General features: G+C 44.1%; 7 protein-coding genes, 1 long non-coding RNA gene and 1 pseudogene across 16 annotated transcripts in view; 8 read left to right on the forward strand and 1 right to left on the reverse strand.

The window, feature by feature from the left end:
• The first annotated feature begins 14,739 nt into the window (after positions 1-14,739).
• On the forward strand, positions 14,740-19,393 carry esrrd (estrogen-related receptor delta). The gene is made up of 8 exons (XM_008402037.3): positions 14,740-14,887; positions 15,567-15,789; positions 15,982-16,117; positions 16,440-16,556; positions 17,152-17,247; positions 17,328-17,489; positions 17,628-17,900; positions 18,954-19,393. The coding sequence occupies exons 1-8, from the start codon at positions 14,847-14,849 to the stop codon at positions 19,190-19,192; spliced, it is 1,287 nt and encodes a 428-aa protein (XP_008400259.2). The 5' UTR covers positions 14,740-14,846; the 3' UTR covers positions 19,193-19,393.
• A 305-nt stretch (positions 19,394-19,698) lies between these two features.
• Positions 19,699-29,894, reverse strand: shkbp1 (SH3KBP1 binding protein 1). Of its 2 annotated transcripts, XM_008402034.3 has the most exons (17): positions 29,734-29,894; positions 28,565-28,618; positions 28,436-28,481; positions 28,232-28,364; positions 27,516-27,596; positions 27,268-27,438; positions 27,112-27,202; positions 26,842-27,032; positions 25,996-26,111; positions 25,831-25,918; positions 25,622-25,738; positions 24,690-24,860; positions 24,463-24,618; positions 24,261-24,357; positions 23,601-23,785; positions 23,426-23,528; positions 19,699-22,252 (listed from the first exon to the last, which is right to left on the reverse strand). In XM_008402034.3, exons 1-17 carry the CDS (start codon positions 29,787-29,789, stop codon positions 21,541-21,543), a joined length of 2,568 nt encoding a protein of 855 aa, XP_008400256.2. In that variant the 5' UTR covers positions 29,790-29,894; the 3' UTR covers positions 19,699-21,540. The 2 variants fall into 2 exon arrangements, with proteins under 2 accessions (XP_008400256.2, XP_081470490.1); XM_081614364.1 differs by lacking the exons at positions 28,232-28,364; positions 28,436-28,481; positions 28,565-28,618; positions 29,734-29,894 and adding an exon at positions 28,063-28,207.
• On the forward strand, positions 29,894-32,988 carry LOC145554500 (uncharacterized). 3 transcript variants are annotated; one of them, XM_081614367.1, is made up of 9 exons: positions 29,894-30,523; positions 31,113-31,163; positions 31,233-31,277; positions 31,349-31,410; positions 31,495-31,558; positions 31,765-31,818; positions 32,002-32,028; positions 32,114-32,266; positions 32,346-32,988. In XM_081614367.1, exons 2-8 carry the CDS (start codon positions 31,149-31,151, stop codon positions 32,150-32,152), a joined length of 306 nt encoding a protein of 101 aa, XP_081470493.1. In that variant the 5' UTR covers positions 29,894-30,523; positions 31,113-31,148; the 3' UTR covers positions 32,153-32,266; positions 32,346-32,988. The 3 variants fall into 3 exon arrangements, with proteins under 3 accessions (XP_081470493.1, XP_081470492.1, XP_081470491.1); XM_081614366.1 differs by having other exon boundaries at positions 29,894-30,132; positions 30,386-31,163; XM_081614365.1 differs by having other exon boundaries at positions 29,894-31,163.
• Positions 32,989-38,070: 5,082 nt separating this feature from the next.
• Positions 38,071-51,191, forward strand: LOC103460053 (P2Y purinoceptor 14-like). Its single transcript, XM_008402032.3, has 2 exons — positions 38,071-39,179; positions 48,801-51,191. Exons 1-2 carry the CDS (start codon positions 39,146-39,148, stop codon positions 49,835-49,837), a joined length of 1,071 nt encoding a protein of 356 aa, XP_008400254.1. The 5' UTR covers positions 38,071-39,145; the 3' UTR covers positions 49,838-51,191.
• On the forward strand, positions 43,757-45,457 carry LOC103460052 (uncharacterized). The gene is made up of 6 exons (XR_532848.3): positions 43,757-43,799; positions 43,887-43,999; positions 44,130-44,255; positions 44,525-44,656; positions 44,779-44,940; positions 45,053-45,457. It is a non-coding gene; the product is annotated as an uncharacterized LOC103460052 (long non-coding RNA).
• Positions 51,192-58,389: 7,198 nt separating the features above from the next.
• On the forward strand, positions 58,390-64,231 carry LOC103460074 (P2Y purinoceptor 14-like; annotated as a pseudogene). Its single transcript, XR_014090410.1, has 2 exons — positions 58,390-58,812; positions 62,559-64,231. The product of XR_014090410.1 is annotated as a P2Y purinoceptor 14-like (transcript).
• A 3,560-nt stretch (positions 64,232-67,791) lies between these two features.
• LOC103460051 (P2Y purinoceptor 14-like) lies at positions 67,792-83,184 on the forward strand. Its single transcript, XM_008402031.3, has 4 exons — positions 67,792-68,098; positions 72,011-72,155; positions 72,227-72,486; positions 80,096-83,184. Exons 1-4 carry the CDS (start codon positions 67,929-67,931, stop codon positions 80,808-80,810), a joined length of 1,290 nt encoding a protein of 429 aa, XP_008400253.3. The 5' UTR covers positions 67,792-67,928; the 3' UTR covers positions 80,811-83,184.
• Positions 83,185-83,579: 395 nt separating this feature from the next.
• On the forward strand, positions 83,580-93,956 carry gpr171 (G protein-coupled receptor 171). Of its 5 annotated transcripts, XM_008402026.2 has the most exons (6): positions 86,786-87,627; positions 88,384-88,430; positions 88,600-88,894; positions 90,890-91,102; positions 91,171-91,299; positions 92,630-93,956. In XM_008402026.2, the coding sequence occupies exons 3-6, from the start codon at positions 88,712-88,714 to the stop codon at positions 93,152-93,154; spliced, it is 1,050 nt and encodes a 349-aa protein (XP_008400248.2). In that variant the 5' UTR covers positions 86,786-87,627; positions 88,384-88,430; positions 88,600-88,711; the 3' UTR covers positions 93,155-93,956. The 5 variants fall into 5 exon arrangements, with proteins under 5 accessions (XP_081470787.1, XP_008400249.2, XP_008400248.2 ...); XM_081614661.1 differs by lacking the exons at positions 86,786-87,627; positions 88,384-88,430 and adding an exon at positions 83,580-84,171 and having other exon boundaries at positions 90,893-91,102; XM_008402027.3 differs by lacking the exons at positions 86,786-87,627; positions 88,384-88,430 and adding an exon at positions 83,584-84,171.
• Positions 93,957-114,428: 20,472 nt separating this feature from the next.
• The window catches only part of LOC103460072 (pleckstrin homology domain containing, family G (with RhoGef domain) member 2), a 62,902-nt gene continuing 53,935 nt past the window's right edge, over positions 114,429-123,395 (forward strand). Inside the window, exon 1 of the mRNA XM_081614817.1 lies at positions 114,429-115,436. Coding sequence (XP_081470943.1) covers positions 115,391-115,436 — 46 coding nt within the window. The 5' untranslated portion in view covers positions 114,429-115,390. The remainder of the gene's footprint in view (positions 115,437-123,395) is intronic.

The following is a 123,395-nucleotide window of genomic DNA, read 5'->3' on the forward strand; positions in this document are numbered from 1 at the left end:
AAATAAGTTTTGCAAATAATGTTAAGATGTTTCTACAGCTGTGATAGCAGAAGAGACCTGAAGACATCTTGGGTAAAATGCTTGATCTAATGATTGTCTTAAAGGACTGATGTGTGGAATGTAGTTTGTACCCTGTTTGAGCTGAACCCATGAACTGACAAAGAAGTGTTAGAAGTTCCTCCTGAAATCCTTATCAACTGTCTTTCCTGCCATAAAATCATCTCCTCCAAGAGGTGAGAGATAGTTCATGAGGAGGGGGTCAGGGTGTCTCTGTGGCCATCTGGCAGTAGAGATAACATCAGACTTTGGGAGGGTCTTTGTCTTGCTGTGACTATATAACGATGTGATGTGTGTTGCTCAGGGCTCTTCTACTGACTGCGCTCAGTGAGAAGGGTCTTCGAACGCTTTTGCCTTCGAATAAAGAAACTTAAAGACAAAGATTAATCTTTCTCTTATTGAAACAGATTCTCATTCCTTGATAATGAAATTTCCATAACAATCTGGTGTCAGAAGTGGGATCCAGCGTGTCAGGAGATCGTGGCCGACTTGAGACCGGATGTATTGGCCAACCTGAGGAGTTTGTCTTCAGTCCACCTCCAATGAGGGGAATCTGAGGTCTCGTCTCCACGGCTGCTGACCGCCTGGATCCGTAAAGGACCTTAGTGATCTCCATTGGGTGAGAACTGTTTCATGATTATTACTGGGTTTGACTCAGACGGCTGTGATCCTGTGAGAAACTCCAAAGGGGAGTTAGGTTCAACTCAAAAAGAGTTTGGAAATTTTTTTTATCACATAACGTGATAAAAAGGGTGGTTCTTAGCACTTCTACACCTTAAGGAATGAAGGCCAGAGGAGAGACGTCTCCCTGAAAGGTTAAAATGGGATCTAGATCCTCAACAGGTTTACAGCAGTCTGACTCATTACCAAGCATGACAATAAGAAATATGGGGAAGGATGTTTGAGTGTGAAGGCCAGTTGGGACGAGTGAAGGAGAAGTTTGAAATGAAAGAGGAAAATAAAAGCAGGTTAAGATGGAAAATGTTGGAAAGAAAGGATGATAAATGTATGAGTTTGTGGATGGAAGAAGCAAGATGTAGAGAAAAGAAAAAGATAAGTCCTGGTATGCAAGGGGAAACATTTAAGAGGAACAGTAACAGGATGCAAAGAAAATAATAAATGATATTGTGTTCCCTTGAGTGGACATCCGGGGAGGTCGACAAGCAGTGTTAAGGTACCGACCTGGACATTATCCAGCCTCATACCTCACTTAGGCTTTAATGAGAAGAGGGCTGCTTGTTGGGTTCCACGGCTCCAGCACTGGGATTATTGTTATCTGGTGAGATAACTAAGACTAATGGGATAACTTAAAACATAAATTGTGAAATCTAACATGGCAAAGGATCCAATGAACCCTTCTCCCTGAGGAAAAGAGATTGGCTTTTAAACCTTAGGGTTTCTTTTGGAACCAGGTTATGGAAGAAATTAGTTTAAATGGTTCCAGGGAATCAACTCCTCCTCAGGGTGAAATGTTTGAGTTTATGAAAGACGTTACAGGCCATAATATGTTTTATGTTTATGTGTTTGAATAAGTAAATTATTTATGAGTTCTTAAATTTTTGGAGGAAAAATAGGTGGCTGAAAAACTATACAAGAAAAAACAAACCTAATGGACTTTCATTTGTTTTTCCTTTTCCCCCTCTGTCTGAGCCTCGCTGCAGTGCATCTGACCTCTGACCTCAACTCCTCAAGTTTGTCCTCCTATGGACTAGATGATGTCCCTCTCACACTACCAGCTGATAAAAGTGATCAACAAGATCCACAGAATCAAGAAGATCTACATCACCTCCAGGCACTGAAGTGTCTGCTGACATCTGGGAACTGATGACTGATGGAGACTACTGTGAGAAAACTCATGAGGTCTCTTGCTGGACATTCGGATAGGAACTGGTGCTCTACAGCATATGGATGATGGTGGCAACCTACTGACCCATGGGTACATCTGCTCTGGGTGAAGTCTGACAGAAGCCAGAGACTCTGACTATCACAAGCAGGCAAGACAAGTGAATGTTTTAGGCAAGGACACAACACAGAGGCGGACGGAGCAGGAATTGAATCAACAATCCAGGCTGGGGGACAAAACCCTTTCAGCATTGCAAGCATCATCCCACCATCATGGAAAGGAAAAGATTTTATTCAGAGACATGAGGAGAAGACGACACCACATTGAACTGTTTGAAGCTTGTTTCATTTGTGGACAATATGGACATTGGCTGAGGGACAGTGTGGACAACCCAAAGATCAAACACCAGAACCAGTTGGACTGACAGGAAGCTGGAGGAGGAGAGAAGGGGGAGGATTATGCTGCAGCGACGCCAGCAGCAGGAGAGCGAGTGAGAGAGACGAGACATTCAAGATAAGTTATATGCACACACTGCCACTGCAATGAAGAATGCTTGCTTACTAACCTGTTCACATATAGGAATTATCCAGACAGCAAAAATGTCTCAATAGATGTCTTAATGCTCAATATTAGAGAAGTTCTCTAAGCTTGTACTGGTTACCTCTGAGTCCTGAACAATATCAGTAGATTAGGAAACTGTTAAGTGAAACTGCAAACATTTAAGTTCTGCAATGAGCTAATTAATTATGCCATGGAATTCCACAAAAAAAAAACATAACTGAATTATGGGTTGTAGAGATATAATATGGGATGTTTAGGAAAATAGTCAACTTGATAGTTCAGATTTTGTTGAAATGTATTATTCTGTTTGTTTTGTTTGTTTCCTATTAAGAGAAAAAGGGCAATTATCTTTAAAAAAACTAGTAATGGAAAATAAAAATGTTATCAATGGGAATTTGGTTGAAATCAACATATTTAAGTGTTGAAGATTATTCACATAGCATAAAACGTGTGTTCACCTTTGAGTGGAACAGTTAAATTAGATTTTAACATTATAATAGCAAATGGAGTTTATTAAAATTGGTGAAATGTTCCAGCAACAGAAAATTGATTAGTTTGTTCCGGAATCAAAAAAATATATATTGAGATATCTCTTTTGAATGTGCACATATCTTTAAATATGATTCGCAAGATTAGAGACCAAACGAAACGAAAGGAAAATTGGAAAATTTATGAAACTGCAGTAAAATTGATGTTTAAAATTTGAGGAAAGAAACAAATTGAGGACTGACTGAAAATTTCTGACTGTGATGAAGTTTTGACTGACTGCAAATCTGACCAGTTTGTGTCTTTTGTGTTTGTTTCCATGTTGAAGTGAATGAGAGTGTGATTGTCCGTTTCAAAGTGATTTTTTTTAAGTAAAAGTTTGACACTGTTTGACAACTTTTGGGTTTTTGAGGGAATGTTTTTTTTTAAGGAATGTCACATTAGAGGATTTGAGATTTTAGTTGTCTTCAGGATGGTAATTTTTATGTGGGAAGGTTTGATATTTTGAAGGTTTTCCTTTCCTCTAACAAATATAAAGGATTTTTTTTTAAACTTATAATACATTTTTTGGACTCTTGGGGCAGAGCGAGCCTTCTGTGATCTTAAAAGGTCTCTTTCTTGGGTGCCAGTTCTTGCATTTCTAGACCTTGAAAATTGTTTGTTCACAGGGTAGAAAAAAAAAGAATATCTTAATAACCTTGAACTAAGTGAAGATTCGGTTTTCCAGCAGTATGTAAATGACTCCTTGATCTGCAGGACAAATAAGGGACAATGTAGGGAGGACACTTTTAAAACTGCTTTTTTAAGGGTCATAAGGCTTCTCGTTGAAGCTGCAGTGTGTAAAGGTACAGGTGACTTTACTAGGTGATGTCATCTTAAAAAGAATCAGTCACTATCTTTTCAGCAAGCTGAGCTGCTCCCAGACCACAGACCCAGGGCAAATGATATCACTCTTAGGAACCAATCTTAATTAGGACTTTTCCTTCTAACTACTTAAATCTTGAGGCTCCACTTTCTTCTCTAATCAATGGGTGTGGTCTCACAGCTTACAGTGCTATTGCCTGACTACTGAACGCGGGGGAAGAGTTGAGGTGTTGAAAAGGGCGCTACTTAGTGTTCCTGCTTTGGTTCTGCTTGACCCTGATAAGTCTGTGTGAAAATGGTGGAAGTGGAAAGAGGGGGTTCATGTAATCTGCTGCGATCTCATAGTGACAAATTTTGTTACTCTTCTAAACTTGGTCCAGGCGCAGCAGGGCTTCCCTGATTTCCTTGGACCTGTGAATGCAGCTGGAAAGTTGCTCTGGCCTCGCAGAGCATTGTGAATTGCAGCACCTTGTTTGTTATGTGCTGCAGTCTGTAACTATCATCCTGCTTGAACATGAAATATCATTCCCTTTTGCAGCATGCTGACTTTGTTTCTCATCTCATTGATGTTAATGGACATGCTAAACAGTACAGGTAAACATTGAACTGTGTTGAATCCAGCCATGCTGCTGCCAACAGAGGAGGATGGGAGCCACATGACTGCTCCTCTGTTTTAGACATTGTCTGAACACCACGACCTGACTTAACAGACATGCCTCTTGCTAACCCTGACTTTGTTTTCTTTGTGGATGGTTTCTCCTTCAGATCAAATACCGGGATAAATCATGTGGGCTATGCTGTGTGTACTGAATTTGAAATTCTTTCTTCTGGGCAGCTTCCGCCACACTTTTCAGCACAGATGGCTGAGCCTGTGGCACTAACAGAAGCATGTAAATTGGCAAAAGGCAAGCGTTTAACAGTTAATTCAAGATATGCATTTGGAATAGTTCATGATTATGGAACAATTTGGAAACATCGTTCCTTTTTGAAATCAGATGGGAAATTCATCTTAAATGCCACCCAGGTAGCAGAGTTATTAGGTGCTATTCGGCTTCCCAAAGAAATAGCTGTTGTGAAATGCTCTGCCCACACAGGCCTCTCTGACTTTGTTTCCAGAGGGAATGCAGCTGCAGATGCTGCTGCAAAGGCCTCTGCATTAAAACCATTACATATCTGCTCCACTAACCTTTGCTTGCCCTCACCTTCAGAGGTCACATTGCATGAAATGCAGTTCTTTTCAACTGATGCTGAGAAGCATATCTGGAGGAAAGATTGATGTGTTTACATAGATGATGGGGGATGGTGTAGGTTGGATGGAAGACCATGCCTACCAAAATATTTCTTTCCCTGGTTTCCTAAGTGGGAACATGGTTTAGATCATGTGTTCAAAACTGGAATGCTTGCGTAGTAAAGCAAAGATGGTATACAAAAGGTTTTTCTGTGACAGCAGAAAGTTTTTTGTAAGAAATGTCATATCTGTGTAGCTCACAATTCAACTATAACTTTAGTGACCCCACAAGCAGCACATTCACCTCCAGATTGGCCATTTCAGCATTTGATGATGGATTTTACTGAACTAACACCTTCTGAAGGGAAAAGGTATTGCTTAGTGGTGGTAGATATGTTTTCTAAGTATGTTTTCTAAGTATGTTGAGGTTTTCCCCACAAAAAACGCAGACAGCACCGCTGTAGCAAAAGCTTTGGCAGAAATTATTCCTCGATGGGGAATACCTGTCCTTATTTCAAGTGATAATGGAACACATTTTTTAAACCAGGCGTTAAAAGACATAAGCACATTGTTTGGGTTTAAATTAAAGATAAACTGTGCATATCATCCACAGTCAGGTGGAGTTGTGGAACGTGAGAATGGCATGCTTAAAAACAAATTGGGAAAATGTTGTGAAGAAACAGGATTGTCTTGGCCAAAACCTTTACACTTGGTTTTGATGTACATGAGAATGAGGACTAGAGCGAGAGGTAATCTAAGCCCTTTTGAAATTTTGTTTGGCAGACCTGCAACAACTGGAGGAGAAACCAGCAAAAATATATACATACTAACTACTCATACCACGGAAAATAGTACGTTAGAATATTGTAAGTCTCTGTCACAGTCTCTCTGTCCCACCAGGCTGTGAAAGCTACCCTTCCTCCAGTGGCTGATAAACTTCTACACCCTTTTAAACCTGGCCAGTGGGTTTTGGTGAAGGACACATGCAGATAGCACTGGAAATCCAGATGGTGGTTGGGGCCTTATATCGTCCTGCTGACTGACGAGCTGCCTGGATTCACGCCAGCCAGTGTAAACTGCTCACCGCAGGACCACCTACATCTGAAGGTCCAGATGAAGATGACAGAACCCCCTCCTAAGGAGGGGTTTCCAACGACTGCTCACCTGTCTTAGTAACAGGGCAGCGTGAAGCGCAGAGCCACCCAGGAAGGGGCAGCAGGATTCCAGGATTTGCTTTGTTTTTGTGGTGTTAAGAAAGAAGAAACACCTAACAAGTAAGATGCAGTTACATGGGAAATGGAAAATGTTGTGGATACTGATTGGATTAGGGTTTCCCTATTAGTAACCATTCCCATTTCAATTTGGGAAGCTGCATCCTGACGGCAAGCAGAAAATGAAACTTCTGTTGCCACAACATTGCCTTTGGTTAGAATGAAGAGGAAAGCTAAACACGACATTGATCATCAAGAGCCAGAAGAAAACACATGGTTAGCAATTGTGAAGACAATGACAAGGAGAGTTACCAATTCCAGCTGTGTGTTTGTTCTATAATTCTGCTTTCTATTCCAATCAATCTGCTGTTGTTACCAGTCCCTGCAACATGGATTAGGATTGTGGCAGTAATTGTAATTATTATGAAGAATGTTTATTTGGTTGAAAATGTGTGTTCCTTGACATCAGGTGTGAGGTCCCATAAGGAAATCGGGACATTTTCCAACTCAAACTAATGATATATTTGTAAAATCTGGGATGATTCATCAATTTCGGGGACAAGATCATCCTTATCTAACTCCAGACATATGTATCTTCCGACCATATGACATGGATGTTCCTTTGGGAATTTCCAAAGGCTGTAAGAGTTGTTTTGAAAGTTTCCTGTTCAGGTATAAGGCCTTGTGATGACTTAAAGACGTATGCAGCACGGGATGATCCTGGTATCAATAACATGGTTTTATTGAATTGTACTGCTTTTTCCAATGGTTCTAGGTTTACTGTAAATATTTCTGGTAAGATGTTAACAAATGTTTGGGTTTCTCTACCTAGCATGAAGGTAGAAACGTTCTGGTTCCTTCTAGAGTATGTGAGATTGTTTGGTTCAGGGGGTTGGATAGTGTGAGTGAGTAAATAGGGATTTTTTTTTTTTTTTTGGAGTGATTCTTATTATAAAACATGATGTTTAACACTCTTGTATGGATTAATGAGCGATGCGCAGCATTGCGGGATGTGGAACCACTGTGATGTGTTACCATGAGTGTGGTGCACGAATACAGTTTTATGAAGACTATTTCTATTTATGATTTTTCCTTGAAACCTTTGAGGTGAAAATATAGGTGGATTGGGAGGACATTTGGATTTTTTTTTATATGGAAATTTTCTTGGGAGTAAGTGATTATTTGGTAATTAAAAGGGTGGAATGTAATAGAAAATTTCGTTTTCAGTCTTAATTCATTCTTGAAGGAACTGATGATAGTTTTTACCATTTATTTACTGATAATATCTGCTTTGTTTTTGTATTTCTGCAAGATGTGTTTGTCCATTAAATAAGTTTTGCAAATAATGTTAAGATGTTTCTACAGCTGTGATAGCAGAAGAGACCTGAAGACATCTTGGGTAAAATGCTTGATCTAATGATTGTCTTAAAGGACTGATGTGTGGAATGTAGTTTGTACCCTGTTTGAGCTGAACCCATGAACTGACAAAGAAGTGTTAGAAGTTCCTCCTGAAATCCTTATCAACTGTCTTTCCTGCCATAAAATCATCTCCTCCAAGAGGTGAGAGATAGTTCATGAGGAGGGGGTCAGGGTGTCTCTGTGGCCATCTGGCAGTAGAGATAACATCAGACTTTGGGAGGGTCTTTGTCTTGCTGTGACTATATAACGATGTGATGTGTGTTGCTCAGGGCTCTTCTACTGACTGCGCTCAGTGAGAAGGGTCTTCGAACGCTTTTGCCTTCGAATAAAGAAACTTAAAGACAAAGATTAATCTTTCTCTTATTGAAACAGATTCTCATTCCTTGATAATGAAATTACCATAACATGACGTACTTCCGTTTAGATTTATGCCACATAGATTGATTCCGGGTCCTACTGGCTTCTATTGTTTTTAACCACAACTGCAAGAGCTGTACAATGAACAAGATGCAAAAGTTAAAGTACCTGCGAGCTACTGGTACAATAACTGGGTTTTGTGGTGTGCCGTTGTGTCCAGTAATTAGCCGGTACCATCCAGTGCTCAGTTTTTTCATTTTCCTGCTGAAATCAAGGTGACAGCGGACTGTAGCCAAAACTTAGCCACTACAGCTAACACCCAGTTTGTAGCTGCCTGATATTTCAAACTTGAGGATATTGAAGATCCAGAGTCAGAAATGGGAAGACGGAGGTTAAAAGTGAAGCTGTACGAGCTTCGTTTACTGGAATAATTTGTTGGAGGAAAATAATGCCGGTGGAAATCCACTGCTATGGGAACAGGCTGAGAACAGAGGCAGCGATTCGGCACAAGGTCAGTCAATACGTGTGTTGATGTTTGCGTTTGTGTTATACGGAGTATGACATTATTTTTAGACAACTCCTTAGTTTTTGTTTATATGACAATTATATAAAAGACATTTAACATGCAGTCGGAGGGTAATTTAAGAACAGCCAAGGGCAGCAATGCTTCAGCCTGAACATTATTCAGTTTTTCTGTTCCACCAACACCGAGCCACACGATCCAAACCACACAGGCAGCCGGTCAGATTAAAGTCCAAAAACTTCGCTTTACAGTCGTATTAGTGTCACTGATCCACATGAAAAACCCACAGAACAGGTCAGCCCACGAATAGTAAAGAAGGGCGTATTTCCCGAATCCCAAAAATATGACATCATACCTTTGCTGTTTGTTTCATAAATATAATCCACGTTGGAGTGAATTTTAGTTTTTTAGAACAGATCTATGGTGATCTAGATGCAAAACAAATTGTGAAAATCAAACTTTATTGAGTTTTCACAAATCCGAGAACGGTTTCACAAATCCCAAACATGGTTATAAAGATTCTTCTTGAAGAGGAGAATAACCTAATCCAGATTTGAAGTGTCCAGGTGTAGCAGTTTTTAAACGAGTCGATTAAAGATGCGGAAGGTAGTGAAAAATTAGGTCGAATCGCCCTTTAGCTATTTGAAGCTGGACTTGGAAACCAACTTCAGCTTCATCTTGGCTGCTTTAATCTGTTCTTCCGTTACACAAACGTAATTTCTCCTTTTTCGCTTTTTTTCTTCTGAGATTCTGCTTAGAAAATAAGGCTATGAAGTTACATCCTCCCGCTGCTTTTTATTAATAAAATGGCACATTTAGGTTTGCCTGGACTTTTATAAACTAATGCCTCTTCTATGCATCTTTTTCTGTATTACTGTTGGTACAGATAACAGTAACAGTATTAGTTTAAATTAATTTCAGCTGCACACTTTCAAAAGAATACTCAGATTTTAATATGCATTTTCTAAGTAGTAGATATTTCAGTTCCCTCTTACTCAGTAACTTCAGTGTTGTTACACCTCTGAAACATTTTTTGCAGTTTCTTTGTGATACCAGAACTATTTCACTTAAACATTTAATTTCCTGAGATATTGTCAATTTATTTTCAAGCAAAACTCTCAAAAAGAGCTGAGGATTTATTTGTTTTGATTACGTTGTGCAGCTAAATATGGACGCTTTTTAGTTTTTTTGTTTTTAATTCTTCTGGTTTGCATTGTAACACCTCGTGATGTGTTTCTGAGCCATGATTGCTGTGCCGATTACCTTTCCATTGGATCCAAGCACCTGGACCTGCTGACCGGTACTGTGTCCATCAGTCCACGGTCTGCTGGATCATCACGGCTTAGACTAACTTTTTATTTACAGTACTTGGTTAAATTAGGATCTGGAAACTGGAGGAACAGATGTACAACAATCTACCTGCAGACTTTGTTGGCTACCCTGACACTGCCGTCATCCTGGACGGAGCTGAGCCGGGCTTCTTCCGGGCAAGAATGTCAGCATTGATTCATCATGATGCGTTATTTTTCTCTCCAATTAAGAACCATTTTTATAAACCTGTATGCCTTAAGAGCGGATGTATCGGAGGATTTTATCACCTTTGTTTTCATGAGACATAGCGTTAGCCTGTTAGCTACAGCCCAGTTGTTGAGTCACTGCAGGTGATTCTCTCGTGCAGCCTAGTTCTAATCTTCCACCTGGATCCATAACCTTAATGCTCACTCTGTTTATGTAGATCTATGTCTCTAAGCCACTTTGAATTATAGGCCAATCCCACGCTCACACCGGCCAGTTTTAAGAGGATTAGCAGGTCCAGGCGCTGCACGGCTGAACCTGTGAGCCAGCGGAATATCAGCTTTCGCTTTCACAGAACAAGCAGCGCTGCTTAAATCTCAGCACACATCCCGTCCAGAACCGCTGCTCAGATGAAAACAGAATGTCACTGGACTCAACGAACAGTAACACTGCATCAGAACAGGCAGTTTGGGTCAAAACAACACGTAGTAACAAAACTACTCCGTCCTGAACTCCTTAAAGGCAAGTCCCGTCCTTCTCTTCTGATACTCCAGAACTGGTTCTTAGAAACCCAGAGTCTTTTAATCGACCGAACGGCCTCAAACCAGTTTGAAGCCAGGTTTAAAACTGGCCCATCAGTCTTAAGCATCATGCTGTTAGCTTGGGTTTCTCAAGCTAGCAAAGTAAGTTTTAGCTTACTTTCTAAATGGCTGGACCTTCCATACATTGACTAAGTCAATAAACCAGTTTATTTTTCTATAGCTGTAGTTCACCCAGAAGGACTTGATGCTCAATTTTATTTATTTTTTTTGCCTGGTTGTTCATGTTGCTAATTAAATACGACTGCATTCATTCCTCTGTGTGATTGGTTTACGCCTCCAAAGTGACCCGCATGCACAGAAGAAGAACGTAGCAGTCACCCAGCAGTGCTCCGTTTACGGCAGTAAAGATGGCCGCCGCCTTCTGTGGATGGATTTTAAAGTTTAGTTAAGCCAAGTTTGACCGTATTGAACATCTATCCATCCATTTTCTAACACCTTGTCCCTTAGTGGGTCAGGAGTTGCTGCTCCCTCTCCAGCTAACGTTCCAGGCAAGAGGCAGGGTCACCTGGACAGGTCACCAGTCTGTCGCACGTATTGAACATATAAAAGAATAAAGTTATATTCAAATAAAACACGTTTAAAACAAAGGAACAATAATAGTAAGGTATATTTACATGTTCCAAGGAGTGAGTAGAAGTAAAAATTTATATTTGACTCCTCTAACATCTATACCAGGTTAAATCCATCCACCCAGTAAGTGACTCTTCATGTGAACTTGGTTTTGACATTCTTTCTCAGTATTTTCTATATTCATATCTAACTACTAGAGTAGATCAGAACCAGAGGAAGGAAGCTGATCAAATTCACCACATTTAGCTTCGTCTGGTTCAGAAATGAAAACTGGATAAAACACGATGTGACAGTTCAGACAGCAAACGCTTTGAAATCCATTTAATCCCACATATGGAAGGGAACTGATCAGATTTTTTCATCAGATGTTGAAGTTGGGCCGGTCAGACTTGAATTATGTTTTTATTGAACCAAATTTAAAAAATAAAACATTTTAGGTTAGTTTTATTGAAGCAGTGAATCTGTTTCTGATAGGAAATGAGTTTGGACATTAACCAAGGATAACGATGTCATCAGTGAGTATAAATTTAGTTGCCGGTTCTCCAGGTAAACCCGACCCGTTCTGAGATGTCTGCTCATAGACACCAACCCCTCTAAAACCATGTTAGTAAAAACCGCAACAGCTCTTTTGTTCCAATGACTGAAAACACCAAACGTTGTCATTTACACTCCGGTTCCGAACTGAGCGTGGCTGGAACCGGGTCCAGGTTGCGAAATGTTTGGACCAGGGCAGAGAAATGTTCCAGAGTGGACCTTAAGCCCTGCAGGGATCTGGTTTACCAGGCTGACTCAGAGCCACACTGACCCAGATCTGGCTGATGAAGATGAGGATGAGCGGGTCGGGTGTGCCGGGTCTCAGTGTCCAGGATATTTTTGCTCAGGTTAGCCTGCTGCTCACTGATTGGCTGCTGAGACAAATCTGTCGCCTCCAAAGTCTCGCCTTTCCGGTCCAGACCTGCAGGTTCTGATGGTTCAGCTAAAGATCAAACATGGAGGATTAACAGGTTGAGTTTCTGAGCAGCGATGCCGTTAAAGGCCGACTAGACGCCATGGATTTAATGAGAAAACGATGATTTCACTCAATGGATGGACGAGTCTGAGAGAAAACGTCCAAACGGAGAACCTCACTGACCAGGTGGAGCAGAAATCCTTCCTGACGGGGTTTCACAAACACCTGGAGGAGATTCATTCATTCAGACACTAAACCTTTTATTCTCTGGTTTTCTGTTTACTGCTGCTTTGGTTTATTAGAGTTATGATCACATGAATTTCAGGACGCTGTGTGTTTACTCATCGTGGCTCTTGGTGATTTTGTCACCGTCTTCAGATGAAAGAGAATCAAATCAACACTTTAAATGATTTATATTAATTCAGATTAACAACACTATGAAGAGCTGCCACTCGCGTCTGCTGATGTTCTATGATAGTTTTGCTTGGTACGGGTACGGCGCCGGGTCGGACAGCTCCGTGTCCCGGTCAGTTGGACGGACAGGCGGTCCAGTGACGCAGCTCTTATGAAACCGCAGATGTAGGTGAGGCTGATCCGAGAGCGTCTAAGCGTAAGATTAAGACCGACTGTTTGTTTCTCACCTGCTGCAGGAACTGCAGCCTCAGCAGCTCCAGTTCACAGCAAGTCCAGAGAACCTGGAGCTCCTGGTTTCGCTGGGAGCACCAGCGGTTCTTAAAGGTCTGAGATTGGACCTGATGCCACGATTTGCCAGATTTTACTTTCAAGATCAAAGTTGATGCTCTACTGGACAGAAAAATGACAGAAATGTAGAGTTTAGACCCTAAAAGTGTCCAAATGTGGTTTTTCTAACAAACGTCAACACCGTCTGACAAACTCCTTAAACCACCTGAGGTCAAAGGTCGAGCTGCGACAGGAAGCTGGAGTCCAAAATCAAACGTACTTCTGCTGATCCTGTCCAGATATTAGACGTTTTTCTGCCATTCTATAATAATTTATAACCCAAACATTAAGAGTAGAACTACTTCAACAGTAAAAAGTATTTGGCAAAAAGTCGACTCAAGTACTGAGTAACTGATCAAATTATCATTCATTTAATATTTAAAAATTACATCATCAGACGAACCAAAATATAAAGTTGAGTTGAAATGTTGGTATTTTAAGGACCAAAATGACAATAATTCATATGAGTAACAAAAAAATAAATAAAATCAGGCAGAAGAAAATTTTTCCAAATCAGTTTCATTCAAAAAGAAATTTGTGAAACTTTAACAGAAACTGCAGGTGTGAGTCTGTCTGGTGGATTTTATAAAAACATGTTTGTTTTTCATTTAGTGGGAAGAAAATCCAGAAATTTATTCAAGTGAGAGTAAAAATACTTCATAATAAAATTACTCAAGTAAAAGTTAAAAGTACAGCTTAGGAAAAATACAAAATCGTTACTCAAGTAAATGTAACTAGTTACTACCAAACTGGTGATTGCGTTGCTTTATTGCTACCACTAGAGGGCAGACTGAACCAGATATCGTTTCAGTGACGTAAACAGTGACGTAGCAACTTTATCGATCTATTAAGTAGATTTTTAGGCCCTATAGCGACGTTTTTGCACAAAAGCGAAAAATCTAGCAACTTTTTTGTATTACTGGATACTTTAATGGCGACAACACGTGAACACATCGATGGTTATAGCAACAGCCCTGAGTTAGCAGGCAATGCTACCATTAGCCGCTCCCGCTTCCTAATTATCAACCAAACCAAAAACAAATAAAATAAAAACCATCAACCAGAGAAACTGAGAGGAGCTTCATCCCACAGAGGTAGGGCTTTGACGGTGTCGGGTAAAATTAAACGAACTTGCACGAAAAAGCAACAATTTGCACTGAAACATAAAAATTTGGACAGTTTGTAAAAACTGTTGCTTTGAGGTCCAGCTGCTCTGGTAGCGGGTTAATAATGTAGCAGGTGTTGAATTGGTTTTTCCTCCTTCTAATATAAATTGTACACATCTTGCTGTAAAATGTAAAATGTTTTCTGACATAATTATTGTGTATTAATATTGTTTAAAAATATTTGTGTCCACGACCTCGGAGTGTTTTATAAAACGATGATGTTGTAAATCTTTTTTTAGCGTTTATTGTCTGGGTTGGGGCTGCACAGTGGTGCAGTAGGTAGAGCTGCTGCCTTAAAGCAAGAAGGTTCTTGGTTCGATTCCCGACCCCAGGCTTTCTCCGGGTACTCCAGTTTCCTCCCACAGTCCAAAAACATGACTGTCAGGTTAATTGGTCTCTAAATTGTCCCTAGGTGTGTGTGTGTGTGTGTGTGTGTGTGTGTGTGTGTGTGCATGGTTGTGTGTCTCTGTGTTGCCCTGCGACAGACTGGCGACCTGTGTAAGGTTGTAAAGTAAATGGATGGATTGTCTGAATTTTCCTCCGGCTCATTTTTCCTTCAGTGATTAATTGGGTGAACTCTGACCTCGGCGGCCGTGGCCTACATCTGTCGCTGTCCCGATCAATGGAGATGACCAGAGAAGGCTGCTGTGATCTGATTGGCTGAGGCTGCAGGCCCCGCCCCCCACCGCCTCTGGATAAAAGAGTCCGGCCTCGGGCGGCTCCACATGGGGCCGCAGACCCGAACCGGGCCAGGATGGAGCTGAAGGACTTTGGACGCTTCCTCGGTTCACCATGGTGAGTTCAATGATCCTCTGGAAACTGGAGATCTGCAGCTTTAGAGACTTAAACAACCCAGAGACAAGAAAACTGAATATTTACTGAACTCAAGTCTGCAGAAAAACAGTAAAACATGCAGCTAACAGACTGCTGATCGTTACCATGACAACGACTTTGAGGCCTGCAGGCGGCCATGAAATATAGAAATGAATGTAAATATTTCAGAGCGATTGCAGATTTTGAACTTTTTGATATCGAGACGTCTGCAGTTGGACAGAAACAATCATGATTTACTGTAAAACAATAAAAAGTTAAACCATCGCAAATTTATGGCATAAATGCAAAAACAACAGAAGTCATTTATTTATGTGGCTCAAATGTTTGGAAATATAAACATTAGTGATTGTAAACATTAATAAAATGCAGAGAGAGGTTTCTAAGTTTCTGACCTGGTTTTCATGTCTGTTTAATAAAACAGAAATAAATAAGAGAGCAGTTAGAAATGCGATAAACTCATTAATTTAGATAAAGTTATGTTTAAAGGATAAATGAACTTTATTTTTAAGGAGCGTTCCTCTGTGTGGCCCTCCTGGGTTTCCGTAGATGCAGCATCTGAACATTTTTCTCTTTTCTTTACATCAAATAGTTTTTTATTTTCTCCTCTTTTACTTCCTGTTTCATCTCACCTTCCTCCCAGCCCCCTGCGCTCCTCCTCTTCCTCCTCCTCATCCTCCCAGTCCCCCCCCTCCCGTTTCTGGGGCCCCCCTCTCTGCTCCTCTCCGCCGCTCTTCCTCCTCTCCAGCCCAGCCTCCTCTTCCTCCTGCGGGGACCAGACTCCTGACTCTCCAGCTGGGTGCAGTTCCAGCGGAAGCCCTGCAGGGGGCGCCGTGGAGTTTCACTCGGACCGTTTTTCAGTGAAGGTAGGAACGGCTTCCTGTTGCTCCATCAGGACTAAAACATTTTCCGGTTCTGCTGAAGCTCCGTAATCCAGATTAGATTCAGGGATTATTTGTCTTCATATCTACAGATGTACTGTGATTATAATCGGATCTAAAATGAGACGGGAGCGTCTTCCAGGCTTCATGTTGGGTCTACCTGGTGTTCTCCGGCAGGTGGACTGCCGGGCCCCGATGGGCCCCATGGGACCCAAACGGCTCTGTCTGGTCTGCGGAGACTTTGCCTCTGGCTATCATTACGGGGTGGCGTCCTGCGAGGCCTGCAAGGCCTTCTTCAAGAGGACCATCCAAGGTGACCTTCATCATCCTCATCAGCAGCAGAGAATAATGCGAAACTAAAATATGACAGGAAATTATTAACCAATAATTATTTAAAATTATTCATTTTTAAGATAATGGAGTGTAAAATCTGTTTAATCAGTTTATTTATAGCAAAAAATGATGAAAAAATAAAGTTACCAGCTTATGACAATAATAAAGATTGTATTTTATATCAGTTTACATTTAATTTTTGTCTACATTTTTATATCTGGTCTTATTTTTTAGAGGCATTTCTGGTATCCCAGCATCTTTTCTTTTGCTGCTGACGCGTTTCCTGTTTTCTGGTTACCAAGGCAACATCGAGTACAGCTGCCCGGTGACGAACGAGTGCGAGATCACAAAGCGGAGGAGGAAAGCCTGCCAGGCGTGTCGCTTCAGGAAGTGTCTGCAGGCCGGGATGATGCGGGAAGGTAGGACGGGACCCGGTTCGGCCGGTTGAGACTCGGGCTCAAGGATGATATTAGAAAGGCTTTGGTGCCAGCTGGTGGTCGGAGTGTGAACTGCACCCGGTTCACAGATCCATACGCATTTAATCTGACTGATAAACTGAAATTCATTTTCTAAATGTTTCTTCAGCTGATTTCCACCAGTCAGCTGCATCCAGACACAGTGATGATGAACCATCTGATCAGAAACCAGTTTATTCAGATTCAAAGGCCTGTTTGACCACAAGCAGCAGCATTAAAGCAAAACATATTAAGAGTTTTCCTCAAGTGCCTGGAATTGCTAATTAGCATCATACCTCAGCTTTCAACACAACTTTCAAATGTACATGTCAGAAACAAACTATTTTTGTACAACTGAATCTAAATTCAGGCTTTAAGGTCAAAGTTTACATCCTGTTAGCAGCTTTTATGAAACTAATGGGGCTGAAAACAAACATCTGTGGAAGGACAGATTAAAATATGAGTAAGGAGACAAACAGCCTGGTAAACCTGCGGCTCGGATCAGAACAAATCTATCAAAATCCGAGTTTTTCACGTCTCAAACGGTGTTTGTGTTCAGGGGTGCGTTTGGACCGGGTCAGAGGAGGCCGGCAGAAGTACCGGAGGCGGGTGGAGACAGGCGGTAAAGCTCCGTTCAGCCTGCCGCTCGGCTCCAGTGAGTTCCCCGACGTTCCCTCTGAAGGCTCCCAGTCCGCCCAGACTTCCCAGTCTGACGGTCCCATCCGTCTGTTTCAGGAAACAAGCTGATCTCCCATTTGCTGCTGACAGAGCCCGCCCCGCTGGCAGCCAATCAGGACGACTCGACCGACGACGGCAGCTTGCGGACCCTCCTGACCCTCTGTGACCTTCTGAACCGGGAGCTGCTGGTTCTGATTGGCTGGGCCAAGCAGATCCCAGGTAATCCCAGGTCCTAAAACAGTTTCACATTACTGAACAGCCAAGATGGCTTCCGGTAGAAGAGATTAAATTCTGGAAGACCAGCGTCTCAGACCGATCCGTCTGATGCCTCGCTGCTCCGCTCTCACTCCCCGCCAGGTTTCTCTGAGCTCTCATTGGTGGAGCAGATGTCGCTGCTGCAGAGCGGCTGGATGGAGGCGCTGCTGGTGGGCGTGGCCTGGCGCTCGCAGGGCAGGGCGGGGGAGGAGCTTGTGTTTGCGGGGAACCTGCGCCTGGACGAGGCTCAGTGCCGGGCCGCCGGCCTGGCTGGTGTGTACCAGGAAGTGCGCCACCTGGTGGCCAGGTACCGGGCGATGAAGATGAGCCCAGAGGAGGCGGTGATGCTGAAGGCCATGGCGCTCACCAACTCAGGTACAGACATTTAGACGGCATGATGCTGCCATTAGGCTCTGAGAGTTGATCTAATGGTGGAACATCGCTAACATGATGACCTGCCTGACTCCACCGACTAACACTGAACAGCTACAGTGCAGGAAAAGGGACAAAATTCAAGCTGTTGAGCAGAAACAGCCTCTCTGCTGCCACCTACAGGCAGAGAAAACACCTGCAGATTCCTGGGGATCCCAGAAGTTTTCAGACGCTTACAAGACGAGTCAGTATTAGAACCAGAACCAGAACCAGAACCTGGTAGTGCTTCTGGTTCTGTTCGGTATGAACTGAACCAGAAGTTTTCCAAACAAAGTTACAGAACAAAATGTTTCCATAGTAACTGGATCCCAGTGAAACAACCAGCAGGACCATCAATCAAAGCAAACTGGACTTTAACAGCATTAATTCGTTTCCGTTTCTCATTTCCCCCCGAGTCACCATAGCAACCAGTGACTCAGCATTTCCTGGATCTGCTGACTTATTTCATGACTCAGCAGATTCTTTTGGAATTGTTCTGAGATCCAATATGGCCGCTCCGCGCGTCGACAGCAACAAGCTGCGGAGGAAACGTTCATTTTACAGGAATCAATGTTACATTTAGCTGAAGAGTTCAGTTATCATAACGTTCATCAGTTACTACGACAACCTGAGCGGGTCCAGTGCTTTGGGTCAGATGAGCTCGCTGTAAATGTGCTGCATAAATAAACTTTGACTTGATTAAAAAAAATGGCCACATTTCAGCATTTCCACTATAAACAGGGATAAGTTCATAAAAAAGCTGTTTTGTGGTCAGATTGCAGTAACACCCCATGACCAGCAGGAGGCGGTGGTGTATCCATGAACTGATTTAAATGGAGGAAGCGCGGCTGGGGGGCCGCGGCGGGACGGATGAACCCGCAGCGAGGCGCCAATCAATAACTGATGATCACGATCAGCTGGCTCTCTGCAGCTCTCACAGCAGCAGTGGCTCCTGTTTGCCTCGGCCTGAATTTGTTGGGTTTGTGCAGTAACTGACCTCTGACCTCCGCCCCCCAGATGCCGAGTTGCCAGACTCTCCGGACTCGCTGCAGCGGCTCCAGGACGGCCTGCAGGAGGCGCTGCAGGACTACGAGTGTTCCCGCGGGGAGCCGCACCGGGCGGGCCGGCTGCTGATGAGCCTCCCGCTGCTGCGGCAGAGCGCCGCCCGCGCCGCGGAGGCCTTCCGGCGGCTGCACCGCCAGCACCGCGTCCCCATCCACAAACTGCTGCTGGAGATGCTGAACGCCAAGAGCTGAGCAGCTTCCCTTCACAAACCATCCTGGTTCTGTCCTGCCGTCATTAGCGAGGTCGTCCAGGTCAGATGACAACTTCACTTCCGGGTCAGTAAGAGGGAAGGAAGGCAGAACCTGACCAAACTGTAAGAAACCAGCTGACAAAAACTGGATTTCTAGCAGTTTTGCAAAATGGGAATAAAATATCCAGTTTTAATCAACAAACGATCAGCATCAGATATCAGGACTTCCTGTGTAAGCCCCGCCCCCTTTGTGGATGTTCATCTCAGGGACTGAGGAGGGAGCGTCATCATATTTCCTGTGTTTAAGTTTTCATGTATTTTTGTTATTTCTGTGTAAAGTTTTTCCTCAGATGCTCCCGTTTCCTCAGGTGAAATAAATTCAAAACTTTTACTACAAAATCTGTTGTGTTTAATACGAATCGTTTCACAATTCAAAAAGGTTCAAACGTCACAGCAGTGATGCGTTCAAAGGCTGAGGGAAACGGGACGTCAGGAAAGATCGAGCTGTGGTTTTAACATGAATTTTTATTTTAGTATGAAAGGAGAGGAACATTTATTAGATCAAAATGTTTGTTTTTATTAGACTTTATACAACAAACAATTTAAATTTGGAGGTCACTGAACTGGTTCGGACCAACGGTTCTGGTTCAGGACGGTTTTCTCAAGTTTCACACCTCATTAAAAAAATCTGAACGAATCAATGCAGCTCTCCCTCCGGCCACTAGGGGGCAGTAAAGGCAACACATTGAGATTTAAATACAGCAGGAAGAATGAAAACCAAAAGTTTAACGCCAACAAAACCACAATAAAAAATGTAATCAATTATTTTCTGTCTCATGCCTGTTAAAACAGGAAGGCATGACCATATATGGACAATTAGCAGCTAGCATGTGATTATTTCACTGAATATTTAGGAGGAATAAGTTGTAATTGTCCGATTATTCGTTACTAACATCCCCTAAGCAGGAAACTTCGTTCACACAGCAGGTCGTCATATTTTGTTATATTTCTGTTGAAATCCAACTTTTTTTGCTTTGCGCGGTTCATGCTCAAACTAAATGCTCCTGCAGTCAGACTTCTGTCTGAACGGTTTATGATGTCAAAGCGACCCGCATGTGCAGAAGAAGAACCTAGTTGTCACTGAACAGAGATCCGTTTACAGCTGGAAAGATGGCCGACGCATCCATGGACAGATTTTAAACAGCACGGAGAACCGATCAGAACCAGACGAAGGAACGTCTGTTTCCTTCAGGAGCAGAACCAAGACACGTCAGTGAAGTGGAAGTCGGATAAAATGCGACTCCACAGTTCAGACTGTAGATTCTGGGAAACCATCAGACATGCATCTAATTTAGTTACGCGTAAAAAGTCAGATTTTTCTTGCATGAAAAGATTAAAATTGGGCGGTTCAGGGTGTTGTTTGTGAGCATAAAGTTCAGTAGATAAGTAGCAGAGGCTGGATCATTTTGGTCCCTCCGTGTCTGAGCTAAATTAATAACAGTGTAACGCCAGCTGGTAACAGCGTTTCTCTTCCCTCTGCCTGCGACTGAACTCTCTCCTCATAGAGCTTTTAAATGCTTCCACAAACGCCGGTCTGTTAGGTCTCTGCTCTGTCAGCCATGTTCTCGCTTTCTTTCTTTCTTTCTCTGTTTTTAAACGGTTTGTGATTTTAGACTGAACATAAAAACGACTTCGGCAGCAATCCACCGAAATCCCTCCGTGCCAAACCAGCGCCTCCTCTGGTTATTCAATCAGCTGAAAGTATTTGGATAAAAGTGCCAGAGAGGGAAGTTAAAGTGGCAGAAATACAGAAAAGTATATTTATGTTGTACTGAAGTACTTCTTGCATACAGTGTCTTTCTTCACATAAACCTGCTGAACTGCAGAGACTAAACATCCAAATAAACATCAGCTTCAGCATTACAGAAAACCTTCAGAATAAATACTTCAGAACTGATGGTGGCAGAGAATCCGACAGGACTCGCCGCTGCCCCCTGCAGGCTTTAAATCAAACTTTGAGTAGAAATGATCAAAATAAATCTTCTGTAGAAACTGAAGCAGAAAACTGTCGGATATAAAAGTTAGAAAACGTCACAAACACCATCAGCCGAGTCCGGTCCGGTCCGGTCCGTGTTTTCCCTCAGGTTCTGAGTGAAATTAATTAATGCAGTGAAGAAAAACCTTCATCCTGATCTCAGGACCGGGTTTGGTTCTGGAGAATTCCAGCTGCAGAGTTTGTTCCCAGCTCTGTAGTGCCACCTGCTGGAGAAAAGCAGTTCATCCAGAGGTTTAAAGGAATCTGAACGTCTCAGTTTGGTCGGCCAATCAGAAGCCAGTCTGGTCGGCCAATCAGAAGCTGGTCTCGTTCATGTGTGGTTTGGGGCTGGACGGCGCCGCCACTCCGGTTCCCTCTGGACTCGCTGGACTTTCTGGTGTCGCCGCTGCCTCAGCAGGTGATGCTGCAGCGCCACGGCGAGGCGATGCGGGGGTCAAAGAGCGGCTTGGACTGGGCATGGAGGAGGCGGGGCTTGTGGGTGAGGTGGGCGTGGCCCTGCGGTGCGAGGAAGAGGACAGAGTGGAGGCGGACATGGAGGACGGCGTCCCTGGGGTGTAGCGGGCTCCGGGGGACACAGTGAAGCTGGTGGGGGTCCGCAGGCTGAACCTGGCCTCCAGCTCGCTGCAGACCGCCACGCTGCGCCTCATGCCCTCCGACCACGGCGGCGTGCCGAAGGCCGAGCTGGCCGCCGCCTCGGGGCCCTTGGCCAGTTCCTGGCAGCGCTCCACGAAGCTGCCGCGCCGGACTGCCTCCCGCTCCGGATGGTACCGAGGCGCCTGGGGGCTCGGGCTCTGATGGTGGGCGGGACTCTGGAGGTGGGCGGGGCCATAAAGGCCCTGGAAGCTGGCAGAGGGGGCGGCGGCGTCTCTGGGCGGTCTGCTGAGGGGAGCCGGGGGCGGAGTCTGTCGAGGGAGGCTGCCGCTCAGCGAGGCTGAGGACCCCACCACTCCAGGCGAAGCGCGAAAACGGTCGGCCCGGAAACTGTCGCTGAGCTGAGAGTGGAGGCTGCAGAGACAGGAAGTGACATCAGTAAGCTTCCTGACTGACTTAAAAAGGTGTGTGTGTGTGTGCGTGTGTGTGTGTGTGTGAAACCATGGAATGAAGGAAGGAACCAAGGAAGGATCCTGACTGATGTGACGAGCATCTGTGTGTGTGTGTGTGTGTGTGAGTGCGTGCGTACTTGTTTATAGCACATATTGAGGACCTTTTCACAGCTTTCACCAGTGAAAGGAGGTCGTTTGTGGAAGCGAGGACGTTTTCTAGGTCCTCACTTTTTCTGAGCTCTACTGGTTAGATTTAGATATTTGGTGTGAGTTCAGTCCTGGTTAAGATTCGGGTAAGAAATAAACTAGTAATAGTTAAGGAAATGTCTAGGAATAAAGGTTTAGGAATAAATGCACTGAAATGTGTGGAAGTCAAGAAGAAATGCTCAGTATGAATAGACACGTGTCCCCCATCTTCCTGCTGGAATGCAAAAAGCTGCTGACCGATGATGACTATCATTAGTTTTAGCTGTTACGTGATCAACATAACATAATACGTACGCCAGCTATATAAAGAAAAAGGACGCAGAGCTTTGCTACAAACTGTCAAGACTACAACTATATAACAAGATCAGGAAAAAGTTTTAATTAAGAAAAAAAATAGCGAAGGAAAGGAAAGTCGTTCAGTTATGCTAGCTTGACTTTGGCAACCGTAACATGCAGATGTGATGTGGAATTTCAGTTCAGTTAAAAAATAAAAAAAAGGTGACCCACACACCAACTGACAGACCTGTTAGCTTAGCTAATAGCAGCTGTAGCTAATCTACAACAGCAATCACAAAATAATAATAACAAAATAAACATCAGGCCTGAAAACATAAAACTGCAACAGGCTGAATGTTCTGGTTCAGTGTGGGAAATATTTCAAGTGTTTTTTGGTGTTGAATTCTGATATTTTAGCGGAGCTGTTGTCAGTCAGTTGCTATGGCAACGGGTCTGTGTGTATCATAGCCAACAATGAGAGGGAGAAAAAAGAAAAGTTTTAAGTTGTTCTTCAATGGTTTTTCTGCCATTTTTCCGTTTGGTGTAGAACATAGCACTAAGCGTACATCTCCAGGTTTCATTTAGTTTACGGTTCCACCGCGGCAACACTCGGCACGTCGACAGAGGAAGGCGTGTGTCTCTCTCTCTGTACCTGCAGGTGGAGGCCCTGGGCGTGCTGTCGGGAGTCCGGGTCAGAGCCAGGTCACACTGGTCCAGCAGCTCCAGCAGCTCCTCCTCCGTCGGCCCGCCCAGCGCTGCCGGAACAAAAACACCTCGTCATCCCCTCTGACCAATCAGAGCGCTCACGTGCTCAGGGCGCCGCTGACCTCTGATGTCGACCTTCCCGGCGATCTCCATGGCCGTGGTCAGGTCCCACATCTGGATGCTGCCGTTGCCATGGCCGCTGAACAGGTAGCGGCGCGGGCGCGAGCCGATGCGACTCGAGCCCTCGCACTCGTGGACCATGAAGGCCGTGATGGACGTCCCGTCCACCGACCGCACCTCGCACACCCTGGAGAGACAACTGCGTCAGCAGACCCAGAGACCGCTCACTCTGAAGGCGGTGGGGAAGTGGGCGGGGCTTATTTGCTTCATCTGCTCTTCAAACTTTAAAAAATCTGATTTATCCAAATGAATTTGTATTTTCAGGATATTTTCTTTGAATTGCTCTGAATAATTAATACTCTATATTTATCAGCATCTTCACATCTCTTTCTCAGGAGTTTGTGTTTAATAAAAACACGTTTCTTCCACAATCCTTTGACAATCCGAACTAAATCTAAACTTTTAACGTCAGATAAAACTTTGACATGGAATGTCCTTATTAACGTTTGATACTTTTTTCTTCATTTATACTCCGATCCGGATTCGATCCAGATCCAACAGCTGATACTAGACGAAAGCGTCGCCATGATTAAACCCCAAACTGCCAGCCGATCGCCACCAGGCCGCCTCTGATTGGGCCGCCATCAGGAATCGTCCCTCACCTCTTCCCGTTGGACGACAGCCGGACGTAGAGCTTATCCGTGTCCGGAACCACTCTCTGGATGAACACCTGCTGGTCGTCCCGCTCCCCGTACGGACCTGGAACCACACAGACCTGGCTGAGGCCAAACAGAACCCAACAGAACCCGACAAAATCAAACAAAACCAGTTAGAACCAAACAGAACCCATTAGAACCTGCTGACCGATCTCGGTTCCGGCGCTGCAGCCTCCGTGTCCGTCCACGTCGTCCAGACTCAGGATCTTGAAGGAGGTGAGCGGAGTGGACCCGGGCTGAGTGGAGATCATCCCTCGGAACCGGGTCACAGTCCAGGTCCGAACGTGGTTGTTGTCCGCACAGACTGGAAAACACAGGGAGGAACCATCAGAACCTGGTGCCGGAGCCTGGACCCATCAGAACCGGGCCTGGTACCTGAGATGAGGTGCTTCTCAGACAGCATGATCTTGGTGACGGGACTGCGGTGGACGGAGAAGGTCTGGAAGAGCTGCGGACCGGAGCCGACCGTCTCCGGATGCTGGACGATGACCCGGACCGTTCCAGAACTGGTTCCGTAGGCGATCTCGATCCAGTTCCCGCTGTCACCTGAACACACCACGGTTCTGATTCTACTGCAGATTCGTTACAAAACAGTGAAAAGCATTGATGTGATGCTGACGCTGACCTGCAGGTGGCAGCGTTTCCTCCGCCTGCCTCCCTGCTGCCCCCCGGTGGCCACTGATAAAACTGGAGCCATTTCAAATCTTTAAAGATTAAACTTTTGTGTCTAATCCGTCTGCCAACTTTTCTTTTGTTTTTTTGGATAAAATGTAATATTTAAAAAAATATTATACAATTAATTACAAATATTTAAACGTTTTAAATGAAACTTTCTCTTCTTTTATAAGTGATTGTAGTTTTTAATGCCGTCTGTTGAATTCTGGCTTTTATAAGATGGAGAAATAAATTGTTACGTTATTTATTAATTTTTTATGTTTATGTATTTAAAAAACAATATTTTGATTCATATTAAATTATTTTCTTTGATCAGTTTTACATGTTTTCCTTATTATTTAATTCATTAAATTATTATTCACACTTTTACATCACAAACCTTTAATTTTAGCTCAGAGAGAAACTCTGATTCCACCTAACTGTATATTTTTTATGTTATTTTTATGAGTTTATTTGATGTTTAACAGCTCAAAGGTTCACATATATTAACATTTGCCTTTAATTAATTTTTTTTAAATCCATAGCCCTAATTTGATGCTTTTATTCTTTATGTAGCTGTGGATGTTGTAATGTTCAGTTTGGTGGCTGTGTGTCCTGCCCAGTCCTCCCAGTATGAGTGGTTTGGTCCTTACTGGTCTTGGGGGTCAGGTAGACGCTGAGGGCGGTGATGGCGTCCTCGGTCGGGTCCCTGTAGAGCTCCGTCACCAGCAGGTCGTTGTCCTTCATCCTCAGAGGGAACTTCTGGACGTCTGACGGAGACAAAGACATCAGCTACCTGTTGCCATGGCGATGGACTTGGACCACGTTGCCGTGGCGATGGGCTTGGACCCGCCAGTCTTACCGATGTAGTAGATGGATCCGTTGTTGCAGCCCAGGATGAGGAAGGATCCGGCCGTGTCGTAGCTGCTGATGGGAACAACATCCTGGTTCTGCAGGGAGGGGGCGGGGCTTATCACCTAGCAACCCACATTGGACCTGAAACCGCCCAGATCCGGACTCCACCCACCTGCCAGTGCTTGGTGACGGCGTTCCAGACGCCGACCTTCCCGGTGTGGCTTGTGGCGATCAGCTGGTTACCAACGAAGAAGAGCGCCTCGGCCGGAACGTTGAGGCTGAAGACGCCTGCAGGGGGCAGCACACACACGCGTTTACACGCCGGTTCTGAGGTTCTGTCCAGACCCCGGACCCGGTTCTGCTCAGGTCTGATCATCATAAACAAGCCTGATCCCAGTTAGACAGCATGGAAGGAGACATTTAAATGATTCTCATCGTCCAATCAGAACAGACTTCCTCTAAGTTGAAAGTGAGGCAGGAAGAAGGAAAAAACCAGGAAGAACCTCGAAACGTCTCGGATAAAAGGAAACAAATCGATAATAAAAACTACAAGAAGGTTTTGGTTTGTTTGATTCCGACCAAATTAAACTTTAAAGTCAATATTTTAAGAAATAATGTTGAGGCGATTTAGAAATGCTTATTTCTAAAAATACTTTGATAAAAGGAGAAAAATAAATAAGACCAAAGAATGAAAACTGAAAAAAATGAAAAAATAACTTCAGATACAAATTTATATTTTATAAAGGAAACAGACTGAAAACGTAATTTTTTTTAAAACAGTTAAACAAAAGTAGAGCTGAAATACATGATAAGATTACAAAAAATAAAAATTAAATTTTAAAATACTATGAAAACAATAGAAAAAATAAAAAATCTAAAGAAAACAAAAATAAGAATAAATTTTATTAGAAATAAAATTAGAACATTTATAAAACATGTTAGAACATAATTTTTATTGTAATGTAAACTGATAACTTTGATTTGCATCAGTTTCCACTTCCTGCAGGTTGAATCGTACCGATTTCGTTCCCGTTGCCGTCGGGACAGATGGACCAGAGGATGATCTCCGTCACCGAGGCGACGGCCACCATCTTGTCGTTGTCTCCCAGCGACCCGCCCATCACCTTGGCGTTGAGGGCGACTCTGTCGATGACGCAGTCGAGGCGCGGCGAGGTGAAGACCTGCTGCCAGCCGGTGGATTCCTTCATCCTGACGGCAGGAAGGACAACCTTCACTTCCTGGTTCCGCCCACCGACCGGCCAATCAGAGCGCCGCAGGAGTGGCTTACCTGTAGCAGACGACAAACTGAGCGTACGCCACGGCGATCCAGTTGTGATGGCCGCAGATGATCCGGACCATGCCGGGATCCGACAATCCTCCTGCAGAACCGCAGAGTTAGTGACATCACTTCCTGTAGAGCCGCGGCGGCGGCCCAACCCGTTACCTGCAGACGTCCTGTCCTCGGCGCCGTTCCGGCCCAGAAGCCCGGCGTTCCCCAGGTTGGGCGGCATCGTGTTGCTGCGTCGGACCGGCGCCCGCTCCGCCGGCCCGGCCCGGCCCACCATGAACTGAGACCCGGCCACGCTGTGGCGGTTCCGACGCTTCGCCGGGTACACTGGGGAGACACGGACACGGATCAGGTCCAGAACCGGGTCGGGTCCAGAACCGGGCCTGCTGCTGGTCCAGCTGTACCTGGGGGAGGCAGGTATCCGTTGAACAGAACGTTTCCGCAGGAGGACCGGTCCAACTCGTCACACAGCTGCAGCTTTCGCACTGAAACAAAGTTAAAAATGATTTTAAAACAGCGCCTCCTGCTGGCAGCGGGCCGGTTTGTTCCCTCTGGTTCTGGATGCATCTGGAAGGACTTTTGCTGGGGTTTTTTAGCTATGATGCGTCACCATGGCAACGAGGTTTACAGCTGATTAGCAGCTCAAATATAACCTGAACTTTGACCCCGGATCATGGCTGCAGCGTCTGATCCCAGACTCCAGCATCTCTCTGCTCATCCTTCCAACCAGACAGATTCAAAGAGGAGCAGCAAAAGCAAAGGAGGTGGATTAGCAGCGTTAGCTAACAAGTAATGGTCTCATTTACCTTCCCTTTAGGAGAAATGAAGTAAGTTTGGACTGAACCGTTCTCCAGGTTCTCCAAGCAGAACCAGAACAGAAATCTAAGATCTGTGTTCACCTGGAGAACACTGTAAAGAACCAGAAGCGCCCGAACGTTTCCTCATCCTGACCTGAGCACGGTGGAGGCAGCATCATGCTGTGGGGCCGTTTTTAGACATCGATCTGATCCGAGTATCTGATGGTTCCTGTCAGTAGAACATCCCTCTAACCTGCTGCTGAGGCGCTGAGCAACCAGCGAAGGGCGTGAAAACTTTAGCAAAACGTCGGAGCTGCTCTCACCCAGCGGCGTGATCCCGTAGAACTCCGCCTCGTGCATGAGCATGTGCACGTTGATGGAGCGCGGGTACAGCTCTTTGCTGCGCAGGAAGTTGAGGATGGGAGCGAAGAGCGACGGGTCGCGGTCGATGAAGATCTGAGGAGAGAAACGGCAGCGTGACGAAGAGGAAGACGACTCAACCAGAAGACGAGCCCAGGAACACTCACGGCTCCTTCGTCATCTTTCAGGGTGGAGATGCGGCCGCTCAGCAGGCTGAAAAACAGGAAGAGGAAGAGGAAGAGTTCAGGAAGCTGGTCCAAGGCTGAACGGAGCTAAATAAAGTCAGGCTGACTCACCTGGAGAAGAAGGAGTCAGGAACCCAGGTGAGCGTCTGTCTGGAGGTACTGAACCTGTAAGATGTTGGAGAGCCGTCGCTTTATTCTTCATGGATTTAAACCAACTAGTAAATTCATTTAATTAAATTTAAATCAACAAAACCAGCTGAAACATCAGGTTCTGATTAGGGCTGGGCACCGCTAGCTATGCTAACCCTAATCACGAAGCTAAAACACTACCCAACTTAGCATAAACAAGCGCTAAAGCGCTACACCAGTATTTAGCATGAGCTAAAGCTAAATTGAAATGGTATTGAGTGGACGCTATGCTAAAACAATATACCATATGGTATTAAAATTAAATAATTAGCTCCTCTGTTAGCGCATTAGCGGAAGTTTTCCCACCAGGGGTTTAACTTTCAGCTCAGCTCCAACCGTATTTTCCTCACTCTCCTCCTTCGCCTCCATACTCATTAAGGTTCTGCTACTCAAAGTAAAATCTATTTCTTATTTCTTCACCAGGCAAAAACGCTGACAGCAGCGAAACGTCATGCAGCCAACCAAATACTTGGTTTAAATATATAAACTTCATTTTCCCACCAACTCTGGGAAGTTTTCATGCAGACAGGAAGACGGAACTGCTTCATGTTGTCAACATGAACTAAACCTTCCGGTCAGAGTTCCAGTTTGGTGAATCTGATGTCAACACCAGATCTGACGGGAAAAAACTCACTCCTGCAGCTGGTTTGTTAAGGTTCCATTATCGGACAGACGTGATATTTGGATAATTTTCATCTCTAAAGTTCATCTATTGAATCCAGACTATCAGAAATAAGACTCGTCTTTGTGCAGACCTAATGTATTTGTAGTTTTTAACATAAAGTGATAGCTAAGCTTTATGTTCCACCTGCATGCGTCCATTGTCGGACACAAAGTAAAATTCAACCTTCATTTGTTTTTATTCAACCTCAGAAGGGACACTTGGGGTAATAATAAAGGTGTGAATCAAACAATTCTTTATATAAAACCCCGACTATTTCCTTTTAAGTCGTGTAAAACGGTTTATTTTACATAAAGAGAGAATTAATCATGAAAGAATGGCAATCTGTCCGACAATGGAAGCCGCTGCATTAGCTTAGTCTCATCTCTCCAGCTAGCCGGGTTAGCCCGGAACTTCCGGTGCTCCTCACCTCTTCCCACCGACATTCAGGTGGATGATATCCCCACTCTTCACCGGGGAAGACATCCTCCAGAGACCGAGTGACTCGGACAAATCCAGAAAAATACGAATCTAATCCATGTTTTGAGCAGAAAGCAGCTCAACAAAGCACTTCCTGCTACACGGTGAAGGTGGGGAGAAGGTCCTCGCTGCAGCATGCAGAAAGGGGCGGGGACGGACCACTGTCAGCCTCATACCTTATATGGAAATGGGACCATTGCACTCCGGAAGTGAAGGGGGCGCTATTTTCCTAATTTCTAGTATAAATACCTTAAAGAAGCGGGTTTGAGATGCCGATTGAAAGAAGTTTGAGAGGGTTCATGTGTTCGGCACACGATCCAAAATGGAAAAGGCGCAAAGTCAGCAAAAGGTATTTTTACCTTCTTTAAAATTTTTATCACATAGTAAATCAATACGCTTTTCTAGATGACGTTGAGCATATAATAAACAGCTGTAGACTATTGAAATGCGTAATTCATAGAAGGTAAGGTTAAATTTAGCATGTAGCATAGCTAATTATTTCCCTGCAGGGCACCATTAGATAAAAATAGAAAAGTAAATAAAATGTATAATTGATAAGTGTATTTTATGCTCAAACTTTGTTTTTTTATTTTATTTAACAGATCCACGTTTCTATTTGTAACATTCGTAACGGAGAGAAGATTATTCCGGATATTTCTGTCCTCTTTGCTCATACAAAGCCGATGAGTCGTTCAAGGTACAGAATCACATAACAAGAACTGCTACGGTTCAACATAACGGTATGTAAAGCTACACTTACACTATCATTTATTTATTTACCTTCTTAACAGTTTTGTAGTTGGTTTTTTTTTTTTTCATAAAAAAGACTAGAAAAAGGTTAATCCTTTTTGAAATATGTTTTTGCACGCCAACATTTCTGGAAAGTCTAACACTTTTTATAAACTAAAAGCTGCCATCATAGGTGGGTGTAGTTCCCTCTACTTCATATATTTATAGTAGTAAATAACTGCAAAAAACACTAGTAAGAGTAACAGTATTAGGTGATATATCTACTATTAAGTACGGTTTTACTGATCATAATGTGCAGTGTAATATTACCCATTTATTTCTGCAGACATGAATTAAAATGAAGGTATGTGCACTGATAGTTATTTTAAAAATGGAAATTAAAAATATTAATATAAGTGAGATGTTATTGTTGGACAATTATAGTTCTTTAGAGCTACCAGACTGCTTATTTCCAATCATTCCTCCGTTCAATGTTTACAGTCAATAGTGTGGGTAAGGCTGTTGTCTTATACATTAATTTGATTGTTAAAGTAATTTAAATTTTCCCTCTTTTCTTGAATGTTCTCTCAAACACCACAGGGATTGCCTAAACAAGGACTGTCCAACAACTGTGGAATGTTTGTAGTGATGGTAACATCCACTTCCTCCCACCATTTTGTTGTATTGTTTGTATAGACATAATCACATTTTTCTCCACAGTATGCTCTCTACTTTGTGATGGAAGCACCATTTGATTTCACGGAGGTAAGGAAACAGATAAGACTGCATGCTTTTTGTTGGAGATGTCATTAAATGCGAACCTGTCATGTCCACAGAATGACATGATGACAATACGAAGATGGTGGACTCTCACTCTCCTGAGAAACTTCCCTGTGAAGTAAGAATAATGGTGCAATATACCACATCATCATACACATAAGTCAGTTTTTTAAAGAAAATCTTCAATTTGTCCTTTTAAAAGGACCAAAGAAGAACTACAAAAGGAGAGAAAGCGGAAAAAAGTTCATGAGGGGGCAAAATATGAGGTATGGTTTAGTTCAAATTCATCAGTGTGTAGTTTTGAATCATGTAATTTCTATTATGTCCGTTCACAATGCAGTTTTATGCAATGCTTGATTGTTAAAATATGAAACAAAATCAGGATAGGACAGTTAAAAAGGTTGAAACTGTTTTGATGTTGTTTGGACTTGGGCTCATCTTTCACTTTCAAAATATCTATATTTTTTTACAGACTCTGTGTGCTGATGACCACACCTATGCAAAAGCAACTGAGGCACAAATTGAGGTTAATTTTTAAAATGTACACATAACTATTATTTTTGATTTGTATTTAAACCAGAAATGATTTTTTTTTAAACAGGAAAATATATTTTTTGCACATCATTTTTTTATGACAGTAGAGATGGAAAGGGTAAGACACTGAGAGATACAAAGTGTTAATTACTGTTTTATGCTTCTCACCATGCAGGTACAAATGATGCCACCAATTTTGCAGGTAAAGATACATTCATAATCATATGCGTCATAGCCATTATTCTGGTGATAGTCTTGCAATGCACCTGTTTTTCTGTAATTTTCAGATGCCTTTGGATGTACTGGAAGCTGTTCTCCAGAGGTGATACTAGCACAGGGAGATGCAGCTTACCTCACCTTGGCATTAACCTGCAAGCGCTTTAAAGCCATTGTGTCTGACCCAGTGTTCAGGAAGAGGACTCACTTTGCTTGGCTGGATGGTAAGAACCTTTGACTTTTTTCCACATAAAACATGTTAAATTAGATTTAAACTACATGAAATTTATCATTCATTTACAGGTGAGATCAACTGGGGTAAATTTTCAAAGTCATTCAAGGCAGAAAACCGGATTCCTTTTGCAGTTGTTACGTGTTCTTCCTGTAACCGGCAATATAAAGACTGTGTGGGCTTCACTGGAAACGGAAGACGAGGAGATTACCCTCGTTACTACTGTGATGGCAGACCTGGACACTGCCCTGGATGTCAGTACTGAATGCGAGGAGAATAATAGTTGTTTTCCACAGTCTTTCACACATTTCAGTTGTCACACATTGTTCATTTTGGTGACATCTTTGTAAATCTGTTCTGCTGACATTTGGATTTGTTCTGTCATCCTTTTGTTTTTCACAATGTGTTCTTTAAACATTATGTAAATTTTTTAGTGTTCCTTTTGTTGTAGTTCAGTTGATTTATATTATTTAGTTTTTTGGTAGAACTGTTGTTTCCAGGAAAAGTAACATTGTGGCTCTAATATATTAAAGAGAAAGTAGAACCAATAAAGTAGTTGTAAATATATTGTAACAGCATTGTTTAACAATTGGATAACCTTGTTTTAAAATTTTGAAATACAAGCAAAGATAATACCTTTCAGTATTTCATGTGTAACGTTTCATATACTTTAACAATGACTGGAAGAAATAAAAATTGTCTTTGCAAACCTCAGTCGTTTATGTTTTAGCAATCAGAATCAACAGTTTTTATTTAAATAAAGCAACCAAATACAGAAACATGTTCAGTTAGAAACATACCATAATACAAAGATTAAAGGTATGCTGAGCGACGGTGGAGACCGGGTGGAGGTGATGGAAACTCGGGTGAGGAGCCGTTGTTCACATCAAGCCGGACTTTATGAAGGGTAATTCAAGAAGATGAGGAGACCGGCGCCGATAGGCTGAGACGGAGGCGCATGATGAGCTGATTGGCTGAATTGAAGAGCGTTGGAATGTACAAATAAGCCTGATTTATTTATCTGGTGACTTCAAAGAAGCTTTTCATACAGAAACAATGATTAATCCACAGTGGATCATTCTCTTGTCAAATAAACTTTCTAAAACCTATTTTCTCTGAGTGTTTCCAGTTTGAAGCTACATTTAAAGTTTTACAAAAGTCTCTCTGGGTTTTGCAACAATTGAATATTTGAGCGCAGTTTGTGAATCAAATACAACTGGTAGAGTTGATATAGAATTTCTAAATTGAATAGTGGGACACCAGTCCAGTGTCTTTTATCAGATTACTGGTTAAGCTGGAGTCCTTACAGGAAAGGTTTCCAATGAGACTTTATGGTAAACAATGACAATAGTTGAGCTCACCTGCAACCAAGCATAATAGTTTTTGGCACTAGTTATATTTTAGATTTAAATTTATTTATTATAAGAGTACGTTTCACTACATCACAATCTATTAATTGAACTACAGCGTTCTTGAAGTATTTGGTATCTGTTTTCTTAATCTAGGATGGACTGGTGATCTGCCCAGGGTCATGCGTGCGTGTATGATAATTAATGGATGGATAAATGTGTTCCTAAATATTTTTTAAGCCTTTTGTTTCAGCTAGATTGGGTGACAATAGATAAATACATATACATAATAATTCATTATTGTTGCTTGTTTTAAGTTGTTTATTACTAATGTGATTTTAACATTAAAAAACAACAGTTTTAATTATTTTTTTAAAGGGACATACCACGTTACATTTTTATTTCTATTATTATTATTATTATTATTATTATTATTATTATTATTATTATCAATATTATTGTTATTATTATTATTATTATTATTATTATTATTAACGCGGCTGGTACAGGAAATAGCGCCACTAGCGGCGGCTGGTACAGGAAATAGCGCCACTAGCGCCCCCTTCACTTCCGGATTGCAATGGTCCCATTTCCATATAAGGTAAGAGGCTGACAGTGGTCCGTCCCCGCCCCTTTCTGCATGCTGCAGCGAGGTGTACTTGAAGGTGGGAGCGAACAGCCGGAAATGAGCGGCGGACAAGTGGGACGAGGTAAACTCCGGACCGGATTATTCCATGGTTCCGGACTCCAACGAAAGGACATTTAATATATTTCTTTATGACAACAAAAACATGTAGAAATGCTTTCTTTATTTCAATAATGATTTTTTAAAAATATTACTCAGCTTTTTATTTAAAAATATAGTTTAGGCTGCTAATCAGATTGATCAGAAATCTGGATTCTCTAAATTATATCATCTGTCATTTGTTTCAGATCCCTTTAGTGATAAGAAACAAGTTTTTAACCAAAACAGGGAACAAAAGTTCTGCTGGGATGATGACATTTTATGATGAATAAGAAAAAAAGGTAAATTTCTGGGTCACTGTAATGAATAAAACATCATGAACTAAGTGAAAGTTACATCCATGCTGAGCTGCATTCACTGAGCAGGAGTCGGTTTGAGATCTGTTGTTTCAGCAGAGATGAGCGGAGATGCTCCACTTCCTCCTGGCGTGTCGGACATCTTCCTCCTCCCTGCTGGGTTCCTCTTCCTCCCATTATCCGGCTGCAGTGTCCACAAACACCCAGCCTGGAAAACACCTCCAGGTTAAACACAGAACAAAACCAACGTAAAAAATACCTCATTTTCAGAATTACCTTTTTCACACAATCAATAAAAAATGAATTACTTTCAAACATCCACAGTAAAGTCTAATCTGACAGCCTGGTGGAAAGTCACAAAAATCACTAAATATCATCAAGTCCATAATCTGGGTCAATCCAGAATAAACTGATCTAATATTCATCATGGGCAGAAAAGGGAATCACTCAAAACCAACATATATTTCACAGTAATCAGTTTATATCTTTTGGTGATTTGGTCCAGAGGTTTTCTCCAGTACCAACGACTTAAACATCATTAAATCCTAAACATCCTGAGTCAACAATTTAATGGAAACACCAGCATTATTAGCTGAATTAACTAAAATTGCAGATTCCAGGGCTAAACTTGTGTCCATTGCAGAGCCCCGTTTCTCCAGCCGTCTGTCTACTTGGTAACAGCAATGAAACGGAAAAGTTTCCATATAAATGCAAAGATCCGTTTCTAGTTTCTCAATATCGCCAAGAAAATAAAACTTCTCAACTGGAAATGAAAAAACTCTCTACATGTTAACACCTGGACAAACCTTTTACTGAATATATTCACCTGGAAATTACGCTAAAAGATAATCTGGCTCAATATCTGGAACTCAAACCAGATTCAACACCTGGACGGTCCAGAAACTAAAACTACAATAATATTTCACTTAAATATCTTCTAATGAAGTTTTGTTAACCGGTTAGTTAAATCCATGTTTTTTTCAGAATCGCAGACATGACAGATTATTAATCTCACACATAAACACATTCACAGGATTTTCTTGGCCTGAATTAATCCAACTCATTATGTTTTATGTTTGTTCTTTGATTATTGTCGAATTTTGCTATAATTATTATGGTTGTTCCTGTTTTGTGCCATCATTGCTGCCATCTTGAGCATCTCCTCCTCGCCGGCGCCGTCTGCTCCGGGTCGGCGCCGTCTCCTCCTCGTCGGCGCCGTCTGTTCCGGGTCGGCGCCGTCTGCTCCGGGTCGGCGCCGTCTGCTCCGGGTCGGCGCCGTCTGCTCCTCGTCGGCGCCGTCTGCTCCGGGTCGGCGCCGTCTCCTCCTCGTCGGCGCCGTCTGCTCCGGGTCGGCGCTGCAGACGGGAACATGGGGAATAATCGGAGTGGCGTCTCTTCACCAGCTCCATCAGGATTACTGTTGGCCAACTAATGAGTTTAATACGTTTCTTTTTTCTTGTTTTATTTATTTATTTCCAATGACATCATGAAAGAAACCTTGAGATAAACACAAAAATGAATGAATGAATCGATAGAGGATGAATTCCCAACGTGGGCCAATCAGATCCCAGTTTGTCTTTTAACTGCATCACATCAATGAAAAGGTTTAAAACGTGCATCAGCTGATCTGGGCTGACTGGACCGATGGTTCGGTTCTGGTCTGGGTTCACTGTGATGCGCCCTTTGACCTTTGGTGGTCTGCTCAGGGGCAGACAGCCTAACGTTGTTATTACTTTATTAGTTGTTTTTTCTCTAGCAGTGGAAACGTTAAATGATTTGATCAGTAATTTTAACCTTATCTTCCTTTATCTTTAACAGCTCCTACGTCCCACACTGGACCCTCCCATCTCTCTCTCTCTCTTTCTTTCTTTCTTTCTTTCTTTCTTTCTTTCTTTCTTTCTTTCTCTCTTTCTTTCTTTCTTTCTTTCTTTCTTTCTTTCTTTCTTTCTTCCTTCCTTCCTTCCTTCCTTCCTTCCTTCCTTCCTTCCTTCCTTCCTTCCTTCCTTCCTTCCTTCCTTCCTTCCTTCCTTCCTTCCTTCCTTCCTTCCTTCCTTCCTTCCTTCCTTCCTTTCTTTCTTTCTTTCTTTCTTTCTTTCTTTCTTTCTTTCTTTCTTTCTTTCTTTCTTTCTTTCTTTCTTTCTTTCTTTCTTCCTTCCTTCCTTCCTTCCTTCCTCTCTCTCTCTCTCTCTCTCTCTCTCTCTCTCTCTCTCTTTCTTTCTTTCTTTCTTTCTTTCTTTCTTTCTTTCTTTCTTTCTTTCTTTCTTTCTTTCTTTCTTTCTTTCTTTCTTTCTTTCTTCCTTCCTTCCTTTCTTTCTTTCTTTCTTTCTTTCTTTCTTTCTTTCTTTCTTTCTTTCTTTCTTTCTTTCTTTCTTTCTTTCTTTCTTTCTTTCTTTCTTTCTTTCTTTCTTTCTTTCTTTCTTTCTTTCTTTCTTTCTTTCTATTGTTGTCTTTTTTCCACACCCGTTTCTAACACTTTATTTGTTATATATAATCACACAAAAGAAAAGAAAAGAAAAGACAACAGCTCAGGGTTTTTCCGCTGTGGTCAAACCAAACCACCAAACACCAACATGTCAGGCGGCGCCAGGAGACGCATCCGGTCACAAAACGGAAACTAAGAAAGGAAACGCAGCATCTGGAAAATACATTTTTAAAAACATCCATCCATCCATCCATCCATCCATCCATCCATCCATCCATCCATCCATCCATCCATTTTCTTGCACCCTTGTCCCTCAGTGGGGTTGCGAGGTGCTGGTGCCTCTCCAGCTAACGTTCCGGGCGAGAGGCGGGGTCACCCTGGACAGGTCGCCAGTCTGTCGCAGTAAATAAACAAACTAAAATGTAATTAAGCTAAAAACACACCAAACTAATAAAGAAATGACCTTGACAACAAAATGAAGCAAACAGTGAAGTCCTGCTACGGTTTGCTGTAAAGTATTTAATAGGCCGTGTTTCTGTAAACTCAAGCTGGATTTAATAAAGATTGTTTTTAATCAAGATCTTATTTTAGTTTTAAGGGTTTATACATGATTTATTATTATAAAAAGATCACATATTTATGGCAGCTGATCCTAATGCGTGAAATATTTACAGTGTTTTCTGTGGTGAACATTTATGTATTGAAGCACTGTAAAAAACTAATTTAGTCTGAGTTTATGGAAAGAAATAAACAACTGGACGTGTGGAAAGCAGGTCAGAAGGAGCTGGCAATCCCGGACGAGCCCCCACTTCATCAGTACAGACAGGAAGTCAGTTGCGGAGTTTAGGAAGCTGATCAAACCCTGATTTGTGATTCCATGTTGCTGGTTTGGCTTGAATTTCAGGAAAGTTTGACTGACTCTGTTCTTAGACGCGTTCTGACCCGTTTCTAACGGTTCCGGCTCAGTTTGCGTGTTGGTACACGCAAACTGTTTACTGTTTTTAAAATCATGCTGCTTAATTTAAGCGATGGAAGCGTTTCAGAAGAAGAGTCATTAATCACTGAAGCTGGATTTAGATCAGGAGTTGTGCTAATTAACTTCCTGTTTGTGACGCTGATCCTCGGCAGGCCAACAAATTCCCGACGGCGCGGATGATACCCGAGAATTTCTGAATTAGAATCTTAAACAGCGCCATGAAAAACTATTTCCTGTTTCAGGTGGCTTCTGTCCGGTGCTTTACTCACATTTTAATGTTTCTGATCATCAAATATTAAAATCAGAGAAAATATCCTGAATAAACACAGAAGAAGCCTGTGAGGAAGCTGCAGCCGCTCTGCAGGGGGCAAAGCTGCTCCTACAGACAGACAGACAGACAGACAGACGGACGCAGGAAGCAGACCCAGCAGACCCAGCAGACCCAGCAGACCCAGCAGAACACGCCGTCGCCCCCCAGTTCTCCCAGTTCTCGCCGTCGCCCCTCCTGCAGGCTGAAGGGCAGCCGCCTGGTGAAGCTGCAGCTTCCTCCTTGTGTCCTAAAATATAATTTCCTTTGAAACATTTGCATAAATTCAGTGACTTCCTCAGCGCTGCATGTTGCACAACAGCCTGGTGTTTAAAGGATCCGCTCACTGCAGTTCACACATCGTCTGACTTGGTTTCTATTTTCATATTTGGGTTCTAGTTGGATTTAAACCGAACCCAGAGTGACACGTTTTGTTCCGCCTCATGTTTTAAACACGAATTCAGCTGAAAAACTTGTGATCTCCTCGTTCACTCTTCCTCCCACATCCTCAGTTTGGTTGGCTGGTTTCTGCCCTGTAGGTGTGAGCGTGTGAACATGTTTGCATGAATTCATGGCTGCAGCAGTGAGGTGGGCATGCAGTGTTTGCCACAGTGATGTGGTTTGTAGAGTCATCCGTGGAGAGAAGGCGTGAGAATGACCACAGGATGCAACGTCACACAGGAACAGAGGAAGTTTATCTCCAGCGCGGCTCGTCGTCCCTCATATGACTCGGCGCACAAGGAGGAGCTCAGACTGCAGGATCGAGGAACATCTGGATGGACGGCTGCCGCACAGCTGGCTCTGCTGGAGGTGAGAAAACACAGCATGCAGGACGTCAGCTGGAGACTCACACCACACATCTGACACTTTAACGTTTCCACTGGTGATCCCAACGTCCCAGATGGATGAAAAACGGATCCAGCAGAGATCAGATCAAATCTGCTGTTAATGAGGATTCAGTCAGAGCAGGTTGGGATATTTCATCAGACTGAATGTGATCTGCTAGAAAAGTCCAGGAGTTTCTGCGTTTCTCTGATTCATCTGCTTCTGGAAACTGATAACGCTTCTTATCGCATTTCATAACTTCATGTTTGGTCGTCAGGCTGATTCTGGCTCCGGTTTTTATTTTTCTCTTAAATGTGACCAGATTAAATGAAGTAAAACTAAAAAAGGTCAGTTTGTGACAAATTATGAATCAAATCAGGAGCCAAAGGTTGAGAAGAATCTAAATCAAAGTTTAATGTGGAGTTATTAATAACATGCATGATTTATTTAAACTCTAATAAGTTTCATGAATAATGAAAACAAAGTAATGAAAGCCTCCTCTGCGTCCTGGTCGGTTTGTTTTCCACACCATGAGAACGTTGAGCTGCTTTATGGTCACGATGCAAAGCTGAGGTTTGAGTTGTTCACAAGTCAGAGCTAAAATTACATGGTTTAGTTTTCCTTCCTGCCTCCAGGAAACCTGATCAGCTTCGACAGGCCAACCGCTGATCACTTCTCCTTTTCTGGACTTTTAAACTCAGCGACGCTTTTCGAGTCGCCGCTTTCCAGAGCCGGGCCTCATTCAGGTGTAGTTAGCCCCACACGTCCACCAGGGGGCAGCAGAGAGGGGGCAGGAGCTGCCCGGCAGTTACCTGAGCGCCTGACAGCAGATGAAGAGCATCTGATGAAGGCTGCTGAGGATGACTCTGGTTTGCATGAAGCTCATGAGGGCAGATGAACCAGAGGTCTGATGACCAAACCACAGGAAATCACACATGCTGCCTTCCCACAATGCACTGCAAAACAGGAAACTCCAGAAGGCATGACCTGGCCACACTTTTCAGAAACACAAACACAGTGCAGCACAGCTGGAGCAGGAAGAATGAAATATAGTAACACCTTGAAGACTTTACGCTGCGGAGTGTTTTGCTATTTTCATAAAGATGTGAAAGTTTTCCGTCTTTTTCCGTTCAGTCTGAGAATTTTCCAACCGGAAGCAGCAAAGTAACTGGGAATGTTTTTCCAATCAACCGGTGGAGGGAACGACTAGCGCGCTAACAGCAGAGCTAACGGTTAGCCGAAGGTTTCAACGTTTTTGCTAGCACGTCTTCACCAACATGCTAAAGGTTAAAGTTCATGACAGCAAGGCAAGAAAAAAAAACTAAAATAATAATAAGAAAAAAACTAGAATACAATGATATAAAATAAGGAAATAACAATAATAAGTCAATTAATTAATTAAAAACCTGAAATATAAAATAATTAAAAGATTATTTAAATAAATAAAATAGATGAATAAAAAAAATGAATAAAACCAACAATAGAAATTAGATTTATAATAAAATAATTCAAAATGATTGCAGCAGAACTTCTGGAATCTCCTCTGGACAGATGGAGGCCAAATTTCATCTGCATTTCTTCTCCGTATTTGGAAAAGAGAAACGTCAGATCAGCACTTCCTGCCTGACATCAGGCTCGGTGGTGGAGGGATTATGCTCTGGGCTTGTTTGGCAGCAGCGGAGGAGGCTTTGGACCTGAACTCCACACTCTGAGGTCTTGACGTTTTTCCATGTGCGGTTATCTCCACCTGGCAGAGGAATCATGCAAATATTCAGGCGCCGCTCCGTTTCACTGGAACTGCAGTCATTCTGCTTTCTGGGTTGATGTATAATAATAATCTGAGTGGTTGGTGGAACCAGTGTCTCTGTGCCGAGATGAATCAGAACCACAGGAACCACAGAGACAGTGAAGCTCATCGCTGAGCGAAGCTCTGAGGGAAAAACAAGCTTTAGATCAGCTCAGGTTCCACTTCCAGCTTTAGGTCCATTCATTTCCCAACGCTGGTTCTGGTTCTGGTTCTGCTGTAAATCTGTCCATAATCACATGAGATCATCATGAGACGTTCAGGTTGCTGAGGATCAAAGTTCATCCGATGTTCAAATATGACTCATAAACCAGGAAACAAACTGACGACTCATTTCTAAAAGGTTAGTTTTATTATTAGTTTTCTTTTTTATGTTTGTTATTTTTCATTAGTTACATCTTATTTTTAATTATTTAAAAATCTGAAATGGGTTTAAAAACCTTTTGTATTTATTTAAAACAAGAATCTGAAGCTTAGCGTCACCAAGAAACAGCCCAGATCATCACTCTGCCACCACCGTGCCCGACTCTTCGTTCACAAACCGATTCGTTGCTTTTAGCTGGCAGACGGTGCCGTTTACAGGTCTGACTGCAGCCTGAGAGATTTAACCAGAAATGTTTTACTCTCAGTTAATTCATGATGTAGAAAAGGCTGAGATTACTTTTTCATCTAAATAATGAAATCCTGGTTAAAAATCTGCGTTTTGCATTAATTCGGCTGATGTTTGTAAATCTGGTGGACAGGATTCTTCTGAACGTCTCAGAGTCTAGAAACCTGAACGTTGCACCAGGTAACGACTGTGAAGCCCTGAGGAGGTTTGCATGAACGAACTCAGCCGAGTTCCAGGGAAACGACATTAAAAGGATTCAGCAGCCAGCCTGTCGCACCAACACCTGTCAGATTTCTGCTGTGTTTGTGTTGATGAAGCTGCAGTAAAACATCCACAATCCGTCTAAGGAATTCAGTTTCTGGCCTCATTTTTAGTCTCAGCATTGTTTACAGGAGAAACTGAGAGAAATTATAAACATAGACATTAATTATGACTTCAGTCCTGCTGCAAAGTTTTTATTTTCACTGAAAGGAGGAACTTGGATCTTCAACTGGTGTTTATAGCCTTTACCAGAATGAGAGAGAGCATGATGCATGCTCATATATGAGCATCACATTTATTTTTATGCTTCTTATCTTTGTTGCTCGGTTTCTGCTAATCTGATCGGTTGTGAAACTCTGAGCTGCAGGAAGGAGGAGAGGCTCTGAGATGCAGCTACACTCTTAGAAATGTCTGTAAATTTACGGCTGAATTCCAGCAGCAACATACTGTTATTCCAAAATACGGTAGGATATTGTCAATTTGATGTCTTCTTCTCTTGTCACAATCAAGACTGACGACTGGCAGTAAACTACTGCAAAATAATTGTACAATACAGTTTTTTTTCCTAGGCAAGACATTTTACTTGTATTTGCATCTTAGAGAAGCAAAATTTAGAGACAATATTAAACTGGAAGAAAAAAATACTTTCCATAATAAATCTTTTAGGGAATGAATCAAAATCTACAGAGCATTATCAAAAATGTTACCATTGTTGGTGTTGTATGATAAAAATACAATGTTAATTAAACACTTGTTGAGTGAAATTCAAAGATCGGTTTGTCAGTTTCCCTAAAGAGATCATGTTTGATAAAGAGTTGCTCCCACAATCGCAACGTAACTGTGACGTCACGTGTTGCCCTGGAGACAGCAGGATGGCGTCTTGTCTGGATCTTATCATAACAAGGTAAGTTCCCCAAATCTATTAAAACATGCTCTTTTTGTTCTCTCTTTAATGTATTTATGTAATGTAATGGTGATGTATTGTCTCAATGTTTGTAACTCCCTGGCGGACATTATACCACAATGTATGCTGCGTTTATACTGTTATGTATTCTGTATCTCAATAAAGATCTATTTAAAAAAGGTACGTTTCATGTTAAGATCGTCATGTTTTTGATTTTGATTATTTTTTATGAAATCATTAACTTTCTGTTTGCGCAAAAGTATCAACTTATGCTTAACGTAAGTTGATTTGTTTGGATATCGGTTCGACTGTTCAGTACAGAGATGCTCCAGTCCAGACCCTGAGAGCTGCTATCCTGAAACATTCAGATGCTTCCCTGCTCCAATTAACACACCTGAATCAAATGAATGGCTGGTTAGCAGGTCTGTTCAGAGCTGATCCTGGTCTGTTGGAGTAAAGATACATAGAAAAGTTTCAGGACGGTATCTCTCGAGGACTGGACGTGAGCACCCTTGGTTTATTATTTTTGTTAGCAGCTAAAGCTAGACAAGCAGGTGTAGCACGGGGTGTCGGTGGTTAAACGAACATTAAAACTGTCAGAAAGGCCGTTTGAGTTAACATTATTTAGCTGCGGAGTCGTTTTCTTGAAGTTTTCGGCTATAGATGGCATAATGGGGAGAGTGGCTGTGCTGGACCGGTGGTTTGATCTATGCGATCAAAGCCAAGCCAAAATGTTTTTGTCTCTATAAATAATAATGATAATAAATAATGACATATTGGCTGCCTCTTTTTTTCTTCATTAGTATGTCATGTTGGTGACTGAAGCCTGTTATGATGACTTCAGCACATTTCTTCTGACAGGTTGGCAGAAGAAATGCTGTCCAGAATGTTTCTATAAGCTGACTAATTTCTATAATGCCTAATGTCTGAGTTGTGTTCATGGTAATTATTTCTGACATTTTTATGCTTTATGTTGTAGGTGGTGAAAATTCTCTCCAGGGTAAACCGGGTGGACAAAGTATTTTGGTGGGTCTGGTTAGTTTTGCTAACTTCTCTTTAAAATGTTTATTTATTATCCTAATCTTTCTGCTATTTATCCTGCTGTTCCTCCAGGCTGGGAAAACCAGGCATTCTTCTGTGGGTTCATGTGCTTCGTCCTACATCCAAAGGCCACAAGAAGAATCCAGAACAGCTCATGTCAAACTGTGGACCATGTTTTCAGATATGTATGTGGTTATTCTAATGATCCTACTTCTTTGTAGAAGCACTTTCTCATTGGCTTTGTTTGCTATCTGAATGTAGCTGTGCTGCTAAATATATTTAATAATTTTTATTATTCGTCTTATTATGTCAAAGATGGAAGCCAGTGTTGAAGCCTTCCTCATTGTCGTGCAACCAGGACAGCCCTTCCTCCTGCATGTTGGTGAAAACAAGAGCAGCACCAAAGACACTTCACCATCAGTGATCAAAAGATCATCCAAGGTAGCTTTTGATGAACTTTGAAAGCACACTTCACCTTCAGTGCAAAGTACCATGAATTCCTCTACAACTTCTGTATATTAATCCAGCCTACAGTTTTCAACATTGATGTGACTTGCATGACAATTGAGGAGTTTAAGATCCTTGCTTTTACTTTACCTGGCAGATGGACACTCTTTATTATGATGATCATTTAAATACATACTTAATACAATGTATCAATGAGAGGATTTGTTTTATGTTCTTCCAACTAAGCACTTGGTTTATTACAGTCCCTGTGGCAAGCAGTTTTCTGCATGGTCAGCGTTGAAGGCCATATTGTCTTTGAGAGGGTCCAGCCAACATTCCAGACAGGACAGCGTTGTCCATCTTCCACATCTTCTACCTTCTAACATTTGACGAAGGTGGTGATGTTTTCTCTTTACATAATTAAAAACAGCTTTATTTATATATTGTACCAGCTGTATTCAGAATGCCACACTATTTATATTCTCAGGAATTTTCCCATTTTGATTTTGTTTTTTAGTCGCTTCATTGGGATTAACCCAGAAAGGGGCACAAAAGTCAGTCATGGGAAGATGGTATCCAAAAAGACAGGAAAGACCATTCAAAAGAAAAAGTGACAGTCAATGTTCAGGTTTCCACCCTCATCAAAAACCTAATAGACTTTGAGTGGCATCTCATTCAGGTTAGTTGTCCTTTTCTTTTCTTTGAAATATTTCTATTTCCATATTATTTATAAATTGTATTGTCTTTTCTTTTTCCATGTTGGACGGTGCCTTCATCTGCATCTAACAAAGTAAGTGCCACTTGGACTCTTGAAAACCATTAATAGTTCACATTTTAAAACCCTGTTAATACTAGAATTCCACATTATTTCAGCCATGTTGAATTTTAGATTTTGGAAGTCCTTTTTAATTGATTTGCTTAGTGATACCCAAAGTATGGATATTTCTTTAAGAACTGTGTTTTTATGTTCATAGGATTGTAGAAATTAATGAGTTAAACTCAGTTTATGTCGCTGTAAACTGAAAGTCTTCAATTTTTATTCCTGTGTTAGTGAAACTATACATTGACTTTGAAGGCTTTTTTACCAGTTCTCTGAGGAATGGTTGTTATTCGTTTTGAATGTTTGAATATACTGGAAATATATGTGGCTTGAGGCATAGTGGTGCCTTTAAATAAAAATTCTGTTCTGACGGTTACTTATCGCTTCCTCTTTTGTGTTATGTGAAGTTCTGGTTAATGCAGATTATGCATTTCAGAACCACACCAATTATAGCACTTCTAAGAAGTTTACACTGAGTTAGGTATTAATGTTCTATCGCAAAACTACGACTGTACTTTTAAAAAGTAGCATTACAGTGTTCTTGGCAGTAGCTTACTCATAAAGTGAATGCAGTAGTAAAACTAAATTCACAGTAAAAATACTGGAACCCCAGTATTTGAAGGTATATTTACTTCCACCACTGTATTTTACGGTGACCAACAGGTACAAACACCCAGTAAAGACGAGAAAAACACATGCAACAAAAAAGAGATGCCAACAAAAAATTCTGAAAACAGAAGTGATGCAGACCACTAGGGGGAGTCGAACAAAGAACAGCTGTGTCCAAAGTCAGGTTTTGCATCTTTGGGTCCTCGACGACCGGAAGAGAAGCTGTAGCTTTCAGCTAGCTGCTTAGCCTCTACCGTGGCGTTATGTTGCTTAGTAACCGTGGCAACGTGTATCACGCAGCGGCGAAGGAAAAAAAAAAACGGGCTGGGAGTATGTTTTTTTTTTTCTCTCTCCTGATTTCTCTATTACTCTTCACCTTTTGTAATATTTAAAATAGTTTGATTCTAAAATGTTCAAACACATATAGCACATTTACACAAGGAATGTAAGCAAAGAATCCCTTTTCAAATACTCTCTAAATCTCAGGTAAGACAATACAATTTAATAAAACTATTATGTTTTTAGGCTTAACTTTAATCAGTCAAACCGATTTGCTCAGGAATAAATGAAATATTTTAGTGAACCAAAATATTCCAACTAGATGTTACCTGACTTAATATCTGTGTTTAACTAACTGTCATTTGGGAAAGCCTAAATGAGTCAGGTGTTCTCCCGCGGTATACTAAACCTGGACCAGCTGGCAGCAGGTGAGGGGAGCTGGGTGTTAATACAGCGGGAGCAGACATCACCGAAAACGTCGGACAGATGTTGCAATTAGGTGATGCACTGATGAACCGAGCAGAAATGTGAGATTTATACATCTACATTCTCGCCTACAAACATTGTTTAAATCATGTTGTGTCACAGCTGCTAAGCAACACAACTCCGAGGTGGAGGCTAGGCAGCTAGCTGAAGGCTACAGCTTCTCTGCAATGCTCTGTGCTTTCGCAGGACCCCTCTTCCGTAGACCGGGTCGTTTCTCAAGTCCATGAAAGAATGAGCTTGAAAGGATGCAGACCCTGAATTCGGACACAAAGCTCTAGTGGTCTGGAACACTTTATTTTGTGTTGGCGTCATTACAGTATTTAACACTTTAAAAGATAATTACAGGATTGAAAAGGTACATGTCCAGTAAAATACCGGTATCTACAGACGTCAGCTTTTTTTTTTTCTTACCGTTTTTCTGAACAGTGAAAAAAAAAAACTGGCGTCTGTAGGTACCAACATTTTTTATCGTTCTTTCAGAAAAACGGTATTTTACCGTTCTTTCGAAAAAACGGTAAACTACTGGCAGCTATAGACGCCAGTATTTTACCGTTCTTTCACAGTATCTATACCGTACTTGCATCGACGGTAATCTGCTGTCAGGATTAATTACGGTACAGCTACTGTGCATTTACAGTAAACTTCTGCCGTCTATAGCTGCCAGTATGTTACTGTAAATTTACAAGATTATTTCTTAGAGTGTACTTTATTCTAAAGGAAAATACCGAGAAACTTTGCTGCATGTTTTAGTGTTATTATTGATGTGAAGGAGTTTATGCTGTCATGTTGTTTCAAACAGCAGAAAAATAATCTTTAGACAAACAGAAGTCAGGATTTACCCTAAAATAACCGAGGAGGACAGGAAGGCAGCCGGGTGTCGTCCTCCGTCCTGTTTTCACAGGAGTGGATGAAGGAGCGCCGCTGGATCGGGATCAATCGGAGCAGGAAGTAGCAACCAGGAGTCAAAGATGCTCGTTATTTTCACACGTGGTGTAGAGCAAACAGAGCTGGAGGCCACTGGACTTAAAGGAGATCAGCAGGAAGCCGCTGCACAGATTTAGTTGTTTACATGCGCAGAACATCTGGAGGGTGATCTGCAAACCGTGTCACAGTGCGACTGAGTCAACCTGCCGATTGGAGGCTTTTATGGCTGGATTCTGGTGCCGGCCCAGACGGAGATCCACTCCAGGATCCAGAACCACTGAGATGATTTAACCGGCCATTTCTCCTGTTGGAGCTGACAGCCTGCAGGGGGCGACAGACGTTTTCCTAAAGCCAAACTACGGTCTGGCTTTAGGAAAACAAAACTAGGAAAACGAATTTTCTGCAAAAATGCTGTAAGTTGAGTCTGTTTGCTGAAAACTGATGAAATATTTGAAGTCAACTGCTGATAACTTTCTGAAATGTAACTAAAATGTTTTGCTATGCAAATTTTCTACATAGCAAAACTTTCAGTAAAGTTTAAGTCGGTGTCAACTCAAGTTCAAAAGCATAAAATGTTGTGCAGAACAGTGATTACAACGCTGAACTGTAAGCTTTGACTGATCTTACCAATATGGAGTCTTACTGTTGATCTGCACACTGTTACAGATTAATGTTAATGCAGAAAAAACTGGTGAAGATTTTTAACTCAACAGAGAAAAACTGCCTAAAGTGGCAGAAACATTAGAACAGAAAGACTTTAAGCTGATGTGCATAAACAGCAAAACAACCAACTGAAAAAAGAGGAACAAGACGAGATGTTACTAAAGATCCTGTTTCTCCAAACAGTTGAAGCAAAAGTTCAAACAGCTGTTCAAATTAGAAGAAACCTTCCTGCATTGAGGATGGAAAACACAGAAGATTAATCTTAGACCTGCATCACAAGCTGAGGGCAGGAATAAAACATTTGGTAAAATCTGTTGACTTAAAGACCAGCTGAGGTTGGACTGGATGAAAACTGTGGAAATGTCTTAACTTGGTGTCCAACTTAGTGACATGTAGCACAAGTGAAACTCTGCTGTATTTATCACTGGGGACCAAAGAAATGAGATGGTGAAATTCGCCTTCACTTTGATGAGCAGCTCTTGATTTTACATGGATATGTGGAATTACTGTGGATATAAATGTCAACTAGCATAAACAGGAAATACAGTATTTCATAAAACATGAAAATTCTAGTTTTGATGTTTTATTTTTACCAGGGCAGCTGTGGCTACAGTCCAGTAGCTTGTCATCATCAGCGTGTGAATGGGTGAATGAATGTAGTGTGAAGCACTTTGTGGTCCTCTGGACTTGATAACTCCATAAAAGTATCATTAACCAGTTACTATTTATTAAAACCATCTTGTCTGTTTTGTTGCCAGGAATGGAGATCCTCAATTCGTCCAACACCACCAACCAGTCCGACTTTCACAGCATCTTCACCAAGCAGGTCCTTCCCCCCTTCTACATCGCCATCTTCGTTCTGGGCCTGTGTCTAAATGTCGTGGCCGCCTGGATCTTCTTCAGAGTCCCAGCAGACTCTGGGCTGGTGGTCTACCTGAAGAACATGGTGGTGGCTGACCTGCTCATGCTGCTCTCCTTCCCCTTCAGGGTGGTTGATTACTTTGGTTATGAGAGTTTGGACCTCGATGTGATCAAGTGTCGCTACACAGCCGTACTCTTCTACTTCTCCATGTATGTTGGAATCCTCTTCATCGGCTTCATCAGCCTTGAGCGCTACGTCAAGGTTGTTTGCCTCTCCCCTTCCTCCTCCACCATCCCTTCCTCCAGGTCCAGATTCAGTGTCGTATCTGTGCTACAGCATATACAGAGGCCCACCTCTGCCTGGGTTCTGGCGGTCCTCACATGGAGCCTCCTTTTCCTGTGCTGTGCCCCCAACACAATACTGACGAGCAAATTTGAAGAAAAACAGCCTGGAAAATGTATGGATTGGAAGACACCGCTGGGCAAGCAGTGGCACAAAGTCTCAAGCCATATCAGCGTGTCCTTGTTCTGGGTGACACTCGTTATCGTGACTTTCTGCTACACATCAATCGCTCGCCAGGTGTGCAAGACGTACCGCCGCATGCGCCGTGATACCACCGACATCTGCCGCAAGTCCAACCGCAGCATCTTCAGCATCCTGGTGGTGTTCTTCATCTGCTTTGTGCCATACCACGTCTGCCGCGTGCCATTCACTCTGAGTCAGTTCAGCCAATCAGGCTTCAGCCCAGAAGTCAGTTTTTGGCTTTTCCAGATTAAGGAGGGAGCACTCTTCTTGTCAGCGATGAATGTCTGTCTCGACCCTGTGATCTACTTCCTGATGTGTGGGACTTTCAGAAAGTCCCTGCTAAGGAAACTGTCAGTGAAAGCAAGGAGGAAGTCGCTTAGCACCGCTCAGAGTCTTACCAACATCTAGGAGAAGAGGACAAAGAAATGTGTAGCAAAGAAAGAAAAGGTGGGAGCAAAAGAAAGAAGGTGCTGAGCCGTGAGGAGATCCTTGATGACTACCCAAACTGGACTACATGGAGAAAACAAGCAGTCCTTATAGGCTGGTATTTTTTTAGATCTTTCACACCTGAATCAACTGTGATGTTTTTCTATTTATAGACAAGAGAAACAGAATATATGCTGATGATCACTCACTGACCACATCATTAGAAACATCTTGCTGTTTCTGCATTGGAAACCCTTGTGCCTTCAGAACTGCCTTGAATTTTCACATCAACGTTTCAAAAAGTTGTCAGAACCATTCCTCAGAGGCTCTGGTCCATATTGATGAGAGATAATCAAACAGTTGCTGCACATGTTGAGATCAATGATGAGGATCTCTGTTTCACCACAGGCCAAAATGTTCTGCTGCATGGAGTTCTGACGATCTTGCAGATATTAGGGTCCATTAAACGTGGTTTATGCTTGATGAATGTACATTCAACACAGAAAATGGACATGAAGAGTGTGGCTGACACACTTTTTCCAGCATTTATAGCCTGTGCAGCTCGACCCAACCAACCTTGGGACCTTGCAAACATTCCCAATGTTAATCAGGCTTTAGGGTACACTTAGCTCATTGTCATGTTCAAGAAAACCTGAGATGATCTGAGCTTTGAAACAGGGTCCATTATGCTGCTGGAAAATCAGAAGATGGGTCCATTGTGGCCATTAAGTACTGATTATGGTCAACAGTGATACTCAGCTGGGCCTTCAGGTTTCAGTGATGCTCAGCTGGTTCCAAGAAAATATTCCTCCCTACCATTAGACCAGCACCAGCAGCATTGATCCAAAGCAGAACGGATCCACGTGTTCATGTTTACGCCAAATACTGACCCAACCAGCTTGAGACCAAAATCCCCCTTCTTCCTCATTCTGATCCTCAGCTGAACTTCAGCAGGTATTCAACAGGTCTAGATGCTGCAATGCATTCAGCTGCTCTCATGTGTTTGGCTAATATACAAGGACTGAACAGGTGTACCTAATAAAGTGGCCAGTGAGTGCAAGCGTTCTGTATATAAGAGTAGCACATATTTAGCTCTAGCTTCGTCTTTATTATTCATTGAAAAAGGAAGAGTGGAGGGTGTGGAGTGGAGTGTGATGGCAGGCATCGAACCTGTGGCGGCTGCAGCCTCATCATGTTGCTGTGAATTCCTCTGCACCTTCAGTTGGTCTGAGGCAGAAAGAGTCAGAAACTGGAGCTTAGCAAACAGCAAACATGCCTTTTATTTATCTGTGTCACTTTTATATTCAATAAAGCTTTAAGTTGTGTTGAACTGCTACATTTCATGGAGGAACCGCGACGTTTGTTTTAATCTCACTTTTTCTCTGCTGCCATCTGGTGGCCAAACTGTATAACAGCAGGATTTCTGCACAGGAGGCGGTGTGGAGGAATGTTTTGCTTTTATCCAGTTAGATTTGCTGATTAGCGGGTAGTTAGCACATGCAGGGTTCAAATCCCTGATATTTCTACACACAAACCTGCATGTTAGCAAAACAAATATTTTATAAAACCAAAATAGAGTTAAAAATCTGATTACTGGGAGCAAAACATTTAGGACTTACTTTGGGAACAAACTCATTTTAATCATTTAGTTGAATTAAATTGACAACGTTAAGTTATGGTGCATGTTAATTTGAGGTTAAAGTTAAATAACTTGATAAGGATTTTTTGTTTTAAAATGTTACAAAACATTTGGCTGAAACCTTAATCCTGAAAACAAATGAGTAAATATGACTAAACCATAATGTTGAGTTAGTTTTTAAGAGTATAACTTCTAACTGTGCATCTTCATTTTATTGCAACAAACTGTTTTACAATAAATATATTACAATATTAAAGGAAATCCTAAAAAAAGATTTTAGTTTTTTACAGACTGAAGGAAACTGGAGAACAAGAAGCTCTTTGAGTAAAATGGACTTTTGGCATCAAAGTGTTTTGTTGATTTAAAATCCTCAGAAATAAATCTGGTACCAGAGTGAATGTTGTAAAACATGCTGGAGTTTAGAGAGTTTCACATTTTTAAAGGTGTCATCTTCTATAAGTTGTTTGTTTCCTGTTCCAAAGAGCTCGACTGCAGAGAAATTCAGGAAACATGCAGACTCCAATAAACAGAATCCTATGAAACAGTGAATGTGTTTGACTGGAACCGGTTTAATGTTTGAAGTACATATTTGGTAGCAAGCTAGATATTTTGTTTGAGGTTAAATATATAGGTTGCTAATTAAAATCAGTTTAAAACTGTTTATATATGAATAAATGATGAAAATACGACTTTGAAAACTGAACCCTCAATGTATTTTTCTTTTGTCGGCGTAAAGGTTCCCACATAGTTCGTGTGAAGTGCTGTAGACACCCCACTTCCCCACAGCAGGCCCAGACTTCATCTGAGGTCTGTGCAAAGTGTTGCAGACCTCAGATGCTCAGAAGTGAATACTTTTCGTTTATCAGGCGCGGTGAGGATTGATTTGTATCATTCACGTTAGCTGCTGTTTTATTCCTGATGGTTCCCTCCAGTCCGGTCCGGTTCTGTGGATAATCCGAGCCACACAGTGATGGATGAACAGGACAGACTGAGTAGAAGATGACGAGCCGCTCATAAGGAAGGTTGGACTTGTAGAGTTGCTGCAGTTAGTCGAGTCGGGCGGTTCCTAGGAACTGGAAGTGATCCACAGTAGACCCAGTGTTGTTGAGGAGCTCCAGGAGGTTCTGATCACACCAGTGGATGAGCTGATCCACATCCCGTCTGACTGCAGACTCGTCCCCATCCTGCATCAGAACAATAAATGATACATTTTGACAGTTTACTCTAGAAATCAGTCACCTTTCCAAACACTCGTGTATTTAAACACCAACTGCTTGGCAACTTGGGGTTCGGTGCCTTGCCCAGGAGGAATCAAACCTCCGACCTCCTTGATAGGTATTTTCTTAAACCTACATGAAAAAAGAGAACCGGTTTTGTGCTTCATGAAGATCCTAGTTCTAAAAAGATTAGAATTTTCTGACTATTTTTGATGGGTCAGGCTTTATAGAGTCAAAGAGATATCCTCATCCAGAGAGGGGCTCCAAAATACCTCTCCTTCCCTGGGACTCAAACCCGAATAGCGCTTTTCCACTCACGTTTCTGTTGGTTCATTTTGTCTGTTCGGATCTCGTCAATCCGTTGTTGGCAGACAAAGTCGGACCTAGGATGCTGGCCTGGCGAAGAATTCACTTCCCGGGACTTTGTTTCCAGGTCCTGGACTCTGGCCGGGCACGGTTTTCAGCATCGTCGTTCTTCGTCTGTCAGCGAACGGGTATGTTGAGATCCGGGTCACGGCACCAACTGATAGGTATTTTCTTAAACCTACATGAAAAAAGAGAACCACAGACAACGTATTTGAGTTTTCAACCAAACTTGTGCAAAAGGAGAAGACACAGTGAACTGCTCCTCCAAGCCGCTCACCATGTGTTCTGCAAACCTTCAGTTTGTTTGTCTCTTTTATTAGCAGGGGAGAGAAAAGTGTGAAAAGGAATGGAGGGGGTGAAACCCACATCCTATCTTCACAGGTAGGATGTGAATTCAGACAGACAGAGGGGAGACACAGAAACTAAATTAACACATAGACAGGTTTTACAGCTCAGGACTATCCCAGGAAGATCTAAGTCACCATCTGTAAAAACATGCTTGATTAAGGAAGATTTAATTTAGTCTCCCCAGTTTCAACAAATTTGAACACTAAACCTCTAAATAAAAACTGGTAACATAAAATTACAAATGTAAGAATGATAACAAACATAATAATTATAACACTCCTGATTGCAGGACAACTCAACTCTACACTGAGCCACAGTCGCCCCTTGTATAAGTTGTTTGTTTCCTGTTCCAAAGAGCTCGACTGCAGAGAAATTCAGGAAACATGCAGACTCCATCTTCCTTCATGGTTCAAGAACATATTTTGACTCAGTTTCAATATTTGAGAATCAGTAGCATCAATATTTAACATGCTAACTTAACATTTAGCTTGCTAAATAAATATTTTGCCTTAAACTAAACATTTAGCAAGCTAATTATTTAGCATAACGTATTTATCTTGCTAACTAAACATTTAGTTTGCCAACAAGATATCTATCTACAATGTAAACATTTCCCATCTGTGTGATCAATGCATCTGATTATCAGCTTCTGATACTGATGCTTGACTTTCTGTACAATCACAACTTGAGGGCAATCATCGTCAACCCAAAGCAAACAGATGGAACGATCACGAAACCACTTCCTGATGTTTTGGTTGCATCTTCTGTTATGAAGCCACAGACTCAACTGTCTCACTTTTCATCTGCAACACTTTGCACAGACCTCAGATGAAGTCTGGGCCTGCTGTGGGGAAGTGGAGTATCTACAGCACTTCACACGGACTATGTGGGAACCTTTACGCCGACAAAAGAAAAATACATTGAGGGTTCAGTTTTCAAAGTCGTATTTTCATCATTTATTCATATATAAACAGTTTTAAACTGATTTTAATTAGCAACCTATACATTTAACCTCAAACAAAATATTTAGCTTGCTACCAAATATGTACTGTTACGGCTTTAGTGGGTCTCTGCCCTTTTTTCCTTGTAGGGTTCTGCAGACAGGCTGTTGCCTTGCAGCAAGAAGGTTCTGGGTTCGATTCCCAGCCCTGGTCTTTCTGCATGGAGTCTCCATGTTCTCCCTGTGCATGGTGGGTTTTCTCCAGGTACTCCGGTTTTCTCCCACAGTCCAAAAACATGACTGTCAGGTTAACTGGCCTCTCCAAATTGCCCCTAGGTGTTAGTGTGTGTGTGCATGGTTGTGTCTCTTGTGTTGCCCTGCGACAGACTGGCAACATGTCCAGGGTGACCCCGCTTCTTGCCCGGTATGCTAGCTGGAGAGGAACCAGCAACCCTCCCATCTGTTTCTGTGTCAGACAAATGTGCTCAAGACTTTCCTGAGGCATTTCCAGCTTGTGCAGTAACTCGTGCTTTGGCTGATAAGGAGGTTGAATCTGGTAAGCCTGGTTCTGTTGAGAAGACGGCCTGTTTGCCGACTCTTCCTGTTCCTTTGTCACTCAGTGAGTTGATTGCTGCCCAGCAGGAGGACGCAACCTTAGCTGCTCTGTTTGACCAAGTCCACACAGCTGAACAGGACACAAAAGCATCATGTGGGTATTTTCTACAAGACGATCTGTTGGTACGTAAATGGTTGCCTTACAGTGACAGTGATATTGTTGGTCCAATTTATCAAGTTGTTGTTCCAATCAAGTTCAGAAACCTTGTTTTGAAAACTGCTCATGGAGAATTGTCTGGCCATTTCGGAGTCAATAAAACTTATAACCGAGTTTTATGTCATTTTTATTGGCCACGTCTGAAAAAAGATGTTGCTTATTTTGTGAAAACCTGTCACACTTGTCAACTAACTGGGAAACCTAATCAGACGTTGAAACCAGCTCCACCTTTTCCAATACCTGCTGCTGGTAAGCCTTTTGAACACTTGATCATTGACTGTGTTGGCCCACTGAGTCCTTCAAAGTCAGGATCAGTGTATTTACTGACGGTTATGTGTAAAAGCACTCGTTATCCTGCAGCATATGCTCTGAAAACCATTACAACAAAGTCGGTGGTCGAAGCTTTGTCTAATTTCATTTCAGTGTTTGGAATTCCAAAGACCATTCAGACTGACAGAGGTACCAATTTCACTTCACGCATGTTTGAGATTTTGAAACAACTTGGTGTAGTCCATCAACAAAGCAGTGCTTATCATGCTCAAAGCCAGGGGGCGCTAGAGCATTTTCACCAAACCCTGAAGGCATTGTTGAGGGCATACTGCACAGAGTTGAGTAGAGACTGGCTACTTCTGGCAACTCGTGAAGTTGTACAAGAACACAGGGTTCAGTCCAAATGAACTAGTGTTTGGACATCATGTGCGTGGTCCTTTTGCTATTCTAAAAACTAACTTGGAGAGGTCTGAGCCACCATCAAACCTGTTTGACTATGTCAATGGTTTTTGTCGCAGACATTTCTTGGCTGGCAAACTAGCTTCTGAGAATCTGGAAAAGGCCCAGAAGAAAATGAAGCGGTGGTTTGACCAGAAGGCTGAAAATGGAGCGTTTCATCCAGGAGATGAGGTGCTTGCCTTACTTCCCATTCAGGGTTCACCTTTTCAAACAAAGTTTTATGGTCTGTGTTGAGACGGGTGTCAGCACAAGACTTCATGGTTTCTACCCCAGACCGTAAATGTCAACTCGGCTTTGCCATGTAAACTTATTGAAGCCTTACTTTGGTTGTACTTTGGAAGAAAAAGATGTGAAGGCAGTTGCTGCTTCTGTGAAGGCAGACTTGAGCTGCACCACAGGCTTGGATGAGGATGTTCAGACTCCAGATGTTCCAGCCCAGACTTAAAAACTCTGAGATGTTGTCTAACTTACAGACATTATTGAGTCATTTGTCTGCAGAAAGAAGTGAGCAGTTGAAGCAGTCCATTTTGGATTTTCATGCCTTGTTCGGTGACATTCCAACATGTACTCATTTAATTGAGCATGATATAGATATGGGAGATGCGCAGCCCATCCGTCAACATTTTCATCATGTTCCTCCTGAGAAAAGTGAGTTTTTGGAGTCAGAAATTCAGTATTTGCTGGACAACGGCCCGGCTAAACCATGTTGTTCCAGCTGGGCTTCGCCATGTTTGCTGGTTAAAAAACCTGACGGTACTTATAGAGTCTGCACTGATTATAGGAAACTGAACAGCATTACAAAGCCTGACTCCTACCCACTTCCTCGGATGGAAGATTGTGTTGATCGGGTTGGAACTGCAAGGTATGTGAGTAACTTTGATTTGCTCAACGGTTATTATCAAGTACCCTTGTCGGCTCGAGCCCAAGAGGTGTCTTCCTTTATTGTACCATCAGGATTATACTCTTACACTGTAATGAGTTTTGGCCTTAGGAATGCACCTGCCACTTTCCAGCGGTTGATGAATCAAGTAGTGGCTGGATTGGAAGGTTGTGCTGTCTACTTGGATGATGTAGTGGTCTTCAGTGACACCTGGAATGAACACGTGCTACGTATCCAGAAGTTGTTTCAGCATCTTCAGGATGCTCGTCGAACTGAACTTGGCTAAATGTGAGTTTGCAAGAGCTACAGTGACTTATTTGGGAAAAGTTGTTGGGCAGGCAAGGACAAGTGAAACCAGTAAGAGCTAAAGTCCAAGCCATTGATGGTTTCCCACCTCCTTCTTCAAAAAAGGAGTTGAGGTTTCTGGGGGTGGTGGGTTACTATAGAAACGTTTGTGAGAATTTTTCTACTGTAGTGGCTCCATTAACTGACCTATTAAAGGCTAAAGTCCAGTTTAGGTGGTCATCAGTTTGTCAGAAGGCATTTGAAAATGTCAAGTTCCTCTTGAGCACTGCTCCAGTTTTGTCTGCTCCAAGATTAGACCGGCCATTCCAGGTACAGGTGGGTGCAGGAGCCATTTTGTTGCAGACTGACGAAGGTGTTGACCATCCAGTGTTTCTTTTCTAAGAAGTTCAATCAACATCAACTTAATTATTCAACCACTGAGAAAGAGGCCTTGGCTCTTATTTGGGCACTGCAGCACTTTGATGTGTATGTGGGTGGGGGTGCGTTTCCGGTTGTGGTATATTCAGATCATAACCCTTTGACCTTTCTGCACTCTTTACAGAGCCCCAATCAGCGGTTGATGCGATGGGCTTTATTTCTACAGCCTTACAACCTTGAAATTCGGCACATCGAGGCACTGAAAATGTTCTGGCTGAGGCATTGTCTCGTGCCATTGATGGACCAGACTAGCAGGAAAAAATGCCTACAGAGGTCCTAGTTGGGATCCTCTGATTTAAGGGGGAAGGTGTTACGGCTTCAGTGGGTCTCTGCCCTTTTTCCTGGTAGGGTTCTGCAGACGGGTCCCTGCAGGTGATGCGTGTTGCCCTGATTGGTGCTCTGCAGCTTTAAAACTGCCAGGCATGCAGCAGTCAGGAGGCTTTTCCTCCTCTCTCCTCAGACCCCATTTGGTTTGTATCTTATGGTTGAGATTTGTTAGGTTTGTTTTGCATTTGCTTATTTCTGGTCAACTATAGGTTCTGCTTTAATCTATTTTGGTTTCTCATTTCAGGCATTCCTTTTTTCAGGTTTATTTCTTTAATGTAATTTAATAAATTCTATTTTCATTAAATCCTTGTGTGCTCTCCTTTAATGTTACCCCATCAAACGAGCCTGGTGGACGTAACGGTACCATGCTAAGTATTTAGTTTCATAGCTAACTTTAGTCAGCAAGTTAAATATTTAGCCTGAAACTAAATCTTTAGCTTAACTTAGCTGAGAGGCTAGCAGTTTAGCTTAAAGATTTACGAATGAATGAAAAGTATGCAGAAGACTGAAGAATGAAACCAGTTTATTTCTAAATAACCCAAATTGTTGCTTTTAGTTCTTGACTAACTTTCCAAACGGCTCCTGATGTAAAAACTCTGCATCTGTATTTACATGAAACTGGACCAATGAAGCTGCTTCTGGTTCCGTTGCTTCCAGCCATCAGTCGAGTTTATTCAGGTTTTAATCATCGATGTTTTTAGGTGTTGACTGGATCCAGTTTCCTCGGTGCAGTGAAGCTGTTTTCATCCCGCTGAGCCCCATCATGGAAACATCTGAAATGAGAGAGTTTGTTTCAGGAAGGTGTGGTTTGTGGTCGATGACGGCGGCAAACGCTGCATCTGGACAGGAGAGCAGATTCTCTGCAGCAACACGGCGAATTAAGTCACCGGGTCGGAGCCGAGCAGAACCAGGACTGTGGGTCTGAGAGCCAGAGAGAGCGGCAGGGAGGAAGGTCCAGTTCCAGCCTCCTCAAACGCAGCCGGAGGCCGGAGGCGGGACCCAAACGCTGGATTCAAGTCAGAGCAGAACTCCATGATTTACTGAACACAGCCGTCAGGTAAATCACTCAGTGAAACACATTTGGTAAAATACTTGGTAAAAGTACCAAAAGTACTTCAGTGAAGTCACCTTGATGACATCTTGAAAGTTATGTGCATATTCTAGTATTTTAAATACTAATTAATAAAAATCAGGTTCAGGTATCAGAAACTTTTATTTTCTGTATAAAACTTGGAAAACAGTTTATTGGGGATCAATAAAGTATTTTTGTATTGAATAGTTATTTCCGATGACGGCGCAGCTAGAAGGTGACGTTAAAACAACAAAGCTGGTGTAAGGACAAGAGGTCTCACTTCAACACAAACTGCAGAGTTTGGTGCATTTCTGTTTCCTGTTCATTCAGTGAGATTATCCTCAGCTTGTAGAGTGTGCAGGAAGTTCACTTCAAAACGACATCAATCATGTAAAAGTAAAAAGTATAGTGTGGTAAAAGTAGAAGTGTGTTTTTCTCCAGATAGCTACTCGGTTAACAAGTGGTGAGATATGGTTCCATCAAACTCACAATGCTGGATAAAGACAAACAAAATGAAGGATGGCTTATCATTTTTGTACAAAGACGATATAACTACTCAGTCATGCAACGATGTTTGGGAGTGGGGGTCAGAGGTCAGGGGGATCCGTCTGTTCTGGGATTCTGATGGTTCTGAAACATGCATTTAAAATCAGTTTGAAGTGTGGAGTGAAAAATCCTTAAAAGATGATTTTTCAAAATAAAGCTGCTGAGAATCAAACGTTTTCAAGAAACAAATGCTTTTAATAACATCTGCAGATGTGGAGACACTTGACAACGTCAGAGTAGCTCTGATCAAAGTAAAGTTAATGTATAGTCCTGACACACGCAGGCGGGAAAAGGGGAAGTTTCAGCTGCTAGACATCGATGTTGGTCCATTCCGAAGAACATCTGACAAACAGGTTATTTCAGAAACGCGTTGGAGGTGTGATCCGCTCAGGCCAGAAATGTATCTTTAAGTTGTCAAAATTCCCCCTACGATCCGCAGATGTTCTAAGCTGATGTCTAATTTTATTCGTTAGGTGTTAAAAGACTTGAGCTGCTGTCTTGGCAACGCCCTGCAGCCTGAAACGGAGCCTCTTCCTGTCCAGCTCCAAATGACCATCAGCTGCAGGTGTCAGAACCAGTTCTTGTTAAAACTGCTGAGCACAGAGACTCTCGTTCATTTTTGCTATAATCTGCTTTAACAAGAACGTATTAGACATCAAATAAAAGTATTTAAACCTTGATTTTGTTTCTTTAATATGATGCTAAAAGTAATTCTATTTGGATATAAGTTTAGAATGTATGAGCCTCATTTAAGCTTAAGAAACTATACGGTAAGCTTCCTATGATAAAACCAAGTAAAAAATTAGTATAAGAGAAAAATATTCACACCTTCATAAAAGTTTTGGCACCCTGAGTAAGTTTGATGCTTCTCATGTCAGGATTATTTATTGAAAATGATCAGACATGATTTTAATTTGACAGAAGCTTCCTGAAGCTCCGTCTCCAGGAAGTCATCCCAACATGGCTCCTCTATTAACGCCAACGTTTTTACCATCGCTGCTCTGAGCAGCAGCTCCACCAGCTGCTTGCTAATTGCTACTGGCTAGTCTGAAGGAGCTGCGCCTTGAAGGCGGGGCTAGGTCCATCCAGGTGTTCTGCAGGTGATTGGTTGCCATGGAGATTAAAGGAAAACGACAATGTACTCGTCTCTGTTCACTTTGGCGAGCTAAAGGTTTGGCCGGCCCTGGCCGATGGTGACTTGAGGAGAGGAAACTGACGGACCGGCTCTTCCTCTAACATGGTGCTGGTAGCGGAGACCTGACTGGTACCACCACACCTGGGTTCAGGTGAGGGAGGAAACATGGTCCAGAACAACATGGTCCAGTCTGGTTTCCTCCCTCAAGCCAATCAATCAGGAGAACCTCTGCTGTCCTGCACCAATACAGGCAGAGTTAGTATTTTGGTGGCTGCGCTTTGCTTTCCATGGATCAGAACAAACTGCTTAAACTCTTCCAACCCCACAGAGCATCAGCTCACCATCAACCATCCCAGCCGGACACACACAGCTGCACACAGAGGCAGATTTGCCTGACAAATGACTCATGCAAAAGTTGTCCCACTGAGCACAAGGATCACTTCTACTGGGACAGCTGGGAAGATCATTACCGTGTTTTAACTGGCAACCAGAACAGCATCTGTGGCCTTTCAGCACCATTAAGTGGAACTGAAGATTTGCATGCGATGCATGAAACCAGTTCGATGATCCTCGTTTTCCCACAGACTGGTTTTGATATCCGACGTCAAACTGGAAGCTGATGATCACAAACAGGCATCAGATGGAACTGGACTTGAACGTCTCATGTGGATTTTCTAATTGACTAATCAGGGGAAACGGCTTAAATTACCACTAAACTTTATTACACACACCTGTCAGAAAGTCTGTAAAACTGAGGCTGTAGTATCTGAGACTGGGTTGATGCTTGTATGTCTGATCTGTGGGCAATTATTAACTAAACTAGTAATTTAGATCCAAGTCAGGGCACTGCCTACAGCTAAATACTTCAGTCTGCTTTATAAATGCCTCCCTGCTAAGGCTTGGATATTAAAATGATGGATGAAGCCACTGGTGTGTTTTCAACACCAAGATGCTGCACATGGAGAGCAAAAACACAGAGAACTTAATATAGACGAGTTTATTAACAAAAAGAAGCTGATATTTTGATATAATCTAAGTACAAAATACCCTAATAATAAAGCTGATTATGATCGTTTGTGGTTGGCTGCAGGTTGACCTCACAAGCTGGAAAAAAGTTTTGATTTGTTGGAGCACTGAGCCGTCCTTAGCATCTAGCTTCACCTTTAGCTTATAGCGTTTGGTTTTTAAGAGAATGGGCCACCTTGGCATGTTTTAAGGACTGTTTTATGTAGCTCAGTAGCAAGAATGGGAAGGAAAATGGTTCTTATTAGTCAATAACCTCATAAAACTTGGTGTAAACCACAGGCTCCATGGCCTGGTTCTACCCAAGCAGCTTGAAGGATTGAAGTCATAAAAACAGTGAAATGGACAATAAAACGACAGATATTGTTTATCCAAACTCATTTATCTCTGCATAGACACAAAGCCTCTTTCCTGAGTCATGTTGTGAATCAGGGAAATTCCAATAAATGAGGAAAGCTCAGCTTTATTTCCCATCGCTATGGAAGTGTGGAAAACCAGGGAACAATTAGCTGCTTAGCTAGCAACTTTCAGCGTGAGTGCAGCTGGCACACATCGCCTCAGACCTCTGCTCTGGAGTTGTGATGGCAGCAGCGTCGGTTCAGCATGGACGGCATGACGCTCCGCTTCTCTTCTCGGCTCTGGACTGGAGCCCAGCGTTGGCTGCGTCTCCTCCCTCAGTCAGAGACGATGTCTCGTTTGGGGAATCTATAACTCAAAGATTCCTTCTGCAGAATTATGAATAAACCAGTCAGATGAATGCATAAAAACCCTGAAGCACAAAGCCTGAGTTAATGGAACGACTTCCTCACCTTTACTGCTTTTATTGCTCAGCTCAGGAACATAACTTTACGATCAGGCAATCGTTTAAAAATGTAACTCAGTTAATCTAAGCACACCAATTCTGTAAGAGGATTCCAGCCTTGAATAAAAATAGTTTTGAAGTTTTATTAGACATGTTTGCATCACGTGTTGTTGATATTTTCCAGGTATGGACGTCTTTAACTGCTCCACGCTCCCCACCAACAAGACTGGCAGTAGCGTTGTCTTCACCAACCAGGTCCTCCCGTCGTTCTACATCGTCCTCTTCGTTGTGGGCGTGGTGCTGAATGGCATGGCTGCCTGGATCTTCTTCAGAGTCCCAGCAGATTCTGCCCTGGTGGTTTACCTGAAGAACATGGTGGTGGCTGACCTGCTCATGCTGCTCTCCTTCCCCGTCAGGGTGGCGGTGAAAATGGGCTTCAACACCTGCCACCTTTGGATTTTCAACTGCCGGTTCAATGCCGTGCTCTTCTACATGTCCATGTATGTAGGAATGCTGTTCATAGGCTACATCAGCCTTGAGCGCTACGTCAAGATTTCCCAACATGCATCTTCCTCCACAAGCTCCTCCTCCTTCAAGACGAAATGTAGTGGAGCGTCTGATCTAAATCTTATGCAGAATACCACCTTTGCCCGGGTTCTGGCGGTCCTCACCTGGGGTCTCCTCTTCTTATACTCTGCACCCAACGCCATGCTGGCAACCTGGCCAGCCAAAGACCATAACTTCACAAAATGCATCCAACTGAAGACGCCACTTGGTGCCCAGTGGCACAGAGTATCTGTCCTTATTAACATGTCTCTATTCTGGGTAACACTACTTATCGTAGGCTTCTCCTACACCTTCATAGCTCACCGGGTCTACAAGACGTACCGCTGCATGCGACGCGACAGCAGGGGCGTCTACCGGAACTCCAACCGCAACATCTTCAGCATCCTGGCAGTGTTCTTTGTCTGCTTTGTGCCGTATCACGTCTGCCGCGTGCCTTACACCATGAGCCAGATGTCATCGTCAAGCTTCAGCGAAGGGAACGGTATCCTGCTTCACCAGATCAAAGAGGGGACTCTATTCCTGTCGGCGACGAATGTCTGCCTAGACCCCCTGATCTACTTCCTGATGTGTCCAAACTTCAGAAAGTCACTTATAAGAAAACTGTCCAGTAGAAAGAGGAGGAAGCCTCTGTCAACCAATCAGAGTCTGAGCAACATGTAGAGGGGGGATGGAGGAATGGATGCAAAGCAAGAGGAGACACTGAAAGAGAAGACAAGGACAGTAGATCCTGGAAGAGGAGACAATCAGAGCACAGTAGATCCTTGATGACCACTAAGAGTTTGGGCAGCATCTTGGCCAACAGGAGGCAAGAGGCTGAACCTTTTTGTGCACCAATGGAGAAAGAAACTGATGAGGAATCCTCAAACCGAGAACGTTTGTGGTCCAAAAACATTCTGGATGGTAGCGGCCTCTATTTAGGGGAAAGCTGATCCTCTCCGTGTCCTTAGAAGAATCTCTTGTACTGATATGAGACATGAAAATACCAACCAAAGCAGGACACAGAGAGGTGGTGACTGAGAAGATATCAGTCACCATAAAGGTTTGGCACAATGAGTTTTTGTCGTCTTTGTCATGACTGAGTCCTGCATGTCCAATATTATGCTGGTAATAAAAATCTGCCTCATTTCAGAGCCTCCTTTCTGTCTTTTTTCATTTTTGGCTTTAAGTTTGTTACCAGAAAGGAACAGAGCATGTCACGTGTGTTATTGCTGATCTAGAGAATGGAGAAAATTAGGTGTCAAATCTGTATGAAGAGGTCAATGATGGCAGACTGCGGGTGTTACTGGACATGTACAAGGGCAGTGAGACAGTGGCGAGGTGTGCTGTGGGACTGGCAGATGGGTTCACGGAGGGGCTAAAGGTCAATGAGATTGAGAACGAACATGGTGGGGTGGGAGGATGGAAGCAAGAGTTGGGGAGATCAGTGATGGAAGGAGAGCTACGGGTGGAAAAGGAAACGTTATCAAGAAGGCACTGAGAACCGTAATCCGTCTAATCTGCCAGTTAATCTACACTTCAGCTTTTAGGACGATCACCAAGCACCAAATGGCTCTTAGAGGCCTGAAAGGTTCATGACATGCAGAAGATGCAGATCAGAAGATTCTCTGAGGAAAGGAGGATGACCATCCTCAGAGGTTTCATGTCAGGATTTGAAGTACCAGAAGACTAAAAAGTGGATATTTAGCCATCTGGTTGTTGGAGACGCTGCAGCGTCCTCCTTGCTGGTAGACCTGGTTTTGTCCAGCAGTGATGGATCCTGTCTTCATCTCAACCTGCAGGTTTCCTCCAGCAGGTGGAAACTTGATGTCCTGCACTCTAGCAAGACATCAAGAAGTCTTTGGAAAAGAAACAGCATCACAAAGGTTCAAGTTTCTGTGGATCTAAACTTTGAATTTCTGCTCTGACTGTAAATATAAACTTATTCAGACCAGCAGACATTTTCTTTAAGGCTTTTTCTGACTTATGAAGGTCAACACTTCTCCGTTTTAGCTGCAGATTCTCTCGATTTTCCTGCTTTGAACAGTAGCACAAAGAAATAGGCCTCAGTTTTACATCATACATGTATTTATATCCCATTAAAACAGGAAGTTATGTTTTGTCAGGATTATTTTGTTGAATTAAAGTCCTGAATGGTTTCAATGACACATGGACCTCTAGTTTTTATTCAATTTGCTGCCATCTAGTGTTTAAAGTGTGTAACAACATGAACCTGCATGCAGAAATGTTTCTGCTCAGAACTTTTCCCTCCACATGAACAGACATCTTCATCAATCTGTACGAAGCAAGCAGCTTTACTGATGGGATATTTTTATGGATTTTACTGGTTCTGTGCGATAAAATCTTACAAATCAGCTTCTGAACAAACGGTAATAAAATAAACACAGACATTCTAACTGTTAGCCAGCCCTGTTATAATTATTATATTTGTCACAGTCTTTGTTTTTATCTTTGTTCATTTTTTCTCATTTTGCCACACAGTGGTGCAGTAACGTTCATAACCACCAGAGGGCAGCACAGACAGTTTTTTCTCTTTTTTAAGATCTTTGATTTTCAGGTGAGAAACCAACAGATTCCACTTATTCCTGCTTAAATAATCAACCCAATAGATTCACTTAACGTCCTTGACAGGAAGTCGGTTTTGCTCCCAACAACTGCAGCATAAAACACATTTGATGAGAACCGGAGGAGATAAAAATCCCTTCCACATTAAACCGGCTCCAGTCAAACACATTCACTGTTTCATGGGATTCTGTTTATCTTAAAGTTATTTTAATTTCTACCAGAAATGAAGTAAAAATCACGTAAAGTTTTGTTCTGTTTGTTAAGTTCAGATCGTAATGAAAATGAATCTCAGAGAATGAAGTCGGGGCGGTCCGGTTGGACTCCAGATCTGGACCAGAACTGTTGGTTTTCTCAGCTGCTCCTCTTCCTGCTGCGGTTCATCTGATCTGGATGCTTTTCCCTCTTCAGGGAAAATCCCTGCAGACTTCCTGGTAGCAGGAATGCTGCCGCACAAACCGGCTCCTCAGATCGGACCGATAAGAAAAGAAAATAAACCTCAACCGGGTTTCTGAGAAACAATCCGTTAAAAATGTTGGGATGGAGCCACTTTAAGCTAAACTGGTGGCACTGTCGGGTTGTGGGTTCAAATCCCAGCCTCTGTCTGCGCGTGACTGTTGGTTGCTTCGGTAACTGCCGGTCACCTCCGTCCCTCTGCTGCCCCCTAGTGGCTGCTCCAGTTTTACACCCATTTTTATTGATGTAAATCATCCCCACAGAACCTCCAATGCCTGGACCCTGCAGGGTCATCAGAACCTCACACAGAACCGACCAAGAACCGCAGGGTTCCCACCGTCCGATCAGCAGTTTGGGTCCAGGTTTAACTTCCTGGTGTATGAAAACGTCAGATTGTGTATTTTATCAACTTTCTGGCTGTAAACTTAAAGTTTCTGAGTAAAATGGGTCAAAGTGTGACCTGAAGCAACACAGAACCAGAGTTTGGACCAACCGGACCAAAGATGGCTTCAGGATCGGGTCCAGTTGACATCTGGCCTCAGATTTAACCAGAACACCCAGAAGTCATGGCGACGCTCTAACCCAGGATGCATCAGGTTCAGTTTAGCAGTTAGCAGTTAGCATGTAGCGACAGTGGAGAGGAAAAACTCCAGAACCAGAACCGGGCTCAGATGTCTGGAGTAACAGACGTCTGACTGTTTCTGCTCAGGTGCAGATTATTTAAAGATAATCTGATTTTAAGGTGAGTTCACCGACTTCTGGCCACCAAATGGGTCACATTCCTGCCTCTGGTCGTGTTTCCATCTGCATGTTTCATGCAGTTTGATAAATGGTGTTGGAAACGGAAAAATTAGAAATAACTTCCTAGTTTCACAGGTTTTGCGCTCGCTTGAGGCCCTTCTTGGCTTTACGAGGTCTGTGCCTTACCAGAGGCACCAAACTCTGAGAATGTCCACCATCCAGGCGTCCAGCTCAGAGGGGGAGTTTCTGCCATGTGGGTCCGTCCAGTTAGCGATACTTCCTGTTATTATGCGTAGCGTCAACGTCACGCAGTCCGATTCGCTTCACACCAGTAGATGGAAATACGCTGAATTCACATTTTCTTTCGTTTTTGAGAGTTTGGTGATGGATCCAAACAGCAGCAGGAAGTGAAAACGACGAGTGTGGAGCCCAGAGGGACTCCGCCTGAAGGACGAACACTAAACTCATCCTGACACAGATCTGATGGTTCTGGAGAGAAATGATGGGAAAAACTTTATTTCAGGTGGTTTGACTCACCGACCTGGAGTCTTTATGCAGGTTTGAATCCATCCGTCCATTTTCTAACACCTGGTCCCTCAGTGGGTCAGGAGGAGCTGCTGCCTCTCCAGCTCACGTTCCGGGCGAGAGGCGGGGTCACCTGGATGGGTCACCTGGACAGGTGACCAGTCTGACGCAGGGCAACACACACACTCACACCTAGGGACGATTTGGAGAGGCCAATTAACCTGACTGTCATGTTTCTGGACTGTGGGAGGAAACTGGAGTACCTGGAGAAAACCCACCATGCACAGGGAGAACATGGAGACTCCATGCAGAAAGACCGGGAATCGAACCCAGAACCTTCTTGCTGCAAGGCAGCAGCTCTACCAACTGCGCCACTGTGCAGCCCATGTAGTTTAATCTTCATCAGTAATTCTCTGTTCTCTAATTATTTAGATTTTCTGCTGTGATAAACTGTTTGGTTCTCCAGCTGCAACCTTCTTGCTGCAAGGCAGCAGCTCTACCCACTGCGCCACTGTGCAGCCCCGCATGTTTGACTCATGAAGAGCCATTGAGTCGTGTGCAGACCTTCAAATGAAGCCTGACAGACGCGGTTCGTGCCAAGCTGCAGGAGTCAGACGCCTCCAGCTGCTCGTTTCCCGAAGCAGAACAACAGGCGTCATATGAGCCTCTTCCTGCTGCAGCCTCTGAACCCGCTTTCTCTGGAAAAATGAGGTTTTTTGCTTTGCAAATGAGCAGCGGTGCAGACAGGTTTCCGTTTTTCTCTTCCTCCTCCCCCCCGGCAGCAGCGAGGAGGGCAACGCTGCGATCGCAGCGCAGCTCGCAGAGGGAGGAAGTCAGAGCAGTCATCTGCAGGTTCAGGCTGGCAGACGCACACAGGTGAGTCCGGCAGGTAAATCTGCTGTTTTCCAGCTTTGACTCTGCTGCTGATCTGTGGAGGTCAGCAGATTGGCGTCGGTCACGCTTCATGTTTCAGATCCATCACGTCCACCAGGCAGGATCCAGCGGTTTCACACCTGGAAGCAGCTGCTTCCTTGGGTTCAGGTTTTCTCTCTGATGTGGTTCAGCAGCTTCTTGGTGCGGAGAAAAGAAATCTGCAGATTGGCTGTGAATGAGACGCGTTTCAGATGAAGCATCTGAGGTGATCTGCCTCCCAGAGGGATAAATATCTGTAGGACGGACAGAATATTAGAGGCTTTAGGAATTTACAGGTTGACATTTTGATGGGTTCATCTTCAAAGCAGACAATAGAGAAGTGGGAGCAGCTTTCTATCCGAATCACGAGGTTCTGTTCTGCTTTCTAAGCTCTCGCTTTTCCATTTCTCTGCATGTTTTGAAGCCGATCTGTGTGTTTAGTTGAATCCTGATTCGTCTCCATGTGGACGGATTCCTGGACTCAGCAGGTTTTAACACACATTTATAGAAAGGATTATTCTGTTTGGTATCTAATCTGATCTTAACCGTTCCTGTTTTGGGTTTGTTTGGGTCACAGTAGTAATTTCAGGGTTTAAATCTTTGTTTTAATCAAATTTTCTCATTTTTCTGCCATTTTCCAAACAGAAAGTATTTAAACTTCCGTCTGATTTAATGACGGCGAGGAAAAAAAGTTTGGATCTTTAAATGTTTCCAACATAAATAACATAATAACGTTTTAAAGTTTAGGTTAGAGATCCTTAAGTTCAGTCCAGATTCATTAAATCCGTCAAGTAGACATTAAACATGATAAGTTCAATTTAAATATTCCTGATTTCTGCTGAAACAGATTACGTAGCAATACGAGGAATCAAACATGTTCAGGCATCTAATTTTATAACGCCCTGGTCCAGGCGTGGAGCTGTAGGGGGCCCATGGGGGCCTGGGCCCAGATGGGGGCCCATGGGGGTCTGGGCCCAGATGGGGGTCTGGAGGTGCCAGGGAGGGAGGGATGGTTTCAAGTCGCTTTAATGTCTGATAAGAGCGCCCCCGCCTGTTCAGAAAGGTGTATGTAATGTTAAAGTTCCTGTCCCTCAATGGAACATAACTGTAGTGCTGTCCCAGTTCAGTACAGTAACAGCAGTCAGTCCCAGTGACTGTTTGACTCACGGTTTAGCCAAGGTGCTTCCTGGGTAAAAATGAAACGAGAAACGCAGTGGCATGACTCCGCCCACTTCCAGTGAGACATAACAACTCAATTTGACTAATAAAATCCTGCGGTCAACGGATATTTTCATGCCAACTAAAGAGTTCCTGCTCATTTCTTTGAAGTTTATTTTGTTTTCCTTGAACTGCTGTGATGATCAACTGATCAGAGCCAATAAGACGGAAATAAATCCCGTCTTTGCTCACAGTTTGTTTCTCCGCTGTTCTGGAGACGACCACCAGCAGTTAGCATGCTGCTAGAGCAACGGTGTGCTAGCCCTTTAAATATGGGACTGAACAGGAGTCTGTCAGTCAGATACCAACTTCAGCATCATGAGCATTCACACGTTCATCCACTGCCAACTTCTCATTGGATGAAGGTCCAAAACATGAGAAAAAACTGATGGCTAACGTTTTTGTTTGCGAACGCCCCTTGATAGGATGACGCCCTGGGCTGTGAGTCGATCTGCCACGGGATGCAGGGCCATTTGTGAAGGGATTATTTGTCAGGCCACCCGCCCTCTGATGGCGTTTACTTGTTGATATCGTGGAATCAGGAGCCTTTAAAATCCACCCAATCAAGAGAAAATAGAAATTCAGACTCTTAGCCGCTGCAGGTATTAGCTGGAGTCTCATCGGTGCTGGTAGAAGCAGCATCACTACGTCCTTATCCAAAACTCCATGACGGGAATAAAATGTCAGACAACGAGGAGCAATTCGTGATGTTACAGTCAGAGATGAGCAGCAATAATCTGGGTTATTTCAGTTTCACACTAAATATTTGGTTAGCTAGTTAAATATTTAGCTCAAAGCTAAACACTTTTGACCAAATATCACTACAACGTAAATCCTGTTCCTCATGACGTTTGGGCTCAACATTAGCTGAGCAGACGAAAGCAGAAGGCGATAAGAGGAAGAACATTTCTTAAATTTACCTCAACCTGCCAGTGTGGCCTAATCTGGAATATTTCCTAGAAGTTTGAGTAACATTTAACAGTTTCAGTTTTACAGAATGAATATGAGGGAATTTTTCTGCCATAATCTGAGAGCACACATTTTCATTTTGAAAGCTTCATGTCTTCTCCTCGCGCTCACAGACCAAGTGGCTGTGAGTCTGTGCTGTTCGTGTTCCTGGAGCGTTGATGGCTAAACCCCTGGAGGAGCTTTAGCTTCTCCTCGATGTCACGCATCACGCTGGTTTTATATTGTTATTATTTTTGTGGTTACACGATGCACCAACCCAGACCAAATGCTTTGTCCATGCAGCCAGAGTTTATGGGACGGATTCTTATTAAAACTCAACAGACATGAAATGTCAGAGCTGCTAAAGCCACATTAGCAGCATTGAATTAAATCTCCTGTTTGTTGCTCATCTTTGCTCAGTGCAGCAGGTTTACCTCATCCTGCAGGGCCGGTCCAAGGCTGATGGGGCCTGGGGCAGAATCTGCCTGAGGGGCCCCTCATGCTGCTAAGACCATCAGCAGCTCTAACAGCTTCTGTGTTACATTTAATCTGGGAGAGGAGGAGGAGATTAACTGGCCAACCTAACAACAATCAGTTATAATCCAGTTTATTCATTTGTATTTGTGAACAAACAGCTCAAACTCACAGCATCAGATTGTTGCTATGGTAACAAAACAATCTAACTATGAATATTGTTCTTTGAACTTTTACAAAGTAAACCTACCAGCTCCTTAAAATCTTACATTTAAATGTTTAACAATTTAAATCTTTTAATTTATGCTGAAACCATTAAACCAAATTCAGCAGCATTGATCATCTCAGCAAATAAATGTTACATTTATGTATCTGTGTTAAAATATCAGCATTTATGGCCCCTGAAGCCCTGGGGGCCCCATGGAGCCGCTGACTTCATTTGGATTAAACAGAAGTGAAAATAATTGACATTTATTTTAATTTTGATTTGTTGTTTTTAAGACTAGCTGTGGGTTTAAATATCGTTTCACTGCTGATGTTTTCCTGTAACTTATAATCAGTAATATTTTTACATTTCCTGTCTATGTAACATCTTTTACTATAAAACCACGGTGGACCGGCAGGTTTACTGGGTGACCATTCACACCTATAATAATAAAAATGTTTGTGCTGAACTGGTGGTTTGTGAAGTTTCTGCCTGGCACCAGATGAAGCCGAACATGAATAACTTCACCACCAACAACTTGTTGCTCCCAAATGTTTGTTTTTCATGCAGGCTGCAACATAAGCAGATATTTCCTTCAACATTTTAATAAATTGAGCAGAAATGTGCCTCAGCGCGTTCTTATGACCGTTTCTGCTTACAGCCTGCAGATGTTCGATGTTTCGATAAGCTGCTTCTCGCTTTCGGACAGCAGAGATGGCGACTGTTGCTCAGAACCCGACCTCAGTCCGGCCCAGAAGGTTTCAGGTTGAAAATAAAGTACGACCTACTTTACATGTGAGCCGACGTCTCTGAGATGAAAGGCCACAAAAGATAAAGCCTCTGATGAGACGGGTTCCCACAGGCTTTCTGGAAGCAGAAAGATCCTGTGTGTGTCCAGCGGTTTGCAGTTCAGCCTCCCTGCGGTTCATTCGTTATGTTTTATACTGATAAATGTTTCTATGTGAAGAAAGCAGCTGACTGTGCTGCACCTCATGCTGCTGTCCTCTCTGGTTCTGATAAATCCTGTTCAGACTGCGCTTGGTGAGTCACTTTGAAGGAGTCGGTCCAGACGCGCCGTCCGGCCTCCCAGAGACGATGAACAACTCCACCGAATGTGAACCAGTTCACCAGGCGGCCAACACCTTCTTCATGGTGATCTACAGCCTGGTTTTTCTGGTGAGTGTCTGGTTGGAGCTTCGTGGCTCGTTGTCGGCGCCGCAGTGTGACTCGGTTCCTGCCGTCCTCAGGTGGGTTTGGTCCTGAACGGATTCACGCTGCGGGTTTATTTCTGCGTGTCGCAGCGCCGGGCGTCCAGCAGCGTCACCGTCTTCCTGAAGAACCTGGCGGCCTCCGACTTCCTCATCAGCCTCTGCCTCCCGCTGCGCATCATGAACTTCTCCACCAACTCCACCCTCATCCGACAGGTTTACTGCAACTTCGGCGCCTCCGCCTTTTACCTCAACATGTACGCCAGCATCCTGTTCATGGGCTACATCGCCGCCAACAGGTAGGCCTGAGCTATCGCACAGCTTCGACCAGAAACGACCAGCTGAAGGCACCTCACATTATTTTCAGGTCCAACAGATTACAAGAAGAAAACAACCCCAACATTCATTCATTCATTCATTTGCATATTACCTGCCAAAGATACACAGAAACAGAATGAAACACTGTTTATGTCCTGGATCCTCTGCATGGAGACGATGTAACGATATAAAAACTGTGACGTGCTTCTCTGCATTCTAGAAATGCAGAAATAGATTTAAAACCAGAACTTCACGCCCGTCTGCAGGGCTGGTCACCTGAAGTTCCCCGGGGTTTTCCCGGTGAAACGCCTTAATTCTCAGTTTTCTTCTGCTTTTCCCGTCAGAACTTCAGTTTGTTAGTTTCCTTCCTGCTGCAGAATCTGGGACCTTTACTCAGCAGTTTGAAGCTCATAATGACGCTTTACAAGAAATCTGATTTATTTTTTTATCGTAACCTGAGCTAATGATCTGGTTTTAGGTAGAATAAAGTCTCCAAGGGAAAACAACAGGAAGCTGGATCCTCTGTTGAGTCCTGGGCTAAATTAGCTGCGTTAGCAAACAATGTACTTAGCGGAAGCTAAGTGTGTTATGCATGTAGCACATCATCTGTGTTACCCTCTGCTGTAATACGAACGCCGTATACATCAGCTCAGAGGAGGGGCTGCGCCTGGAAGGCGGGGCTAAGTCCACCCAGGCATTGTGCAGCTGGATGGTTGCCATGGAGACTAAAGCTTTTCTCAAACTGAAATAATCAAAGCAACACTCCAGGTCTGGTTTAGATCAGGGAATGACGTCATAACATGAAAATAAAAAAATCTGCAGCGTCAAATGAAAATTAGCTCCAATCTTAGCAGAAACGTTTCCACCAGATCAGGAAGGAAACACTGGAAGCTGCATCAGCAGAAAACTAAATGAGTTGATAAGATCCATGAAAGATTATACATGACGAAAATAATAAAATCCAGAATAATAAGGAACAATATTGCTATTAACAACCAAAACAAACATAAAATAGTCGAATCTGAATAGATGATACAAACGTTGCTACAGTGAAAAATAAAATAATATATAATGAGATATAAACCAGCTAGAGTGAATTTTGCTTCCAAAACATCTGACCTCTGACCTTTCAGGAAGCCTCACCACCTCTGGTGCCGAGATACGAACCAGCCGTGATGCTGGGAAAGTTTCATCTGGTCTCTGGTTCAATGGGGAACCGAGCAGCAACCAGAACCAGAACCAGAACTCGGGCTGCGTTCACCCGACCGGCCGCATCTGTGGCTATGCTAACTAGTCTTAGCATTCATGACAGGACCTGCAGAAGGGGAAAAGCTGCAGCAGAATGAATGAGCAGCACTGCAGGGAGAGGTGATTAACAGCGCTAAGACCCGCCTCCTGGCTCTGACTGGTTGCTTCTGTCATTGGGAGAAGGCAGAAGAGCTCGAGTTTTTTTCACACATTGTCTCAGCAAGCTGTCACGACTGTAGACAGCTTGTTATGAAACTTAACAAATATGTACAAAATTTATTTTTTATAAAAGTTCCATAAAGCAGCTTTAACAGAAATGCTGGAATAAAACTGTACAAACAACAGCTGTGAAAGACATCGCTACCTTAACGATGCTAATGTCATTAGCATCGTTACCTTAATGATGCTAACGATGCTAACGTCATTAGCATCGCTACCTTAACGATGCTAACGATGCTAACGTCATTAGCATCGCTACCTTAACGATGCTAACAATGCTAACGTCATTAGCATCGCTACCTTAACGATGCTAACGATGCTAACGTCATTAGCATCGCTACCTTAACGATGCTAACAATGCTAACGTCATTTGCATCGCTACCTTAATTATGCTAACGATGCTAATGTCGTTACCTTAATGATGCTAACGATGCTAACGTCATTAGCATCGCTACCTTAACGATGCTAACAATGCTAACGTCATTAGCATCGTTACCTTAATAATGCTAACAATGCTAACGTCATTAGCATTGTTACCTTAATTATGCTAACGATGCTAACGTCATTAGCATCGTTACCTTAATAATGCTAACAATGCTAACGTCATTAGCATTGTTACCTTAATTATGCTAACGTCATTAGCATCGCTACCTTAACGATGCTAACGTCATTAGCATCGTTACCTTAATGATGCTAACGAAGCTAACGTTGTTACCTTAATGGTGCTAACGATGCTAACGTCATTAGCATCGCTACCTTAGCTTCGTACATGGTAAATCAGACATTAATTACCGAACATCCTGAATCTTTACTCGTCTGAACTCCGTCTTCTCCCTCCTCGGCTCCAAATGTCTCCCGTTTGTGTTTTCCGCGTCAGAAGGCGCCGCAGCACATAAACAACGTTTCCCACTTCCGGGAACTTTAGAACTTAGTGCAGAGGAACAGCGCCACTTGCTGGCGAAAACGAGAACTGCAGCAAGTGGTGAAATAAAAGCTACATAGAATTGATTAAATACTTTCTCAGGTATTAATTTTTATATTTGTTATAAACGTTTTATTCTTTTCTGCAAATCAACTGATCATCTGGAAATGAAATTCCACTCCACAATTTATTTATTGTTCATAGAAATTAAAAAATAAAAATAAAAAAATCAGGATCCTGTCAATTACAAAATTAATCATATTGTATTTTCAAAGATTGTGTTTAGCAGTAAAAATGTAATGTTCCCTCCCAGACCAATAAACACACATCCGTTTTTGCCCTGAACCCCCCTATCTGGGTTAAATGGTTCGTTCCTGCCTGGAGCTTCACGGTGACGCTGTTCAGCTGCAGTCAGTAGAAACTGCAGCTGAATACAGCAGCGACTGTGGCAGTTACTGTGCTGCTAAGAAAAGTTATAGTCAGGTTTTCAAAAACAAAATAGAGAGAAAAAGGCAAGAGTGTTAATTTATAACCCAGTTTTTCTCCAAGAGGTGAGTAGACTGTGTGAGATTATCAACCATTTAGCATCGTTAGCTTAGCTACAGACTGTTTGCCTCCATTTCACTAGCATTTAATGAATTAAGGAAACAAATTACCAACATATTCATATATTTAACTTGTCGTTGTAAAAACGACTCTAAGCAAATCTAACCAGAGGAATAATAAGTAAGTTGTTGGTTAATCCGGCCCACTGTCCCTTTAAATGAGACGCCATTTAAAGGGCAGTTGACAGATTTCCACTGACAGAAGATTTTCTGCCCAAAAGAAAATCATCAACAAAACACAAATGTCTTTACGTTTTATGGTTCAAACAGTGAAAAATATTTAGATTTTGTCCTTTCAAAGCAGGATTTAACTGGATAATAGTAACGTTTGTTATTTATCAACAACAATTCGAATAATTCAGCAATGAAATATGGAAGCAGGTTATAACCTGGGCGAAGTGGATGGGCCGATTTATACGGTACCAACATTATTTCTGGCTGGGACCAATAAAACAAGCGGAGGCTCGTCCATCTGTCTGCAGACAGGCTGACATGTCCAAGCTAGCCCAGCATGAAGGCCCAGAAAACAAGATGGACGCTCAACACCTGCAGTGAAAACAGCCTCCAGTCACCATCTGCTGGATTTAGATTGCTCCTGCTTCAACTTCGTTCCAACTTTTATTTCTACTGCGTTGATGATCTTTAGTGTCCCTCAGTGTCCCTCAGTGTCCCTCTGTCCAACCACAGTTGGACAGAGGGCCACTGTCCAACTGTCCAACTTGGCCTGTGGGGGCCAACTGTCCTGGCCCCCACAGGCCCTCCTGGCCTGTGGGGGCGCTGCACCAAGAACCACTGAAGGAAACGACACAGAAACCTCTGAAGACACCGAGAGCAACTTCCTTCTTCACCAGATGGAAACAAGATGGAGGATTTTAGCGGCTGGAGGATTTCTCTTTAGGCTAAAGACCAGGAGCCGTTTCTGCTGCTAGCGCTAGGCTAACATGTTAGCTTTGGTTGTGTTTACCCAGAATGCAATGTGCTGCTGCTGGAGGATTTCTCTTTAGGCTAAAGACCAGGAGCCGTTTCTGCTGCTAGCGCTAGGCTAACATGTTAGCTTTGGTTGTGTTTACCCAGAATGCAATGTGCTGCTGCTGGAGGATTTCTCTTTAGGCTAAAGACCAGGAGCTGTTTCTGCTGCTAGCGCTAGGCTAGCATGTTAGCTTTGGTTGGATTTACCCAGAATGCAATGTGCTGCTGTTGGAGGATTTCTCTTTAGGCTAAAGACCAGGAGCCGTTTCTGCTGCTAGCGCTAGGCTAACATGTTAGCTTTGGTTGGATTTACCCAGAATGCCCTGCGCTGCTGTTGGAGGATTTCTCTTTAGGCTAAAGAGCAGGAGCCATTTCTGCTGCTAGCGCTAGGCTAACATGTTAGCTTTGGTTGGATTTACCCAGAATGCCCTGCGCTGCTGTTGGAGGATTTCTCTTTAGGCTAAAGACCAGGAGCCGTTTCTGTTGACCAACATCCACACAGAAAACAATCCAAAGGAAAACTTTGCTAGTATAAACAGATTCACAGCAGTTCAAAAGATGATCATGATCCTCGTCACGACGTGTTTCTGCCTCTGCGTCCTCGTTAGCTCACATGGTGGTTTGAGGATCTGAGCCAGCGGGAAATCGGGAGGATTCCCTGCTGGCCTCTGACGGACTGGTCCTCATGGACGGAGGGAAATGATGAAGGTGGAAGATGAATCTTAGCAGAGCTTTCTGTCCCTTTAAGACCAGCGCTTCATTTGACAAACAGCAGCTCTGAAAGCTCACAGTTGGTCGAGTTCACTGCAGAAACGCACGTCTGCTGTAGGCGCAGAGGCAACCAGGTGGGGCTGAAGGAGCCAGGTTACAGAAAGGAAAAGCATCAGTGGAGGATGCTGTCAAGCCTGAAAAGCTGCCTGTCTCTTCTGTCTGACAGACGGAGGATATAAGTGATATAACATTTGATCTAATTGATCATTAGGACAGGCGGATTGGGGCAGCGTCTGCCGTGAAGCGGGCGCTGTACCGGTCCGTCGTGGTGAAGAGAGAGCTGAGCCAAAAAGCGAAGCTCTCGATTTACCGGTCGATCTACGTTCCCACCCTCATCTATGGTCATGAGCTTTGGGTCATGACCGAAAGAACGAGATCACGGATACAAGCGGCCGAAATGGGTTTCCTCCTCCGCAGGGTGGCTGGGCTCTCCCTTAGAGAGAGAAGCTCGGTCATCCGGGAGGGACTCAGAGTAGAGCCGCTGCTCCTCCACGTCCAGAGGAGCCAGTTGAGGCTCGGGCATCTGGTCAGGATGCCTCCTGGACGCCTCCCTGGTGAGGAGTTCAGGTCCCACCGGGAGGAGGGGAGCCGCTGAGCCGCTGTGTGTTTTGTGATGAGAGGAAAACAACGTGGGTCATTTTACTCAGCGGTTCTGGAACTCAAACATCTGGAGTCCAGGAAAATGTGGGCAGGTTGTTTGACATCCTTCTGACTCAGGTTGGGTGAAATCAGAGGTTTTAAAATCTGTCCGGTCAGCAGTTTGAGACGGTTTTATCGGTCTTGGCTTGTTTGAGCTGTGAGGTCATTGATTGATTCATTAGAGCCGAGAGGCTGAACAGCTTCAGCTCGGACATTTTCACTTCCCTGTTCTCACAAGTTCATTTTACATCTGATTGTTGCCAGGGCAACAAGATCACTGCCATGTAAAGAACAACAAGAAAATATGAAAACGTAGCCGGGACATGTCTGAGCCCGACGGCCGGTTGGACCTGTTTACTTCCTGTTTCTTGTTGGTGTGGCAGGCCTCCCTCCTCCACCGCTAACCGGAGCATTTTGTGCTAAATTTGCACATTTCTGCACGTATCTGTGGCCACATTAACATGAGATTCACACACTGACAGTCGAGGAGAGGGTTTCAGGATGTGGGTTAGCTTCATGCTAACTTCCTGCAGGCTGCTGTTCAGCTGTAGAGCTGAAATGTTTTCTGGTCTGAAGACTCAGAGCTGTGGTATGAAATGGCTGCATGCACCGAGGAGCCCGGTTCTGGTTCTGCTGGACCAGAACCCAGCAGAACCAGGTCCAGCTTCCTGTTTTTCCTGTTGCCATGAGGGAAAGTCCGGTGGCAGGCCAGCAGCTCCAGGCTCTGCTGGGTTTTAGAGAAAACTATGAAACTAATTTGAATAACTGAAATAACTGAGGATCAATGGAAAGTTTTTCAAGTGCTTCTAGTTTCCTGGAGGTTTTTCTTTTCCACTCGTCATCAGTTCAGCCCTGTTTCTGTCTAAACCGCTCAGGAATGCGAAGCCTCCTGATCTCAGTTTAGTCACAACATGAAGATGTTAATTTAAGATTGAGCCAAGAGGCTTTGCCACCAGCTCCTTCCTGAAAGGAAACCTTTTAAAATGTATCCATGAGAGCTGAGAGGTTAAAACTCTGACAGAAAAATCCTGATGTCTGAAGCGTCGTTAGCTCAGAACCTGTCTGGCTTTTTCTGAACATGAGTCCAAGCAGAGATTATAATCTGTTTCTGCTGATTTCTACGCACGTTTTAATCTCTGCAGCTTCTTTCAAACTCAGTTGCCTTCGAGTTGTGGTAGACGTGGCTCTTGTCGCCTGATTGTATTTCTTTTCTTTCCTTTTTTATCTCCATCTTGAAACCATCTGACTTCCTGCTCCAACCTTTAGGGCCTCAGAGTTTCGTCTGAAACTTTCCATCTGAACAATCTTCTCCGTTTTGAAGGTTTTGTCTTTTTCTGTCTCCATGAATTTCTTTTGCTGGTTTGACGGAGTAAATCCTTAGATTGTGTGTTTGTGCCAGTTCTGTGCTCGGGTTGGTCTGACCGTCTGGACTTGGAGAAGTGGTAAATGTTCGGGTTTCGGTTTTGAACCTTCAGTGACGTTGTGATTAAACTTTGATGCTTCATATCCGTCCAGCCATCGGGCTTCTCCCACTCCTCACCTGGAACCAGGTGGTGGAGACCAATCCTGCTTCAGCTGGTTCTGCCTGCGGCGTCTCATCGGGACGACGCCTCCAGGAACGAGTCCAGATCTGAACCTCAGCTCCTTTAAATACGTTTATTTTCCATTTTCCCTCTTTTAAACGGTCTGACACCAACAATGTCAGATGGTTCTGAGCTTCAACATGAAGCTTTCTGTACTCTACTGCCCTCTAGTGGAATTACAGCACAAATATAACTCATTTGCTCCAAACTTGAGAAGAACCTTCAAAATGGATTGTAATATAAATGACTGTTTATTTGTTTAATGTAATTCTTCGGCCAGTTTTTATCTCTTATCTTTTTCTTGTCTGATCTTAATGTTTCTTGCTGCTTCATCTGCCAGTTTCATATGAAGGCACTTTGAATAGTTTTTGTAGATAAAGTGTGGTTTAAACCAGACGTTTTCGGATGACGAACACAGACCAAACCTTTGAGGTGACCTGAAGGTGAGTCGGTCTCCAGAGCCACTGCTTTCCGTTTTGATTAAACTGTCGGCTGGTTTTTGTCTGTAACAGGAAGTCCTGACCCAAAAACCCCAAACTTCACGTCCTGAATATGTCAGCCTAGTTTTTACCCAGACGGCAGCTGGAATCAGTCCCACTGGGTTTTTACTCTATGACGGCTCTTTTTCCTGCAGGTACATGAAGATCGTCCATCCTTTGGGAAATCACTTCATCCACAAGGCCCGAGCCGCTTACATCATCTCCATGTTGACATGGGGCTTCCTCCTGACGATGACCAGCTCCTACGTGATCCTGTCCCTCATCACCCAGAAGGGTCAGGAGAATCTGCCCGGTATGGTCAGCTGTGACGTCCTGCACAGCGATCAGCTCAGACTGCTCTACAAGGTCATCCACACCTGCTCCGCCGCCATCTTTGTGGCCGTCCTCATCAGCCTCATCTGGTTCTACCACAGCACCTCCCGCAGGCTGGCGCAGGCGCAGAAGAATCAGTCGACTTCCAGCAACTCCAAGAAGCTCGCCAAGTCCCGGCGGAACATGCTGGTTCTGGTCTCGGTCTTCTGCATCTGCTTTGTCCCCTACCACCTGATTCGCCTTCCCTACGCCTTCATGAAGGAGCTGATCTGCTCCTGGAAGGGGTGGTTCTTCTACCTGAAGGAGCTGACCGTCCTGGTGTCGGTCCTCAACGTCTGCTTGGACCCGCTCATCTACTTCATCTTCTGCAAGGCGTTCCGGGCCCAGATGACCATGAGGCGGGTCTCCAACAACACGGACAGTCCGACGCAGCCGGACGCCGCCGACAGGCGGAGCAGCGACGGATGGATGAACTCCCTCAGGAACCTCAGGAAGTTGTCAGTCATCTCGCTGACCAGGCAAACCAGCGTCTTGTAGAAGCTCCTGAACCGACCTTTACCAATGTCAGAAAATCCCGACTGGAAGTTCAAGAAATCCCTGTAAATCCATCTTACAGGAGTCATTGAATCCCCAACAGATCCTGAACCTGGCGCCAGTGGAGGGAAGTCGTTGATCTTCACCTTTAATAGTTCAACCTGAACATCCTCTTATGAACAGGAAGAACACAGAGGCTCTCAAACATGGTCCAGTTAAATAAGTTGCATCATATAATCTCATAAACATCAACACATTTTTGGGACTTTATTCAGTTATTTGACTGAAATTGACAGCAGAGTCATGCTGACTGTTTAGTGTCGACCAATGACTTTCAAGGTTTTAAGCGTCTCCCAGAATCTTTCTAAAGCTTTGGCTGTTTCACTCGTGTTTCAGGTGGTTCAGGTTCAAATGAAGCGAGTCCAAAAGTCGGTCCATTGTGTTTCTGTGTTTCCATCACCGTTTCAGCTCTGCTCATTTTAAGTATCACAGCAGAACAGCTGGTTGGACCAGCAAAATCCAAAATCCTTCATTTCCCATCATCATTTTTGATCTTGCTTGAGGTGGTTTTTGAGTTAATGTGCCAGAGGGGAGGTGGAAACACAGAATAAGGTCTAATTCTCCCATCCACTGGTCCGGGGTGCCTCACCAGAAACACAAAGCTCAGGAATATTTCACAGTCCAAGCTTGTAGGGGAAAAGTCCTCATTCATCTGAGATGTGTGGTCCAGTTAGCTAGCAACCTCTACTTCCTGTTTATCACGGCCATGCGTAGCGTCTGATGAAATCGCTATGCAGTCTGATTAGCACTGTTAGCACCGTTAGCGCTGTTAGCACCGTTAGCACCGTTAGCACTGTTAGCACCGTTAGCACTGTTAGCACCGTTAGCACTGTTAGCACCGTTAGCACCGTTAGCGGCTTAGACAGCAGCTGTGATGAGGCCAAGGTGATACTCTCACTGACCGTCCCTGACCAAAGGTTCAACGGTGTGAATGTCACATGCAGGCTAGTTAGCTTAGCTTCAAGTTGATGTGAATTATCTGCAGAAACACAATAGCTGAGCCAAAGAGAAAAGCTGTTGATTTACTGGTCCGTCTACGTTCTGACCCTCAGAGACGGTCATGAACCCTGGATCACGTCCGGAGGGACTGGCAGCCGACCTGACACGGACGTGTGCCTGGGAATCTGGTGGTGGGGCCGCTGCTTTTAATAACAAGCTAATCATAACAAGCTAATCATAACAAGCTAATCATCTGCAGGGCCGGTTTCATCAACGTCTCTTTGGGAATCACTTTGTCGCAGCTCATCGTGATAGGTATTTTCCTAGAACCTACATAAAAGAACCACAGACAACGTATATGAATTTTATGACCAAGCTTTTGCAAAAGGAGAAGACTCTGTCAACTGCTCCTCTGAGCCGTTCACAGAGCGTCTGAAGATCTTTGGGTACAGCTTGTCTGTTATTATCAAACTTCAAAGAGGGAGGATAGGCAAGATAGACAGCAGAGGAAAAACAGCAAAGGTCGTAAAACAATTTACCTAAACAACTAGCAACCCAGTTCCAGATGTGACATCTGATCTGAGCCCGGTTCAAATCTCGGTCAAACTGTTTCACCTGAAGATGAACAGGCAGCTGTGACCCCCAGCTCAGTTACACTAAAGAAGAGAACATTTTAAACTGACTAACATTAGACTGAATATGAACTAAAGTAACAACAAAATGATAATACCAAAAAATCCCTATCACATCGTTTCTCTGAGTTTCTGCTGAGAAAAGGAAGCAGCTGCTGCTTTTCCAGGTTTGTCCATGAAGATCTGTGGCTTCAACAAAAACGGCTTTTCTGATGAACGTCCTGAACACATGCACAGTTTGGGGTTAAGTGCCCAACTGGAATCTAACCAACAACCTTCTGATTCCCTCAGAGCCACAGCAGCTCAACACTCCTAATCTCTTTAATAATCTCCCAATAATCCAATAATCCTGTTTTCCAGAGGTTTAGTCGCACTGGTCCCTTTAAATGTGAAGAGTTCTTGATAAGGAGTCAAAGTTCGCGTCTGATTGGTCGACTAAACAGGAGCGAATGTAGGAAAAGTATTTACACCCTTGTTGTTTTCTTCTGCTCTGGCATAAATGTCAGATTATCAGATTATTGTTAATGTCAAATGAAGATAATCTGAGAAAACATATAAAGTTTTTTAAAACTATGATTTCTGTAATTAAGAGTTAATTTCTGGAAATATTCGTATCTGTGTGCAATATGTTTATTTATCTACATTTAGTCTGTTTATCAGGAAAACTTTGATGGGATTTCATTCAAATGTCTTTACAACGTTTTAGTGTTTTCATCATTGTTAATAAAAACTTTCTGGAAGATTCATTCATTCATTCATTCATTCATTCATTCATTCATTCATTCAGTTCAGAATGAAGGTCATAAAATGAGATGCAGCTGGAGAACCAAACAGTTTATCACAGCAGAAAATCTAAATAATTAGAGAACAGAGAATTACTGATGAAGATTAAACTACACGGGCTGCACAGTGGCGCAGTTGGTAGAGCTGTTGCCTTGCAGCAAGAAGGTTCTGGGTTCGATTCCCGGTCTTTCTGCATGGAGTCTCCATGTTCTCCCTGCATGGTGGGTTTTCTCCAGGTACTCCGGTTTCCTCCCACAGTCCAGAAACATGACTGTCAGGTTAACTGGCTTCTCCAAATTGCCCCTAGGTGTGAGTGAGTGTGTGCATGGTTGTGTGTCCTGTGTGTCTCTGTGTTGCCCTGCAACAGTCTGGTGACCTGTCCAGGTGACCCCGCCTCTCGCCCGAAACGATAGCTGGAGAGGCACCAGCACCTCCTGACCCCACTGAGGGACAAGGGTGTTAAGAAAATGGATGGAGGGATTAAACTACAGGAAGAGTCTGTACTGGAAGGTGATTGGTTGGTGGATCACAGGTGAAATGAAAGGCACTGGGGACCCCCTAGTGACCATGAGAGGAACTACAGGACCACACATTTCCTGCTCCTTCATTGAAACGCATATCAATCAGTTTCTGATAAATATGACGTCATTATCCAAACACCTAATCTGTGACATTTAAGTAAGAGAATCAACCTGAAAGTAAATCATCAGGGAAAACCTGAGTGTGTGTGTGTGTGTGTGTGTGTGTGTGTGTGTGTGTGTGTGTGTTAGGAGGCAGGGTCTGTGGTCACACTGACGACAGCAGCTCACTCTCATACAGGAAAACACCTTCCGCTGCTGCAGCAGTCAATCTGCAGCAGCGCACCGAACCCAACGCACCCAGGAGAACCGGGCCACGCTCCCAGGGGCCCAACCCGTGGTCTGAGGCCCAGAGACGGTACGGATCAGCAGGTAAACAAGGTCCAACTTGTCTCTGCTGAGATCAAAAATAGATCGGATGTTAAAACGAGGCTCAGAGTCTAAAAGGAGAACGGAGGGGCAGTTTGTTCTGACAGATGTCTCACTCTGGTGATTATTTTAACATGTTCCTGAAGGTTAATTTCCACATGCAAATAAATGCAAAGGTTTTGAACCTTGACCGAAAAACACGGCAGAGGAACCTGGAAGGTCCAGGAAGAAGAAACATTAACCAATGAATGAACATTCAACCAATCAGATCACTGAACCAGTTCAGTTTACTGGTTTAATGGTGACGTTTCATCAAACTGGACTTCAGCTCACTGACTGGACGTCAATGATGTGTTTCTGGGAACCTGAGCCTGAATGAGGAGGTGTGTGAAGATGTGTTTGTACAGAGAGAAGTGATGAAGAGATAAAAACATCCAAATGAAGGAACGTTCAGAGCAGCGCAGAGGGATGAACATGAAGCCGCCGTCTCACCTGCAGCAGCCATCTTGTCCTCATTTCTCTGTTTAATTCTGGATCATTTTTAGCGTCAGTCTGTGTCTGAAGCAGAACCTGTGCTGGTTTCAACCTGAAGACTCAGAGTGAGGGAGTTTTTACAAACGTTCCTGAATGAAACTTTAATCTGGAGAGATTCAGATTTAGAAAACTTCCTTCACTTCCAGTTTAGTGAAGACGTTTCTGAGAGAAACCGTCATTTTGATCTGATGAGACTAAACTAAACCCGTTTCTGTTGAGCTGATTCGTCGCCTCAGATCATCCGCCTGTCTGACACGCAGCAGCCGACGGCTTCCTGACAGGAAAGGCCATGTGAGCGAGTGGGACAGTGATGAGAAATCGGGCAGAATGAGTGTTTCTCAGCTGGTGACCTTTAACCCACGGCTGTCTGGAACAGCCTGCATGAAGACGCGTCACTGTTGGAAAATGGCTGATCGTTGCGCTTCAGCGGCCATGTTTGAGGAGGAGACGCTCCGTTTCACCTCGACGTGCCGAAAAGCTCGTCTGAGACCACAGAGGCTCCGTCTGCTTCCTGTCAGACTCTCCTCACTTCTTCTTCTTCTTCCTTCGGCAGAAACTGATCTGAAATCTGCTTGGTTTTCACACCTTCGTCATCTGCGGTGCCTTTAAAAAGAGTTTTATCTCTTCATCGCCTTTTAAAACCAAATGATAAACTCAAAGTGAAAACTGATTTGACTTATGAAGTTCATCTGACAGACTCACATCGACGTGGACAAACTGAAGACAGCAGCAATTCACAGCGTTTGACACTAGATGGGCTTTTAAATAATCATTTAAAATAGCACAACATAAAATAAAAGCATGTAGTATAAAATATGTAATCCAGACATAAACGTCCGTCTCTTCCCGTTGGGAAAACTCCCGTCCAGCAGCGGTCAGCTCACTTCCTCTACCAGCAAACCTCTTTCTTACCTCAACACTTTGATGCTTTTGCTAACCTTGAAAACATTTGATGCACTTAGTTTCCCTTAAATTAACTTTTAAGGATCAATTCTAATTTTCTTGGCTGTTTTGTCAACTTTCAGTGGAATAAAGTTTGAAGTTTTGGTTCTCAACTGTTAAAGAATCTTCAGTAAACTTTAATTTGACCAAATATGAGAACAATGTATAAACATAACATCCTAAAACATGTATCATAAACATGTAAAGCAAATAAATGTCCAGATTAAATGGATGCTTGAGGGTTCAGCCTTTCAACAGCATTTATAGTTTGAACTGAACGCTGCGCTCCAACACTAGCTTCTGCTAAATACCGTGCTAGCTTAGCACTCTAGCATTAGCTTTAGCTAAATACTTGTGATTTAGTGTTAGCACAGCTTCCCACTGCACTCAGGTGATTCCACTCACTCAGAGACTTCTGGCACTAACTGACTGGACCTCTGGACTATTTGGTCACCTTGACATTTTTTTATATATTTATTTGTAAAGTCAATAAAAAAGGTAAACCATGCAAGTTGTGAAGACTTTACCCAGACGCTGTAATCACCTTCATTTACCTGCAGCATGTCTGACCTGATTTACCTTCAGAAAGTGGTGATGAGGCGTCTGAGGTTTGCAGAGATGTGATGATCGAGACGCTGATTCTGCTGTGAAATGAGTTCATCCGGTTGCTTCAGATCAACTCTTCAGTCAGCAGCTCTAAACATGTTTTTAGGCTCCATCTCAGGGTTTAAGCAGAAGAAGCTGCAAAGCCTTCAGGAGGATTATGACCAAGAGGAACATTGGCAGCAGAACGCCTCCAAACTGTTGGAGAGGGCGGCCATTACTGCTGACGACACCATTAACCCTGGGGAACCATGACCACCGTCAGGTGTCAGGAAGTCCCTGTTAGCGGAACCAGTTTCATCAGCTTCGCAATCAGTCACCTCAACAGAACCAAAGGATGAGACCCGCTGCTGTTGATCCAATCCATGATCCAGCAGAACCAACATCCGGCTGGATTTAATTCATTTTACTCATTTAGAGACGATTCACCACAAACCTCAGATCTCAGATTTGATTTATACCCAGATACGTGTAATCAGTCGTTGGTAATAAGTTTTCCCAGCCATTTTCATTCAGTTGTTAACGCAAGTCCACCTCGCTGCAGCGAACAGAAGGAGCGGGACGGACCGCTGTCAGTCTCTGACCTTAGTTGGAAATGGGACCATTCCAATCCGGAAGGGAAGGGGGCGCTATTTCCTACGGTATTCTGATTTAGTACTGTAATTAGATTAGTTGTGTTACCTCCTCCACGCCACTAGAGGCAGTAACAGGCCCGAAAAGATGCGACTAAGGAGCAGATTTAGAAGTTCACAGAAAGCTACAGAATTTGTTAAAAACTGTGAGCTGCGCTGAAGTAAATGAAAGAAAGAAGTTCAAATACATTCTGAGAGTGAAACTCGTTCCTAAAGATGAAAATATATCACAGATTTCAAAAGAAAATAAAAACGGAAGTATAGGAAATAGCGCCCTCTTCACTTCCGGAGGTTAACAATCTTCACTAACTGTAAGCCTTTTCATACAAATAGCTATAAAATAGATAAACAGGACATAAATAGATAAATAGGAGAATAAATAGAGAATAAGAAGGTCTAAAAACAGTTAAAAATATAAAAAGACATAAGTGTTGTATTTCATGTTATGTTATTTTATTTGGTTAAAAATCTGCATAAAACAGCTTTATTTTGTCAGCAGCTAAAAGGTCAAGTGTGAGATAAATCTCTTATTCTGAAGGGTCACATTGACGTGTAGCCCATGTGACTAGCTCCAGCCAACCGGATTGCTATGTTCTCGCGCCAGAAGAAGAAGTAGAGAGAGCGAAGAAGAAGCAAAGAAGCTAAGAGAGTTGATCTGTGAACAGGAAAAAGATTAAAGAAATCGACGATTAAAACACATTTTGTCCATTTTTGGAGAAGGAACGTTCTGCGTCTTTCAACCTAGCGAGTATGTAACTTTATTCAGGACCAAGCGGAGTTAAATGAACTTTTATTAAGCTTTGTTGGTTACTAAACCAGGCCTTTTTGAGGTTCTGCTGGAAATTGGACCGGGAAATTCCGAGTCGATTGCTGAGTTGGATTCCGCTAGTGAGAAACAAGATGGCGGACCGGAACCCAGGAGCCCTGTGGCCGTCCAGCAGGAGCTGCGCCCTCTGCTGGACACCGGCTGAAACAGCAGAGAGACGGGATTAACCCTTCAGGGTCATCAGAGAGAAAAGATCGATTTGAAGTTATTCGGTCTTTGGTTGGATTGTGTCTGTTGTGTTTTATTGTTTTTCCTTTGAACCACATTCAGTGTCTGTTGTTACAACAATGTGGGATGTAAAATTATTGTTGGGTTAAAACAGGAAATTAAAAACTTTAACTTCTTAAAAGAGCACTAAACTAAAATAGATCTTAAAAGATTAAAACAAACTGTAAATTAAGTAGATTAACAGTGTAAACTGAACTTAAATAGAACCATAACCTAGGTTTAAATAAATAGTATCCTTTAATACCTAATAATAGGTTTAAATTTAAAAGAAGGGGTTAAATAAATCATTCTAAAGAAATAGGGGAACTATTTTGCATTGAATTTGTGTCATTGTATGTAAACTGTTTGTATAATTGTTGTTTATTTTCTTTTTTCTACTAATATAATAAGCCGGCAGTTTAAACTTATTTTCTGGTCGGTGGTCATTGATGCACCTCTCTACTCCCGTAGCCGAACCTACCCTAACCCTGTTCTGAGTCCAGCACCGTAATCACATCGTAAGTGTTACACAATGGTCCCATTTCCAAATAATGTCTGAGACTGACAGCGGTCCGTCCCGCCCCTTCATGTTTGCTGCAGCGAGGTCCTTCTCTCTTAACGGTTGTTGATGAGGCGTCATCAAGCCTTCATCGTCTGTAGATGTGTAACAGCTGTGATCTCTTCCAGCAGAAAGTGAAGCTGCATGCAGCAGAAGAAGAAACCCACAAGACGCCTGCTTCCTCTTCCTCTTCCTCGTTGTGTGATGAAGCAAACAGGAAGCTGTGTGTTGTAGAGTCAGATGGAGCTGACCACGATGCTCCGCTCCTCCAACATCACCCCTGCAGGAGCAGGTGAAGAGAACTCGTGCATCGTCAACGACCAGATGGGCCCCTTCATCGTTCTCTACATCCTCATCTTCGCCGTGGGCCTTCCTGGGAGCCTGCTGTCCGTCTGGGGGTTCGTCCAAAGCCGCAGGTCTCAGGTGGGACAGCAGGTCTCGTCTTGAAGCTGTGATTTCCTATCATTTCTCTCAGTGATCCTCCTGCTGTGTCTCTATTGACACCGATACCAACTAGAACAAGTTGGACAGATTTTATTGATCCCAATGGACAAATATTTGGTCAGTATTCAGAAAGATGTTAATTTTGTGTTTTGGTTCTGAGACCAGAACCTTCCTGGAAGATCCTCAGAACATTGGTGGGATCAGCTCTGTTTTCTTCTGGGTCAGCAGTGGTTCCTCCCACATGGAGGCCATTTTCTTATTGTTAAATCATGACAGTGGATCTTAACTGAGGCCTCTTTTCTCTTTAGTGTTTATAATCACAATAATATTGTGATTATTAAGTTTTTGCCTGAACACAGCTGTGGTTGAACAGCTGCTCTACTGATGACGTGGTGGCGGGTTGACCTGTTTAGTGCCAACGGAACCAAAACACACCGAACTGCGCAGCACATGCTAAGGTTATCAAAGTCAGTAGCAGGCTAACAGCTGGGTTAGCAACAGTTAGGCTAGCAACACTTAGGCTAACAACAATTAGGCTAACAACAGTTAGGCTAGCAACAGTTAGGCTAACAACAGTTAGGCTAGCAACAGTTAGGCTAACAACAATTAGGCTAACAACAGTTAGGCTAGCAACAGTTAGGCTAGCAACAGTTAGCCTAGCATAACTGACCCACTGCTCACTTGTTCAATGTTTTCTCCAAATTAAAACTTTTTCCTCACCTGTTAAATCTGAAGCCCTTATTATCTAATTCATAGGGTTGAATTAACCGCTAAACATTTCGTCCATTTTTCAGATTCTTTGCGTGATTGCAGTATTTTCCTGACCACCGATATTCCTGACCAATGGACAGCAATGGCGCATAATAAATCACATAAAGTCCAGTAATTTATACCCATATCAATGCTGCTGCCTCGTTCTCTGTCCTTCTTTCCGCTACTCAGCAGTAGGTGTCAGGTTACATTGTGTTGCATTCAATGTTGTCAGAAAAAAGAGATTCATAATGTCCGACTTCCCATAACTATTTATTAAATTCATAGTCGCCAGCTGGGTGGCAGCAGGGTGGCGAGGCTCTCGGTAGATCCGGCCCTGTACTCAGGCATGCTGTGCCTGAGTATGTAGCCGTGTGAGCCGTGTACACTGTGGTTGAGATTTCATGGTTGAGCGTACCGACATTTCTGTATTTTCTACAATTCAAGTGGATACTAACAAGTTTGATGAGCTAGTTTTGCTCCTAGCCCTCCGTCTTCTCCACCAATGCAGTCACCACAGTGTGGTCACTGCAGTGGCTGTCCAGCTAATGAGTGTCCTGTGACCGTTTGCGCTGAGTGTTAACCTTATCAGTTCACTGTCACACAAAGAGTTAGATGTGAACACTGTGTCACGCCCAACAGATTACTGTGCGACACAGTACGCAATCGTAAAAATGGACCTTAGCACAGATGTGTCCGGCGGACGTCCGCTTTGAGCAGGTGTGGACCTCCACGGAGTGAAGAACCGTATTTTCTGCACTACAAGGCACCTAAAAACCTTCAATTTCCTCAAAAGCCGACAGTGCGGCTTATAATCCGGTGCGGCTGATATATGGACCAATATTGGGGCAGACAGAGACGGCGGCGGCGGCGTGTCGGTTGGTCTGTTACCCAGAATGCAGTTGGGCACAATATCACAACACCGTGAGTGAAACAACGACTGGGGCAGCTGCTATATAAAGTCCTGGGAACCATTTCTTTATTATACATCCACATTAGTAGAGGACAGAACAAAGTGACGGGTGGCGATCTTAACTGTAGCGTCTATTCTATGCGCCTTATATATGAAAAAAGTTTTAAATGTTTTCCACTCATTGAAGGCCTTATAGTGCGGAAAATCCGGTACCTGGACGTAACTATGGAGTAGTTGAGTGTTTCACAGATCCCTGGTTTACTTACTCTCTGGTATAATTTGACATTCTGGATGTCTTGGTTGTGTCTCAGCAGAAGCAAAGCGCCTACGTCTACCTGGTCAACCTGCTTGTGGCCGACATCCTGCTGCTCTTTGCCCTCCCATTTAAGATCCTGAAGGACCTCGGGAAAGCACCGTGGAAGCTCATGGTGTTCCACTGCCAGGCCAGCGGCGTCATCATATACATCAGCCTTTACGCATCCATTGCCTTCCTTGCCTTCATCGTCGTAGACCGCTACCTGGAGGTAGAGCAGGACATTCAGGTAGGACCGTCTGTGTCTGACTGTGGTATGATGCCTCTGTTCTGTTGCAGGACCGCCACACGGCGCGCTCTCTGCGGCTGCAGGAGTCCAGCTTCGCCTGGCTGTTGACGGTGGTGGTCTGGGCCTTGCTGCTGCTCATCATGGTGCCCAACATGGCGCTTCCCACAAAGGAGGAAAAGGTACCACAACCTTTACCGATATCAGTGGGACGATAGAAATGAGGTCTTTCTTCTGCAGAGAAGAAAGTTTAAATCGTTTGGAACCCCATCGCCTGCAACACGACCATGGGAGAAGTGAAACACCAGGTGTTTTCAATGGAAGAGGAAGTCCAGCTCAGTGAAACGTGACATTTAAAAAGGTTTTGGCTGAGGAAGTTATAGTTATGCTTTAGCAATGCAGTGGACAGTCTGGGTGGACGAGGGTCTAACCAGGCAGTGAAGTGAGACTGATTGGGTCAGGAGAACCTTCCCATCGCTGCTGCTGACCTCCAGATGTTCAGACCTCCAGATGTTCAGACCTCCAGATGTTCAGACCTCCAGATGTTCAGACCTCCAGATGTTCAGACCTCCAGATGTTCAGACCTCCAGATGTTCAGACCTCCAGATGTTCAGACCTCCAGATGTTCAGACCTCCAGATGTTCAGACCTCCAGATGTTCAGACCTCCAGATGTTCAGACCTCCAGATGTTCAGACCTCCAGATGTTCAGACCTCCAGATGTTCAGACCTCCAGATGACCTCAAGATGTTCATTACAAGTTCCTCAATGCTGCAGATGTTTTCTGTGCAGATGTTGAGGGCAAGAAGAGACTCAAACACCTAAATTAGTTCCTCAACCATTTCCATTCTCAAGTGATATTCCAGTGCTGGTATATTCTAATACTGAAGGTATTTGAGGGTCACCAGCCTGCAGGTCTGAGTTTAAGTGACTGTGAGGTGAAGATTCTGACTGTTTTCTTCACTGGGGAAGTTGGAGGCAGCACCATGGTAATATATGGGTTATAAGCATGAGGGCTGTGCGGTCGCTGTTAAACACGCAGCTCTGTGTGATCTGTGAGGGTTTGAGGTTCCATCACAATGTCTTGTGGATCATCTGGTTCCTCGTGGAGGCGAGTCTCCAGCTGAGTGAGGTAAATGATGAAGACAAGTTCAAGTCTGAGCTTTGAAATGACCTTTTCCTGCAGACAGCTGAGGTGTTTGGCTATTTGATACGGTCTAAACCCAGATGCCTAGTCTTGGGGCATCTAGTCTGGGATATTTTTCCTGGTCTTGGTCTCAAAAGAACCAAAGTTCACTTCAACTGACCCAAGATCTAAGTTTGTACATGGACCAGAATGTGCTTTTTTGTTCCACATTGGAGTCCAAATGTGCATTCACACCTTTCAAAAAGAACCAGACTTGCTAGGCAAGTGAACCAGAGTTCAGTTACGGCAGCTTGTGATGTGAATGGATCCAAAGATCCTTTAGATTTCCACGCCCTCCAACTGAAATGTTTCTGTTTTCTCCGATCAGGTGACAAAGTACCTGAGCTGTTCATCTTTGAAGGAGAAAATCAGCCTCCACTGGCACACTCTGACCGTGTTTCTCAACACGGCGCTCTTCCTCAACGCCTCGGCAGCCGTGCTCATCTCCAGCGCCCTGGCCCTCAAAAGACTCCTGCACAGTCGCAGTGACCCCAAACTGTGGCTGGATGCCAGGAGGGTGGTGCTGAGTGTGACGGCCATGGCGCTGGCCTACACCCTCAGCTTCGTTCCCTACCATGTGGTGCGGACGCCGTACACTCTGGCCCAGGCCGAGGTCATCAAGAACTGCCAGACCAAGAGGCAGCTGTTTCTGGGGAAGGAGTCCACGCTGTTCCTGAGCCTGCTCCACGTCTGCCTCGACCCGCTTCTCTTCTTCCACCTGGACGCTGCGTTCAGAGAAACGGTCAGGAGGCTCCTTCGCCGCAGCAGAAACCAGGCCGTCGATGCAGAGGAGCAGGTTGTGCAGGAAGTGATGCTGCCAAAGGCTCATGCAGATGAGGATACTGCAGTCTAATCGCAGTCTACAAAGACCATGAACAGCATTGCAGATGTTCCAGAAACTGGATGTTTATGGGAACAAAGACCGACATGTGTGGCGCAGAGGTTAGACCTCAACATGGCCGTCTGAGTTCGAGTCCTTACTAACTTTGCTGCAAGTCAGATGACTGTTGGATGAATACCAGACTTTTATCTTCAACAGGTTTAGATGGCTGAACTGGACTTTACTGGTAATAAAGATGTTATTAAAGATGTTATGGAGTCACTTTAACCAAAGATTCTGAAGGCCGTTTGTCATTTGACAGATTACAATCCACTCCTGAAACTAACCCGGTTGCTGCACAACAGAAGACATTTTCAACTTTACGCACAGATTACCTCCCACTGGTCACTAAAGCTATAAGAAAATCCAATCTCTGCATCATCTGTTGTTTATATTGTATTTATATTGTTTTTCTTGCACCGTCTGCGCTGCTGTTGGAGCTCATAGAGCATAAAGATGCTCTTTATGACTGTAATCCCTGTACTAGTGAGATTAAATCTGGAGGAACGTTGAGTGATGCTTCCAGGCCACAGCATGGCAGCAGAGGGTGTTTCACCCTCCACCCTCATGATTACACACAAGCTGGTGAACAATTCAGGAGACTGAGAGACTGTTCAGTGAATCGTTCAGTGAATCGTTCAGTGAATCGTTCAGTGAATCGTTCATTTCATCTCATCGTTTTTGTGGAGTTCCTGGAGCTGCAGTCAGTTTCTGACATGCTTTCATCTGCTTGATGTGTGATGGCTTGTTGCTTATTAAACTAAATTAAATGCAAGTGAATGTCATTATTTTCATAACTGATGGGTTTGAACAAAATGGTGGACAACAAAAACTCATTGATTTTAGGCGTTAAAGGGAAATCTGAGTCGGGCAGCAGGGGGCAGCAGGGGGCAGCAGAGGGCAGCAGGGGGCAGCAGAGGGCAACAGGGGGCAGCAGAGGGCAGCAGAGGGCAGCAGGGGCAGCAGGGGGCAGCAGAGGGCAGCAGAGGGCAGCAGGGAGCAGCAGGGGGCAGCAGGGGGCAGCAGAGGGCAGCAGGGGGCAGCAGGGGGCAGCAGAGGGCAGCAGAGGGCAGCAGGGGCAGCAGAGGGCAGCAGACGGCAGCAGGGGGCAGCAGGGGCAGCAGGGGGCAGCAGAGGGCAGCAGAGGGCAGCAGAGGGCAGCAGAGGGCAGCAGGGGCAGCAGGGGGCAGCAGAGGGCAGCAGAGGGCAGCAGGGGGCAGCAGAGGGCAGCAGGGGGCAGCAGAGGGCAGCAGGGGGCAGCAGAGGGCAGCAGAGGGCAGCAGAGGGCAACAGGGGGCAGCAGGGGGCAGTGTTGCTCAGATTGTTTCTGTTTGACACATTAATGTAAAGAAATTGATCCAAAGATCAGATGAGAGGAGAGGAAAGTTCCTGACATCTGGATGGATCCATTTGATCCTCTTAGTGTTTTATTGAGGTGAAACTAGAATATCCTGATTGGTAGATTTAACATCCGTTCTATTCTACCACTGTTAATCACAGCTTAATGCAGACGAGATAGGAGTTGATTATTTTAGTGGTGGAAGTATCATGCTGTGGGACAGAGAAGGTAATTTTATTTATACAGCGCATTTTCAGCAACAAGGCAATTCAAAGTGCTTAAATAGATTAAAAGGAAATGCAAACAAAAATAACAAACCAAAGGAAAGAGGACAAAGAGGAAAGGACACATTAGGGCAAATCGCAACATTCAGGCAAAACAAAGACGAGTGAAGGCGGCGACATCACGGCCATGAAACCAGGTGGCTGAGGCTCCTGGCAGAAGTCCGACAGGTTGTTCATCGAGGAATGTCCTTAGGAGCGCTCAGCTCCACAGCTGCATGGAAACAGGAGGGGATGAGGTGGGAAGAGCTTTATGTTTGAATATCTTCAAGGAGATTAGAGATATGCAGCCCTTCCAAGGCCACACGGGGGAAGCAATTCAGAAACAGAATGTCTGAGGTCAGGAAGATTATACATTTCAATCTTCCCTAAAGTCTCTCCGATGCATCTCAGTTCCCAATCATCCAAATTAGTTTGGTCGTTCCACTGAAACCAGCAGCTTCTCCGAGATCCATTCCATCCCATTAGTGAGTTTTAGAGTCTGAGTGTTCACTAGTTTGGCCAAGTCCGTCACAAATTTATCAATAATCCAGGAATTCACAAGCTCCAAACAGCAGAAATCCTGTTATCATGAATAAATCCAGGGTGAATCCCACTGGGTGTGTCCCGGCAGGACAAGAGGCTCTCTGTGTCCAGATCAATAATTTGTAGATTTGGATGATGTGCGAAGAAAGGCTCCAAAAATATAGAGAAAGAGAAAAAGACAGGACAGAAACAGAGCAAACAGGGCAGACGAGGACACGGAGGGAGCAGAGGGAAAAAGCGTCCGCCTTCACCGAGAGCAAGAGAGAAGCAGGTCAGAGGTCACGGTCGATGGCGTTAAATCGAGGAGCTGAGACTGGTTCACCAACCCCAGCAGGACAATCACCCTAAAAATGTTATGGGATGGCCTAGTCAAAGTCCTGACCTAAATCTGACAGAGAATCTGTGGAAGGCTGATGTTCACAGATGTTCTGTTTCAGAGCAGGAGACGAACCCCAGACGATTCCTCAGACATTTCATGTAAAAATATTCATAACCAGGAGCTTCTGTCCTTCGTTAACCAAAAATAAACAAAATCAGGATAAAATCACAGTTTGTGGTTGAAATATGTCAAAATGTCCAGATTCCAGATCATCTTTACGCCTAATCGGTTCTCCAGCCTGGAAATGACGCTGCAGAAATCCAAACTTTTTTAGAAGAATCTCATCTGAGCTGAAATACACTCCAAACAAGATAATCTGATTAAACCGGTCAATTAGATTACAGCGGAAAACCCAGAAAGCTCTGAGGAGCCACAGCAGAACCATGGAGACAACCAGGGCAAAGGTCAATGTCATCAGCTGGCTGATGGCGGCTGCAGCTCAGACGGTCACTGAGGAAGATCTGGAGATGATCCTGAGAACCTCGTTCATCTCTGCAGCTCTAGAGAAGATTCAAACTCAGTCTGGTTTCAGATGGAAACCAGAACAACAAGAACGTTGGTCCATTCAGGTTGCAGGAAAATCCAAACAGGATTAGCATAAAGAGCTTCAGCAGAATAACCTGGAAGATAATCTGGAGACGTCCTGAAGGTCCAGAGCCCGATTCCTCAGAGGCTCCCAGAGTTCCTCAGTCCTGCTGCGTTTCATGAGACGCTGGCCGTGTTTCCACAGGTCACCTGGAGACAAGTTCAATCAACATCCAACATCTCATCTACACCAACGTTTAGGTCACATCAACAAGGTAGTTACCATGTAGTTACCATGTAGTTACCATGTAGTTACCATGTAGTTACCATGTAGTTACCATGTAGTTACCATGCCAGGCCACTAGATGGCGCTGTGATCGCAACATGAACTTTCCTGAAGATCGAACACATTAAAACTTTTTAAGTCACATTTCAGTGTAATACGTCCGTCCGTCCGTCCGTCCATCCATCCATCCATCCATCCAGCATCCATCCATCCATCCATCCATTCAGCATCCATCCAGCATCCATCCATCATCCATTCATCCATTCAGCATCCATCATCCATCCATCCATTCAGCATCCATCCAGCATCCATCCATTCATCCATCATCCATCCATCCATCCATCCATCCATCCATCCCCATCCATCCATCCATCCATCATCCATTCATCCATTCAGCATCCATCCATCATCCATCCATCCATCCATCCATCATAGGTGTATAATAATATTTTGCCGTTGATCCATTTCAAGCTCAGCTTTAACAGATGAATCAGAGTGAAAAACTATCTGTTCCTCCGGGTTTTGGTCCAATGGCTGCTGGCCGTCTTCAGCTGCAGGTGAGCCCCTGCAGCCATGATGCTGCCTCTTCCTGGAAGTTGTCGCCTGTTTGGTCCGACTCCCTGCTGCAGAATGCGAAACGCTCTGCGGGGTAACAGCTGTGTGAGGCGCGGCGCTATGTGAGGACGCAGACGGATATATCCTGACAGCCGGCGGCGCCGTCCGAGTCGCCGCTCCGGGTCGGGAAGCAGCTCTGGGCTCAACATTCAAAGTAAAGCTCCTCAGGTTGTCTGGGTTTTGTTCCTGAGATTAAGAAATCAGAACCAAGGCCTCGTTTTCTCCTTCTGATCACCTCTGGATCTGACACTGATGAGGAGCTGAAGGTCAAAGGTTAAACAGCTGCTGCTTCTCTGTAGATCCTGTCAGAATAAAACCAACAGGCCTGATTTTAACGTGTTTTCAGGAGATTTAAACCTGCAGGAATAATTAAAAAAATCTTAAATTTGAATGTTAGGATGAATTCTGTTATTGTAAAATGTTTTAAAATGAAATAAATCATTAAAACAGCGACGGCAGACCAGCTGGGGTTCTGACATCCGTCGATTTAAAGCAACCGGATGGAACCTCCAGATGAAGATCACATTTCATTTGATTGAAGATGTTCAGGGTTAAATTAGAGATGTTGAAACCAGGTCCATGACACACACACACACACACACACACACACACACACACACACACACACACACACACACACACACACACACACACACACACACACACAAACTGCTGAACATTTCTGCTCTGCGGCTGACGTCTGGTTTGTCCTCCAGCAGGAGGAAGATGGAGATGAGCTGGCTAACTTATGCTAAGCTACATTGTAATAAACTAAGCTAACTGACGTCAACATGGCTAAGAACAGTGAAGCTAAGCTACAGTAAGCTAAACTTTGACAACTTAAGTTAACCTAGAAATGCTAAGCTAAGTTGTAAACTAAGCTTAGCAAAAAAAGACCAATAACTGTCAAACTCAGCTAAAGTTGCTAATCTTTGCTAGCTTAAGTCAAGTTAACCTAGAAATGCTAAGTAAAGTGATCGGTGTTGACTAAACTAGTCCATGTAAAGTTGTGAGGTGAGCTTCTTCTTCCTGCTGCTCTCCAATCATTCACTGCAGAAGCTGCTCCTGCCTCAGTGCTTCTGTTTAGAATGGCTGAAAAAGAACACGCGTCCTAGTCAAAGCTCAGGCCCAAGCCTGGTTGAAACGCTGTGTTCAGAAAGCTGAGCAGAAACAAATGTTTGCAAATCTCAGTGACCTGCAGCTGCAGCGGAACAAAGAGGGAACCAGAAGAACCATGAGGTCCAACAGAGAACCACCCTGAGAGTTTTTCCTCCACCGGCTTCCTGGATGTTTCTGTCCATTTCTCTGCCTGCCCTTTTACGGCCTGACCGGCCACCAAAACGCCACCAGACGACCCATTTATAGGCAGAGAGTCGCAGCTCCAGGTCGTTTGGTGTCGTGGGAACAGACGTTGCATCACATCACAAACACGCAGCAACAGAACCGCTCAGCCCTCAGAGCCAGCCGCTGAGCTGCTTCACTTCCTGCACCCGTCCAAGATCACCCGACACCAGCGTCTCACTCATCACCAGCGTCTCACTCATCACCAGCGTCTCACTCCATCACCAGCGTCTCACTCCATCACCAGCGTCTCACTCCATCACCAGCGTCTCACTCCATCACCAGCGTCTCACTCATCACCAGCGTCTCACTCCATCACCAGCGTCTCTCATCACCAGCGTCTCTCATCACCAGCGTCTCACTCCATCACCAGCGTCTCACTCCATCACCAGCGTCTCACTCCATCACCAGCGTCTCACTCCATCACCAGCGTCTCACTCCATCACCAGCGTCTTACTCCATCACCCGACACCAGCGTCTCACTCCATCACCAGCGTCTCACTCATCACCAGCGTCTCACTCCATCACCAGCGTCTCTCATCACCAGCGTCTCACTCATCACCAGCGTCTCACTCCATCACCAGCGTCTCACTCCATCACCAGCGTCTCACTCCATCACCAGCGTCTCACTCCATCACCAGCGTCTCACTCATCACCAGCGTCTCACTCATCACCAGCGTCTCACTCCATCACCAGCGTCTCACTCCATCACCAGCGTCTCACTCCATCACCAGCGTCTCACTCCATCACCAGCGTCTCACTCCATCACCCGACACCAGCGTCTCACTCCATCACCAGCGTCTCACTCCATCACCAGCGTCTCACTCCATCACCAGCGTCTCACTCCATCACCCCACCAGCGTCTCACTCCATCACCAGCGTCTCACTCATCACCAGCGTCTCACTCCATCACCAGCGTCTCACTCATCACCAGCGTCTCACTCATCACCAGCGTCTCACTCATCACCAGCGTCTCACTCCATCACCAGCGTCTCTCATCACCAGCGTCTCACTCCATCACCAGCGTCTCACTCCATCACCAGCGTCTCACTCCATCACCAGCGTCTCACTCCATCACCAGCGTCTCACTCCATCACCAGCGTCTCACTCCATCACCAGCGTCTCACTCCATCACCAGCGTCTCACTCCATCACCAGCGTCTCACTCCATCACCAGCGTCTCACTCCATCACCAGCGTCTCACTCCATCACCAGCGTCTCACTCCATCACCAGCGTCTCTCATCACCAGCGTCTCACTCCATCACCAGCGTCTCACTCCATCACCAGCGTCTCACTCCATCACCAGCGTCTCTCATCACCAGCGTCTCACTCCATCACCAGCGTCTCACTCCATCACCAGCGTCTCACTCCATCACCCGACACCAGCGTCTCACTCCATCACCAGCGTCTCACTCCATCACCAGCGTCTCACTCATCACCAGCGTCTCTCATCACCAGCGTCTCACTCCATCACCAGCGTCTCACTCCATCACCAGCGTCTCACTCCATCACCAGCGTCTCACTCCATCACCAGCGTCTCACTCCATCACCAGCGTCTCACTCCATCACCAGCGTCTCACTCCATCACCAGCGTCTCTCATCACCAGCGTCTCACTCCATCACCAGCGTCTCACTCCATCACCAGCGTCTCACTCCATCACCAGCGTCTCTCATCACCAGCGTCTCACTCCATCACCAGCGTCTCACTCCATCACCAGCGTCTCACTCCATCACCCGACACCAGCGTCTCACTCCATCACCAGCGTCTCACTCCATCACCAGCGTCTCACTCCATCACCAGCGTCTCTCATCACCAGCGTCTCACTCCATCACCAGCGTCTCACTCTATCACCAGCGTCTCACTCCATCACCAGCGTCTCACTCCATCACCAGCGTCTCACTCCATCACCCACCCAGGTCTCACTCCATCACCAGCGTCTCACTCCATCACCAGCGTCTCACTCCATACCAGCGTCTCACTCCATCACCAGCGTCTCACTCCATCACCAGCGTCTCACTCCATCACCAGCGTCTCACTCCATCACCAGCGTCTCACTCCATCACCAGCGTCTCACTCCATCACCAGCGTCTCTCATCACCAGCGTCTCTCATCACCAGCGTCTCACTCCATCACCAGCGTCTCACTCCATCACCAGCGTCTCACTCCATCACCAGCGTCTCACTCCATCACCCGACACCAGCGTCTCACTCCATCACCAGCGTCTCACTCATCACCAGCGTCTCACTCCATCACCAGCGTCTCACTCATCACCAGCGTCTCACTCATCACCAGCGTCTCACTCCATCACCAGCGTCTCACTCATCACCAGCGTCTCACTCCATCACCAGCGTCTCACTCATCACCAGCGTCTCACTCATCACCAGCGTCTCACTCCATCACCAGCGTCTCACTCCATCACCAGCGTCTCACTCCATCACCAGCGTCTCACTCCATCACCAGCGTCTCACTCCATCACCAGCGTCTCACTCCATCACCAGCGTCTCACTCCATCACCAGCGTCTCACTCCATCACCAGCGTCTCACTCCATCACCAGCGTCTCACTCCATCACCAGCGTCTCACTCCATCACCAGCGTCTCACTCCATCACCAGCGTCTCTCATCACCAGCGTCTCACTCCATCACCAGCGTCTCACTCCATCACCAGCGTCTCACTCCATCACCAGCGTCTCACTCCATCACCAGCGTCTCACTCCATCACCAGCGTCTCTCATCACCAGCGTCTCACTCCATCACCAGCGTCTCACTCCATCACCAGCGTCTCACTCCATCACCAGCGTCTCACTCCATCACCAGCGTCTCACTCCATCACCCGACACCAGCGTCTCACTCCATCACCAGCGTCTCACTCCATCACCAGCGTCTCACTCCATCACCAGTGTCTCTCATCACCAGCGTCTCACTCCATCACCAGCGTCTCTCATCACCAGCGTCTCACTTCATCACCAGCGTCTCACTCCATCACCAGCGTCTCACTCATCACCAGCGTCTCACTCCTCATCATTGCCTCTAACCCAAAGTCTGAGATGTTTCCTGATTGGTTGCATCTTCGTTTCCTGAGCTTCTGTTTTTAGAATATTGAGACATTTATGATGGTTTGTGATGAAGTTATTTTTACCTCCTCCTTCATACCTCAGCTTCCAGTTTAACTGATTATCTAATGATCCTCATAGAGTTAGAGACTAAAGAGAGGAAGAGATCAGGATGGATGGATGGATGGATGGATGGATGGATGGATGGATGGATGGATGGATGGATGGATGGATGGATGGATGGATGGATGGATGGATGGATGGATGGATGGATGGATGGACGGACGGATGATTCCATCTCTTCCAGCCTTCTTGTTCTGAATTGTCTCTGTAATGTGACTGAGACTCTGGTTCTGGTTCTGGGACTCGGCCCAACAACCTCTGGGTTTGCATCTGGTTCTCCAACAGCTTGGCGTTTCCATGGCAACCTGTGAACAAAAGGACACGACTCTCGATGGTTTACGGTTAAAACTAAATGTCTGGGCTTCTGATGATTTGTGTTTTGAACCAAACACGCTGATCCCAAACACACAACAATGATTAGCGCCTTCAGTTTCCCTCACGTTCAAGTTTCAGATTTTTGATTTCAAGCTAAAGATTAGCTCCACTACTAAAGATAGGGCTAATATTTATCTTATTACTTATGCTAACTTTGAAAATGATTAGCACACTAATCATTCTGTGTTGGTTTAGCGCTTTAGCATTAGATTCTACAAACTACTGTGTTGGTTTAGCGCTTTAGCATTAGCTTCTGCTAACTACTGTGTTGGTTTAGCACTTTAGCATTAGCTACTGCTAACTACTGTGTTGGTTTAGCACTTTAGCATTAGCTACTGCTAACTACTGTGTTGGTTTAGCACTTTAGCATTAGCTTTTGCTAACTACTGTGTTGGTTTAGCACTTTAGCATTAGCTTTTGCTAACTACTGTGTTGGTTTAGCACTTTAGCATTAGCTTCTGCTAACTACTGTGTTGGTTTAGCACTTTAGCATTAGCTACTGCTAACTACTGTATTGGTTTAGCACTTTAGCATTAGCTACTGCTAACTACTGTGTTGGTTTAGCACTTTAGCATTAGCTTTTGCTAACTACTGTGTTGGTTTAGCACTTTAGCATTAGCTTTTGCTAACTACTGTGTTGGTTTAGCACTTTAGCATTAGCTTCTGCTAACTACTGTGTTGGTTTAGCGCTTTAGCATTAGCTACTGCTAACTACTGTATTGGTTTAGCACTTTAGCATTAGCTACTGCTAACTACTGTGTTGGTTTAGCACTTTAGCATTAGCTTCTGCTAACTACTGTGTTGGTTTAGCACTTTAGCATTAGCTTCTGCTAACTACTGTGTTGGTTTAGCACTTTAGCATTAGCTACTGCTAACTACTGTGTTGGTTTAGCACTTTAGCATTAGCTTCTGCTAACTACTGTGTTGGTTTAGCGCTTTAGCATTAGCTACTGCTAACTACTGTATTGGTTTAGCACTTTAGCATTAGCTACTGCTAACTACTGTGTTGGTTTAGCACTTTAGCATTAGCTTCTGCTAACTACTGTGTTGGTTTAGCACTTTAGCATTAGCTTTTGCTAACTACTGTGTTGGTTTAGCACTTTAGCATTAGCTACTGCTAACTACTGTATTGGTTTAGCACTTTAGCATTAGCTACTGCTAACTACTGTGTTGGTTTAGCACTTTAGCTTTAGCTTCTGCTAAATACTGTGTTGGTTTAGTGCTTTAGCTTCAGAGGAAGTAATGTTTAGAATGAAATCTTTCTAGTTAGCGTTGCCAACATCTACATTTTCTTGTCCCAGATTTTTATGTCACGACTTTATTGGGTTTTTGTTCATGTTTTCATAAACATGTACAGCTGAAAGCTTTGAAAGCTGCTTTTTAAGTTTTCCTTTTTGAATCCGGTGCTCCGATGGGAAAAGTCTGGCTGTACTGGAGTGTCAGGAGGTGAGCAGGGAGAGCCGACCTGCTGCAGACATGAGTGAAGAGCTGACGAAGACGCCTCGGAGGCCTTCAGCGCGACACGAGGCCGTCCTTCAGCCCAGCCTCTGATTTATCCTCTTCATTTCCTGTTGACCCAAACGCAGCTGAGGCCGTACCTCTGATCCCAAACCGACCCGTTTGCATCATAAAGGCTCTCTTTGCTGCGCAGCCTCCTGGTTACTCTGGTGGGGCTGACTCAGCAGAACCGGATCCATGAAGTCATCCTGCTGCAGTTAGCATGCCTGTGTTATAAGAGCACTGCCAGGAAGCAGAAACTGTGCTGACATGTCTGGAAGGAATGCCGACTCTCACACTCAACACGTCGTTCAGACTCTACCCGTCTGCTGTTGGTCCGTCTGCTGATCGCTCACCACAGGACGTTTCACCTTCTCACGTCTCTCTTTAAACGTTTATCTCAACAGAAACCATTTCCAACAAAATCATCATCAGATCCGACGTCTCCTGACTGTTTAGATACCAAACCAAGCTGCAGCTCTGGATCAATCCTCCGGGATGATCTCATGCAGAGGATCAGCATATTACCACTGCAGCCAAGCTCTCATTGGTTAATTTGTTTTTATGATTGTCCTCTTCATCATCATCCAACCTGATTGGGCTTCAGCTGCTGGAAGTCTGAGGACGAAGACTGAAAGAAATGAGAAAGCATTCAGTCATAAATGTTGGCGATCTCCAGGGTTCTCGACCCGTTTTGGACGATTGTCGTGAATTTGCATCAAACTGGTTCCAGTCTGAATTCAGCCTTTCTCCCGCATGTACACCGTTAGTGCATGTGCCCCACATTAAAGCCCTTCTCCACCCTCTAGTGGTCAGAGTGTGAACTACACCTGCGTCATGAAACCTCATGTTCTCTCAGATTTTATTAATTTGGCTCAGTTGGAATAAATCAGATTATATTTACTACTGACAAGTTGGATTAAAACCACCTCATGTTTAAGTTATTTTGCTGTTTTAGGCGGTCGGGAAATTCAAAGGACAAATTTGTCCATTTTGATGGACAGTTGAAATTTTGAGCATTAAGTGTGACGTCTCTGGATTTAAATATACGAGGACTAATGATTACTAATGCAGAGCTAAATAGATGAAACATGCACTGCTGAACTGTTGTCCTGTGGATAAACTCTGAGCAACAGCAGTAAATTAATCAACATGATGAGATTTCAGGATTTTTCACTGTAGTCCAAACGGGTCAGATACTGACCACTTACAGCCTCTCCACAAAACCCCGCGTCAGAATTTCTCAAATATTCTTTAAGAAAATATTTAGACTAATATGGAAAAGTTAAATGTTGGTTCAGAAACACGGTCTGAACCATGATGCTGCCACCACCGTGCTTCTGATGAACCAGAAGCGGTTCTGGTTCTGGTTCTGGTCCATTTCCTGCCTTTTTCTTTTCCTGTAAATGTTCCTGTTGCGGTTTCTTCCTGTGGAATCGTCTCCGCTGCAGTCGGCTGAGGTCACTTCCTGCTGACTTCCTGGTGGTCGGCATGAGATGGCCAGAGCTGCAGGGTGGACGGCCTCTGGGACGACAGGCGGAGCGGCGACAGGAAGTGAAGCGGCTCACTTCCTGGAGACGACAGGAAGAGACGAGGAAGCGAGAGGAGACGATAAAACCAGGATGACGGTCGCTCCGAAGGATTGATCGATGATTAGGACCGTCTGAAGATGAAACCTCTGGTTCTGTTCAGCAGTGGTGGCAGCATCATGCTGTGGGAGGACAGGGTTGAAGGCCTGAGACTGAGCGACTGGGAGACCTGAGAAACGAGGTGAAGATGTTCAGAGCTGCAGATAAACAATCAGTATCAGTTTGATGAAAGAGTTTTTGGCCCCCTGCTGTCCGGCGCCCCCTACATGTAGATCCTCCCTTCAGCTGCAGAATTTGTGTCGTTTCGTTTTGTATTTTCTGGTTTTTCTCTCTTTTTTCCAGTTTTCTGGGTTTTCCTGCTCCGTCCTTCTCCTCCAAGATTCCTCAGAAACTGAATTCCTCCTGCAGCGTCTCTCTCTCTCCCTCCTGACCAGCTTTGTGGTTCTGAGGCTCGCTGCTTTGGTCCAGGTCCAGAAACCACAACACACACACACCAGAGCCCGACCTGTGAGGAATCAGAACCAGAACCGGACCTGAACTCTGGCTGCAAGCAGCTCCGGTGAGCTGCGAACCCAAAGGAAGGACCGGACTGAGAGTTCTCACCCTGAGGTCCTGATGGAGTCACACACACACACACACACACACACACACACACACACACACACACACACACACACACACCACATACCACAGCTGTAAGTGCTTATTGGCAGCGATGGGGAGAGATTAGTCCAGACTGGATCTCAGTCGTTTAGCTGAGTCTGTAATAAGCAGCCGGGCCTGCAGCTCGGCTCGGCGGCCTAATTAAAGGCCGTAAAGCGACGCACGCAGAATTCAGATTTAATGAAAAGAATCTGCAGCTTTTTACCGACCGATCCGAGCCAAGCGCTCCGTGAGGACGGGCTCCTCAGCTGTGTGTGCAGGTGAGCTGCAGATGTTCGACCAATCAGCTGTTTGCAGCATCTAAACGTTTAAACTCATTAAAACCACAGAAACGCTGAGAATGAAGCGACCCGACCCAAACCAGAAACCCAGCCTGGTTCCACTTCTATCACAGGCCTGATCGCAACTCCTTCAGAGAGTAGATGAAACTATCTGAACCGCTATTATGAAAAATGATGCAGTAACCATGGAGATGAGCTGAAGGTGGCGCTGTGGTCGCCTGCGGAAACAGAAGGGACGTCACCAGATAAATCACGTTTCGGTTACAGCTGCATGGTTTACAAAAACACAAATAAAAATGTATAAAAGCCTGAGAGTAAAGGCCCTGAAACACTAGAACCAAGTGGTGCTAACGAGGAAGCACCGCCGAAACACAGCAATTAGCAGAAGCTAATGCTAAAGCTAAACATTTAGTTAGTTTGAAGCTACATTTTTAGCTTGTTAATAAAATGTTTAGGTTGAAATTGTGACATAAACGAACTGATAACATGCTGAACCTGACTTTGCTGCTCATTATTAAGCATTTGGTGTTGAACTGAGCCGTTTAGCTGCTGCTCTGTGTTTCAGCTGAGGAGGCCAACGGAAGCTGCTGGGTAGCTGACATTTTCCCATTTGGGATCGGAAACGTGAGGAGGAGCTTTGATGCATCTCTCAGAGTCTTCTCCATTAAACAGTGAGTATTGATTTCTGCAAAGAAGACGCCAGCTGACGGTTTTCCCACAGCAGCGGAGACGGAGACGCTCCGGTCCGCCGAGCCAACATGGCCGCCGCCGTTTCTCAGATACCCAGTGATGAGACGCTGGCCGAGCCAACATGGCCGCCGCCGTTTCTCAGATACCCAGTAATGAGACGCTGGCCGAGCCAACATGGCCGCCGCCGTTTCTCAGATACCCAGTAATGAGACGCTGGCCGAGCCAACATGGCCGCCGCCGTTTCTCAGATACCCAGTAATGAGACGCTGGCCGAGCCAACATGGCCGCCGCCGTTTCTCAGATACCCAGTGATGAGACGCTGGCCGAGCCAACATGGCCGCCGCCGTTTCTCAGATACCCAGTGATGAGACGCTGGCCGAGCCAACATGGCCGCCGCCGTTTCTCAGATACCCAGTAATGAGACGCTGGCCGAGCCAACATGGCCGCCGCCGTTTCTCAGATACCCAGTGATGAGACGCTGGCCGAGCCAACATGGCCGCCGCCGTTTCTCAGATACCCAGTAATGAGACGCTGGCCGAGCCAACATGGCCGCCGCCGTTTCTCAGATACCCAGTAATGAGACGCTGGCCGAGCCAACATGGCCGCCGCCGTTTCTCAGATACCCAGTAATGAGACGCTGGCCGAGCCAACATGGCCGCCGCAATTTCTCAGATACCCGGTAATGAGACGCTGGCCGAGCCAACATGGCCGCCGCCGTTTCTCAGATACCCAGTGATGAGACGCGGGCCGAGCCAACATGGCCGCCGCCGTTTCTCAGATACCCAGTGATGAGACGCTGGCCGAGCCAACATGGCCGCCGCCGTGTCATTAGCAGTGGAAATGTGGCTGGAGATGAAACCTGCTGGTGAAGCTGCTGCTCTGCAGGTCCAGACTGAGGTTCTGACTGAGGTTCTGATCCAGCTGAGAGCCCGTCCAGGCTGAAGGAGAAGAAAACGGACGTCAGGTTTCACAGCAGCAAACCCGACCAGAGCAAACCTGACCAGTCTTCTCCCATCCCTCATAAACTCATGGGATTTATCAGCTGATGGTCGGACCGAGGCAGAGATCCAGCAGGGGAAAATGTTTCAGAATTTATTTTCTTATTGAACCTAAATTTAATCCTAACAAGGAAATAAACTCATCAGAAAACGTTCATGTTCCCTCATTTCATTCAGTAACTCAGCATGGTCACCTGTGGTGGGCAAACTTCTGCTAATGTGCTAACAGAGGAGCTAATTTTTTTATTTAGCACTTTAGCTCTTATGCTAATGTTGAAAACATTTAGCACTGTTAGCTTCCCCTTTGTTAATGTTCTGGATGAAAGCTAAAGTGCTAACTTACTTTGTTGTTTGGTAAACTTAACCAAGTTCAACATCTGGGTTGAACTCTGTTAACTCAGGTTATTTGGCTTTTACAAATTCTTGAAGTAGTTAGAATTTTATATTCATGCTCTTATTTTGAAGGCTGTTTGTGCAGCAGTTCCATTTCCTGTCCTTGCATTCTTTCTTTCCCCCAAAAGACAGACAGTAGATGAGATATAAACATGAACACAACATCTCATTATAGAACATGTTGGAGTCTGTCAAGGCAAGCAGACGTATTTTGAACTGAACTAGCACTTTAGCGCTTTAGCATTAGCTTCCACTAACTGCCATGCTAGTTTAGCGCTTAGCATTAGCAAGACGTTGTGACGATGGAGGTAGGAGATTGTCTCTGGTTTGAAACCCTGTCTGTCTCTGTAGTTGTGTAATTGAGCAAGGTACTAACTCGCCATGCCTGCTGGTGTTGGTCCGAGGGCTAGGGGGCGCTCTTCACTGCAGCCTGTGCTCAGACTGACCCAGTCTCCACCGACCGTGTGTGTTAATGGTTCGTTGTTCAGGAAACAGAAATGGACTGCAGGTGGGAACACACACCTCCAAACTGCACCTATGCTTGGCTGTGCTGGTTGCTGGGAGACTGAATGAAGCTGTGTGCTGACGGTGAAGGACCCTCCAAACACCTCACACACACCTCCAGACTGCAGCTATGCTTGGCTGTGCTGGTTGCTGGGAGACTGAATGAAGCTGTGTGCTGACGGTGAAGGACCCGGTTCCTGTGTTCAGTCTGAGGTTTGGATCTGAAGGGACCCGAAAGTCGAGCCTCTCTGACCGTCGTACAGCCGATCCACTGAGGTTTATGGACGCTCCAAGACTTTGTGTCCAGAATGTAAAGCTGCCACAGTTTCCCTTTTGTTTCCTGATGACCTCTGACCTCTGCTGAAGAGGCAACACAAACACAGCGACAGTCTGGAGGGTAATTGTTGGGAGGAAAGTGAGCTGAGGAATGTCTGAGTTTGGAAAAACACAGAGCGGATGGTGCCAGCCGGCTCTGTTGACCCGCGCTGCTTCACACTTTCTCCATCTGGGTGTGTGTGTGTGTGTGTGTGTGTGTGTGTGTGTGTGTGTGTGCGTGTGTGTGTGTGTGTGTCTCACATGGGTAAGCTGGTAGGAACAGATGTACTGCAGAATGTTTGGAGTTTTCTCTGATTTGAGCTCCAGTCGACCTGCAGACATGAATCAGACGATCAAATAAATAAAAGTGTTAAAATAAATAAAAGTGTTAAAACATTTCATCTGCAGCTTTAAATCTGATCAGGTCTGCAGATGTTTTCTCTCGAACATTTTCCACATGTTGAAACTTTTGTTCTTTATTTGTGGATTTTCTTTTGTTTTTATTTTCTGTAAGTTTTTCTCATTTTTAATTTATTTGTGTTTTTTTATCATGTTTTTTTAACATAAATTTAAATAAGTACCATAAGGTTTTGAATCGTTTTTATGTGTTTATTTAATTTATTTATCTACTACATAATAATTCCTCGATGCAGAGGTCATAAGTTCAAGTCCTGGCCTGTTGACCTTTGACCTTTGATGCACATCATCTCTCAATGTACTGTAAAACAAAGGCAACTAGAGCATATATATATATATATATATATATATATATATATATATATATATATATATATATATATATATATATATAGATCTTGTTGATCTTCCTTTTATTTTCCATATTTATTTTATTTTTATATACAAATTTAAATGTTTCAATTAAAACGTTTTTTCTCTATTATTTTATTTCATTTTATTTGTCTTAAAAATATTTTGTCATGTGATTTTTCATGTTTTCATATTTCCTCGTCTGTTTTTTTTAATAAAACTGGTTTGTCTTCCACTGAGCCGCCTGGAAACTTCCTGGAATCCAAGGATCGGAGCTTCATCTGGACCTGTCAAGGCGTTGCCATGGAGACGTATTTCGGTTCTGGTCCTGAGAAACCCCACTTGACCTCTGACCTCCAAGGCAGACTTGGGGACGGCAGCGTCCTGCTCTTCGGCTGCACACCTGGTTGCCATGGCGACCTCCATGTTGTTCATGCTCCCCGCTGAGTCAGAGGAAAAACTCATGAAACCTGGAAACACATCAGTCTGTCTGTCTGATCTTGATTCTTTCTGATCCAGTGGATTCATTTGTCTGCAGCTTCAACCTCCTGACTGGATCTGCTCCCCTGCGCGCCTGGTTCCGGTGGTTCCGGTGGTTCCGGTGGTTCCGGTGGATCCATGCAGTCTTTTCTCCTTCATCAGTTTTCTCTTCTCCAGTTTTTGTAAAATCTGCAGATTCTTGAGAAGTTCTAGCTGGAAGTTTGTCAGAACCGTCTCTCGTTTCTCCCAGCCAGAGTTTGGACCTCCTCCCCCCCCCTAGCGGGTCCACCCCCTCCCCCCCCTCCCCTCCCTCTGTTCGCCGCTCGCAGCTCCTCATCTCCAGCCCGCTGGTTCTGGTTCCGTTCCTCCGCCGGTTCACCGAACTCCTGCCGGTCTGTGGTTTCGTGAGCCGGACTGGTTTCGGATGGATTCTTTGTTTGCCTTCGCTGGGTAACAGCTGACCCAGTTTACTGGACGGACTGGGGCTGTGACTGGTTCGGGATCGCGTTTTTCCTGGAGCGACCTGGAATACCGGGAGAACCGAGCAGCAGGGCGGTCCATGTCTCCGGTCCGGTCCGGTCCGGCTCCGAGGTGAGGTCCCATCCGAACCTGGTTTTATCGCGCTGGTTCCCACACAGAGGGAACTTTCCCCACCGAGTCCCGATTATTATTTATTAAATATGATCCTGATTTAAATATGACATAAAACAATGAAAGTTTGTTGTGGATGATGATGATGATGATGATGATGATGATGAAGCATTCTGACTTCCGGTCAGACCTCAGGTCATCCTCCTGAAAGATGTCTTGCAGATTAAAAAGTTTGATAATTTCAGAGTTAAACCATCAACAGATCTTTACTTGTAATGTGTTCCAGCGCCTGCAGGGGGCGCGCTGAGCGCTTTCTGCTGTTTGAAAGCTGAACTCAGGAGTTTCAGTTCAGGTGAATCCGTGACGTTTTCCTCTTAGTTCTACCTACAGGACGGTGTGTGTGTGTGTGTGTGTGTGTGTGTGTGTGTGTGTGTGTGTGTGTGTGTGTGTGTGTGTGTGTGTGTGTGTGTGTGTTGGGGGGGGGTCTCATCTGACCGTCATCCTGTTTGGCCTCTCTGGCTCATCTTCCAAACATTTCTTTTAAAAACAAAAGTTCCCACACAGACGAAGAATCCAGGAATGTCAGCCGGACTGAGACGGAAAACAACATGAGACGAAGATCCACAGTCTTCCTCAGAGGAACGGCGACGGCTTTTGGTCAGAATAATAAAAAATGCTCCAACATGCAGAAACCGACTGATGTGGGAGTTAAAACAAAAACAGGACAGGCAACGTCCAACGCTGAGCAAACATCTGTCAGCAGCAAAACAAGGAAGTTTCAGGCCTGAAATCCTGTTTAAGAAATAAAAACACGTCCAAAATCAGAAAATCTGATGATTTCATCTCCATGACGAAGGAAAACAAAGATTTTTATAGAACAGACTCCCAGGAGGAACGACAACATTTGTCCAGCGGAGAGTTTAATGTTCACACGGATCAATGTTCATTCATACAGAGGAAACAGCAGCGCTACCGTTAGCTTAGCACAAAAACGCCTCCAACTCATCAGAGGGGAAAACAAATAAAAGAACTAAAGATTAGATCCGTCACAAAAAGAGTTTATAGATTTACTGTCTGATTACATGGAGCAGAAATGAACTAATCATAACTTAGATGAACTGAATTCAGCTAAGCTAAGATACACTGAAATAACTAAGCTAACTCAAATTATGCTAAAATAAACTAACCTTCAATAGAGTAAGCTAAGCTAATCTAAAATAAGCTAAGCTATGCTAAAACAAACCAAGCTAAGGTAGGTAAGATTAATTAAGAAGCTAAAATACAGTAACAGATCAATTAAACCAAATATAAAGTCATCTGAATTATGGTAAAATAAGCTAAAATTATCTTAAGTAAACTAAACTATTCTAAAATAAACTATGCCAGAAATTACGCTAAGCTAACGTAAACTAAGTTAAACTAGGAAGGTAAAATATGGTGGCTATTCTAAAGTAAACTGAGATTAACTAAAATCAGCCAAGTTTAGCTAAAATAATCTAACATTAGCTAAACTAAATACATTTAGATTGAGATAAAGTTTGCTAAGTAAAACTAAGGTAAACTAAACTACGGTCAGATAAACATAACCAAGGTAAGCTAGGGTAACATAAGCTAAGACAGGGTAAATGTAGCTTACTTAGGCTAAAATCAGCTAGGCTAAGGTAAGCTAGCGGTGTCTGTTTTCTAAAGCTTTTTAGTGTGGAGGTTGTGTGTTCTGGTTCTACTGAAGTCTGAATGATTTAATGGAGCCTGTTGACCAAAGAGCTGATTCTGACTCGTCACTCTGCTGATCTGGACCTTTTCACACAAACAAACATTCAGGATTTGAGTCATAACTTAACTCTGGATCCTCATCTTTACTTTCAACAAACAAGTTTTCATCTGCATGTCCTTTAATAAAAGCGGTCATGTGTTTCCTTTGGCGGCCGTAAGGATCTGAATTTGGTTCGTCACTTTTGAGGTTTTGTTAAATTTGAACATAATTTTTAAAAAAGTCAAAAACATCGACTCTGATGGGACTTGAACCCACAACCTTGGTCTTGCTGCTGCTGTCAGTGTTCAGCCCATCCATCCATTTTCTTGCACCCTTTTTCCCTCAGTGGGTCAGGAGGTGCTGGTGCCTCTCCACCAAACGTACCGGGCGAGAGGCGGGGTCACCTGGACAGGTCGCCAGTCTGTCGCAGGGCAACACAGAGACACACAACCACACACACACACACCTAGGGTCAATTTGGAGAGGCCAGTTAACCTGACAGTCATGTTTTTGGACTGTGGGAGGAAACCGGAGTACCTGGAGAAAACCCACCATGCACAGGGAGAACATGGAGACTCCATGCAGAAAGACCGGGAATCGAACCCAGAACCTTCTTGCTGCAAGGCAACATCTCTACCAACTGCACCACTGTGCAGCCCGTGTTCAGCCCACGCTGTCCTAAAGCTTCATCATCAATATGGAGGCACCTTTGGAGAGATTTCTAATTCTTGAGCAAAGTTTGACTGTTTTCACAGTTCAGTGCTGAAAGAAACCAGGAGCGTATTTAAGTCGCCGTCTTTAGGAACCAACCCTGAGTTTATTCCTTAACGTTTCCTAAGAACCGTTTAAAGTTTAAAGTTTGTTCTGCTGTCTGCCTCACGGCGCTGCTCTTCACGCCTGAATGGTTCACAGAAAATAGAGACAAGTGAACAAGTCAGAACTGTTCAACTGATGGTTCCTTCATGCAGCCACTCTGTGTGCCGAAGGTCAGTGAACGCATCGTATCGGCGTGTTCAGGTTCTCCTTCCCCGTTACGTATTTACCCAGAAGAAACGTCCCGCATTTTAATCATGAGGCCAGTGAACGCATCGTGACGTCCCAGAATGCAGAGTGCCTGTGACCTCTGACCCCTCCTCATGGTTCATCGTGGCCTGCAGCCTCAGGCGACAGACGCTGATTTTGTTCTGGTTCTGCTGGACGCCTCCACCTGATCTGCGATCAAACAGAAAGTAAAACATCATAACTAACGAGGCGTTTGGTTCTCTTCTCCTCACCTCTGACCTCACTGGAAGCAACCAGCCGCTGCAGGGATCCTGACAGCACCTTTGACCCTGGCGGCTCCGACGGGTGAAGGATGAGGAGCATTTTATGATAAACAGGAAGCAGCTTCTCCTGCTGCTGCCTGGTGGATCTGAGCAGAGATCCAGACTCAACCACAGCCAGATGTTAGAGCTGCAACACGATTCATGCTCCATGTTCAGGCGTCAGTGAAACCTGGAACTTTCACTTCTGCACTTGATGCCGTTTGACACAAACTGGTCGGGTTCGGGTTCTGGTTCAGGTCGGAACGCCTCCGTTATACGACAAGACAAGAATCCAGTTTAACTTATTATCATTAAATGTTTCAGTAATTTGATTAAATAAATTCAAAGCTCAAACACACAGGATCTGATTTATCGTCCGCTCTGACAGAAAACGGCCGCTGACGATCCGCTGACTCAGCAATTTGAAGGTGAGGTTGAGAGCGAAACAGGAAGTGACACGCTGTGGCAAATCAAAACACATCCGCTTTTATTCACTACTGGAAACAGCAGCGTACTTACCTGTTCAGAAAGATGGCAGGAAACTGGATCCCTGCTCCGCTGGTCCGTGAACGAGTTGGACTGACGTTGATTAGCTCCATCCGATTTCTTCAACCATTGTCCTGGTTTGTCTTCTTCTGCTGCAGATTATGTCGCGTGTCGTGATTCTGCATGTAAAACTTGTTCAGATCAGATCCGACTTGGCGGAAGAGGCAGATCTTGGATGAAATCGGATCGGCCTGCTGAGTGAACGTAGCCGGACTTCAGGTTTCGTCAGAATGTCTAACATCAGTTTCATTCGCCTCTCAGTTTGTTATTTTGTTGCCATGTCGTCGATTTTCACAGATTCTGAGCCCAAATTCCGACATTTCCAACGTTTTCTGTATTTTATTAATGTTAAATTCGGACCAGCGGTCCGTCAGAATCAGCAGCTCAGTGGAAACCTGCTGGACTTCCTGCCTGACGATGTGATTCACGGGTTCGAGTCCCAGCGGCGCCGTTGTCCTCCGGCGTTCCGGTAAATCCCGATATCTGGAGCTGAAGCGGCTCCAGTGTTTCCGGTTCCTCTGAGCGGCCCGCTCCGACCCAGACTCCAGGAGCCAAGCAGAACCAAACACACCCCAACCATCTCAACTATTTGGAAGCTCTTTTAATATTTAGCCTGTAATTATGGGATGTGGGAGGGTCGTTTCCTGGGTTACCACCGTTTGCCGTTTATAATAATTAGTCCAACAATTTAGCATCTTCTGAGGTTAGACACAGGCTCTGCTGTGACGCACAGTGTGTGAGTGTGTGTGAGTCCGGCGACAGCTGGATACCACAGCCATCCTGGCCCAGAGCCGCTCGGCAAACAACATGCAGGAAAACACGGCGGCACAAATGCACAGAAACACGCAGTAAACATGCGCGCTGGCGCCACGGCAACTGAGAGCAGCTGGTTTGACATTAGACCAACGCCGGTTTTCACTCCTATACCAGGAGAGCTGGACCTGTGGAGGCCAGAAGGTCCATGGTTTGAATCCCGAAAGGGTCAAAGCATCTTTAATGAAATCTAAAATGGACGACAAGCTTGAGTCAGAAGTAATATCAGGTATGATAACGTGTCAGTTTTTACAGTCAGTCCTCTGAATCTGAAGGAACAAACCGTTTCGCTGTTCCTGGAATGTGACGCGTGCTGGCTCTGTGGTGCAGCGGACAGCGTGCTGGAGCTCTGTAGGAGAGTCACAGGTTGTGGGTTTGAGTCCCGACAGAGTCAGGAAAATGAAAAAAATCTGTAATGTGAAGTCAGCAGCTCCAGACTGACACAGATTTATGTTTCAGTCCCTGCAGCGACAGAAACGTCATGTTGCACCAGGAAGCAGAGAAACTGACTGACTGACGGAGAAAACAGGCTTCAGCTCGTCAGAGCGATGTGTGTGTGCTAGAAACAGCTGTGTGTGTCTCATCTCGCTGTCCGCTGAGACGACTCCGTTTCCCAGAATTCATCACAGGACAATAGAGCAAACGGAGCAGACTGAAGGCGGATCTATTTCTGTCTCTCATTGTGTTGAACCTCTCTGTGGAAATCTCCTTCGTTTTCTCCGCTGGATTTCTAGATCGTTCTGTCTGACATGTTTCAGCCTCAGTTTCCTGCCTGCCGGCCGAGTGAACGGTTCCGGTTCTGCTGGTACCTCGGCCAGAACCGGGTTTGTTATCAAGAAAGTGGAGGAGATGCGTATCTAAAAAAATCTCCTTTAGTGCATTTTATTCAGTGAAAAAATAAATGCATTCATCGTGGTACTAACTGGGTTTTGTAGTTCTGTTGGGTTTATAAGCTGTAACATGGTTAGCATTGTTGCTACACAGCAAGAAGGTCTTTGGTTCAAATCCCATCCTGTGTGGAGAAAATTAGAGATCCTCCATGGTTAGCTTCTGCCAGTTAGCATGTAGGTAAAATGTATAAGAGCTAGCTTAAGTACCATGCTGGTGTAGCGCTTTAGCATTAGCTTTAGCTAAATAGCATATTGGTGTAGCACTTTAGCATTATCTTTAGCTAAATAGCATATTGGTGTAGCACTTTAGCATTATCTTTAGCTAAATAGCATATTGGTGTAGCACTTTAGCATTATCTTTAGCTAAATAGCATATTGGTGTAGCACTTTAGCATTATCTTTAGCTAAATAGCATATTGGTGTAGCGCTTTAGCATCAGCTTTAGCTAAATAGCATATTGGTATAGCGCATTAGCATTAGCTTTAGCTAAATAGCATGTTGGTGTAGCGCTTTAGCATCAGCTTTAGCTAAATAGCATATTGGTGTAGCGCTTTAGCATTAGCTAAATAGCATATTGGTGTAGCGCTTTAGCATTAGCTAAATAGCATATTGGTGTAGCGCTTTAGCATTAGCTAAATAGCATATTGGTGTAGCGCTTTAGCATCAGCTAAATAGCATATTGGTGTAGCGCTTTAGCATCAGCTAAATAGCATATTGGTGTAGCGCTTTAGCATCAGCTTTAGCTAAATAGCATATTGGTGTAGTGCTTTAGCATCAGCTTTAGCTAAATAGTATATTGGTGTAGCGCTTTAGCATTAGCTAAATAGCATATTGGTGTAGCGCTTTAGCATTAGCGAAATAGCATATTGGTGTAGCGTTTTAGCATCAGCTAAATAGCATATTGGTGTAGCGCTTTAGCATTAGCTAAATAGCATATTGGTGTAGCGCTTTAGCATTAGCTAAATAGCATATTGGTGTAGCGCTTTAGCATTAGCTAAATAGCATATTGGTGTAGCGCTTTAGCATCAGCTAAATAGCATATTGGTGTAGCGCTTTAGCATCAGCTAAATAGCATATTGGTGTAGCGCTTTAGCATCAGCTAAATAGCATATTAGTGTAGCGCTTTAGCATCAGCTAAATAGCATATTGGTGTAGCGCTTTAGCATCAGCTAAATAGCATATTGGTGTAGCGCTTTAGCATTAGCTAAATAGCATATTGGTGTAGCGCTTTAGCATCAGCTAAATAGCATATTGGTGTAGCGCTTTAGCATCAGCTAAATAGCATATTAGTGTAGCGCTTTAGCATCAGCTAAATAGCATATTGGTGTAGCGCTTTAGCATTAGCTAAATAGCATATTGGTGTAGCGCTTTAGCATTAGCTAAATAGCATATTGGTGTAGCGCTTTAGCATTAGCTAAATAGCATATTGGTGTAGCGCTTCAGGGTTAGTGGAACTGTTCATGCGTGGAGCTTTACGGTTAGCCAGCTGCGCTCCCTTACTAATGATGAACATCAGGTTCATCTTGTCTGTTTTCATATTTCTGAGCCTCGGTAACCTTCCTGCGGTTGCAGAGGTCACAGAGGTCACAGATCAGGGTTATAAATTCAGTTTCCTGCTTTGGCTCCTCAAACAGAACAAACCTGAATGTGTTTAGAACTGAAAACAAACTGAGGAGACCTCCAGGCTGAGTGCAGGGAGGTCAAAGGTCACGCTTTATGGCTCCCCTCTGAGGAAAGTTTCACAACTTGCATCTGTTGGGCTCTCAGCCAGAGATTTAGAGGAAAACAGTAAAAGTTACTGTAACCTGAGTAACACAGGAAGTCACTCATGTTTAAAAACGAGGCTCCATTGCTAATCGTTGCTCAGACAACAATCAGTAAAGAACGAGTTCAAAATCCAAATTACGGTACGAATACTTCATTGATCCCAAAGGGAAATGAAATGTCGAGTCAGAGGAGCTCAATACGTCGATGGGAAACCGGCCTCCTCTTCTGACGCACTTAAAAAAATATTCACTGGGATCCAAAACGTTTGCAACTAAAGAGTAAAAAAATCAGCAAAACGTTATTGACCCAACAAAAATATTAATGTCAGTAATTATTGATTCAACTAGATGTGTTTTGGTTCCATTAGAAAATAAAAGAGGGATTAAAAACTGACTGACCATCAGAGCAGCAGTTTAAACCAGCTGATCAACCACTGCTGTGTGGGGAGCTTTGATTGATAAACGCTGATTAATATTCACTGATTAATAATCACTGATTAATAATCACTGATTGATAATCACTGATTAATATTCACTGATTAATAATCACTGATTGATAATCACTGATTAATATTCACTGATTAATAATCACTGATTGATAATCACTGATTAATATTCACAGATTAATAATCACAGATTAATAATCACTGATTGATATTCACTGATTAATATTCACAGATTAATAATCACTGATTAATATTTACTGATTAATGATCACTGATTAATATTCACTGATTAATATTCACTGATTAATATTCACAGATTAATAATCACTGATTAATAATCACTGATTAATATTCACAGATTAATAATCACTGATTAATATTTACTGATTAATGATCACTGATTAATATTCACTGATTAATATTCACTGATTAATAATCACTGATTAATAATCACTGATTAATATTCACAGATTAATAATCACTGATTAATATTTACTGATTAATGATCACTGATTAATAATCACTGATTAATATTCACAGATTAATAATCACTGATTGATAATCACTGATTAATATTCACAGATTAATGATCACTGATTAATAATCACTGATTAATATTCACAGATTAATAATCACTGATTAATATTCACTGATTAATATTCACTGATTAATATTCACTGATTAATATTCCCTGATTAATGATCACTGATTAATATTCACAGATTAATAATCACTGATTAATAATCACTGATTAATATTCACAGATTAATAATCACTGATTAATATTCACAGATTAATATTCACAGATTAATAATCACTGATTAATATTTACTGATTAATGATCACTGATTAATAATCACTGATTAATATTCACAGATTAATATTCACTGATTAATATTCACAGATTAATAATCACTGATTGATAATCACTGATTAATATTCACAGATTAATATTCACAGATTAATGATCACTGATTAATATTCACAGATTAATAATCACTGATTGATAATCACTGATTAATAATCACTGATTGATAATCACTGATTAATATTCACTGATTAATATGCACTGATTAATGATCACTGATTGATAATCACTGATTGATAATCACTGATTAATATTCACAGATTAATAATCACTGATTGATAATCACTGATTAATGATCACTGATTAATATTCACTGATTAATGATCACTGATTAATAATCACTGATTAATATTCACAGATTAATAATCACTGATTGATAATCACTGATTAATGATCACTGATTAATAATCACTGATTAATATGCACTGATTAATATTCACTGATTAATATGCACTGATTAATATTCACTGATTAATAATCACTGATTGATAATCACTGATTGATAATCACTGATTAATATTCACAAAATAAGCATCCAGCCTGAAAACATGATATCCTGATGAACTGAACGTTTTTAACCAATCTCTGCTTGGCTTGTGGCGCTCAGGGCGGTTGCCACGGCAACGGGTGCGTTTAAATGACAGCGAGTAAAAAGGTTTAGAGTTGGTCACCTACCTGTTCAGGTTATTTTACCTCTGGTTCCTCCCATCGGCCTGGAGTTTCCCGTACTGAGGTCAAAGTTCAGATGCGCCATGACTGACTGGAACCTGCTGGTCTCAGGTTGTAACCAGCTGCTGAAAAATACCTTTTACTTCCTGTATCCAAGTACCTTTCAGTACTTCAGTCCAAGCGGTACTCAGTACTCAGTACTTCTGATGGACGGGTTCGGGTTGGAGTTCGGACCCCAGAGGAACCCGGCTTCAGATTTCAGGTCCGATCCGCCACAGAAGGTTCCAGGTTCTGGGTCGCATCAGAACGCTCAGCACCAGCAGAAACCCGGTTCTGGTTCTGGACCACACACAGCGGTCAGCAGGAAGGGTGTCGCAGCGCCAGCCTCGTGTTTAGGCTGGAGGAGGACTTTCGCTCTCGGCCCGGTTCTGAACCCAGACCACAGAACCGACCCGCAGCTCTAAACAGGAGCAGCTTCCACAGAAACGACGGAGGCGCCTTCAGTTCTTCACCTCAACGGTTCTGAAACGGGCCAAACAGGAAGTCCTGCTGGGTTCTGGAACAGACATGAGCAGCATGTTTCTGTGGTTCTGGTTCTGGTTCTGGAGCGTGGAGACTCGGCCATCCATCAGGTCAGATGAAGCAAATGCAGAACTTCATAAAGACCCGATCAGCTGGTTCTGACTCAGAGACAGGAAGTACTTATAGCCCTGAAGCTACATGTTAGCATCTCATGTTTGTTGTTTTTCAGTTCCAGAACCGGAACAGAACTTTAGAACCACGAGACCAAACCCAGTCAGTGTTGGTTCTGGTTCTGATCAGGTTCAGATGATGGCAGGAAGTTCTGGCTGCTTGGCGGGGGAACAGCAGGAAGTGATGCGGATCAGGGGTCTTATTGGGTTCTGGACCGAGCTCAGTACAGCAACCCGGAGCCTGAGGTCCGATACGATCAGAACCATGAAGCTGGACGAATCAGAACACGTTGCTGTGTTACTGATTAAAACGTGTTTAGTTTCTCATTTTCTGTGTAACAGTGAGCACTTCCGCTAACCGGCTAATAGCTAGCATTTTGCTAAACATTCAGCACTCGATTTAGTTTTCCAGATAAATTCTAAAACTCATTTTCTTGTTTTAATGTTTTCAGTTAAATAAAGTTAATCTGTGTTGAGGTTTCAGCCCCTCAGTCGTTTTATTCACGCTCTTATTTTTAATTCTGTTCACACAGCAGTTCCTCTTGCTCTGCTCCGCTTCTCCACCCATGATGCATTGCAGCAAGTGGCAGTTATTCTGTACCCAGAATGCATCGCTGTGGTTCCACAGTAAGCAGTTTTAGGTCTCCTGACGTCTTTTCTGCATCCTGACAGTTGAAAAAAAATCAGCTGCTGTAGAGCTGGAACCACCAGAATCAGTTCCTGAAGCGCAAACCGTGCAGGTAGTAACAGATTCAGCCTAATGAATTTAGCGCTTTACCATTAGCTCCCACTAAATAGAATGTTGGGTTAGCGTTAGCAGAGCTAATGTTTATGGGTTAGCAGCTCCTTGTTTAGCATACTTATGCTATAGCAGATGCTTCTTTTTGTTTAGCCCCATTTTTCCTAACTTCAAAACGTTTAGCGTAGCTAGCATAGCTAGCGGTGCTCACCAGTGGGTGCTACCACACAGGTTAACTCCTTCAGGTTTAGCATTTTATTTCTGGTGTCTCGGTTTCTTTGTGCTCATTCTGCGTTATCACTCCTGTCTTTTCTCGAACCAAACATGGATGGCAGTGGTGGATATCCCAGCATGCTTCACTGTGTCAGTGTGTTACTGGGTCACCTGTGTTCTCTCAGAACCCGGGCCAACTGGGCCTCTTCAGGCGTCACCTCTGCTTTTGTTGCGGCTGATGAGCAACGAGCCATTCTCTGCAGTCAGTCGGGTCGTTGTCCATTATTTTAACGTTTCATCTGATTTTTTTCACTTTTTTACTCACCAGTTGAACTCAGATTTGTTGGAACGTCTCATCTGTTCCCCAGCTCTGTGTTCTGGTTCTGATGACCCGCTTCACAGGACCCGCGCCATCCCATAATAATCAGCAGCGGTACTCAGATCAGTCTCTGGTTCTGCCTCTAAGTTTCCTGCATGTTTGAGTCCAGTTTGAGGAGGCAACCGTTGCCATGGAGACGCTGGGCGTGGCCTCCGCAGCTTCACGGCTGATTGGTCAAATAAAGTCACATGACAAACTGCCAGCAGATCCCATGAAGCAAACCACCGGACCCAGAGCTGATCGAAGGGAGGAGAGGCTGGTCCTGGTCCTGGTTCTGGTTCTGGTCCTGGTTCTGGTCCTGGTTCTGGTTCTGGTCCTGGTCCTGGTTCTGGTCCTGGTCCTGGTTCTGTTCCTGTTAATGGTCCTGGTCCTGGTCCTGTTTCTGGTCCTGGTCCTGTTTCTGGTCCTGGTCCTGGTTCTGGTCCTGGTTCTGTTCCTGTTCCTGGTCCTGGTCCTGGTTCTGTTCCTGTTAATGGTCCTGGTCCTGGTCCTGTTTCTGGTCCTGGTCCTGGTCCTGTTTCTGGTCCTGGTCCTGGTCCTGGTCCTGGTCCTGGTCCAGGTCCTGGTCCTGTTTCTGGTCCTGGTCCTGGTTCTGGTTCTGGTTCTGGTCCTGGTCCTGGTTCTGGTCCTGGTTCTGTTCCTGTTCCTGGTCCTGGTTCTGTTCCTGTTAATGGTCCTGGTCCTGGTCCTGTTTCTGGTCCTGGTCCTGGTCCTGGTCCTGGTCCAGGTCCTGGTCCTGGTCCTGTTTCTGGTCCTGGTCCTGGTCTGGTCCTGCTGGTCCTGGTCCTGTTCCTGGTCCTGGTCCTGGTTCTGTTCCTGTTCCTGGTCCTGGTCCTGGTCCTGTTTCTGGTCCTGGTCCTGGTCCTGGTCCTGGTCCTGGTCCAGGTCCTGGTCCTGTTTCTGGTCCTGTTTCTGGTCCTGTTTCTGGTCCTGGTCCGGGTCCTGGTTCTGGTTCTGGTCCTGGTCCTGGTCCTGTTTCTGGTCCTGGTCCTGGTTCTGGTTCTGGTCTTGGTCCTGGTCCTGTTTCTGGTCCTGGTCCTGTTTCTGGTCCTGGTCCTGGTTCTGGTCCTGGTCCTGGTACTGTTTCTGGTCCTGGTCCTGGTTCTGGTCCTGGTCCTGGTCCTGGTCCTGTTCCTGGTCCTGTTTCTGGTCCTGGTTCTGTTCCTGGTCCTGGTCCTGTTCCTGGTCCTGTTCCTGGTCCTGTTCCTGGTCCTGGTCCTGTTCCTGGTCCTGTTCCTGGTCCTGGTCCTGGTCCTGTTTATGGTCCGGGTCCTGGTTCTGGTTCTGGTTCTGGGTCTGGTCCTTGTTCTGGCCGCGGCGCTGCAACATGGCTGCCTGTTTGACCTTTCATAACGTTAGCAGGGGTTAGCCGCGGCGCTGCAACATGGCAGCCTGTTTGACCAGGCGCTAACGTTAGCGGGGGTTAGCCGCGGCGCTGCAACATGGCCGCCTGTTTGACCAGGCGCTAGCGGGGGTTAGCCGTGGCACTGCAACATGGCCGCCTGTTTGACCCGGCGCTAACGTTA

This window comes from Poecilia reticulata, chromosome 13, assembly GCF_904066995.2.
Source record: "Poecilia reticulata chromosome 13, P_reticulata-male-v2, whole genome shotgun sequence".
Taxonomy (NCBI): Eukaryota; Metazoa; Chordata; class Actinopteri; order Cyprinodontiformes; family Poeciliidae; genus Poecilia; species Poecilia reticulata.

Coding starts and splice junctions, on each gene's coding strand:
- LOC103460051 (XM_008402031.3), top strand. CDS start 67,929: ATGAGGTTTTTTGCTTTGCAAATGAGCAGCGGTGCAGACAGGTTTCCG. Junction 68,099..72,010: donor AGGCTGGCAGACGCACACAG/GTGAGTCCGGCA, acceptor AATCCTGTTCAG/ACTGCGCTTGGTGAGTCACT. Junction 72,156..72,226: donor TCTACAGCCTGGTTTTTCTG/GTGAGTGTCTGG, acceptor TGCCGTCCTCAG/GTGGGTTTGGTCCTGAACGG.
- LOC103460053 (XM_008402032.3), top strand. CDS start 39,146: ATGGACGGCTGCCGCACAGCTGGCTCTGCTGGAG. Junction 39,180..48,800: donor CACAGCTGGCTCTGCTGGAG/GTGAGAAAACAC, acceptor TTTTGTTGCCAG/GAATGGAGATCCTCAATTCG.
- LOC145554500 (XM_081614365.1), top strand. CDS start 31,092: ATGTTCTCTCAAACACCACAGGGATTGCCTAAACAAGGACTGTCCAAC. Junction 31,559..31,764: donor ATGAGGGGGCAAAATATGAG/GTATGGTTTAGT, acceptor ATTTTTTTACAG/ACTCTGTGTGCTGATGACCA. Junction 31,819..32,001: donor CAACTGAGGCACAAATTGAG/GTTAATTTTTAA, acceptor CTCACCATGCAG/GTACAAATGATGCCACCAAT.
- esrrd (XM_008402037.3), top strand. CDS start 14,847: ATGGAGCTGAAGGACTTTGGACGCTTCCTCGGTTCACCATG. Junction 14,888..15,566: donor CGCTTCCTCGGTTCACCATG/GTGAGTTCAATG, acceptor CCTTCCTCCCAG/CCCCCTGCGCTCCTCCTCTT. Junction 16,557..17,151: donor GGCCGGGATGATGCGGGAAG/GTAGGACGGGAC, acceptor GTTTGTGTTCAG/GGGTGCGTTTGGACCGGGTC.
- gpr171 (XM_008402027.3), top strand. CDS start 88,712: ATGGAGCTGACCACGATGCTCCGCTCCTCCAACATCACCCCTGCAGGA. Junction 91,103..91,170: donor TCGTAGACCGCTACCTGGAG/GTAGAGCAGGAC, acceptor GTTCTGTTGCAG/GACCGCCACACGGCGCGCTC. Junction 91,300..92,629: donor TTCCCACAAAGGAGGAAAAG/GTACCACAACCT, acceptor TTCTCCGATCAG/GTGACAAAGTACCTGAGCTG.
- shkbp1 (XM_008402034.3), bottom strand. CDS start 29,789: ATGTCTTCCCCGGTGAAGAGTGGGGATATCATCCACCTGAATGTCGGT. Junction 28,619..29,733: donor CTGAATGTCGGTGGGAAGAG/GTGAGGAGCACC, acceptor AACATCTTACAG/GTTCAGTACCTCCAGACAGA. Junction 27,033..27,111: donor CAGTTTGTCGTCTGCTACAG/GTAAGCCACTCC, acceptor TCCTGCCGTCAG/GATGAAGGAATCCACCGGCT.